Raw genomic sequence first — 144179 nt, forward strand, 5'->3', positions numbered from 1 at the left:
CTCTTAGTTTATTGACCTTTTTAAATAAGCATAAAATTAGAAACTTTAAACTGATTTTTCTTTCTCGGACAATGATGAAAGATTTCAAAACCAACTCTAGTGTAATTCTACACATGTGTACTCTCAAACCTCCAAAGGGTTTTCTCGGGACAAGAGGTTCGAATTAATAGTCATTTCGTGACACAGTGGAGTGAAAATGTGTTATCAATAATTTCCAGTAGAAAATCTACAGATTTTTATAGGCCTTGCTGGACAAATATGAAAAAAATAGACTTAGCTAAATCAATATGTCAAGAACCTGAGGTTGGATGGCTTAGGTTTTCAGAAAGAATTTTGTCAACTGCAGGTAGTTTATATAATATTCTCAAAGATAGTAAAGTAATAATTTTGATAATTTTTTATAAATTTATTTAAGCATTTAATCATAATTATTGAAATTTGAAAATGAAATTTTGATACATCAATAATTATCATAACTACTTTTTAAAATTTAGACACAGAATCTGAAGCAAAAGAAAAATGCAGATATGCAGAAGATACCTGAAATGTTGATGAAGTATATCAAAACCAAAAAAATAGGTATATAAAGTTACATAATTTTAATTTAACATACAAAAGATGTTTATGTCAGTGTTAAATTTTTATGCAATGTATAATATTTGTCATTTATACATTGCATAAAAATTTTTATGTATATTATAGCTTCGATTGTCAAGGTTTTTCTGTAGGAGAAAATTTTAATTTTTTATAATATTTTATGGTATATATATGCATAGTCATAAGAAATAGATAGTCTGGTCACTTGGGCCGTAATATCTGGATTTTTCTTATAATCACACAAAACACTTGGAATTTGTCGGGCGGCCAGGAACTGAATGCACAAAAAATGGAAACGCAGAAAGAACTCTATGGCGAATTTGATAAAGCATTATTTTTTTCTTTGGAGAATGATATTCTTTTTGAAGATGAAAACTTTGTTAAAGATTTAGATGCTTTGGTGTTGGAGTTATCTAGTGAACAAGTTGATAGCACATTTTCTTGCACAATTTGTTCTAAGAAGTGCATATCTCAAAGAGGACTTACAAGGCATAAAAATTCAAAGCATCAAAGTATTCCTTTAGATTTAATGATACAAAGTCCTAAACCACCTATTCTTCTTAATGAATTTAAGAATCTGCTTGATAAAATCATTACTACCTTAATCAATGACGAATTCTATCCTGATTTGTATAGAGATGAGTTAAGGATTAATCATGCAATGATTTTAGATACTTCACAACAAACTCTATCTCTATTAGAGACAGTAATATCTGGTTTTAAAGCTGATGATGATGCTGAAAGATTTTATCCTAAATTTTACAAAACTGTTAATCAAGGAATTTTTTTTAGCAATCTGACTAAAAAATCAACTAGACTTCTTGGCTATGAACTATGCAATTATGTTTTAGCATTTCTTACAAACTCACTTTACAATACTTCTTTTTTAAATTTAAATGGTTTATCACCTGTTGAATTTTCTGATAGAGATAAAGAAATTATCTTTTATCTAAGTGGTTATGTATTTAGCACATTTTATTGCAGAATTTGCAGTTCTTTATTATGGCAGCAAAAGTTAAGCACAGACTGCCTTTCACTTCTTAATGCTGGTACATTAAGAACAATTTATTTTTCACTTCTTAATGCTGGTACATAACAACAATTTTTTGAGAGTCCAGAAACATGCACTGAAGCTTATGATAAATTTGTGAATGCTAAAAATTGTGGTGGTTTGTGGAAAGTGTCTCCTCCAGTTTTAGAAATTTTTACAAAAGTTGAGTTTCTCTTTCACCATCAAAGTAAAAGTTTTGTAATAAAAAATTGATTCAGAGTTAATTGTAGCTGAAACCTTAAAAAACAGTGGAGTTTTGGCTAACATATCTGAACTTCGTAGTCTTTGCACAAATCAAGTTTCCAAAGAACTGTCTTTAAACTTATTTTATCATCTGATTACACTTTATATCAGAGTAAGATCTTTTTCATATGCAAAAGAAAAACTAAGTATCCACAAAATCAAAGAGAATCAAACAAAGTCAAAATCCCTCCGCTCAAAAATGAAAAAAACATCAATTGGATTATAGAAGTTTAGTAGAATATTACACTTAAAAACGGTTATTTTCATAGCCACAAATCTCATGAAAGCATGCTTGGCATAGTAACTTTAGCAATTATTTGTCATCAAAAAGATTAATTTTAAAAATTTTTGTTATTTGTTCATAGAAATAAAAGCTAGGTAAGAGACCCTCCCTTATCTAAAAGAAAACAAAGAATAGTTAAAAATGAAGTCCAAAATTAACTATACACACTAGTTTTATATTTATAATAAAAAACTAATAACTCATAGATCAAAAACAACTCAAAGATCAATTCTACCCCTAATATATATATATATATATATATATACATCTCTCTCTCTCTCTCTCTCTCTCTCTCTCTCTCTCTCTCTCTCTCTCTATATATATATATATATATATATACAGTGTCCTCAAAAAAAAATGGGACAGCATGACTTTTTTGTTAAAAGTCATAAAAATCATTGTTGTATCAATTATTTTAAAGTTTTTTTTCTTAATTATAAAATTAGAACAAATAATGAACTATACTATTTAATAAAAAAACAAAAATAATTGATTTAACTTTTGTAATTCAACTAAACTGCAGAATTGTTAGAAATCTAACATAAATGAAAAAATTGTATGCATTTTTTATAATAAAGTAAAGTTGATTGTACCATTAAATGTTTAAAAGTTTTTGGTTTTCAATGTTAGATACTTAATATATTTACACTATTTTAATATTTAAAATGAAAAGAAATTGAAAAAAAAGGAGGTGGGCCCTCAAATTGACAACAGGTAAAAAAGGGTATCTTTAACATTGTATTTTATATTTCCGATTAAAGCTTTCCTCATTATAAAGTGTTACATGTAATTTTATATTGTTTTTTTGCAAAGTAAAGTTCTTTTTAACTTTTCAAAATGACATTTTGACTCAAAAAAGTTTATATTATTTTATTTAAATTAATTTTTTTAACAATTTTATATAATTAGAAAATATAATTAAATGGCAACAATGGCAAAGTTAAATGCTTTTGATTCTACTATTACAAAAATTCAATCATTAAATAGGTATAAGACATTCATACTTATAGTATTTTGGTATTTAATTGGAACTATATCATTTGTTTATCAGTTAAAATTCATATTTACCAACTTAGGAAAAAACACGTTTCAGACTTTGATAAAGGAAGAATAATTCAAATGCACAATGCAGATTGGCCTTTGCGTAAAATTTCCAAACAAGTTGGATGTGGTAAATCTACAGTTCAAAGAGTTGTGTCCAGATTTATTTCTCAAAATTCAATTAGCAGAAAGTCAGGGTCAGGAAGAAAGCGATAAACGACAGAAAGAGAAGATCTATTGATTGTTAGGGAAGTGATGAAGAATCGTAGGATATCAGTGAGTCAGATAAAACAAAATTTAAACCTTGAACACTTATGTAACAATACAATTGTTGCAAGAATAAAGAAAGGTGAAGAGTTTACTTCAGGGTGGCAAACAAAAAAGCCTTTTATAAACGAGAAAAATCGTGTTAAGAGATTAAAATGGTGTAGAGATTATTTAAGCTGGACTTCAGATCAATGGAAACGTGTCATAAGATTATTTAAGCTGGACTTCAGATCAATGGAAACGTGTCACCTTTTGTGCTACAATATGGTAATCGAGGAAGAATTTGGAAAAAAAAAGGTGAACCATATAATCCAGAGTGCACACGTGCCACAGTAAAGCATGACAAAAAAATCATGGTTTGGGGTGCATTTGCTGCTCATGGTGTGGGAAACTTGTACAGAGTTGAAGGAATTATGGATCAACATAAGTACCATTATATTTTAGTTAACCAATTAAAACCTAGTATAACACATCTATTTCCAGATGGAAACTATATATTTCAGCAAGACAATGACCCAAAGCATACAGCAAAAAAAAATAAAAGATATATACAAAAGGCTGGTATACCTACCTTTGAGTGGCCGGCACAATCACCTGATCTTAATCCAATTGAGAACCTGTGGTCTATATTAGATTCTAAACTAAAAGACAGAAAACCTTGTAATGAAGATGAATTATTTTTGTCACTTTTAAAAGGTTGGAACTCACTGGAAGTTAGCTTGTTAACAAAACTAGTTGAAAGCATGCCCCATAGATGCCAAGCGGTTATTGATGCAAAAGGTTATGCAACCAAGTATTAAAAATGAATATTATGCTTAAAACTGATTTAATTTCTATTTAGTTGTATCAAGGGAAAATGTAATTGCATAAAGCATTCTATGTTAAACAACATAGATGTAAAAAATTAGAAAACATACTCAATTTTACCATTCTTTTTTAAAAAAGTTGAATTTTCCTATTTTAGTTGATTTTTACTAATTCCGTTGTTTTGTTATAAGTCTAACTGTTTTATTGATTTTTTTTTGTTTTTAATGAAAAATATTGTGTAATAGAAGTAATTATTTGACATATTTTAAAAAAAGTTAAAAAATATTTCACAAAAATTTAATTTTTTTTGCTTTTTTTAAAAAAATCATGCTGTCCCATTTTTTATTGAGGACACTGTATATATATATATATATATATATATATATATATGCATACACCAACTAATCTTAACTTAGATCTGCCTGTAAAATCACTAGTTTTTTTTGGGGGAAGTGGATACCTGTAGAGGATTTATAAAAAGAATAATAGGTGCCTGTTTTTATTGTAACAAAAGCAAATGTAAGGAAATGTCTACAAAATTAACTGAAATTTAGTTTATTACAAACATAAAAAAAATTCTAATGTAACTAATCAATATTTTATGCCATTTAACATTTTTAATAAGATTTGTGGCTATGAAAATAGCCGTTTTTATGTATGTTGTTTTTCTTTGTTTTCAGCAGTACAAGGAGACATAAGGGAAATTTTTTTTGAGTCACTTGAGAAGTCAACTTTTCATATCAATACATTTTTCACAGTTGGTCCATTTTCTGTGTGGTAGACTTGTTGTACTCTCCCTTGATATTTTGTTTGATTCATTGACATTTTGACAGTTACCTGCAATTGGGTGAAATATAAGTTGATTTCGAATGGTATTATCATTGAAACCAAAATCAAACAAGGAAGGATTATCTTTTCTTCTTCCAATTGACCGTTGTTGTCCAAAGTAATTTTCTAAAGGATCCTGACAAAATCTTTCAGTTAATACATAACTTACATTGTTGTTAATTAAAAATTTGACAAGTTCAATAACAGAATTAACTGTGATTTTTAAACCTTCATGAGTTTGCCAAGTAATAAACATAATACTTCTCTGATTTTTTGAAAAATTTCCAGATCTTGATTCAATAGAAAAAAGCCAATCAGAAAAATACTTTAAAAATGTTTTTCTAAGCCATGTAAATCGAACATCATTTGTGTCAGAAAATGGTTTCAAAAAAGAGTTGCATTTTAACATACAATCATTTGTATTCCGAACATTTCAGCAATTAAAAAAATCATTAAAATATTTGCAAAATTGTGCTGTCCCAGTTGTATCTGATGGTGCATAGATTTTTAATGCAGTACTACATGAATCACTTAAAACTTGTGCAGCTAAATGAACATTCATAACTGAAAATGGAGTTATTTTAATGTGCTCAACAGTTAGCTTTGGACATGCATGTAGTTGACATTTTAAATCTTCATAAAATAAATCAGAAATATGGGACCATAAAATATATTGACCCTGATTCCACATATAACGATTGCTTTTACCAGCTCCAGAATGGTAAAGGTTGTTCCTTGCGTTTTAATTAAATGAGGAACATCAGAAATAAAATATATAAATCTTTTATCATCATCATCAGCAAATAGATTATCAGTGCGGTAAGTCACATCAACATTACCATTAATATCTTCTTCTTCAGTCAGATTAAAATGCATTTTAAAAAATTTTCTATTCGATGATGCTCCATCACAAGTAACAGCAACTACTTTTAAACCAACAGAGATTTCTAAAATTCCTACAGCTTTCCAAAATAGAGAAAATGATTGCACTGATGTAATATTTGTAGTAGCGAAATTTGCAAAACTGTATTTAAAAGGATTTACAATACTTCTAATTAAAAAAACTAAAACATGAGAAGCAAGCTTATCAGGTTGTTGTAACGTTGCAAAATTAACACTAGGATTACCCAAATCAACATAACCAATTAATTCTCCAGAATGTTTGTCCCAAACAAAATTTTCTTAAATTTTCATTTCATCAAGAACTAGGACTATAAATTTCTCTTGAACTAAAAAGTTAATGACTTTATCTTTTAATTCTTCTATTATGTTTTTATTGAATCCCAACTTGGGCTTTACATAGTTTTTATAGTCACGCAATCGCCTACGACTTGGTAAAATTAAAAAACCAGAATGAGTTTTCTCATTTAATCTTATTGCTTCATAAGCAGCTGGTGATTTTGCAGCTAATCCCAAACAGTAACATTTTTTAATTCTTTATTTTCTAGACGAACACTCTGTAATGTAAGCTTCAGACGATCTGGAGATGTAAATGTAATTGGTGCATTTAATTTAGCAGGGATACTAGAAGTAGCTAAACTTTTTTTTAAACACTTAATTTCACTTTTTTCAATACTTTTACATTGTGAACAGCATAACATCCACTCAATCAGCAGATCGAAAATACTCTGTCTGGTTTAAGCAAGACTATCATCAACAATATTTCATATCAAGGACATGTGTGGATTGTATCATAAAGTTTAAACTCTGCCACAACAGGACTCACACTCATGGTCCAGTCACTAATTTTTAACTTGCTAATATGATTTAAGAACTCTTCAAATGATTTATACATAGGCTTAAAGGCAGTAATATTAATTGAAGTCGTTAAAGCATCTTTTTTAGCGATGATGGCAGATGCAGATTTTCATTGTATAGGAATTGATGGTGTGAAAGATTTTTTTGGTAAGCACAGAGTCGGCAATGATCCAGGTTTTAATGTCTTTTTTTTATCATTATAAAGTATCATTTCTGGAAGATAATGATTTTCAAAAATAAACAGACTCTTATTTTCTATTTGAGTCTTCAAACTTAAATCTTCATAACGATCTTTAAGAATAATGGCAATCAGACTTTCCTTCCAAGAAGTATTAAAACTGTCGTTAGAAGCAGGAACTTTAAATATTGAGACTCCCTTATGCCTCCTAGAAGTACTGCATCCATAAATAGAACAATTAGCACCAGGTATTCAAAATATTGGATGAAAAAGATGTAATTTAAACAAGCAGTTCGTAGATAAACAATAGATGAAAACCAATTTTGTGCACCCTTAAGCGGACTGGACACGAAAAAAATGCGAGCAAAGAGTTGATCAAAGGAATACCGCAAGTGGCCAGACTATCTGTTTCCATAGTCATAGTATTTAAGTAGTCTGGAAATGCGGGCCGTCATCTATTGATTTCTTTAACTAACTTGAAACTTTTGGGGTGACCGGATCTGAGAGTGCATCAAATAATTTTAAAATGACTTTCTCTGGCGCAAATGCTAATAATTTGGATGAATTTGATGCTGTTTTAGCTGCTATTGAGGAAGATTTATTGGAGACAGACCTCAATTTAAGTTCAGCAGTCGGTTTAGCTGTTGGAAGTATTCCTAAAGCAAATGAAGAAAGAGTATTTGGTTGTTTATTTTGCGAGAAAAGATGCTTATCACCAGGTGGTCTGACTCGTCATCTCAATGCCAAACACAAGGACAAAGTTATTGATAAACAATGTACTAAAGAGAAAGAGAAAGCAGAGGTTATTCTTCATCCTAATTTTTTTCAAAATTATTTAGTTCAGAGTGCAGAAAAGCTAGCCAAAGATGAATGATACTCTCCTAAAATAAGAATCGAGTTTAAAAATTTTAAAGTCGCTTGTATAGAGGAAGTCAATCCAGCTTATTCTCTAATAAAAAATATAATTTATTCATTTGATGAAAATGCTGAAAATTTTTTACCCTGCTTTCTACAAAATATTTTCTGAAACACCAAGTCCTTTTAAAAATCTTAGCCAAAACTGTGCTCTTCTTTTAAGTTTTGAAGTTGCAAATCTTGTCTTGGCCCATCTGACTGGTGCCTCCTTTAAAATTGATGTTATAACATTTAAACATGAATCCAACCAGTTTACTGAAAAAGAGAAATCGATTATCACTTATCTTAGTGGGTATGTTTTAAAGTTCTAAAGTGTCTACTTTGTACCATAAGCAGTGTTTATCATTTTTACTTGCTGGTAAATGCACAGGAGAAACAATTTCTTTACCAGAGCATAAGCATGTTAATTTGCATGATAGGGGTGGTTTATGGAAAGTAAATAAAGAGGTTATTTGTATCTTTATTGCTGCTGAATATCATTTTATTTCTTTGGGTAAAAAATCATCCCATATTATCAATTGCAAAGAAATAGTTGATACTCTAATAGAAGACTCTTTTGTGCTAGTTAACTTTTCAAAAATTTTGCATAGTTCATCTGATAAAGTTCAGAAAGAAATAGCTCTTAATTTATTAGAAGATCTTCTAACTCTGTATATTAAAGTTCGTACATTCTCCTTTGTAAAAGATAAGTTGCAAGCTTTCAAAATTTCAAAAAGAAGAACAAAATTTCAAAAAGACAAACAAAATCAAATGCATTAAGAACAGCAATTAAAAAGAAAACCTCAACTTTGGAACAAGGACATTAAAGAAGAAATCCTGGCATAGCTTGAACTTATTAAAACGGCTATTTTCATAGCCACATATCTTTTAAAAATATTATTGGCATATTATTTACTTCTTTTTACTACTCCTGAAGTAGTAAAATAAATACTTTAATAGTATTTATTAATTTTACGTATAACTCTATGATAGAATTTCAATATAATATCAATCAGTAAAATTAATTGTGTTAATATAATTGTGCTTTCAATTTTTAAATATCAATGGGACCTCTAATATTTTTAAATATGTTTTATAAAATTACAAACAGTTTTCACTTTCTTTTAATTATTTTTTTAGAGCATAACTCAATACTCATATTTATGTTATCTTTAGAGCTAATTACATTTCCAGCTATATAAAGAAATATTTTCTGGTTTCTTATTGTGTTATCATTGGAACCAAAAACATTAAGAGATGGGTTATCCTTGCGAGCTCCAAGTGATCGTTGGTGTCCGAAGTAATTTTCTATCGGATCCTGACTAAACAAGCGTTCAGTCAAAACATACTTTACATTGTGCTGGAGCAAAAACTGAACAGACTCTATAATTGAATGGACAGTAATCTTTAAACCTTCATATGTTTGATGGGCAATAAACATCTTTGATTTTGAACCTTTTGAGATATTTCCAGGGTGCTCTTCAATCGATTTTAACCAATCTTTAAAATATTACAAAAAAACGTTTTGTAAACAAGAGAACCTGTCATCATTTAATGATGAAAATAGAGCTAGATTAGGTTTTTGGTCAAATTTATGAGCATCCAAGCTTCTTATATTCATTACATCAACAAACTTATCCATTAAGGCACAAAATTTCGTAGTGCCTTCAGCTTCAAGTGGTCCATAATGTAATAAAACTTTTGACACAGTGGAACTTAGTACTTGAGCAGCAAGTTTAACATTCATTATAGAATATGGCGTCAACTTTATATGCTCAAAAGTAAGTTTAGGTAATATGTGTAAGCCACACTCTCGGTCTTCATAAAATATATCAGTAATATGATTCCACAATGTAAACATACCACCGTTCCACATATATCTTGTTCCTTCTGTATTTTTTGAGTTGGTTAAACAGTTACAAACTGTCTTAATCAAATGTGGTGGATCAGATATAAAATAGATAAATTGTTTTTCTGAACTAAATAAATTGAGGGTCCTATATGTAACATCAGCATTCGGATTCATGTCATCATTATTTGTCATAATGAAATGCATTTTGAACAATTTCCAATTTGCAGATGCTCCATCACAAGTTACAGCAATGACTTTTAGCGAATTTAATTCATAAATTCCAATAGCTTTCCAAAGCAAAGGAAACATTTGACATGCAGTTGCACCAGTTGTAACAAAATTAGCTAGACTAAATTTAAAAGGATTGACAATACTACGAATAAGAAATACTAAAACATGGGTAGCGAAATCATCTACTTTAGGCAAAGTTGCTACATTAATATCGTCATCACCAAGATCAACATAACCAACAATCTCCCCGGTGTGTTTGTCCTAAACTAAGTTTTCTTGAATTTTCATTTCATCCATAAGAATGACAATAAATTTTTCCTGCTCAGAAAAATCTTCTTTTTTCTTTTAGCTCATCAATTATTTCTTTATTAAATCCACCTCTGGGTTTAATGTAATTTTTATAATCACGTAATCGGCGACGACTTGGAAGGACAAGAAAACCTGTTCCAGGTTTTTCATTGTAACGTATATCATCATACACTGTAGCAGACTTTGAAGCCAGGGAAAGACAATATTGAATTATCATGGGATGATATTTTACATTAGTTGGGGACAACCTTAAATATTTTTGTTGCTCCTCCCAAAATAACTTCATAAAAGGTGAGATTTTATTTTGATCTGCATTCGACATTATAGATACTAAATCATCACTTAAACTTGAACTGATTGTCATGGCGGATTTTGAAATCGAATTCTGTAACTCAAACATTTTTTCTTTCAACACCTTATTTTCATCTCTATAATATTGAATTGTTAACTTTAGGCAATCAGGAGAAGTTAATGATATTGGTGCATTAAGTTTAGCAGCATTTTTCGATACACTGTGCTTTCTTTTTAATGATTTAGAAGATTTAGAAATAAAAGATTTTTCATTTGTAGTACAGTTCTCACAACATTTTAAATTTCTTAAAAGTAAACATGATTTTGATCTAAAATACTCAGTTTGATAAGTTCCATGAAAATTAAATTCTTTTTGATTATATATTTTAGGAATGTAATGTTTGATAGCAGACTTTTTAGCATCGTCCTGTGTTACTCCTAGACAAATACTATAAGTTGAAATAACCTTGATCAAGTTTGACAAAGTGATATTTTTCATTGAGCTGTTGTAACATTTATAAACTTCATGGTTTGATGGTAAAAGCCATGCAAAAACACGAAGTATAAACGTTAAGGAAGTATCAATAAATGTCTGCTTTTGTAATTTCATGAATTTCATCCTTTTCAAAAATATGAACTTGAGAATCATTAATATTTATCTTCCAAGCAGAAGGAAGATTAAGATGTATTATACGCTTAGTAAGTTCTTCCATTGATTTGTAGCATTCCTGGATTGGGTTTGGTTGAGTATTTAAGTTGGATTTCTTTTCAACTATGAGCTCTGCTGATTTACGAGATGTTGTACTGTAACTGAAATTATACTTTTAACAAATATATAATAAAAATTTATGTACTTCATTCACAATTTTATAACAAAGTATTAAAAATAAACTATATTTAAGCTATTGAATTTTAGCTTAAGAAGTATTGATAACTAGCTATCTTTAAATTATTCATTCAGATTTGTTAAAATCCTTAATCTATATATTTATTTTTATTTTTTAATTATTTTACCTTGAAATAGAAAATCTTTTTTGTGGTAAATTCAGTGTTGGTATTGATCCAGGAATAAGTGTTGTTTTTAAATCATCTAAAATAATAGAGATGTACCTGAACTTTCTTGTTTCCAGTAAAGATACCAAATAATGAAAAGACTGATATATTAATTATCAACTAATCCAACAAAGTAAACTTTATATTAAATATAGAGTTTATTAAGCTATATTAGCTAAGACTTTAAAGAAATAAACTTCGATAGTGTGCACTTCTATTTGCAGACATCCATATAATTATGCAGTTGATAAAATGTTTGCGGTAAAGCTACAGTTAAGCGACCTAAAATAGAATTGAACTCGTCATTTCGAAAAGGACACAAGTCCGTTAATTAAAACTTTTCAGGATCAACAAAAATATGTTTCTTATCAAAAAAGTCTACGGTGCTTATAAAACTAAATATAGGAGTAGATAAATTAAAAACATAGAATTTTTGTGAACTTTATTTATTAAAAAAAATATATAAATCATACAGATTTTCTTAACTTAAACTTCTGGACTAATGCCTTTTTCAAAATGAATTCTTTTTTTTACATACAAATCCAAAGATTTTCAGAAAAATCTTTAGTTAATCATCTTTTATTTCTTGATATTCATTGTTTGTTAAAGTTGTTGGCCATGCAAAAACTTCTGTATAGAAGTTTTGATACTCTACTATTGAATATGGAATATATTTTTCTATTTTTTTCAAATCTGATATTTTTTTTTTCATTGATTGGCACTTTCCCAGCATATGCAGGAGTATTACTTGATGGTAAGGATGGCTTGGTACCCATCCTTTGTAAGAGCTGGAAATCATGACTGACTAAGCAATCTATGGATTCACGTGTTGTCACTAGACCAGGTGTGGTTTTAGAGAAGGTAAAATGTGACACTTTAGAAATACCAAAAGTTACTTTTTTGTCCTTGGGTATTCCTTTGCCATAGGAATCCACAGATAGCACTAGTTTCTTATAATGGTTCGGCCACCATTTTTTTATGTCAATAATATCTTCAGTTTTAGGCCTTCTTATTTCAAAGTTTCCGTTAGCCCCAGCTATAAGATTTTCATACTCAGTTGGTGTGTAAATCCTGTCATTTTTTCGAATATGTCTTTTCGCTGTCCCAAACATTCTATCATTTGGCAGGAATGAGTGACCTCGTTTGGGTATGTAATATTGGATCTCATTTATATTGCTACCTAGTTCAGCTACCAGTGATAAAAGAACCCGGACCATGGCATGATTCCGATTTTGGCCAGCACAACCATCTGAAAATAGGTGCAGTTCTTTGGCATCATTGCCAATATATTTTTAAATATAATCCAGTACAAAAGTACATACTTCATTGGGACCTTTGTTAGCAACTCCTTCACAATAAGAATAAAATACTGATTTTCCTGTTTTAAGATCATATATGCAAAACTCATATAGCCATAATTGACGTAGATAAAAAATCTCCTGGACAGGGATATGTGGAAGTGGCAAATTTTGCATAAAATCAAATGCAATCCCATACACATTCGGATCATTCTTGCACTTAGTTTCTACTTCCTGTATTTCTTTGTAAAACTTATTTGCTTGTCTTTTATGGATCTCAATATCTGCTTGATAGACTCTTTTTGCATTTTCATTAATGTGTGGATTTTTTAGTTTAATCTTTAACTCTTCACACAGTCCACAGACATCAATTTGCTTTCTACCAAATGATAAGCTAAAATTTTCCTGGAAGTATTTTAAGTAAAATTTATATTTAACAGGATAATCTGGATATTTTTGTTCATATAATGTGTGCATAATTTTCACATTGAGTTTTTCATCTAAATAATAAGATGATGCATCTTTATTATAGTAGTGCATATGTTTAACAGGAAATGACTCAATATGCTCTTGTATTTTAATTAATGTATCACCAGGCAATGCGTTGCTTCGTGATCCCTCAGATTTACCTCTGTGATCTATGGGCTGCTCATTTCTTTTTAAGAAAACACATAAACGTCTAACTTGTTTCATTGAAATTCCATGCATACTGCAAAAAGCTTTCTTGCACACTTTTTTTCTAACACCATGTGATGAATAAAGGTAAATTCTTTTTTCTTAGGTTCTTCAGATCTAGGACGTTTTCTCTGTATATCCTTTTTTTCAATTAATGACTGCAAATATGTGTCTAGGGCGTTTTTGCTATCAAATTTGTTAACAAACTGTATAGTACTTTTCATAGCATCTTCAGATATAAGCTCCATACATTTTGAATTGCATCTATAAACAAAGAAAACAATAAACATTATCTTGAGGTAATAATATAAGAACTATACTATTACCTTAAGGTAAACATTAACTGCTAATTATTGGTGGTAAAAAATCATGAGCCAATAAACAAAATAACAAGATAAAAAAACTAACCTGCAAGAAGCTCCTATATCTCTTGGTGGCACATCATTCCCTTTGTGGTTTTTATGAGCTTCTCCAGCAATTTTAGCTTTTTTTATTTTAGTATGTTTATATTTTTCATTATTTGTTATACCAGACACTCTTTTTCTAGATTTATAAGCATTTTCGGCAAGCTCGCGATTCTCCATTTTTGTAACTGATAAAGTGATGTTACATTTGATAGTTGCACTTCGTTTCACGTGAAAGCGGCATAAGTCCAGGACTGGTGCCATTTTCAAACAGACTCTAATTTTCATTTGCCTTAAAAGTTGACTTGTGGTATATGGCAATGCTCCTTTTTCAAATGAAATATGTAAAACACTTCAATAAATAAAATGGCTCAAAAAAGTGAAATTCAAAAAAAACGTGACTTGTGCCCTTTTCGAAATGACGGGTTCAATTACATTTTCGCTTTTTGCACTCTCGTTCGCGGAGACTAAAAGCATCATTGAATAGTAGATAAAACCTAAGTAGATAAATTTCAAAGTAGTTTTTTTTATTTATTTTTTATTTTTTTGGATTTGGAACTGTGTAATTTTTATATAACATTTTCTATTGTTATTATGTTATTTTTATGATATTGTTTTTACTTTGTTACTTTAATATGTTATGCGTAGATTTATTTTTGGTTATTTATTTACTAAAATTATTTGTAATAGTTAAAGAATATAAGTTTATATGATAAATGTTCATGCTGATGTGTTTTTAAGAGACATGTGGCTATGAAAATAACCGTATTATAATAGCAAGTGTTTACCTGACAATTTTTTAAGTTTTATAGAAATATAAGATATAGTAATTTAAAATCAAGCGCGCTGTACTATTTTTATCCACTTCTTCTAAACTTTATTTAATTCCACTTCTAAAATTTATTTTTTTTGAAATCACTCATGCGTGCATCTATTGTTCTAATTAAATGCATTCAAACTCTCCACCGTATTTTTAAAAGCGAAAATTTAAATTTATTTTAGGCCGCTTAACTGTAGCTTTACCATGTTTGCATATATGACATACTATTATATAGAATATACAAACTTCTTGAAGCGCAGACTTATTTAACATATTGCATTTTATTTACTCACGAAGAAGAAATTGATCCTCAGTATTATGACGTTCACAAACAGTGGCGGAACTTCAAAATTTGGGCCCCCCCGCAAAAGAATGTTTTTTTTAAAAAAAATAAAGCTTCACATATTAAATAGATATTTATTTCATATATCATATTTAAAAACAAAAAATTAAATAAAGATAAAGATAACTTCAAAACGAAACTAAAACTTAACCGAACTTAAATAGTGAAAACTTCTTTCCTTGATTTCATATTGGCAAAATCGGTAATGATGTTTTTCATTTCCATTTTTCCAGCCGCTTTTGCCTCAATAGAAACTATTGCAAGGTCGCTTAAACGTTCTTTACCAATGGTATTTCGTAAATAATTTTTTATTATTTTAAGTTTCGAAAAAGAACGTTCAGCTGATGCAACAGTAACAGGTAATGTAAGAAACAATAACAATGCTGTTATCACTTGTGGAACGCTTGCAGTGGCGTTGCGTGAGAAAATTCCAGGGGGGGGAGAACCTTATTTTTCCCAACTGCTTAACATAGTTTTCACAACTGTTTTTTATAATTTAAGAATTCAAAAAATCAATTTTTGTCCTATTTACAAAATCTACTGATTGTTATACTACATTGCACTCACTTTCATGAATTGCCAATTATCAGTATTTATTGACTTCTTTTAACAAAACATAGCTTCCTTTACATTTATACAAAATATTCAATTCAAAAAACGTCTAAAGGTTTTACCCATTCATAGTGAAACTGTATCAGTCCAAAAAAATGTTACAATTTACAAATCCAATAAACTTTACAAACCATTTTGGCAGCATATATAGCAGTTTAAAATTTTACGGAAATGAATTAGTACAAAGGAATATGGAAAATATTATTTTATTTCAAAACTTATACGCACAATATTTTATCATCACTATCATTTTTTGTCTACTGTTTGACTTTAATATGACGTTTCTTCAATTGAACCCATCGTTTAACAAGATGTTCGGGGTTAACTCCTTTACAAAGTTCTTTTTCGCACTTTAGTAGCATGAGGCTATCCAATCTCTCGTCACTCATTGTTGTTCTCAGATGTGATTTTACAATCTTGAGTTGACTGAATGAACGCTCATTTGATGCTACACCATAAGCAGCTGTGATTACAAAAATGCATAATTTATGGGCTTGTTTCAGTATATCCTTTAACTTCACAACATGGTACAAAATGTCTTGCAGCGTCTTAGCTGGTGTTCTTGATGACTTAAAATCTTCATGACCTTCTTCTAAACAGATATCTATCAAAATTTCCATCTGGCTTTTCAGCACATGAACGTCTGGAATATGATCCTTGTATCCAGGAGGAAAAAGTTTGTTTGCTTTTGTTAAGTTTTTAATACTCAAATTATCCTTATTTAAAGGAAAACTAAAAATTTTGGTGATAGGGGCAAATATTTCCTTTAATGCTGCCGAGTTTTCTGTTAAACCCATGGCTAGAGAGTCTATGACCTCTTTGAATTCTTTCCGGTAAAAAGCTTTCATCTCCATTGCTATTAATCTATGGTGTCGTTCGTAATCATTTTCTGCATCAATGTGTAATTTCCTAGAAAATATTACTGCACTTTCAATCAAATTATTCATAGCATCTGTATCGTTACTGATATTTTGTATGTTCTTGGCAGTACTTTCAATTACATTTATACTGTCGATAACATTGAAGTTTGGACTTTCTAAGATTTCTGTTAATATTTTTATCTTCTCAATGATATTCTTCATGAAGAAAAGAGTAATAATGAAATCAAAAGTTGTTACTTTTTTCAGAAGTCCCATTGCCTTAGTTCTTGTGTTAGTATCAAAAATCTTATTATTTGAGATGCTCTGAAGAAGATCAACAACCTTCTCTAAACACTGATTTAAAGCCTTAACAGATTTTGCTCGTGCGGTCCATCTTGTTCTAGACAGGTTTACAAGCTGTAGTGCACTGTCAATGTCTTCCAGTTTTTCTTTTAAATGACTAAATCTTTTTGTGCTTGATGTGAAGAAAACATGCAACTGTTCGAGGACATTAAACAATTCTCGTATTAAAGTATTAACATTGCATGCATGATCAAGAGCAGTGTTTGTTCTGTGGTCTTGACAAGGTATGTAGGGTACATTATGGCCAACTTCTTCTGTTATATACTTTTGTACTCCTTTAAATTGTCCAGACATTGAACTCGCGTAATCATACGACTGAAAAGCCATCTTTGATGTGTCAATGCCTTCTTTATGTAAAGAAGATAAAATTAGCTCAGCCATCCCTTTTCCAGTCTTATCAGTGCATTCAACGGATTTCAAAAGCCTTTCCCGAATCTCACCGTTTTCACTGGCTGTTCTCACAACTATACTCATTATGTCCTTATGTGACATATCGGGAGTAGTGTCGGCCATCACGGAAAAAAAATTGGAGCTATTAATTTCTTCTATGATCTTTCCCTTTAATTCAGTTGCAATTAAACTAATCATTTCATTTTGAGACGATGGACTTGTGTATGTAACTCTATATGGACGAAGGGCTCTATCTTCAATCCAGGCTTTTAGTGTGGGATTGTGGCAAGAGATAAGATTCACTACTGCAACAAAGTTACCTTGATTAGCACTGTCCGATTCCCTAAACGCTAGCCCTTGGCTTCCTAAAGTCTTGCATGTATCAATAAGAATTTCAACAGTTTTTCTATTCTGTACCTCTATTTTTTGCTCTTCTATAAGAGCAAGTCTATTGGATTTATCAATAAGGTGATCTATATGACCTTTTTTCATAAGAAAGTGACAATATTCACTTAATGCAACTTTATGTGCTTGAGAGGTAAAGTGTGCCTGAAGCTTTCCAAGTTTTTCTTTCCCATAGCTTTTCATCTTGGACCAAGATCTTACCCCAACATTTATCCAAGCATCTTCAGTTTTTCCCTTCTTTCCAAATACCTTAGGGAAAAGCCGGCAGACAAAACAAAATGTGGCATCCTTCTGGGTACTGTATTCTAAATGTTCAAACTCTTTGTACCACTGGGGATTAAATCTATTTTTACCGTCACTTGGGAAACTAGCAAGTTTTGGTTGGTGTGGTCCTAACTGGATTAAATACGATTTTTGATTATCTGTAATTGTATGTGGACGTAATCCTGGGTCATGGCTTATCAATGCTGATGAATCTGATTTGTCAATTATAATACTTTGAGCTTTGATATCAAGTTTTCTTAAAAAAGCATTTCCCATTTTCAAAACATTTTTTGACATTTCCACCACAGAACTTGTTGCATTTACAATTTCAATCGCAGCGAATTTTTCATTTACTAATTCTTTACAGTATTTTTTATAAATGTCATTACAATCTTTAAGATTATCTATTAAAACACCCAAATTCCCCATGAGCAAAGTCCAACTTGTTGTTTCACTGCTTACTTCAGAAGTATCCAAGTTAATAATATTCATGTCATCCTTTTCATCTCGGTCAGGAAACTGGTTTAAATGATCTGATTTAGAATTTAGTTCTGTAAGTTTCTCTGCTTGTTCCTGGACTACAACATAACCCAAGTTTTCCCCTCTTGCATCATTATCTTGAATTTTTGAACTTGCATCCTCTTCAAATTTTTTATCAGAAGATGTTAATTCTTCTTCTATGGATATACTACATGTTGAAGTCGATGTTTCAATTATTATCAAGTCTAACTTTGTATGTTCACTACTTTTTATTTCATCATCCACTTCGACATCATCACCAGCATTCTGAGGTACCATTTTTCGTTTTTTTGAAGCTAAGGAGGCTAGAAAAGGATTCTCTGGGGCTCCCACTGTTTGTATATGAACCTTTCTACCACCATGAACGGATCTTTAATGACTGGTTTTATAGTCGTTGTTAAATACTGCTTTGCATACGAAACATTGTAATTTATATCTTTTGCTTTTCATAGTTAGTGCTGGAAAACAAATGCAGATACTATAATTTACCGTAATTTTTAACTGATTTAATGTTTATAAAAGTTATCACTCTTAATAAGTGTGATAACTTTTATAAACATTAAATAAGACAAATGTTGAAATCAATTCATGGAAATAAATATTCACGTTTCAAAGTAGAAAGTATGAAAAAAAAAAGAATAACTGCTTTTAGTCAAACATACAGCATAAACTTTCAGCTGCCATTTTTATTGTTGATAACAAAAAAAAAGTAGCGTGAAAAAAAAAACAACGCGGAAATCAAAAGGGCTCTTCTTTATGACTCCACAATTTATTTCGTCTTGTGGAAAACAGCCATAAGTCGTTTAATAAACGTAAAGTTTATTTGTCCAAGTCAAAAAAGAATTAGATGGATGATGGATTTTTGCAAACATTTTAATTTTATTTAACTAGAAAGTATTTTTTGATTTTATCACCTATTTCCCAACTGTCCCAACTCTCGGCAAGGAAATTCCCAACTTTTCTCTTTTTTAGATTCTGGGAGGGGGAGACTCCCCCCCCCTACCCCCTCCAAGGCGACGCCCCTGAACGCTTGCAGCTATAGTTGACAATTTTACTATTAAAAGGTCAGCCAATTCACGTATAGATGATATTTTTGATATTTCATCGTGTAGCATTGACTTTACCATAACCATTTGCAGCGGAAATTCAGTTGTTATATCTTCACTATATTTTCTCTGAATGGCTTCTGCACAGCTTATGATCTCACGTTCTTTCATTACCATTAATTTATTTGGATGGATGCAGGAAAATAATTGTACCACTTCTTGCATTCCTTTAAATCTATTGTCGAGTTGGTTGATAACGACGTCCAAAATTTCCTCACTACTATCAAAACGGTGATCTGTAGATAATTCGTTAAAATGCCTTTTCACAATTTTTCTTCTTTTTTGAAAAAATATTGCAGGAATCTGCCACGTAGTCGCTATTTCTACCGCTTCAAGTTTTGCTGAATCAAACATCTTTCTATATTGTTTTAAATTTTTGCTGGCATTTTCTAGAGAACCTGAAGCTGCCGTAAGATCTAAACTTTTAGTTTGCAGCAATTTTGATGGTATATGTACCTCATTAAGGATTTTAGACAAAAGCACGCATAAAAAAACAAATTCGAAACTGCTCATATTTTTTTGTATTCGTACTGCTTCTTCGCGTTCTTCACGTTTTGTACTTGTTATTGATATCTCGGAAAGAGCTTTCATTATATCAAGAAAGCGAATTTTAACGGCGAAAAGAGAAGTATATCGTCCTGCCCATCGCGTTGGATTTAACCTTTTTAATGTTATTTGTGATTTTCCTGTATATTTGGATAGTAGATCCCACCTGTTTATGCTATTTCCGAAAAATGAATACACATCTTCTAGCATTACAAAAAATGAAGCAACTTCAACACAACATTTAACCGCATCGTTAATAACAAGATTTAAATTATGAGCTGCGCAATGCATATACATAGCATTGGGTTGATTTTTCTTAAAAAGGGCCTGAACCCCATTGTATATCCCACTCATGACGTTCGCACCATCATAACCTTGACCCCTGCAGTTACTTAATTTTATATGATGTTTTTCTAACAGATTTAAAATTTCTTCATGTAGTCCAGCAGCAGTGTGGTTATATATTTCCGTGAATCCCAAGAAAACTTCTTTAATTTCAATTGATGTGGCTTCATCTTTTTCATTTTTAATAATTTTTACGTATCTAAATACTTGACTGAGCTGATCTCTTTTAGTAATATCTTGTGTTGTATCCATTATAATTGAATAAAAAGGTGAACTATTAATATCAGCAGTAAGAGTGGCTTTTAAATGTGTTGCAAGGCAATGTATGACTTCATTTTGAATTTGATGGCTTAAATATTTTATAGATCCATTTGACATACTCAAAACTTGCTTCATAACATTATCATATTTATCTAAAAGTTGAACTTAGGTTAAAAAATTACCATTATATTCATTGTCAAATGATTCACGATGACCACGAAAAGCCAAAGAATTTTTACAAAGTGCTAATCTTATATTTACTATCCGCTCTAAGACTTGGTATCGTATTTGTTCTTCTATATTTTTATCAATTGTTTCATTATGTTGCCATTTTTCATAAATGCAACAAGCAAATATATGTTGTTGACTATTTTCGTGAATTTTAATTTTTTTAGAAAGACCACGCCAATCTCTGACACCATGCTCACGCCAGTTACCCTTTGCTTTTCGTTCTTCTGAGAAAAGCCAACAAGGCTCACAATAAACGGCATCAAGTTTTGGGGAATAGCAAAGCCACATTCTTTCTATAGATCCATATTTTGTGGTAGTTTTAAAATATTTCTTGGAAAACCTACGGTTTTCTTGCAAGGGGTCGCGTATAAAAGGACCTTTTGGCCGACACGATTCCGATAATACAATTATTTTCTTAATATCTTTTATTAGTATTTTACCATGAAAATTTGCAATGTCAGTAGAAAATAATTCACTTGATTTTTCTAAATTAATTTGTTCAATGGCGTCATTCGTATCAGAGTTTGAATCTTCCTGGTCTTCATTTCGGTGGTTTCTCGGAGACCTATTCACATCTTCTTCGTTCACATTTTTATTACCAGTAGCAATGTTTTCTTCGATATCATCATGTTCTACTGACTGATTTATACATACCACTTCTGCAGAGTTTTGACTTTCCACTTCCGTTTCCGCTCGCTTTTCGATTGGTTTCAAAAACGTTGTTAGCTTCGGCAATTTAGCTAAAGTAGCTTTTGTTTCTTTTAAATTTCTTCTTTTTGCTGCACCGCTTGTACTACTTAATTTCTTTTCCATTATTATGAGTCAAAATCTAAATTATTACAAATTTATAAATTCAGTACCTGTTGTAAAATTTTTAATTATTACAAATTTATTAATTACCTTTTATTAAATATATCAGTGAAGTAATAAACTCTCGTGCAACAATACTTTATTATTCGTAACACGATTAAATAAATTGGAGACTAGTAATTCAGATAAAATAAGAAATGAAAAGTTAACTTAATACAACGGAAGATTTAATATAAAATTGAAAATGAGAACATACATTTAAAAGTTAATTTGTATATGCAACAAGGATTATAGAATCGTTATCATTGATATGCAACGACATAAATAATATTGTTTATATTTTAAAAATATTGAATATGCAACTAAGAACTTATAAATTGAAGAACTTCTTACAGTTTAAAAAAAATTTATACGCAACAAATTATTACTTTTACCGAATTCAGTCTAATTGTCTAGTTCATACACAAACACAACATAACGGTATAAAAATTAACTATACAATAACATCTGGCAGTTCGCAGCTGATAATCGTACTTTATTTCTCAATGGCGTATGCAATTTTAAAAAGGTTAAAACTTTTCGTTTAAATGTAAACTACGCACTGCAATACAAAAATAAATTTTTGAACAATATATTTTAATACGATGGATGACATTTTTTTTATCCAAGTTTTATATTTTAGGGCCCACTATACCTGCGGAAAAGAGTTTTATAGTATAAATATTATTGAGAGTATAAATTTTTTTATATGAGGGCCCCCTAAAGCTGGTAGGCCCCCCCGCAACGCAGGGTCCTACGTCCAGTAGTTCCGCCACTGTTCACAAATATAAAGATTCCTTTTTTCAATTTGACTTTTTAATCCTTTGTCAATCACTCTGTCACGTGTAACTATATTTAGTAACTTCTGTCTCCAGTTTATGCTATATTCGTCATATTTAGTTGGAATACAAAATATAGACACTCCAACATGGTTTCTTGAAACTGTACAACCAAAGATAGCACAATTTGCTCCTGGCATATCAATGTTTATCCCAGAGCAAATACAACTAGATTATAGCAATATGCGATGTTTAAAATTTGATGCACTTTAAAGTAGGCTGAGCACTAGTATAGAGAGGAACTTAAGAGCCATTGTCTGAGAAATCTAGGCAAAGTCTGGAAGTGATGTCTTCAAATTGCACTCATTTTTAGATATTTTGTAAAAAACAATGAAAGTAGGCCAATGGTAATTTTTTTTTCTAAAATTTTTATTAATTTCGGAGATATTGGGTCCCAAAATTTGGCCCGTTTTGAGAAAATTTTGCGCATGGAGTGCAATTACTACTTTGAGGAGTAGTTTTAGCAACATGAATAGGACAGAATTTTTTTTTAACTATATCAATGAAAGAATCATTAAACTTCAAGATCCTTTTTTTCCGTTTAAAACTGATGGGAAATACAGTTTTCTAAGAATTACCAAAAAAATATAACAAATTTACTAATGGCCAATCTAAATCTCCACGTTGTCAATATCATCTTTTGAGAGTGAATAATCTCCTCTTTGATTAGTTAGTGTTGGTGCATCAATCATACAAACAATGTCAAGAGACGAACATTGGAAAATATTTTCTTTGGTTGGCCACTTGAAGCAGTTCTTTCCAGGTGTAACAGAATATTCCATACAAGAAACAGTTATACCATCATCATTGACCTAATGGTTGAGGTAAAGTAACGTCTAATCATTGCTGCTTCCTAAATATTCCTTGAAATTAGTTAATCTGGTTAATAAACCAATAATTTTGTAATAGATCTTAATACACAAAAATACAATATTATAGTGTTAAAACTTCTTACATTTTTAATTATTGCAGGATACCATTACATAAGCTATGGAACAACAATCCAATCACCAAGTTGAAATTCTGCTGTTTGCAAAGGAGTTAGCAGCTGAATTTCATTTTATAAATATTTATCTCAAGATCCAAGAAAAGAAAAAAGTCACATTTTTTAGCATACATACTTTGGGTATTTGTAAATATACAATTTACTTGCCTACAGAATAATGATCGAATTTGTTGAGTTGTCACATATTCACTTGGCTTTAAAATTGTCCTCAGCTGCTGGTGAACTTGATTTATCTGAAAGGACAGTGGACTTGCTCTAATTGCTTCACACAAAGAACTAGCTGCTTTTTTAATTCTTCGATAGTTTCATCTGAAATGATTGTTATATCTGGAACATATATGCCATCAGCAGGAAATCAAGACTTTATTGGTGTTGGAGCTGGTTCTAACATGTCAATACTGTTACCTGTAAAAATACTTTTTAGGTGGCTGAAGCAAATTGCGGCTCCAACAGGAAGTGATAAACTCTTTTCATTAATAGCAGCAATGGTATTAAAAATGATGGATCTAATTTTTGGTGCTTTTTTACCGATTTGAAATTCATGCCTTGGGTGTTGACAACTGTTTGGCTGATTCCAGCTAATACCAAAAGAAAAACGATGGTACGACCATAATGAGTCATAGCGTAAAAGATAAGTTTGTAGTCGGCTTTCAATCAAGGTTTTTTCATTCCACTGGTTTGTCGGTAGTGGCTATAAAACAGTAACGTTAGATTTTCCACCTATAGAGTAAGAAATCCTGTTTCTTTTAATAAAAAAGCAAATAATACTCTAATATTATTCATACCTTTAAAGCTTGTAAATAATTAGTTATGTGAGCAGTTAATTCATTAACTTAAAAAATTTTATCTTTGTTCCAACGCTTAAAAAGACCACAAGAAGTCTTCTCTTTATTAAAATATATATATTTCTCATAAGAACTGACTTTATTCTTTCTCTCTGACATATTTTGTTTATTGATAATTATTTATTGACTAATATTTAAAAAAATGCAGTTTTTACTAACAAATTTTAATTCTTCTACTGAAAACTACTGAAAAAAATTATGTTATGTAACTCAAGTAAACTATGGTATTTACCAAGTAGTCATTAACAAAAATATCACACTAAGTCGGCAGTCATTCGTCCCCTCAGTATTATCTTGTTCTATCTACAAGTGAAAAAAATAAAATGTTCTGTTTAATATATAAAATAAATACAAGTATATATATATATATATATATATATATATATATATATATATATATATATATATATATATATATATATATATATATATATATATATAGACGACATCTTGTATGAGAGTTGAATAAATTTAATATATGAACTTCAATAAATACGAATTCTCTCAATACTAATTTTTTATTTTATTTAAGAAATTTTCGCTAGATTATTGATATTAGCATCTTCAGCTTTAATTACAAATTATTAATTAAATTAAATTACAAACAAACTTTAACGGTAATGTCACTTTTTAATGGCTCCTTTAAACTTCGCTATAATTGGGCTTCTTTAATATTACGTAGGTATAAAAAGTATGGCGTCCAGAATTGCGTTTTTACATATTGACCGTCATCTAAATTCATACCTCCATTTTTAGGTCCGCATTTGTTGAACTGGATTTCGATTGCCTCTCGAACTTTTCTTTCAAATTTTTTGGGTTCTACTTTTAGCGTCTTTACTTGATCCCATTTTATATTACATGAACATTTAATTTTATGATGGCCAATTGCAGATTGTTCTCATTTTTCTTCAAAAACATTTTTTTGGTGTTGTTTTGTTCTTGTTGCCTTGTTGTCTTGTTCTTTTGTTTTTGTTAATATAAATTTAAAAGAAAAAGCTGAGACTCCTTCATTTCTTAAAGATGTTGTATTAAACCTATGTGAAACGGAAATACCTGAAAACCACAGAAATCTTTTAGAACTAGGACCTAAATTTGTTCCAACTATACAAAATATACCCTATTTAGACATTATTTCAATAACAGAATCCACTGCCTTAAAACTAGAGTATTGCAACAAAATTGAGAGTTCACAAGACTTACGCAGAAACGTGTTGAGGCAACTTAAAATGCTTAAACCGCAAAAAAACAATAACTTAAATTATAAACAGAGGGAAGCATTAAAACAAATAAAAGAAGACAAAAACATTGATATATACTCTTTTGATAAAGGAGCAGGCTTTGTTAGAATAGAACACAACAAAGCCATTGACAAAATTCGTCAAGAGATTGGCAAAACAAAGATAATTAAAGAGGACCCTACCATTACATTTGCTACTAAAATTAGAACTTACATATCAAAATTGAATAAAAAAGGGCGATTTACCAAAAAAGAATATGAAAGTCTTTACCCAAGCGACCCAGTACCGCCACGTATGTATGGTGTAATTAAAGCGCACAAACCGGAAAAATCATACCCTATGCGATTAGTAATTTCAACCATCGGGACACCAAGTTATGGAATATCACAATATCTAGTAAATATATTTTTACCAATCTTAGATAAAAACAAAACAAAGTTAAAAAATTCGTCAAATTTTGTAAAAACAGCTAAACTTTGATATATATTAAATGATGAAATACAAGTATCTTGTGACGTTGTCAATTTATATCCATCAATTCCTCTGGGAGAGGCTACAAAAATTCTTCTTGATATGTTAGAGCACTTCCCAAATTTAAATAAACTAACAAAACTAAGCGTTTCAGAAATAAAATCACTAATAGAACTGTGTTTATATAAATGTTATTTTTTATGGAATGAAGAAATTCATGAACTTGTAGATTCAGGTCCAATAGGACTTTCACTCATAGTTGTACTTGCGGAAGGTTTCCTAAATTTTTTGAAAATAAAGCAATTAACATTGCGCTTTATTCTAATCCACCGTTAGAAATAAAATCGTTTTTCAGGTACGTAGATGATAGCCACGCAAGATTTACAAATAAAGATAATGCCATCCGTTTTCAACAAATATTAAACAGTCAAAATCATGCCATCAAATACACAATTGAATTGGAAGATGAAAACAAAAGATCAAATTTTTTAGACATCCAAATAACAAATAATCAAAAAGGTAAATATGATTTTAACATACATCGAAAAAAAGCATTAACAAATATTCAGGTTAAACCCAATTGAAACCACGATCCAAAAATCATAGAAGGAATATTTAAAGGATTTATTCATAGAGCTTTATCAATTTGCTCTGAAAAATTTTTAAATAAAGAAATCGATTTCCTAATAAATGTGTTTGCTGAAAATGGATACGAAAAGAAGAAATTACAAGATCTTGCAAATATTGTTATAAAAAAACGACACTCAAATAATGAAATAGTTTTATCTAACAACAAAGCAACTATGCCACCTATATCACTACCGTGGATCCCAGTATTATCACCAAAACTTCGAAAAATCTTCAGGAAAGCAGGTTACAGGGCAGTCTTTAAATCCAGTGCAAATCTTAAATCTTTGCTAACTTCGCGCAACAAAACAAAACTACCATCAAATAGCCATCCCGGATTATACCTAATAGAATGCGAGTGTAAACAAAAATACATCGGCGAAACAAAAATGAAAATAGCAACAAGAACAAAACAACACCAAAAAAATGTTTTTGAAGAAAAATGAGAACAATCTGCAATTGGCCATCATAAAATTAAATGTTCATGTAATATAAAATGGGATCAAGTAAAGACGCTAAAAGTAGAACCCAAAAAATTTGAAAGAAAAGTTCGAGAGGCAATCGAAATCCAGTTCAACAAATGCGGACCTAAAAATGGAGGTATGAATTTAGATGACGGTCAATATGTAAAAACGCAATTCTGGACGCCATACTTTTTATACCTACGTAATATTAAAGAAGCCCAATTATAGCGAAGTTTAAAGGAGCCATTAAAAAGTGACATTACCGTTAAAGTTTGTTTGTAATTTAATTTAATTAATAATTTGTAATTAAAGCTGAAGATGCTAATATCAATAATCTAGCGAAAATTTCTTAAATAAAATAAAAAATTAGTATTGAGAGAATTCGTATTTATTGAAGTTCATATATTAAATTTATTCAACTCTCATACAAGATGTCGTCATTTAATATATATATATATATATATATATATATATATATATATATATATATATATATATATATATATATATATATATATATATATATATATATATATATATATATATATATATATATATATAAATACAATGTTCTACCTGATATAATATATTATATTAGATAGAACATTGTATTTATTTATATATAATTTTTATTTGTTTTTATTTTAAGTGCTATATGTGTTTTTTTCAAGTTCTTTTGTACAGTTCCTTTAAAAAAAGCATTATATTAATATTTTTAATAGCTGTACTAATTTATAAGGCTGTAAAGTAGCCTTTGCTAATTATATCTATACCGTTGCTAGGGTATTTTTTTAGTTAAAAAGTTGGCAAAATTAGGCTACTTCTAGGATTTTTGTAGGCTTTTTATCACCCGAGCACATGGATTTTTTTTCATGTTGTGGTTTCGGACAACGATTTCTAGACTACTGAAAATGTAATCATGTTGAATTTTTACTTTTATTGTAAAAGTTTAACCAGATTAGTAAAATAGTTAAAAAGAAATGTTTCTTTCATATTCATGTTGCTAAAACTACCCCTCAAAGTAGCAATTGCACTCCATGCGCAAAATTTTCTCAAAACGGGCCAAATTTTGGGACCCAATATCTCCGAAATTAATAAAAATTTTAGAAAAAAAAATTACCAGTGGCCTACTTTCATTGTTTTTTACAAAATATCTAAAAATGAGTGCAATTTGAAGACATCACTTCCAAAATTTGTTTATTTTGCCTACATTTCTCAGACAATAGCTCTTAAGTGTTTTTAGAAAACGGCCCGCGTTTCCAGACTAGTTATATTATGACTATATATTATGACTATGCTATTTCTTATGACTATGATATATATATATATGTGTGTGTGTGTGTGTGTGTGTGTGTGTGTGTGTGTGTGTGTGTGTGTGTGTGTGTGTGTGTGTGTGTGTGTGTGTGTGTGTGTGTAAAATATCAAAGGGAATAGATAGATATCTAGACTTAGAAAATGTCAGAATTAAGCGAGCTCTACGTATGTATAGAGTGTTCAAAGGGAATCGAAAATCTGTCCGATTCAGTAAAAGTCTGACTTATCCAGGGTTCAACTTAACAGGATATATATATATTATTTATCTATATATATATATACAGTATTGGACGAAACATTTGCAACCAAATAATGCTAATTTAGTTTCTTTATATAAAAGTGCTGCACTTTTTCAATTTAGAGAAATAACTATGTAACTGTTTAGAGACAAAGTTCTTCAAGTTTTATTCATCACAAAGTTCATTATTTGTACACGAAAATTAATAAATTAATCAAAAGTATTAAAAAAAGTTGATTTTCTTCTGGACAAAACAAGTGCAACTCGACAAAATGTTGACCAAGCTGTATTTCGTTATCAATATTTTGTGGCGAATCCTTTGTTGTCGATCACAGCCTTGCATCTTCGAGGCATAGATTCGATCAGGTGATCAATGAAACTTTGTAGAATCGCTGCCCAGGCCTTTTGGATTTGTTCAAACAGTTGATCCTTATAACGAACACCTTCACAATTAATTCTGCGGTTGATGATCTCCCACAGGTTCTCGATAGGGTTGAGATTCGGAGATTGAGGCGGCCAATCCATCACTGATAGGTGGTTGTCTTGAAACCACTGCTTGACTACTTTTGCAGTGTGTTTCGTATTGTTGTCTTGCTAAAAAACTCTTTTTATTGGCATATTCCATTCAACATGAGGTAACATAACATCTTTCAGGATATATTTATACATGAAACGGTCCATTATTCCATCGTTTCGATGTATTGGACCTAGACCGTTAGCAGAAAAACACCCCCAGGCCATTACATTGCCTACACTATGCTTCACGGTCTTATGGCAGTAACGTAAATCGAGGCGTTTTCCGGCCGGTCGACGTACATGGCAAATGCCATCGCTCCCAATGATGTTGAACTTCGATTCATCACTGAACAGGACAGTTTGCCATTTCTGCACATTCCAGTCAATATGAGATGTAGCAAACAGGAGTGTTTTCTTCTGGTTTTTTAGTGAAATCAGCGGTTTCTTTGCAGGGCGTCGAGAAAACAATCCGGTTTCAACACCACGTCGTCTGATTGTTCGGTCCGATACAGGCAGCTCTAATTGCTTTTGTATCTCGACTGATGATATTCAGGGATCCTTCTTGACGGATCTGACGATCATAGAATCCTCTCTAGAAGTGGTGGAACGCGGTCTTCCACCATTGTTATCTGCTGCCAACTTCCCCGTAGAACGATATTTGGAACATAGTCTTGATACGGTCCATTTTTTCACGCGATATTTATCACAAATACTTTTTTGTGACATTCCACTTACGTAATCGCCAATAATTTTCTTTCTTAGTTCCAATCCTAGACTGTCGGGAGCTACTTTTGCACTTGAAGTCACTTGAAGGCTACTGGATGCTTCCAGATGCTTCTTCTGGAAACTTCTGGAAGCTTCTGCATGCTTCTGGAAACTTCTGGATATTTCCTTTAATTATTAAAAAACTTCCGTGACTTTAGAAAATGAAACAAACCAAAAAAGTTGCACTTGTTTTGTCCGCTGCGAAATGGCACTTGTCAACGAAAGTCTGCCTGTGAATGTCATAGCATGCCATGACATGAGCAATCAGCTGCCTGTCACCTGTCAGCTGATTGCTCATGTCATGGCATGCTATGACTCCAGACTCCTAAACTGTTTGCTGTGGTAGTATAGTTCGTTTCGTTTTTAAGACATGTGAAATTAGGAACACTTTTTAGCATTGTTCGATGTTAGTTGCAAGTGTTTTGTCCAATACTGTATATATATTATATATATATTAGGGTGGGTCAAATGCCCCTTATTTTTGAAAATCAAAAGGCACTGTTTTCCATGTGCTGTGGGTGTACTCTATGATCAATAAAAAACAAATTTTAACTTATTTGCTCAAATTTTAGACCCCCGCTCAACGGGCTCAAAAAATTTTATTTTTGCCCCAAAAAGTCATATTATGAGTAGTAAAACGCCCTTAATTCATTTTTTTGTTTTGTTTTTTTTTTTGTTTAAGTGAATAGGGACATTTGTGTGATCAATTAAAACAATAATTCAGCAAAATAGAAACTATTAGGACAGCTTTGGGTATTGTTTTGTTAGTTTTTTTATCTTAAAACTTTGACTTGGTTTCCCAAAAAAATCCGGTTTTTATGTAATATTAGACTTAATATCTAGCTATCGACAGCAGAAGAAATATACAATTAGGGATAGCTTTCTTATCATGTGATGCATAGTTATGCATATCTGTGGGTTTAGAAAGCTTTTTTTAAGCACATTTATAAATAAGTTACAATTTTTTAAAAGTTTTACTTTAAAATCATGTTTTAAAAATTATTTTTTTTTATCATATAACTTAACATAAATTTATGTCAACTTGACATAAATTTATGAAATTAGATAACTTTTTACAATTTAACAATCACATAAGCATTGTAATAATTACATAACACATTTTAAATAATTTTTGACAACTTATCTTTAGTATTGGCTGAAAATTTTTGTCTGTGACTTGAAATTGAAAGCATCAAACATTGCTTTAATTCCTCATCTTGGCACATGTGTGTAAAGTCTTGGATAAGTTTTACTCCTCTCTCAGCACAATCATTTACTACAGTTAACTTTTCTATGACTTTTTTTAGGACTCGATATCCTGAAAATTTATTCCAATCTCTAAAATAAATTTTTACATGCATTTTTAAATATTTTATTTGCTAAAAAAATTAATGAATTAAATCAATTAAGAGAAAAATTTACTTTGAACTAACTTGCATCCATTCTGTTTCTATTGCAGATATACTTAGCTATTGAATTAGAATCCAACTTTGAGGTCCAACCAGTTCCCATAATCTGGAATTTTTGTTATGTTAATGTTTGGAAAAAGTAGTTTTGCCAATGTTAATCTTGAAGGATTAGGGTATAAAAATAACTTTTTGGTGATTTTTTCTCTTATGTTATTGTCTAGCATTTCATCGCATATAGCAAGTACAACATTTCGTTCTGTAAGAAACCATAAATGATTTTTAAAACTCTTAATTGCTGCAGTTGAAATTGTTTTATTAAATGACTCATACTTGATCATGTCCTTGATTGAACATAAATCTAAGCAAGGAGAAGAGGCTGCAAATGGTGCTTTCAGAAACCATCTTGCATGAAACAGCCCAGTAAACTCAGATGAACTGTTTGCAACTTGATGAACTGGGCGCTACTGCACTTTCGCACCTCCCTTTTTTTATAATTGATTATGATAGAGAATTTCATGCTGATTCAGAAAAATATAAAAACATAGACTTTAAAATCAATGGAAAGTGCTCTAATTCGAAGTAAAAGTTTTAAAAATCCCATTAAAAACGCTAATATTTGCAATTTTAAAAACCATATCACGGTAGCTGAAGTGAATGGGTGGTTTTCATCGTATAAGTACTTATTTTAAATATTGCGTAATTTTCTTTTATTTCTCTCGAGCCTGCTCAGACGTAGCTAATGACCAAAAAAACGTATGCTACAAGAACACAAGAAAATAGACTTTTTTTTTTTTTTAATTTATTTACATGTATATAGATTCAACATTTTTAGAATAAATTCACTTTGCATTTTTGCATTCAGATTTTACACAGGATAACTTGCTACAATTTGAGTCCAAAAGTGAAAGAAGCGATGTTCATTAAATCGTTGTACCCACATAAACTCTGATAAGTAATCCAGAATCATTTCACGATTAGTAGGCCCCATCATAGCTTTTAATTTCGATTTGGCTCGACACCACATTGCTTCCACATGGTTCGTAGTAACTCCTGTGTGAGGATCAACAAAATGAAGTCTATGGTTGACGGTGTCATGTTGATATGCTAAGGCTGGTAAGTTATTGTAAGCAGCCCACATGTCACTCCACACAATTGAACCAGGACGAATTCATTGTTGTATTACAGAAAGCAATGTAGCGGCGTCACGATTCGCAACAGGAACTAAAAAACCTTTCTTTGTTTCTGGCTCATATCCTCCAAATATCCATTGTTGTGGAACTAATTGACCAATTTCGTATTTCCTCTTAGAAAATAAAGATTCATTTATTTCCAAAACACAACCTGGTCCACCAATTTGTTCTGGATTATTTATAAAATATGAAACACAAGTGTCTCGACAAAATTGATTCCAGTCAACAACCGAATGATCGCTGCCTATTCTCAGTTCGTGTTTGACCTCTTCTAAAGACATGCCTCGGCTTGAGTCAGCACTTCTACACCATATGTAAGTTATTGATATAACCTGCCACAATTCCAAGTGTGAGTTTTTGAAAAAACTTCCTTTTCTGATACTTGACGTTCTGCGGCAACGTTTAATGGGGCATCTCCAAACTACTTTATCCACTGCTCGCACATAATTTTGCTGTGTGCAAGGTACGCCACATACGTTACAATTCATAGAGACTGCCAGTAAACCATGCTCTCTGCACCATAGGATTGTGGAGCCCAAGTTGTTCATGAATCGTGCTCTAATCTGTGTAAGAGAAATAGAGTCGAACTCATCCATAGTTGGTTTTAGAAGAGCCATATTGTAAAGGAAAAAATAGTATGAAATGTCGGCAAACGTTCTTTCGGCGAGGGAAATTATAAAGAAAGAACGACAATAAAAGGAACTTGCTGAATTGCTGCATTGCTGCATGCTTTTATTATGGATTTACTCCAAAATTAATTTGAACAAAAATTTTGTCTTTTATTTGTACGAATCAATAATTTAAACTCATTAAACTTAATTAAATTAACTGGTTGATAAAAATATATATTTATTGGTTCCAAGCTTTTTTACTTACTTTACTTAAAATATTTATTTATTGGGATAAAGGCGTTTTTTTTAAAGAATTTCCACGCGTTTTGAAAATTAGTAGAGGTTTTTCTTTTCTTTTTTTTTTATGTGAAAGCCATGTCAGTTTTTCGTAGAGTATAGTAAAACAGGGTAGAATGAAATAGAGGGTAGAATGAAATAGTTATGACTACGCTTATTCTTTTGCTCCTAATTATATATTGAATAAACTTTTTGCAAATATTTTTTGATTTTGTTGTAGAGACTTTTTTTCTGAATAAGATGATATTAAACATTAATTTTTTAAAAAAAGTTTTTTTTATAATTTGTTAAGTCTTCGAAAGCGATATGATACTTTTTTTCTTTTTTTGAAAAATAGACATAAAACTCTCGGAAATTAAATTTGATATCATCGAACTTAATAAGTATTCTGGTAAAACTTTTTACGCTGGTCAAGAATCTTTTTTCAAAATTACATTTGCTATTCAGGGAAAAAAGTTATAAGATAAAAACGAAAACGGATACATGTGGGGTTTAATGAAATACGCGTATTGCTCACTTGTTCAATGCGGCTTTTATTAATTAAATCTCAAGTGACCAATCAATCTCTATAAATTTTGTGGATAAATTTTAAATCGATAATTATTAAACCCAGCCAACATTGACAGACGGGTACCGTATGGTTTTTAACTGGGCTTACGGGAACGGGATTTAGAAGGGTTTGTGTTCTGGTTTCCAGACGGGTCCCGTACGTTTGAAAAATTTAGCAAAAATAGTGATATGGGCCGCATGTGGTGATTATAAGGGCTAAGAAAACTGGGATTTTTACGGGTTTCCAATTAGTAACTGGGATTTTTACGGGTTTCCAATTAGAACGCTAATTTTTTAAGTTGGTTGCAGTTTTCTTAAGCATTCCTTATAATGAACTTTTGTCACTTAAGTGGGCATAACTTTTAGTAGAATCATTAGTTTTTTTATGAAATTTTCACCATCGTTATACTGACTTAAAGCTCTTTACAATGATGTAAAATAATTAAATAGCTTAATAGTTTAAAAATTTTGCTAACATACCTACAATTAGGGACCCATTGGTGAAAATAATATGCGGAAAAATCTATGCAATCAGACCATTTTCGCCATTTGCAACTTACCATGTGCAAAAAAAGTTTTTACAATATAAAACGTATAAATTAAAGTTATAATCGTTTTCTCGTTTTATGTTTTTTATGAAACTCTATATAAAAAGTTGTTATAACTATTTTTATTTTTTTTTATATAAATTTTTCTCTTTTTCTTTCTTTAGTAAAAAGTTGAAAATTTTACAAAGTTTTACATGCAATTTGAACTAGCTAAATCAATATGTCAAGAACCTGAGGTTGGATGGCTTAGGTTTTCAGAAAGAATTTTGTCAACTGCAGGTAGTTTGTATAATATTCTCAAAGATAGTAAAGTAATAATTTTGATAATTTTTTATAAATTTATTTAAGCATTTAATCATAATTATTGAAATTTGAAAATGAAATTTTGATACATCAAAAATTATCATAATTACTTTTTAAAATTTAGATACAGAATCTGAAGCAAAAGAAAAATGCAGATATGCAGAAGATACCTCAAATGTTGATGAGGTATATCAAAACCAAAAAAATAGGTATATAAAGTTACATAATTTTAATTTAACATACAAAAGATGTTTATGTTAGTGTTACTCCGCTTATGTTTATGTTACTGGCTTAAAACTTGTACATTTATGAATTATTAAAATTTCAAAAAAAAAAAAAAAAAAATACTTTTGATAATTAGCCAATCCTTTAGAGATAATCAAGAAAAGCCCTTTGAGAAAAGTGATTAAGATATTGTTTTAATATTTGTTATAATAATTGCTATCTATTATAATGTTAGGTTCCAATTAAATATTTGTCATTTATACATTGCATAAAATTTTTTATGTATATTATAGCTTCCATTGTCAAGGTTTTTCTGTAGGAGAAAATATTAATTATTTATAATATTTTATAGTGTATATATATATATATATATATATATATATATATATATATATATATATATATATATATATATATATGAAATATCAAAGGGAATAGATAGACTTAGAAAATGTCAGAATTAAGCGAGCTCTACGTATGTATAGAGTGTTCAAGGGAAATCGAAAATCTGTCCGATTTAGTAAAAGTCTGACTTATCCAGGGTTCAACTTAACAGGGTATATATGTATATATATATGTATATATATATATATATACACTACCGTGCAAAAGTCTCCGCTCATGTGTAATATTTGCAAGGAACAGTAAATGCAATACATTTTAGGATGATTTTAAATATATAAAAAGAAAAAAATGTTAATATAAAAAGTTGATGAGGCCAAATCATAATTTTGCATACTTTTTCCTTTTCTTTTTGTTTCAAATAATTTTGTTTACCTTTGTTTTGTTGAGTTCTGCTGCTAAAAACATGGCAGAAATTTTTCTATATGAATAACCTTTTTCACGTAAAATACATATAAAGTTCTTCAGTATTCTTTATTAAATTTAAAACTGCACAAAAGTTTTAACCAAAATATTTTTTGTAAGCTTAGGTTTGACAGTAGCATGATACTTTCCGGCATGGTAAGGATGTTTTCAGTAATTTTAATTGGTTGCTTTTAATAGACTTATGTTTATATTTATACTTGAAAATGGCATTAGTGTGCGCATTTAATGTCTTGAATTTAATAAAGAATTTGAGAAATGGTGAAAGTAAAGAAAGAATATTGTGAAGAACTTCGTGGCAAAATATGTATTTTACGTGAAGAAGGTTATTCATATAGAAAAATTGCTTCCAGGTTAAAAATATCCGAATCAGGTGTGAGATATGCTCTACAACGATTGCATGATATTGGTTCCAACAGTGACAGATCACGTTCTGGAAGACCAAGAGTTACATCACGGCAAGAAGATACGTTTATTGTTGTGTCCAGCAAAAGAAATAGAAAAATTCCAGCCACAATTTTAACAGCAGAACTCAACAAAACAAGGGTAAAGCCAGTATCAACTGATACTGTAAAAAGAAGACTAAGATCAGTCAACTTAATTGGACGCATTGCTGCACGTAAACCTTTGTTGAGGGCAGTAAATAAGAAGAAAAGATTGGAATGGGCAAAAATGCATAAAAATTGGGGATTAGAAGATTGGAAGAAAGTTCTATGGACAGACGAGAGTAGGTTCGAACTTTTTGGTACCCGACGTCGCGTGCATGTTAGGCGTTTACCTAATGAAAGAGTGCTTCCTCAATGTATACAAAGTACTGTAAAACATGGAGGTGGTAATATTATGCTTTGGGGATGTTTTGGCAATGGGTTAACTGGAGATTTAGTTAAAATCACATCTACCATGGATAAACACATGTACCATAATATTTTGGTTAAGCACGCGATTCCATCTGGTATTCGTATAATTGGGAAAGGATTCATCATGCAGCAGGACAACGATCCAAAACATGCATCTGGATTATGCAAAAATTATTTGAAACTAAAAGAAAGGGGAAAAGTTTGCAAAATTATGACTTGGCCTCCTCAATCACCAGATCTATCACCCATCGAAAAGTTGTGGGATGAACTGGATCGGAAGATCAGAGAAGCAGGTGAAACATCTTTTATTAATCAGCAAATGCTATGGGAACGTTTGCAAAAAGCTTGGAATGAGATAACAGCGGAAACCATGAATAAATTATTAGCCCGAATGCCAAGATTATGTGCTGCTGTTATACGCTCCAAGGGGTCTCATATTGATGAAAATAAAATTTAACATTTACAACTTTTTATTATTAACATTTTCTTGATTTTATATATTTAAAATCATCCTAAAATGTATTGTATTTACCGTCTAATTCATTGTTTAATAAACAATTAAAAATAAACGCAGTTTTCTTGCAAACTTTTGTTACTTTATTGAAATATTACAAATGAGCGGAGACTTTTGCACGGTAGTGTATATATATATATATATATATATATATATATATATATATATATATATATGTATGTATATATATGTTGTAAACCATAATAAAAAAGTCTCTCATGTATATTTTGGCTTTTATCAAATATAAGAAAAAAGGCTATACAAGAAACACAAACATTTATCGTATAATAAAATAGCGTAACTAGTAACCGTATGTATAATAGGTTTTATAAATAGCGTTACTAATAACTGTAATAATCAGAAGACGTCAGAAATATTCAGAAGTGACGTCATGAATGTTATATTACATTATTACTTAAATTATAACAGTCTTCTCCACGTTAGGAAAGTTTTAGGGCGGAGAGTATAGACTTAACCTCTGATATTATACTAGGAAAGAAAGTAGTCGTCGAGATACTTTGTCCTCTTCGTAACGCGTCCTGTTCTTGAGGGTATGTTATTAAGATTCTCGGGAGTAGTAACTTTCTGTATAGGCTGACTAGGTACCGCTGTTGTAGGTGACTGATTACTAGGGTGATTCTATTTTTTAGTTTGTCATGCAAACCTTTTCTAAAACATGAATAATTGTATTCTAAGAGCAACTAAATAAAAAATAATTAAAAATTTGAAAATTTTACTAGGTCAAAAAAAAAAGTTACTTTATGGAAATAAGACAAAATTATTTCTTTTTTTTAGTCTTTTTTTATTTTATACATAAGCAAAAGAAATACGACAAAGTTTATAAAGTGAAGTTATTTTTTATTCGACATTTGCATAAACATTTCTGTTAAAAAAAGTCTCTCAAGAGCATCATCAGACTTAGCCCGGGAACATCGGATGTCCATAGCTCGGAGTCCTCTCTCAGCTACCTCATTTGTTCGATGCACATTCTTGAATGAGATTTTAACACCAAGAGTATGTCTTGTCAGAGCTTCTTGGGCTTTAATGCAACTTGATGTAGTTTCTTTTAAGTTTTCCCAGTTGGGTTCCTCTCTCATTTTAAACCATGCAAGTGACCAAGAACAGCTAATAAACTTAGCTATTTCTTTCAATAATGGTCGTTCTTCAGGAAGTATAAAGTAGCCTAACAAGACATATATTGCTCTGCTGTTCCACCTTGCTGAGTGAGAACTTGGTAATTTCGTTGGTAGCTGCAGTTTGGGTAAAATATTGGTGTCCAAATAGTGCCTAAATGCAATACATAACCTGGAAAAATAAACAATAAAATGGATCAACGCATTCATCACATATACAAATCATTGATATTGAAAATAATAATTTTTAATAAAACAAACCTAGCCAATAGCTTATAATCATCTCTCCAGGTTTTTACAGTAGGAGGAGGATGAGGTGTTTTATGCAGGATATTGTATGATTCTTTCAATTGCGGATACTTATTTTTTAGTTTTTGAATGAACTTAAAGTCAGTTAGAGTAGGCGATTTTGATGGTGTTGGCAAGTGGAAAATTACCATTTTTTTCAAAACAAGGTCCAAAATGTGAGCATTGCATCCATAATAAGGAACAGGCCTGTTAAATAGCTGAGATCTTAAAATCCCTACTACTCCACCAGAACCATCATAAGATCCACCTGAAGTAAAATGGAATAACTTATTTAATTGGATTTTTTTTATTATTTAAAAATAAATAATTTTAATTTTACTAACCTGTATTGACAGAGCAGGTGTCACAAATTATAAGGGATATTTTATGCACAACATTATACTCTAACAATGTTTCCGTTATCATAGCGGCTAGATTTTCAGAAGTTCCGCTAGTATGTAATGTTTTGAGGCCAATGTACCAAAATATTGGTCCATCAGACTGAAGGGCAATGACCATGCGTTCCACTTTTTTAATCCCATAATCATATGGTGCCACACCTTTTCCATCAAAGTGTAATATAAAGGATAATTGAACAGACAAAGCTTCTTTAAGTTTAAGTAGAGTTGTGACTTGCAACCTTTTACCAGCTTTGAAAATAGCCGATTGATTTGGAGTTGGAATGTCACTATGGAAATAACTTAATGAGCGAGTTACACTAACTCCTTTGTGGGTTGAGATACCAGCTTCTGCGCACATAATGGCAATTGGCATCGCCTTAAACCAAAAGTAAAATTAATATAAATTTAATAAAAAAACTTTTTTTATTTCCAAAAATTATTATTACTCACCTTTGATTTAAACTTCCGTTTGGGTCGTTCAAACAAAGGCTGAAAATCATCAACGTTATTATCATTTTCAGAGCTTGACTCTGTGTACAGTTGCTCTACATAATCAAGATCCGTGTTTTTTGGTATCAACTTCCTGTTAGCAGGATGCTCAACAACTGTTTGGCTGGTTAATACACAGCTCTTTCTATCATCCATTTGATGATTATAGAAGATCTGCTCTTCCCTCTTCAGCTTTATATTTTTATTAAGGATATCAAATGGCATAAAAAAATCCATATTCGATTTTCTCTTCAAACTTAATTTATAAGCATTCACAACTTCATTCAATTTTTTTGTGATGCCAGCTCTGGATACTGAGGGCATGCTAAATTTCACATTCCAGAGCTGCTCCAAATCTTTTGCTATTATTTGCATAACAGCTCTTGATGGTGGTGCGGGGCGTGTGTCAGCTAGATGGTGATAGTAGCCAAGAATGTGGCGGACTTCTGGAATAGTCTTGAAATTGGCTAAGGATTTAGTCCGTAATCCATAAGGCGCTGCTGAAGCAAGCAGTTCCCGAGATTCCTTTGAACACGGTGGTGTTAAGTTGTTTGCTTTTCTCTTTAATGCTCCTTTAGCACTTATGTGGGACATATTTAGGTAAATATAATTATAACTAAAATAGAAAATGGAATACAGTTATTTTATTTCTAATCCACCAATAATTGTTAAGCTAGTTTTATATTATATTCACTATTAACTTCAGCTAATTAAAAAAATATCATACAAATTATCAATTTTTTTGCCTAAGTATTTTGTCTTATTTCCATAAAGTAACTTTTTTTTTTGACCTAGTAAAATTTTCAAATTTTTAATTATTTTTTATTTAGTTGCTCTTAGAATACAATTATTCATGTTTTAGAAAAGGTTTGCATGACAAACTAAAAAATAGAATCACCCTACTGATTACAAGGGATACTATCTATAATTGAATTCTCAACTAATGGGTTTGAAGTTACCTCGTTGGTTTTGTTTAATTCTTCTTGGTTTCTGTTTATGGAATTGTTGGTATTGTTGCTAATGATCATCTGTTCAATGTTCAAATCACCGGATTGTTGTTGGACTGATTCTGTTGGGGGATTTAGGTCTTCTAGTGGGGCGAGGTCGTTTGTTGAAACAGTATCAATTTTTCCATTTTAAAATTTTATTCGAGCGTAGTGGGGCGATATTGTTTCTAGCAGTTGAACTCTGTCAACGAGTGGATCTCCTTTCATTCGTACCTAACGTTTGTAAAGGATTGTGGCATCCTGTTCTGTTAAGAAGTTAGGTAAAACAGTACTATTATTGACGAGCGTTGAAAGTTCATCATCCTCTGATGGGTTGTTTCGTTAGTAACGGTACACAAAAGTCCTCTTATGGAGGACAAAGCCATTTGCAATACTATTTCCCATTTCTCTTTTCCTAGACTTAAGGTTTTCAGAGCAAGACTAACAGCTTTTAGTATTGTTCCGTTTATTCGTTCACACTGACCATTGCCTTGGCGATGGTAAGGAGTGGTTCTAGTTTTAATTACTCCGTTCTTTTCAAGAAAAACTTTGATTTTTAAGCTTTCGAACTGAGTTCCACGATTTGTATGAATAGATGATGGTGCACCAAATAATGAAAAGAGGCTGAGAAGGTGTCGTATAACAGTCAGCTGATATGTCTTGACAGAGGAATGCAAATGGGTAGCGTGAGTCCACCATCATCTATTCATACAGATCGTGGAACTCAGTTCGAAAGCTTAAAAATCAAAGTTTTTCTTGAAAAGAACGGAGTAATTAAAACTAGAACCACTTCTTACCATCCCCAAGGCAATGGTCAGTGTGAACAAATAAAGTCCACCACCACGAGGATGTATTTGTTTGCTGTAGTGGATTGTAAGGGTCCAATAAAGTCCACCGATAAGCGTTCCCAAGGCATTGTTGCCTGAATGAGACGACCTGTGGGTGGTTTGTAAAAACGTGGTTTGAGCTCATTGCAAGTTGTACATTGGTTTGTTAATTGTTTGATTTCTGTGGTGGAGTATGGTAGATTTCTGGTTTTGCAGTAATGTATCATTCTTGTAACTCCAGGATGGCATGGCTGGGAATGGATATTGTAAAACGCTTTAGTGTTATTTATAGTCGAGCAACATCTTGAAAGGGCATCTGCTACAATGTTTTGGTTCCCCGGCCTGTAAGAGATTGTATAATTAATATCAGCTAGTTCTAAACGCCATCGTGTTAATTTTTCATTTTTGATTTTTGTTGCACTCTGTTTATTAAAAATAAGGGAAATGGATCTTTGGTCGGTTGTTATATAAATATAGGGTACTGAGTTAATCAAATGCCTCCATCTTCTACAGCATTCCATAATGGCAGCCGCTTCTTTTTCCACTATCGCATGCTTCCTTTCGGCATTAGTTAATGTCCGTGAAAAGAAGGCAACGGGCCTGCCAAGTTGTAATAGTGTTCCTCCGAGTGCTGAGTCGGAGGCATCAGTTTCTATTGTTAGTGAAACTTTTAAATTAGGGGAGGCTAGACAAGCTTCTACAAGTTTATTTTTAATTATTTTTATTGCTTCTTTAGCATGTGGAGTTAAACCCTTTGTTGGAAAATTGTCTCTTGCTTGGGTAAGTGGGAGAGTTAATGCTGTGCAATTGTGTATCCACTTAGCGTAATAAGCAAATAAACCTATCATTCGGTTTAGCTCTTTTAACGATCTTGGCTCAGGCATATTTATCAGTGCTTCGTATCTTTTTGGGTCTGGCTTTATAGTTCCATTTTCAATAATATGGCCTAAGAATTCGATATGATTTTTTTTTAAATTACTCTTTTCTTCGTTTATCTCAATGTTGGCGATTTTAGCTGCGTGTAGAAAGCGACTAAGATTTTTATCGTGTTCTTGGGCATCTTTTCCACCGATGATTATATCGTCGGTATAAGCGTATGTGTTTTCAAGTTTATTATCCTGAATGAATTCATCCATTACTCTTTGAAAGATTGGTACCGCGTTTGTACATCCAAAGGGTAAGCGTTTGAACTCATATAGTTTGCCGTTAGCTTCAAATGCGGTTAGTTTGTAATCTTCGGGTCGTATTCTCACTTGATGATCCGCCGATTTGAGATCGATTGTGCTAAAAATTTTATGGACTGCTATTAAGTCATCGATTCGTGGTGTAGGGTATGAATCGAGCGGAGTGTGTAAATTAATTGTATTAGAATAATCGATCACGAGGCGATTTTTATTTCCTGTTGATACTACAAAACATTGAGCTCGCCAAGGGCTGCGGCTTACTTGAATTATATCTTTTTTTAGTAAGCGGTTTATTTCATCTGTTATGGCGGAGATATTTTTGGGAATACGTCGTGAGGTTGTAGCTATTGGTTTTATTTTGTTAATATCGATTCCAGGTATTAAGGCGTATGTTGAACATTTCATACTTTTTGTTGCTAAACAGAATTTTAGAGGCTCTTTGTTTCCTTTAAAATTGATGGTCATTGAGGAATGACATGTTAACACGTCCATTCCAATAATCACTGGTGCCACCAAGTTGTCCACAACGAGGAATTGTACTTTTAGTTTTTCGCTAGCCAGTAATAATGAACCATGGAAGATACCTTTAACTTTTAATGTCGAGTTATCTGCTAGTGATACCTTTGAGGTAGATTGAGTATCGTATGAAAATTTCCATTGTCGAAGAAGTTTTGATGTAATGAAAATTTTGTCGGACCCAGTATCTAACAGTGCATATGTTAGATTTTCGTTTATGGTGACGTTAATTAGTCTATCAGGTGAGTCAATTGCTGCTATGACCGTAGATATTATTGTGTTATCATCCTTATCGTTATCTTTAACAACTGCTGCTTTGGTGTAAGTTTTGTTTTCTTTCTTAGAAAGACAGACAGTTGCCCAGTGGCCCTTTTTATGACAATGTGTACATGTAGAGTTTCGTGCAGGGCATTTGATTTTTGGATGTGGATCATTACCGCACCAAAAACAGGGAGATTTGGTAAGATTATGACTTGCTGCAAAAGTCGGTAGCGTGGTAGTAGCTGTTATAGTTGTTGTCAAATTAAGGGCATCTTCGGTAGCCAATTCCATCGTAAGAGCTGTTTTATAAAGTGACTCTAGATTGTCATCTGTAGCTTCAAGCAGTCGTTGACGAATAGAAGGTGAGTGAATACCAGCTATAAAAGCGTCACATATTAGTAGGTTACTATGTTGCTCTGCTGTCAGAGGTTCTGTTGGACATTTTCTGGAAAATTGTTTCAAGTTACTCATAAAGCTTTCAATCGATTCTCCTTCTTTTTGTTTAAAAGAGCAAAGTTTATGGCGCATCATGATCGCTGTCGATCGTTTTTGATACTTGTTATCAAGAATTTTGATTGCATCGTCGTATGATGTAACATCCTGAATTATCGTAAAAGCCTTCACTCCGCATAGAACGAATAAGACTTGAAGTTTACAATCCTCTGGTATTTCGGCTTTATCTAGGTTAATTGATAGCATTTTTTTCCAGTATATATAGTCTTCTTCGTTTGGTTCGTCGCACAGTACTTTTTTGAATATTTTGGCATCCATACTGATTTATATTTATATATAATAAAACTTATATTTGATAAAATTGTTGTAAACCATAATAAAAAAGTCTCTCGTGCATATTTTGGCTTTTATCAAATATAAGAAAAAAGGCTATACAAGAAACACAAACATTTATCGTAAAATAAAATAGTGTAACTAATAACCGTATGTATAACAGGTTTTATAAATAGCGTTACTAATAACTGTAATAATCAGAAGACGTCAGAAATATTCAGAAGTGACGTCATGAATGTTATATTACATTATTACTTAAATTATAACAATATATAATTTAGAGCGTTTAACATTACTTGCAGGTCCTTGTGCTAAAAGGGAATGTGGTGTGCATTGATATGAGACCAATTTACTTCATTAACCCCCATGAATGCTTTAAATTATTGTATCATATCCCCTAACTGCCTTCTTTATTCTAGAGTTTGTAGATTGAGATAAGTTAGACAGGCTTTTATATATATAAATAAATAAATAGTAAATACATGGGTTTACCCACAGCTACTGTGTTTTGCCAGAAGTTGGCAAAACACTTGCTCAGCTGTGCAACAAGTTAAACAAGAAATTTTAATAATCAAGAGTTTTCTGTTGGAATAGTTCTCCATTCACCATTAAATATGATTTCAGTTTTTCATTAAAAATAGTTTTGTTTTTTTTGTCACTGATGGTATTTAAAAGTATATTCCAAAGTTTAAGACCATAACGGGAGAATGCTTGATTGCTGAAACGATTATTGTATTTTGTTTCTTTTAGTTCTTTCTGACATAGGGTATTGAATTAAATTGCATAATGACATTAGTGTTTCCTGTTTAATAGATTTCTGCATTATTAAAACGACCTTGAAATATATTACTTATCTAATTTTAGCCAATGCAAGTTGTTATATTCTTTGTTGTTTACTTGAGTTTCTATTCTGGTTTTAAATACCAGTCTTGGTGCACAATTCTGAACAGACTGCAGTTTTTTTAATAGTGTTTTATCAATTCCAAAGTAGAGGGAGTTACAATAAAATAATAATGTGAAAATAATAATGGGATAAGAATTGTTTTATTTTGGGTATTTTTCTCATTATATTGTAACAGTTTTTAACAATCTTATTTATTTGTGTTTTTAAAGATAATTGATTGTCGAGTGTCACATCTAGACTTTTTGCAGAATCAACAAATCAAATGCATTCCTTGTTAACAAAAGTACCTTAATAATAATATCTTTTTGAATGTTAGGTGGTGCCATAATTATTATTTTTATTTTTGATTGGTTTATGAATGATTCACACATCCATTTTGAAATGTATTCAAGACATTTTGGTATATCCACAACTAGATATTAATGAGATTTGGACCCAGGACTGTACCTTGGGGTGCTCCATATTTTACATTTTGGCTAGATGAACATGAATTACCAATTTTAACTTTTTGGGTACGGTTAACTTAAAAAGTTCAAATATATCATTGGTTAGTTTAAGTAAAAGTGTTTCAGTCGAATGATGTTGTTTGTAGATAAGTGTTTTTACTAATTTATATATATATATATATATATATATATATATATATATATATATATATATATATATATATATATATACACATATACATATATATATACTAGGGCTTGCATGCGATTAAAATTTTTAATCGCAATTAATCGCACGATTAAATTTTTTGATCATAATTAATCGCGCGATTAATCGAACATTATAATTTAAATAAATAAAGGAAACAAACAGGAAAAGTTTTTTAAATCATTTGATCTATTTGCATGCAAATGATAAAACATCATAAAAAAGTTCTAATTATAGTTTATATTGTTTCTAATACAACCAATAAAAATAAAATATTTTAAAAACTTGAAACAAAAAATTTCTTAAAGCCAGTCTTTTAAACATAATAACATGTTCAATGAATCTGGCAGCAGAGATGATCTGTGCTTGTCTGCAATGAATCCAGCGGTTGAAAACAGTCTTTCGCATGGAACTGTAGTCGCTGGAACTGACAAATATTTCTTTGCGATTGTTGCTAATCGAGGATATGAACCTTGATGTAGCTTCCACCACTGAAGAGGATCTGAATCCATTTTGGCGCAGGGTTCTTTTCGATATCGACTCACTTCATCTTCACTTGGGGAATCAACTTCATCCAGATCTGGTAGATTGAATGCCATTTTAAAATTTTTTGCTGATGGCTGCTGCAAAATAATTATTCAAATATTACCATAAATAAAGCATATAGATATTATCTAACTATTTCAATTAATATTATAGTACTCATAGAGTTTTATCTATCATTAAAACGATTATTTTAATAAATGCAATTTTGAATCTATTATTATGTCATTAGAATAATTCAATAAAAAAACAATATCAAATTTATTACTACAAAATGCTCACCTCTTTTGGTTCTTGTTCTATTGATACTGGTCTGAGGTCTGGAACAGATTCAAGAAGCTTCGATAATCTCTGCCAGACATTTGATCTTTCATTTGAAGCTATAAACGATAAATTTTTAAATCTTGAATCCAATGCTGACGAGATTTGCAACCAACTATCATTCGAAAAATCATTAAATCTGCGCTCCATTTCATTTACAAATTTTTCTTTAAATAGCGCAATGTAACGAGGATCATCATCTTGAATAACCATTTTACGTGATAAGTGGCATATAATTGGTAAAACCACTGAACTAGATACGTATTTATTACCACCTAACAATTCTGAAGCCACTTTGCATGGTTGCAAAACATCAGCAATTTTCTCCATTTTTTCCCATTCTCTTTCTGTCAAAGTCTGTAAGTAATGGTTTTGCTCATCAAGTGTTACTGTGATGGCTTTTTTATGTTTCAACATACGTCTCAGCATATCATACATGCTATTCCACCTTGTAACAACATGCTGAATTAGATTTTCTTGTGGCAGGTTGAGGTCAATCTGATTTTCATGTAATTCCATATTATTTGCTGGACTATGTTTAAAATGTCCAACAATTCTGTGACATTTAGCTAGTGTTATGTCAAATGCAGTCTCTTCAATGGCAGATTTTATAATTAGCTGAACGGTATGTGCGAAACATGGAAGATGTTTGAAGGGAAAACTTGATACAGCCTTTACAATGTTTCTACCGTTATCAGTACCAATAGAAAATATTTTTTCAAATAATCCCCATTCATCTGCAATATTTCTGATGTGGGTTGAAACATTGTCACTGGTGTGTCGGTCCAATGTTTGATGAACACCTAAGGCAAATGAGTTCAACATCCAGTTGTTATCTATCAAATGACATGTTAAACCAAGGTAACTGACATTACCCATTGAAGACCAATGATCACAGGTAATTGCTATACTAGTAGCCATGTTTACGAGGTCTATTTTTTTTTTCTTCTCATCTTCAGAGTGTTTGCATTTTAATTTTAATTGTGTTTTGACAGGGAAGATTGTAACTGTAGTCGGACGTTGCTGTTCGAATGACATTCGTCAAACCTGGATCTGTAACAATGTTGAGTGGTCGACAGCTACTGGCAACCCAGCAAACAATGGCTTCCGTAATTTCCTTTGATTTATCTGCAGAAATTTGTTTATTTACGCCATTTTGTGATTTAATACTGTCCTCAATTGTAAGTTGTTTTGAGGAACTCACGATCTTGTTTTGATTTTTACTAGTAGTTGCGAAGAACACGTGTTTACTGTTCAAATGATACTGAAGCGTTGTAAGACTTCGGTGATATGCAAATTCTTTGGAACAATATTTACAGATAACCAATTTTTTTGATTCGTCTTTAAAAATAAAGGCTCCGTTGAGGATAGATTGATTGCCGTTTGAACCCATAATTTAAATTATTAACAAATAAAGTTCATCAGGATAAGATATTAAAATTTTGGAAATTTAATAAATTTATTAACAAAACAACAACGCGATCAAAACAATTTCGAAAACAAAAATTATAAGGTAAGAGAGACATAATTGAGACAAATAAAACAAAATGGCATCATCAATGAGTAAACATTGATTAGAAATAAGAAAGTGGTATAAAAATTTCTTTATTGCTCAAAAATTATTTTTTGATGCTAACCAAAATTAGCAACTGGGTCCCAGTTGCACACCCAAATGGGCCCCTTACGGTTTTAAAGTACGGGATTTGACTGGGACCCATACGGGATACCCAGCAGGCATAGCCATATGGGCCCCATATGGAAACCGCGGCCAAGATCCGGCGGGATACCGTTGGTCTTCCCATACGGGACCCAGTTGCTAACCCGTATGGGCCCCGTACGGTACCCGTCTGTCAATGTTGGCTGGGAATCTATTCTAATATAAAATATGCCTCAAAACAAGTTACTCTCAAAGAGAAAAGAAAAACCATACACCGAAGAGCAAGTTACGCTCGCTCTGGCCAAAGTACAAAGCAGTGAATTTTCATTTAACAAAACTGCCAATCATTCAGCATACCAAAAGCAACTCATTACAGGCGTGTCCACGGCATAGGTGAAACAATCGGGAGTGGTTCAAACACGAGATTGTCGCATCAATTTGAATCAATTTGGGAGATACGCTCATCAAATTATCCGATTGGGGCTTTGGAAGAACTTATAATGACATCATCACACTAGTTACCGACTATTTGCAACACCAAGGTCAATCTCATTTGTTTCCTAATGGTACATCAGGGAGAGATTGGTATAAGCTTTTCATAAACTGGTGGAGTCATAAGTTGAGCATTAGAGCCATAAGCAATAGTTCAGTACTCAGAGCCGCTCGAAAAAAATCCACTATACAGTTGGAAATTGCATCAATGCTGCTGGTAATTGTCTTGCTCCAATAAATCTAAAAAACGTCTGTACAAAGATTGGTGCTTAAATGGCCCAGACAAAAGTTTCGCATTCAACTCGTTGACACAAAAAACGAAAAAATGTAGACGTACCAAGGTTCGAAGGGGAGTGTCACAATAAACCTGCAATACTCGAGAGATTGAAAGATGCTGAGAGCAAAAAAGCAGCAAAGCAAGCTAAAAAACAACGCAAGCTTAGCTTTAATGACGAGCAGCAAATAAACCAAGCAACAACAGCGACTCCAACAACATTAATAGCTACAAACCAAGTCAAGTGTAAAAAGTGCCGTAAAGTTTTATGCGAAGCTTCAACAAGTGAAAATATAAAATGGTACCAGTGTGAAAATTTTAAATGCAAGGTTTGGCTTTGTCAAAAATGCATACCAAAGCGATATGTTAAAGGCGCTGAGTTTTATTGCACCAAAAAGTGCCGCAAAAGTGACAACTCAGCTCAGCCTCTAGTACCTCTCTACGATTTAAAATCATCACAAGAATAAAGTTTTTTTTATTAGGTTGTTTTTTTAATTGTTAATATGGGTTGTTTTTTTAATTGTTATTATTGGTTGCTTTTTGTTTTTTTTAATTAAGTGTTGTTTTAATTTACATATAGATTTGCGTATTTCATTCTCCCCAAATGTGTGGTAGAATGAAATGATTTTTTTTTTCAATTAAATAAAGTTTCTTAAAAAACTAAAAATTTTTTTTACTTGATTTGTATGTATTTAAATACAGCTCAAATTCCTCTACAACTTTAAAAAAAAAAAAAAATTAAAAACCTTTTTCCCTTAAAAAAAGTTCATTAAAATTCTTAACTATTATATTTGACCCCATTTTACTCTATTGCTTTAAGTTTAAAAATATTTTTATTAAAAAAAATGGCGAATATTAGCGTTTTAAGTGGGATTTTTAAAACTTTGACTTCGAATTAGAGCACTTTCCATTGATTTTCAAGTCTATGTTTTTATATTTTTCTGAATCAGCATGAAATTCTCTATCATAATCAATTATATATAAAAAAAAAAAGGGAGGGGGGTGCGAAAGTGCAGTAGCGCCATGAACTGTTACTATTTTTCTGCACTAATTATATCAAATTGTTGTAAATCAAATGTAAGCAGTTCTATTGTCATGTAGTAGCTTTTGATAAAAATCTAGCATGATGAAAAGCTATAGGTTTACAAAACTTAAAATTTGCTATACTTAACAAATATATTAATCAGCTACTATTGTAATTGAACTTCTGTTCCAGATTTTCTTCAGTGACGAAACAACCCAAGTGCTTTTAAGAAAATTACATCCTCCAGGGTTATTGCACCAATTTCAAAACTCCCATGGGGAAATTTGCAAGAAACTATATCACTGAGTTTATGTTGTAATTTTTCTTTTCTCGTTTTAATTAGTTTGCCATGTAAATATTGCAGAATTTGCTCTCCAGTAGGCAATGGAGATGATGGTAGTAACTTAATGGTATCATTAATCAACAAAACTTTATGTTTCGATCTTGTATCTTTTCCCATTTTATTTTAAATATTACGTTGTATTTGTTTCTACTGTTAATGTAGATATATTATTTTTTCCGCTAAAGTAAAACATAAAACAGGAAAATAATAAAAAATTAAAATTATTTTTGATTTTTCTCTTTGCGAAAAAATCAATTTTTCGACTTTAATAAAGTTTAAAAGCGTCATAAATATTTGCGATCTTAATGAAATAAACAGATCGGCAAGTTAAAGGTATAGTAAAAACCGGTCAAATTTTTAAGAAACCGGGTCAAAACTCAGGGTCCACAACGCTTGAGCACAGTCTAAAACTTATTCGATAACTATAAAGTTGGGCCTAATATGATCATATAGACCTACAAGTTCAGATAAAAAACAGTGCCTCAAAAATATCTTTTTTTAAAGTTATTTAACCGGTTATAATATGTTTTTTTGAGGTAAAAATTTGATCTTTGAGTCCATTTGAGTCTAAAAATTGTGTAAATGAGTTAAATTTTGTTTTTTATTAATCACAGAGTACACACACAGCACACGGAAAACAGTGCTTTTTGATTTTCGAAAATAAGGGGCGTTTGACCACCCTTATATATATATATATATATATATATATATATATATATATATATATATATATATATATATATACAGTGGGCAAAATAATTGTCCGTACATTAATGAAAAATAAGGTTTTTTGAAAAAAGCTCTAAAACTTTAAATGATAGAAAAAAATAAATTAAACCAATAGATAGCGCACAAGAAAACAAATAAAAACGATCTTTAATTTTCTCCCGACAATTTAAATTATAATTAACTTATTTAAAAGTTTTAAAAATTTTAAAACCAAAAAATTGTCAGTACATTTGATTTAAAAGGTAAAAATTTGTTTATAAATGATTTTTATATTAATGTCTTGTACTTTTAGGTTAAATAATACTATAATAAATAAAGATAAACCTTTTCTTAACTACGTGGCTATGATTGAAGGAAAAAGAAAAGAATAAAGTATCGACTTACGTAAACGAGTAATTTTTGATAGGGAAAATGGATTATCCATTAGAAAAGTTGCAAAAATGTTGAAAATACCACCAAGCTCTGTTCAACATATATGGGAAAAGTATTTAAAAACAAAATCAGTGGCAAATAATGGTGAACGAGGCAGAAAAAGATCAACAACGCCAAGAGTTGACAGGTGCATAGTTGGGAAAATCGAGCAAAATAGAAGAAAAAATGCAGTAGAAGTATCAAAAGAGCTGGAAAATGAATTAAATATTAAATTATCGCCACAAACAATTAGGAACAAACTGCATGAAGCCAATATTTTTGCACGGACGCCTCGGAGAAAACCATTCATCAGCATAGTGAACAAGAGAAAACGGTTGCAGTGGGCAAAGAAACATGTTCTGAAGGATGATACATTCTGGAATATGATTATTTGGTCAGACGAGAGTAAATTTAATTTGTATGAAGCTGATGGTGGTGCAAAAGTTTATAGAAGAGTCGGAGAAGAATATAATATTAAGTGTTTGAAGGCAACATTTAAATTTTATGGTGGAAATGTTATGGTTTGGGGCTGCATAAGTGCGTCCGGTGTTGGCAAAATTGAATTTATTGATGAGAAAATGGATCAACACTTATATAGATCCATATTAGAACGGAACTTGGTGGCTTCGGCAGGAAAATTAGGACTTGGACTTATATTCCAACATGACAACGATCCAAAGCACAAAGCTGGATCTGTATCTTGCTGCAAATGGCATTAACGTGTTGGATTGGGTTGCACAATCGCCCGATTTGAACCCTATAGAACATTTATGGTCGGTGGTAGAAAAAAGAATGAAAGATCGAGCTCCAAAGAATAAAAAACGAGCTCAAAGAATTGGTTTTAGATGTTTGGTCATCAATTAACCAAGAAATTACGTCTAAACTCGTCTCATCAATGAAAAATCATTGTAGAGCAGTTATTGAAGCTGATGGTGGTCCAACAAGATATTAATTTAATTCTAGCTAATTTTAATTTAAAAATTAACATAGTGTACGGACAATTTTTTTGTTTAAACTTTTAACTCTTTTCAAATAAACTTATATAACTTTTCATATATTAATATATTTTTAACTAATACACTTAAAATTACTTTAATATTATAATATTTCTTTAAAAACTCTTAATTATAACTATCTATATAGTTTTAAATATTGTTTTTCATCAAATATAGATACTTTTCATTAATGTACGGACAATTATTTTGCCCACTGTATATATATATATATATATATATATATATATATATATATATATATATATATATATATATATATATATATATATATATATGTATGAGTCCGTCAGCTTCAAAACCGGCCCTTTGCACTAAAGCAAATTTTACAGGGTACACTTTTTTTTTGTGCAAATAAAAAAATAAAAAAAAACATATACACCTCATGTTTAGTCACTAATGAATGGTTTTCTATGTGAATATCAGTAATTGTGATAATCATTGAATAGAAATATTTAATTAAAGGGCATTTTTTTCAAAAAAGAGCCGGTTTTGATCCAGCCACTGCACATTTTAGTAAAATTTTAATTGTTTTGTGATTAATTTCGTTGGAACCCATGGTTATTTAAAGTCCACCGCGATTTCACACACTTTTCAGTATATTTACGCCATCTATGGACAATTTTAGAAAACTCTCTCCCCCCCCCCCCTTTTTTTTTAGCAGGATAGCCCGCTAATGTTTTTTAAAAAGTTAAATATATTTCGAAATAATTTTTGCCATGCATTAAATTTCTATTAAAATGCAATAACGTAACTAATTGTTAGTGGTCATAAAAATTGAAGAAATACCTGCATCACATGTCATATAAGTTTAGCTACCTGGGTTTTATAGTAGAAGCAACAAAACAAGGAAAAAATTTTTAATGAGAAATTTATTTTGGTTCTTGCAATATGGTGTTATTAAATAAATTTATGGTGTACATAAAATTTCTGCTAGACATGTATAGGCCACAAATACATGTGTGAACAACATTTAAAAGATTAAATTTACTTATATAATAATTAGCAAGACAAAAATTATATAGCTTTCTTTTTTTTATATGCACCTTAAAAAACACATTAAAAAGGCAAGTCAATGTCATAATAAGAAATTCTTTACAATAAAATAGTTTCAAATTCACAAAATTTAAATTACTAAATCCTAACATCAGCATCATCAACATCAGATGATCCATCTTCACCACAGCACAGCTCATTATTTTCTTCTGATTCACTGTCCTGATCAGAGTCAATGCTATCTATTTCCTCATTAGGTATGGTTTTATTGTAAAACTCAAGATTTCGATCTTGTCTCCAATCAACACCATAATGAGAGTTCAATAACTTTTCTACATCCTTTATTTTCTTCGGGTTAATTTTAATTTGTGAATGAATGATTGGTAAATTAATTGAATTAAATTTTTATCTTTCTTGATCAATGACTTAAAAGCATTAACTTCTACTGTATAAAAAGGTTCACCTCTCACCTCAATTATTCTTGGTCTTTTTAACACAATGATTCTTTTACAACTAGCTATTTTGAAATGCCAAGAAACATTATTTCTTAGAACTGTTTTCAAATAACTTTTCCAATCAAAAATTTCATAATCTTCTCCTAAGTGGAAAACTGCAGAATGTTTTTCAATGACCTCCACATACTCTTTGGGGCTAACAATGATCTCCTTCTTATTGATGACCTTTTCAATGGTGCCAAACACCCTATCTGGTGGGATAAAGGAGTGACCTGTCACTGGGAAATCCAGTTCCACTGTTTGAATATGAGGATGAGCTTTATTGTGGAGCCAATAACTGATCATACCAATCATTACTGTATTCTTATTTTGCCCAGGGCATCCATCACAGCACAATCTGACTCTTTTTATGTTGCTAGACATGCTTAAATTATTCAGAGAAAAATAAAGAGCAGATGCAATTTCATTTGATCCCTTAGATTGCTCCCTCTCTATCCAATAGTGAGAATCAATATTTTCTTTGTTAAGTGTATTATGAGAGCTCCCTTTTACAATTTTAAAATTGTAAAAGTTGAGCTGCCTCCTATAATATGCAGCTTGATCTGATAGTTTAGGTAAGACTTGGTTCTTCTCACAATCAAATGAGAGGGTAACAAGGTCATCACTTTCTTCCCTCAGCTTGTCAAAAATATGCATCAGCTCTTTGGCAATGGATGTTTAATTTTAAAACTATTTTTTCTCTGGCTTGGAGATCTTTTGTATTTTTGATTCTATTTTTAAGTTCAGAACATGCAGAGCAGGTGTCAACTCCCAAAACCTAGATTATACTCCGTATTGAATATATTAGTAAAAAACCATTTGGTAACTTTTAATTGACTATCACACTTTTTGTTATACAGCAGTTGAGAGTTCAGCTGGTAAGTACTGCCTACATTTTGAGTGTGACCTACAGTAGTGCCTTTCACTAACTTGAAATGATTCTATGAATTTATTTACTTTCTCTTTTTTCTCAACAAACTTCTCTGCTTTTCTGTCTCCATCTCTACTTTCTTTGGCTGAAGTACCAGATTTGTGATATCTACTGACAACTCCAAGTAGTCTATGTTTTTTTATGCCTAATATTCCTAAAAATGTTCTCCTACAAACTGGTATTCTTATAGAGGAAGAGACAGCCTTTGTAACAAAATATTTTACAGTAAATTCTCTTTTCCTATTTGATTCACCTTTAACACGTTTCGGCTGTAGGGATGAACAATGCTTCAAAATGAAGTTGTCCTGGTCCATTTTCTTACTAGTTTGATAAAATCGCTCATTGAAAGTGATGACATCGCTCTGTGACAGGCAGTGACATTGGAAAGCACCCAATTTGTGCTTGCATGAAGGGATTTTTGGTGGACTCTTCTTTGAATACCTGCAGAAAAATAGAAGTTAAAAGTTAATAAACATAATTACAAATAATACTTCATCAGTAATGCATACCTAGCTTTCTTCTCCCTTGCTCGTTTTGTGTTTTCGGGGTCTGCCACGCGTTTGCGTGACTGCAGTCTGCTTGTTTTTTTACTTTTCGATCGTTTGCCATCGCAAAAAGTCTGTAAATGTTTAGTTAATTAGTATTTCATAAATATTTTCTACTTTTTCTATTACTGACAAGACAAATCACGAAGAATTTGCAATTTCCAGAGGATAAAAGCGTTAAAAACGAAAGTATTTTCAATATCAGCTGTTGTGATCACGTGGTATGATAACTGCTTTCCTATTGGCTGAAATAATAAACTGGTTTTGAAGCAGCTGCGCAAACAAAAAGAGCCGGTTTTGCACCATTTGCTGAATTTTACTTAGTAAAAACTATAGGATTGAACAGGTTTTGCAGCATTTTTTTAATTTTTCAATATAGTGCGAGCCATTACGAAACATTAGGCGTGCTTCATTCAAATTCGAAAAAAATGTCAAAGGGCCGGTTTTGAAGCTGACGGTCTCATATATATATATATATATATATATATATCAAAATTTAGAGCGTTTAACATTACTTGCAGGTCCTTGTGCTAAAAGGGAATGTGGTGTGCATTGATATGAGACCAATTTACTTCATTAACCCCCTTGAGTGCTTTAAATTATTGTATCATATCCCCTAACTGCCTTCTTTGTTCTAGAGTTTGTAGATTAAGATAAGTTGGACAGGCTTTTATATATATAAATAAATAAATAGCAAATACATGGGTTTACCCACAGCTACTGTGTTTTGCCAGAAGTTGGCAAGACACTTGCTCAGCTGTGCAACAAATTAAACAAAGCGAGAAATTTTAATAATCAAGAGTTTTCTGGTGGAACAGTTCTCCATTCACCATTAAATATGATTTCAGTTTTTCATTTAAAATAGTTGTGTTGTTTTTGTCACTGATGTTATTTAGAAGTATAGTCCAAAGTTTAAGACCATACTGGGATAATGCTTAATTGCTGAAACGATTATTGTATTTTGTTTCTTTTAGTTTTAGTGTTCTTTCTGACATAGAGTATTGAATTAAATTGTACAATGACGTTAGTGTTTCCTGTTTAATAGATTTCTGCTATATTAAAATGACCTTGAAATATATTATTTTTCTAATTTTTAGCCAATGCAAGTTTTATATTCTTTATTATTTACTTGAGTTTCTATTCTGGTTTTAAATACCAGTCTTGCTGCACAATTCTGAACAGACTGCAGTTTTTTAATAGTATCTTATCAATTCCAAAGTAGAGGGAGTTAAAATAATATAGTTGTGAAAATAATAATGAAAATACTATGGTGCACAGATCTTTATGGGATAAGAATAGTTTTGTTTTGAGTATTTTTCTCATTATATTGTAACAGTTTTTAACAATCTTATTTATTTGTGTTTTTAAAGATAATTGATTGTCAAGCATCATATCTAGACTTTTTGCGGAATCAACAAATCAAATGTATTGCATGTTAAGAAAAGTACCCGTAATAAATATATCTTTTTGAATGTTAGGTGGTGCCATAATTATTATTTTTGTTTTTGATTGGTTTATAAATGATTCACACATCCAATTAGAAATATATTCAAGACATTTTGGTATATCCACAACTAGATATTAAAAAGATTTGGACCCAGGACTGTACCTTGGGGTGCTCCATATTTTACATTTTGGCTAGATGAACAAGAATTACCAATTTTAACTTTTTGGGTACGGTTAACTAAAAAAGTTCAAATATATCATTGATTGGTTTAAGTAAAAGTGTTTCAGGCGAACGATGTTGTTTGTAGATAAGTGTTTTTACTAATTTATATATATATATATATATATATATATATATATATATATATATATATATATATATATATATATATATAGGGGAGAGTTGCCTTAATTGGAACACTTTAGGAAAAAATATTTATTAACCAAAGATGGCTTAACTATGAAAACATTTATGAATTAAATAATATAGATATACAACCCTACTATGCTTTTATTAATGATTCGACTCTATTGATCGCACCCTTATTGGATATAAACTTTGATTTTTCAAGGCACCATTTTGTTCCAATAAAGGCAACTGGTCTCCTTGAATGGAACACATATTCTTTAATTAGAACAGTTCTAATATTTGAATAAATTACAGCTATAAAACTTATGGCTCAAAGGAAAAATTAATTGATTAGCTTTTTAATAAAAGATATTTAAAAGATATAATAACAAATAAAAATTACAACAAATATTTAATCCTTTTTTCGCAATTCATAAGTCTTTTTTTCTTGCAGCTTCTGCACTTGGGATGGTAGTGGTGATATGTGGTGTGCTGTGGTGGCGATGGTGATTTTATTTGATGTGCTCAATTTCATTTGGTCCATGGTGATTGAGTCAAGTGCTACTTTGCTTTCCTGTGGTTTTTGCAATAGTTTGGCAGTTATTGGATTTAGTATGAGCTTTTTTTTTGTAGATTTTTTAATTTGTTTGGAAGCTATTTGATTTAGTGTGTGCTTTTGATTTCTTGGTGTAATTTCTAGAGCACGTCTATATGGGAAGCGTGATCTTCTTTTTTTGTTTTTTACTTCAAGTGAAACCACTGGCAAAAGAGACAAAGTTGAAACTGAAACATGATATTTTAATTTTTTTTCACTTGATTTATCTGTAGATAGTTTTGTCATCCCATCTATACTTTCAGATGACTGAAGATTGTTTGAAGGACCAACATCAGTAAATGAAGAGGCTGTAAAATCAGAATCAGTGAATACATTTATGTCCAAAGGCCACAACCCACTAGCCTGAAATCTTTTCATAGCAATTCTCAATGATGCTGCCTGACTATATGCGTCACCAAATCATAGTATGTACCAAGTGGTCCAAAGAACGCAACGTCTAATGGTTGCAGTCTGTGTGTAGTATGGGGAGGTAGTGATACCATACGCACTCCAGCATTTCGTGCTAGATATATCGCTGCCAAATTTTTTGAATGTGTAACATGACCATCAAGTATCAACAAAACTTTTGATTGTTTTGAAGGTTTAACAACTTTAATGAAATGATTGAGCCAATCTAAAAAACCTTCATTTGACATCCATCCTTTCTCTTGAGTACTAAATACAGTTCCTGGAGGTGCACCATTTGTTATTTCTGGCTTCATTCTTTTGCGTTTATATATTAACATTGGTGGAACATAAAATCCTGCTGCAGATACACAAACTACAGCTGTTACTGAATTTTCTCGTTCACTACTAGTCATAATTCCAACTCGTTTTTTGCCCCTTGCACTAATAATTTTTATCTGACCATCTTGTACTGTTGATAAACTAGTTTCATCCATATTATAAAGTCTGTCTGGAGTTAACTTTTCTTCCATGTATAACTTTGAAAGTAAATTAAAGAAAGATTGCACTCGCTCTTTATTAAAACCTTGCGCACGTGCAATTGATGTTGATTCAGGCCCACGAAGCGACAGTTGTGGGTGCCTTTGCATAAATGCATAATACCACTTTTTTCCTGCCATTCATGTTTGTTTGTTAAAATTATGTGTGATGTTGTTAGCTTCCGCAATATCAAATGCTAGACGACGAAGATCATCAATCCTTAATCCAAAGTACATCGATTCTAATAATAAACAGTGATCAGCTAGTTCTGTTTCAATTTCATTAGGTAAGGTGGTAAGTCGACCATGAAATTTCACATTTGCAACAGCAACTTTGTTTTTTTCATTTATATGCCTTGACAAAGTTGCTTTTGGAATACAAATTTCATAAGCGGCTTCATTTAAGCTGATTTCTCCTTGTTTTATTGCTTCAACAGCCTTTTTCAAGTTTTCTACTTTCCATTTTCCATATTTTCGTGGTGTTTGCATCTAAAATAAAAGCAAATTACTATGAAGATACATAAGGAGAGTTTTATAATCTTATTACAGGCTTATTATTTTTTCATATATTTATTTGTTATTCATATATGATTAAGTTAATTATATACTCATTATATAATCATTATTTTTCATCATTTTTGTTTAGTTAATCATTAACTATATAAATCAAAATCTATATAAACTATATAAAGTTTGCAGCTTTATATATTAACTTCTATATACAGTAAAAAACTTATGCTGGGTATATACTTTATGTTGTCTTACAAGTTTATCCGTTAAATAGAAATGTATAACTTTTGTAAAACTTTTACATTTTTTTTTTTACTAAAAGATAAAAGAAAAATCATTTCATACTTTAAAGCAAGACTAAATACCAATTCCAAAAAAGCAACAAATGTCTAACAATAATACTATGTCTATAAAAGAAATTCGCTTTAGAAAATATTATACAGTCGGACTAATGAAATTTTCTGATAATTCGGACGTCAAGTAGCGTGTTATGAGATGACCGTTTCAATTACGGCAACTTTTGAAGTTCCATTCTGGGCCACATAGGACCATGGTGTTGTAGCAAAATATTTACGTACAAGTGACAACTTACGATATAAGCTCTTAATATCTCATAGACTTGAAACCCTTAAAATTTAAAATTTTAAAAAAATTATCATCAAACTCAATATCGTTAAGCTTCTGTAATCGTTTAAATGCAACGATAAAATTAGATCGCAAAAATTTTTTTCTTTAAAAAAAAATAATTTTATTCACATACGTGCAGTTTTTAAGTTTAAATACTAGAAGTTTCAAAAAATAAAGAAAATTATTTTCTTTACAAGAAAAAATATTCATGAAAGTAGAATAAGTTCCAGTTTCTAAATAAAGCTAAGTGTTCCAATTAAGGAGCTGTTCCAATTTCGGCAACTCTCCCCTATATATATATATATATTGTATGTATATACAAAATATGCACAATATATACATAAACACAAACAGGCACATACACACATTCACTCTGTTTTCAGTTAGCATCAGGTCCTCTAAAAATAATTTTCACTGACGTTTTGCCATTAAAAATATAAACAAGGTCAGAAAAAAGTTGCAAACCTCAGACGCTTTAAGGTAGGCAATTAGGTCAGCAATGCCGAATGCCAACCCTAATTTGGAGGGTTGATAAATATTATTGTATATATATATATATATATATATATATATATATATATATATATATATATATATATATATATATATATGGGCAATTCCACGTAAAAGAGGAAAAAAAAAATTTCACGGCGAATAATAATAATCGCATGAAATTTATTTTCCAGCTATTTAAAAATACTTTTAAGAAAAAAATTTATTAAAAAAACCATTTTATCATACTATAACATACTTTTAAAGTTGTAAGGGTTATATGAGCATTTTTTGACGTTTACATATAGTCATGTTGTGAAGCGTTGAAAAAAGATTCAGTGCTGTTTTTTTAAATAACTATTACTTCTAAGTTTGACTAAAAGGCAAAATTAAACATTATGCATAATATTTTTTATAAAAACGAACTCTAACTAGGTCTATAAGAAGAGCATATTAATGAAAACAAGACGTTACGACCGTCACAAAAAAAAGTCGAAATGTTTTTTCTATGCTTCGTATCAAACTTTTTAAAACTGCAACCATAGTAAAAGTAAAGATACTTATACATACTTTATCATCGTTTCAAACAAAAAACATTAAAGTGCTTTAGATCCCCATTTCAGCATGTCACTAAGTACGTTACGAACATCACGATATGCTGGTTTTCCCATCACGGCTTCTTTACTTAAAAAAAAAACTTTAAGCGCAAACGATTTAATTCATTTCAAACGATTTACATCATTTAAACCAAGTTATAATATAAATCAGTTTTGTTTATTGTTTAATTTGAAGTTTGTTTATTCATCTTATTACTAAACTTGTTAAAATTTTTTTTGAAACTTTGAGTAACTAATGAAACTATGATAGTAAACTATTGAAAGTTTCTTTGTCCGAAAACGGAGTCATAAAAGGTATTTTTAAACATTTCCGCGACAATTTACTAGAGTTTACTGAGCATCATCTCACTAAAGCACCAGTCTGAGCAATATTGCAGTCAAAAAGAAAATCTCGAACCAGACCAAATTTTGATACACTTTGATTATTCACAAAACTATACATGCGGTTATCAGGATGCTGTTTAAGCTGCTTATTGGTCGCAGTCAACTATTACCTTATTTAAAGTTGTAATCTATTGTTACCAATTAGAGCCAAAATCAGTTGTAATAATATCCGACGATAATGATGAAACAAAACGCGCCACTACTACATAGTTAAGTGAAATATTTGACCTCTATTGCATTGATTATATAAAAAGTTATATTATGGAGTGATGGTCCATGCACTCAATTCAAAAATAGGTAGATGGCCGAATTCATACAACATTGCTCTGTGATATATCATTTTCAAAGTATAGAATGGAACTTTTTTGCTACCTCTCACGGTAAAGGAGAAGTTGATGGATTAGGAGGGTCATTAAAGCGATTTGTTTTGAACAGCGTAAAATCTCGTGAAGTGGTCGTCTTAAGCGCTAAAGACTTTCTCTTAGCATCAAATGGGTGCAAAACGTATGTTAGATTTTATCAACACAGACTATATTAATCTAAGCTGGGCCTTAATAGCTGATAAAATAGAAGAAGTAAAAGTCGTTACAAATATTACCAAAATGCATTTCTGGCAAGTAAAAAATGGAAAGTTTTTGGTTTCCAAATTCTCTAATATTTTGTGATGGGGTTGCGGAACAATTTTAAAACTTATATATTAGTAAAAAAAATTTACTATTCTAAGATATTTTTTTCCTATATTGGATTCCCGGCTCCTTAAAACATTTGCGAGGCATATGAAAGTACATACTCCTAGAATATATAGGCAAAAGGCGGTTCTGGGACATGAGCATGAACACCGATGCAAAACGCAAAATAAACGCTTTAATTTTTTATGTAAATAATGTCTCAAACGCCGATTTTTCAGTATTCAAGGATGATATTGATTGTTTTTCATTTTTAAAAAGCGTGTATCCTTTTAAAAATCTTTTGATCTGAGTGTTATCACAAGCTTGTTGTGTAGTGACCGATGGCAAGTGTGTGAATTCCGTCATCTAAGATAATTCTTTTGTCGTCATTAGCGCTGAGTGCGACTTTGTTAATTTCTTCAGTGTAGACGTCGTGAAGATGAGATCGGAAAACATTCATGGTTGCAAGCTGTTCATTTCCACTCAATAAGCAGTCTTTAAAATGTTGATGCCTTATTTTATTTTCAACCACGCTCTTTTTGACCCCTTTGCATTTTTTGCGTTCTTCTTTTTTTTCTTTGTAGTGCCTACCTGCCTGACTGCCTGCTTTCATGTTTATTCATTTTTGCCTGAGCACAGGTAGTTTTTATTGTTAGTTTGTTGGTTTGTTATTCTTAAAAACTTTATTTTTAAGAATGTTACCACAAGGTGTTGATAATGCTTTGAAAGTCAAGACCTTCATTCAATTTTTTCAGGACGTAAAGACACAAGTGACCGCAATAAGAGGTATTACCAAACTGCACTCTTTCGCTGTTGTAATAAACGGGGCTTTTTAAGTAGTCAACCAGTTCGACAAGAGGGGGTTGAGCATAAGAATCAAAACTGTATTTCTTATCGCCGTCTTTGTACCAGCACACCCAATGAAACCCTCCAGTGCTTGAGTCACCAGTGTTTGCATTCTTTACTTCTTGGTCTTTTCGGTAACTCGTCTCTTACAAGGACACCTCGAAAGTTTTCTAATTTTAACTGTTTAGCAGCCTTTATCAGTTGAAAGTTGGTTAAGGCTTCGTTGGGTAAAACAATTCCTTCAACGTTAATCATTTTTTAAATTTGTTAAAAAGTTTAAATTAGAGAATGGAGCCTAAAATGGGTATGCTATTAAAAGGTGAATTGGGACCGAGAAGTAAACCAGAACCAGAAATAAGAGTGGTTGCAAGCGTACCGAGCAAGGGGAGTAGAGCACCGATGAATCCTCCTGTTATTTCATGTCCTTTTCCAGTTTTAACAAAGAGTCCTTTTCCAGTTTTAACTAAGAGTCCATCGCCTTGAGTATTTCCAATCCAAGGTTTTAAGAATAAGCCAGAGCCAAATTTGGTTATTTTTATACCTTTTCCATCTTTGCTCAAGTAAAATGTTTTGGGTTTATTAGCTGAGCTTGTATGATTGACGCCTCGTCCAGCGATAGAATCAACCATAGCTGAGCCGGCAGATGAAGCAAGTCCGCCTAATAAACCTTTTGCAAGTACTGGAGCTGCACGAGAGGCAAGCGTTCCTAGTAAAGGTAAAAGAGCACCGATGAATCCTCCTTCTACTTTTGCGTTGTGCATGAGTTGTTTTTTGCTGAGTTTGAGCGTGACACCTTTTCCAGCTTCGTAAGCTTTTCTAATTTGGTTGAGTTGTGTGCTAGTGACAGCAAGAACATGTTCACCGTTCAAGTCTTGATGAGTGAGTTTTATGCTGGTTGCAGTTTTATCATGCAACGCTTTTTTAATTTTGTCAGCTTGTCCTTTTGAAATGTTGAGTTTGATGTTTTGATACATTTTATAGAGTTAAGAAATTTATTTATTTCACTTCTCGAATGTGATAACGGATCGTAATGTCCTCACCGCGAAAATCGATTAAATCTCCATTTTGATCAATGATGCGAGTAACCATGGTTGAAATTTCAAGAAGCTTAACAGGAAGATAAATTAAATGCATTGGTCTTTCGATGATTTTGTAACCAGGGTTAACATTAGGATAAAAGGAGTAGATGTAATTGAGTTGAGTTCCATTAATGTAGGATGATCCGATAACGTTGTTAACAATTCTGATGGTGTTGCAGCTTAAAATTTTAGCAATATGATCAGACTCGTATTCGGAATTGGAATTTAATTTTCTTTTAGTAAACCCTAAAACTGAGGCGATGCTGTTCTCCACGTCAAAGTCAATCAGATAATTCATACCAAGTTTAATGCTTGATTTTAAAGTATTAATGTTGATTCCAATTTGAAGATTGTTTGAAGAGTAGTTAATTTTATTTGCAATGATATAGCTTCCACGTTGAGCTGTTTTTATCGTGTTTAAAATTAATTGACTTTTGCAGATAGTCGTTGATGTCTTTAATTTCATAGCTTCCATCAGGAACGATAATGGTTTCCCAATGAGCACCATTGTTCATGCTGTATTTGAACGAATTGTTTTTACTGTTTATGTTTGGAATGCTATTGTACGTTTCCAAGCCTAGAAAAGCCATTTCATAACTTTTTCCTTTCTCAAAAACGATTTTGTCTAAAAATTCAGTCGTGATAACACTTGATTTACCATCCACATCGATTATAATACCAGGCATTTTTATGTTATGTAAATTTTTTTAGATCATCTCATGATCAGTGTTAGAAAAAGGCAAAATCGTCAAACCCGCTTCGGTATTTTCCATTATCTTTTTCAGAGGAGAGATCAATGACGGCAAATCCACGATGTTTAGACCAGCAATCTCTACAAAACTTTCTAAATTCTTTTATGTCCATATCACATGAGGCGTGTCTTTTATAAATTTCACCAACAGTTCCATCGTCTTGAGGAAAGAGGCAAATAAAATTGGCATTAGTTCTAATCGCATGTCCGTCAAGATCGAAAAAATTTTGAGCAAGGTAAAACATGTCGACGTTGGAGTGCCTTCCTTGGGTGTAATATTTTTCACACATGCTTTGCTTTTCTCCTTTTAAATCGTCAAAGATCGTCAAATTGTTTTTTGTTCGATCAAGTTCGGAAGGATCAGGCACATCATCTTCACTTTCGAAAAATTGACACTATGTTATCAAAATAATTTTTCGATCCTTGGAAAGAATTTCTTGAAAGTTCATCAATCACATCTTTAGGGTTTAAATTCAATTTTTTCATCTTGTTTTTATTAAGCAATTGGAAAATGAGTTCTTTTGGAAGGTTATTTTCAAAGCCTTTTTTGAGTATTTGATATTCAGGTTGAAAAAGGGATTTGCCAAAGACTTGCAAGTGGTTATAATCCAGCCATCCAGGTCTTAATAACAGGTTTAACATCAATGTTGTTTTTCCACAGCCAGATTTTCCAACGATGAGTCCTCGAATGTCTCTTGGAAAGAATTTGTTATGATTTCTTGTGCTTTCTTTATCATATGACAAATCAACAATGTCCATTTTTATGTTAAAAAACTTATTTATATATGTTAAAATGTACTGCGTTAAATGCAAAAGAGAAACTGAAACCATTCACTTGAAAAAGGAGATGACAAAAAACAATAGACCTATGTTAAAAGGGACTTGTGACTCTTGCGGAACGACCAAATGCAAGTTTATTGCTAAAGAAACAAAAGGAGGTGACTTGGTCGAATCGATCAATAAGCTGTCGAGCAAAATCAAGCTTCCATGGGCAAAATTTCCAGGAGAAATGCACATTCCTGGGATGAACTTTGCAGGACCTGGAACCAATTTGGATAAGAGGTTGACTTCTACGGACATGTATCAAGAGTGGTAGACAGAGTGGACAATGCAGCGTATCACCATGATTTGGCGTATAAATATTTAAACGACGCTAAAAGCAGAAATGTGGCAGATCAGATGATGCTTGAAGAAATGAATTCGATTCCAAATCCTACTCAAAGAGAGATCAACGAGAGAAAGCTTATCGCTCCCATCATCAAAGCAAAAGCTAAATTTGGATTGGGTGTGAGTGATTTGAAATGGACGGATCAGCTTGCAGAGGAGCTTCACAAACCGGTCATTCATCATTTTAAAAGAAGAAGGGTGATTGTGAACGACATGGATGAGATATGGGCAGCAGATTTGGTGGACATGCAATCGTTTTCAAAATTCAACAACGGTGTAAAATATTTGCTCATGGTGATCGACGTGTTTTCAAAGTATGGATGGATCGTTCCGTTAAAAAGTAAAACAGGCTTTGAAGTAGCTGAAGCGTTGAAAAAAATCTTCGGTGAAAGAAAATGCGTCAAATTGTGGGTGGATAAAGGAAAAGAATTTTACAACAAGCATGTGAAAGCGTTGGGTGTTCAATTGTATTCCACCGAAAACGAGGAAAAAAGCTGTGTCGTTGAGCGATGGAACAGAACGATGAAAGAGAGAATGTTTAAATATTTTTCAGCCAACAATACTAATAAATACATTGACGTTTTGGATGAGATGGTGAAAAATTACAACAACACAAAGCACTCTTCCATCAAAATGACTCCAGTGGAAGCCAGTGATGAAAAGAATAAAGGTAGGGTATGGTGGAATCTGTATGGAAAGGATCAAACATTACCAGCAAAACCGAAATTTTCCATGGGTGATCAAGTGCGAATCGTAAAAAAGAAGTCTCATTTTGAAAAGGGGTATACACCGAGATGGACTGAAGAGGTTTTTACCGTGTCAAAAGTTCAGTATACGGATCCTCCCATGTATAAAATCGCTGATGCTAACGGTGAAGAAATTCAAGGCACTTTTTACGAGCAGGAGATGCAAAAGACGCATCAGGATATATTCAGAATTGAAAAAATCGTTCGAAAGACGAATAAAAAATCATTGGTGAAATGGTTGGGATATCCAGACTCGTTTAATTCGTGGGTGAACAACGATGAATTAATCAGTTTGCAAAAATGATCTAAAAATTCGAAGAATTTTCCAAAAATGTATGCTCCTCACAAGTTTTTTAGAAATGTTGCTTCAGCAGAAGTTCACAATTTGGAATTGCAACTAAAATTTTTAGAAGAGAGGATCAGAGAGTTGGAGGAAAGAAAACCGAGTAACATTATTTTTTATACGAAAACGTTGGATCATCCACCCTGTTACAACACGAACAGACAGTATGAGATTTTTGCTCAGAAAGACATTAAATTTGTTGCTCTCTCCCATACAACGATATCTTTATCCATTGGGCTGAATTTGGAGAAAGGTGTTGCAGTGGTGACATTAATGAATAAAATCACTGAGCAGTTGAATTATAGAAAGAACGAAGTTATTATTTCAGAGTCTGTAGATAACGTTATTATGGACGTGAACAGCAACAGCAAAGAGGATGTGATTGTTAAAAAAGGCGAAAAGTTCTGCACAATTACGCACATTGATTTAAAATAATCTTTCTAAATGAAAAAATGGAGATATTGAATGAAAAACTTTATCCAGTTCTTCCAACGGCTCCAGTGGATGATGGACACGTTTATCGTCTTCAAAAGATTGGTGAGATTCAGAAAGAAATAGAAACTGAAAAAGCAAAGAGAGTTCATCTCAGCAAAAAGTACCATCGCGTTTTCAGAATCATTTCGAATGTGGACAATACGATGCAAGGATTATGCATAGCATTGGGTGCGACTGGAATAGGACTTTTGTCTACGATTATTGCAAGTCCAGCAGCAATTGCGTGTGAAGGGGTGGCTATTGGAATAGGTTTTTTATCCATTGTTGGCAGTCAAGTGAACAAAAGAATGGCTTTGAAAGCGGAAAAGCACGAAAAGATAAAAGTGTTAGCAGAGTCAAAGTTGAACACGATCAGCGAGCACATTTCCAAAGCGTTGATGGATGGAAGAATAAGCAATTCAGAGTTTCAGTTGATTTTAGAAGAGCTTTAAAAGTTTAAGACCATGATGGGGGAAATACGAACCAAAACCAAAAACGGAATAGATGAATTGGCTAAAGAGAACTTGATCCAAAAAGGCCGAGATGATGCGATTCAAGCGTTCAACACTTTTTATAAGAAGGGATAACATTAATGTGAAAACTGATTTAGGATATTTTGTCTACGTATTTTAAAAAGATGTTTTTCTTTAAAATACAAGACCCTGATAAAAGAGATGAAATTGTGAGAGAAGTGAATGAGAGAAGAAAGAGGATTTACCAAGGTAGCATCAACGATAACATTTCAGATGCTGATTTTCAAGCTAATGCGAGCAAGCTGTTTAAGCCGCTCATCGAAAGCAACGAGAAGATGCTCAACGGATCCAAAGGATCTAAAAAATTTGTATCCAAAATGCCTTTTGAAGTGAATAAAGTTGATGATAAAATGTTCATTGGTAAAATGGAGGTTGAAATGGATGGAGATGACATTATTGTTGGTGATGAAAGGTATGAAAGAATAAAAGGTCTTTGGGATCTCATGACAAAGTTTGAAATACCGAGCGAGTATACGGATGAAGACTTGCAAAATTATGAAAAAATTTTAATGGACAGTGATGCTATACGATCTGATACGAAGCCGAATAAACCGAAAGCTTCAAGAAGAACAAAGTATCAGAAACTTATTGCTCCTATTTGGGAAAAAATGATGCGCATTGAAAAATGGAAAAAAGGTCGTGGAGTGATTATTCTTCCGAGCGATCCGAATGCGTTGGTGGAAAAGCTTGAATTGAGTATTGCTTCCTGGCATGCTGGAAATACGGGATCTAGAAATGAGGCTTTTGCTATTTGTAATGAGCTTTTGAGACAAAAGGAGATTAATAAATTGGAGTACAAATCGTTAATGAAGACGATTGATAAAATTTAGTGTGGATCCAAAAAAGATCTAAAAAGAAAATGTTTATTTAAAAATGCTCATTGTGAACAAAAGAAGATATGCGAAAAAGAACGTTGTTGGAGGAGGTGGTATTCTAGACTTGATTAAAAATTTCATCAAAAGAGCAGCTGCTTCAAGTATGTCAAAAGCAACAATGACTATGCTTAAAAATGCTGCATCAAGCAAAATTGGACAAGAAGCGATTACAGCTGCAAAATCTGCTGGTACTGAGTTGGCTCTTTCTGCCATTTCTGCTGCTAAAGATGCGGCTGTTGATAAAGGTAAAAAGGCCATTGTGAAATTAAAGACTGGCTCATCCATTCAAACTAGGAAAATGTCGAAACAGAATGCGATTCGAATCCAAGATCTAGTGAAGATGGGAAGAGGACTGAAGATCGCATAATTTTAAGTCTTGAAGGATGAGTGTGAAATGATCTAAAAAAAATTTTTCTTTCTATAAAATGATAACTACCGATCGATTAATACTGACTGATAAACCAGAGTATGACACTGGCATTGAAAAATTGGATTTTTTCGAGTACCTTCCAACCAATCTTGATTTAAATTCTTCAGGAACGATCACTTTTGAAATTGACTGTCAATCCATTAAAACACTTCCATCAGAGGCTTACATTCTTATTGAAGGAGTGTTGAAAAAGAGTGATGGAACTTTTTATGATGCCACAGACAAGATCGCCTTGGTGAATAATGCTTTGATGTATTTGTTTAACGACTTGACTTATGACTTGTCTGGAGAGCAAGTGGAAAGAGTTATTTATCCAGGTCATGCCACTACCATTCTTGGAATGGTGAAATACCCTCACGGATTTCAAATGACAGATGGTATGAAGCAAATGTGGTTCATGGACACATCAAATCTTGTTGAAAATGAAGGATTTAAAGTTAGACGAGACCATTTGTTTGCAGACACTACATCCGTTGGCGCTTTTTCGTTCAGGATACCTTTGAAGCACATTTTTGGTTTTTGTGAAACCTATGATAAAGTTGTTTATGGGTTCAGACACACCATCACCTTTACAAAGAAAGAATGCGACGATGCGATTTACAGAGCGGAGAGCGCCAGTATAGGAATGATTGATCTTAAAAAATTCAGGCTTTATATGCCACGCGCTGAATTGAGTGTTTCTAGAAATGCTGAGTTCATGAGTTTAATAGCTCAAAAGATTCCTATCGAAGTACCTTATAAATCAAACAAATGCGAAAGACAGCTTATTCCTGCTGGTCAAACGGAATTTACCTGGTCGCTTGGAAGAATCACCGACAAAAGCGTTCCGATGTTTGTTTTGTTTGGACTTCAGACAAACAGACCCTCTAGACAAACTGTTAATCCGTCACTATTTGACCATTGCGATATTAGCAATTTTTACGTGACCGTCAATGGAATAAAGTACCCAAATTATAATTACGACTTGAATTTTGGAGAAAAGAAAGTGACCATGGCTTATGCAGATACGTTTTCTTTTGATGAAAAATATTACGGTACGAACGAACTTGTTTGTCAATCTGGGTTGTCCTTGTTTCATTATATAAAACTGTACCCCTTGTTCTTTATTGATATCAGCAAGCAAAAAGAAAGAGTGGCTTCAGAAACAGCTGAATTGGTGATCAACCTTAAATTTCGAACTTCAACTGTTGCAAATACCGTTATCTTTGCTGTGGTGATCTCTGACAAGCTGCTTAATTTTGTTTCAAATGGAACTCACATGACTGCTGTTTATTAGATCTTTTAGATCCATGGAAATGATTTTTTAGTTTTTTTATCTAAAAAATGGATAACAAAACGTTAAAAGAATTAGCGTGCGATAAAGGGCAAATGAAAACTTATCAAAGCAGTGTCATTGGTGAAAAAAAAAATTGAATTGGCTTAAAAAAAATCACGGCAGAAATAAAATGTATTACACAAAAAAGTTTTTAAAAGAGTTGCTGAATGAAAACGGTGTTACTAAAACAGCTAAAAATATGCCAACGTTGTTGATGCTTGCGATTGAAAATAACTTGATCAGTAAAGATGATATTTTGGAAAGAGCTAAAGAAAAGAGAAAACGTCGTGAACCTAAAGAAAAGAATGATGATCCAAAATGGAACTGGCTTCGTTCAGTTAAGAAAAATCCAATCACTGTGCGAATGACTAACGTTGAGACGGGTGAGGTGACTGAATACAATTCTCTTTACAAAGCGGAGAAAGCAACTGGTCATGGATGGAGATATTTAAAGCGTCGAGATAGAAAGGTGGAAAATGGATTTAAAATTGAATATTTACATCCTTTGGATTCATGAAAAGCTTTTAAAAATTCAAAGAATCTAAAAAAAAATGAATTCGCTTAAAAAAAGTTTCTTTTCTTAATAAAATGAGATATACAACATCATATTTGAAAAATTTGCTGAGGGAAAATGGAGTCACCAAAACCTCAAACAATTTATTTGGTCTGATGATGCTTGCGGTTGAAAATAACTTGATCAGTAAAGATGATCTTTTGGAAAGTGTGAAAGAATACAAGCCAGTAGGTCGACCAAGAATACATGAGCCTAGAAAAAAGAATGATGATCCGAAATGGGACTGGCTTCGTTCAGTTAAGAAAAATCCAATCACTGTGAGAATGACCAACGTTGAAACAGGTGAGGTGACTGAACACAAGTCTCTTTACAAAGCGATGAAAGGAACTGGCCATAGATGTGAATATTTCGATCGTTGAGATGGAAAGGTGGTTAATGGAATCAAGATTGAAAAGCTTCATCATTGATTTTTTTAAATTCTTCAAAAAGAATTGAAAATTGAACTTGATATTTGCAGCGATTAAAAAAGATGGACAGGCAGTTTGAAGATGCAGATGAGGCTGAAGAAATGGGAAGAATGCTGGAAAGAGAGTTGGAAGATATTGAAGAAGAATTTGCTTCATTTGATTGCATGGGAAGATTTTGCGCTCCTGCTGCTTAAGAAAAGTTTGCTGAAAAAAAATTGAATTCGAGTAAGATCATTGACAGCGATTAAAAAAGATGGATAATATGCAAAGCACAATTGACAAGCTCAGACAGTCTGGAAAAATGCTTGAAAAAATTAGCAAACTTGAATTTAAAGTTTATTGTAAACTAATAAGACCGTTGATGAAAGATGCGTTTGAAAAGAACTACATGCCAATTCATGAAATGATTCAAGACCCTCTCAGAAATCAGCTGCTTATGGAAATCGCGAGGAGTCATTTGAGTAAAAAAGACATATGCAAAATTAAAAGGCTTTTTGAACACGATATTGATCAACTAAAATATATCTTGGGTAAACACAGTGAAATGTTTAATGATGAGGTTTATGAAGGAGATATAGTTCATGCCCTTGATGGAGAACATTACCGAATGATCCAACTCTTTGGTGAAGAGGAATTGCTGATGAGTGACTTTGAACGTCTAAAAGAGATGAAAAATCAAATCGACTTCACCATTTTATTAATCGAATTGGATGAACTAAGACCTTAAAATCACCCTTTTTGAGATTCTTTTTTAAGAATTAAAAAATTGAACTTGCTTTAAAAAAATCGCGGCATTAAAAAAGATGGAGAGGAAGTATGTGATTGAATTTGATGAAATGGGTCGTGCGCACTTGTTTGATGAAGACAAAGAAATTTATGCGGCTGGATGCGAATTCACTGCACATGACGAGTGGGGAAGAAAGTATACGATTAGATTTGATGAAATGGGTCAAGCGCATGTATACGATTCAATAAGCGAAATTTTTGCCAATTATCTTGTTTCATAAGATCCTGGAAAATTCTCTGAATTTTTTAATTCTTTAAAAAGAATTGAAAAAAAATCTTTACGGTTGTCATGGTTACCACCATAATTTTTTGCGGAAGACTTTTCGAAGAAGAAAACATGCAGACAGTGTGCCAAGATTTTAAAAAAAATTGAATTGACTTAAGGAAAATCACGGCGGAAATAAAATGAGTCGTCAATCTTCAGAAAAACTTATCGCGAAAGAGCGAAAAGATGAAAGTGTCGAAAATTTTTTTATTCCGTTAATAAAAATGGAAGATAAATCATTGAAAAAAGTCTCAATGGCATCATTACGAAGTGATGCTAAAGAAAGGGCTATCAAAGGCCACACCAAAATGACAAGGGAACAGCTCGTTGAAGCTATAAGAACAACAAAACCTGTCATTGCTGTCAAAGAGCCTGTTAATGATCGAAAAGATCGAAATAAAATGACTGTGAAAGAATTAAGAGAGATGGCTTAAGACCGTGGTGATATCAAAGGTATCTATAAAATGAAAAAAGCCGAGCTCATTGAAGCTATAGGACCTGTCATTGGGCGTGGACCTGCTCCTCAACATGTTGCTCGTAGACGCACGACTGAGGCGAGACCGTTGCCTGCTCCGCGTCCTGCACCTGTTTCTGCTCCAAGTCGTCAAAAGCCTGTCATCGCTCCGAAACCATCAACAATTCCACCGAGACCTGTTGTGCAGAAACCGACTATTGCTCCTAAACCGGCTTATTTGCAAAATCCACTAAAAGCTGGCTGGTTTTCAAGATTGACAGCAGCCGTCTCCAATGGTTTTAACCAAGTAAATAATATTATTGGTTCATACGTTCCAACCACGGTGAAAAATGCAGTAAGCAGCGTGAGAAATGGAGTGGAAAAAACGATCAAGTCGTTCAAAGATGTTGCATTTGCTGCTCCAGCACCGTCTTCTACAAGTCCTGCTGAAAAGCTGCCTATTGCTCCTAAACCGCGTGAAAAACCTTACACCATAAAGTTTGATATGACTAAGTATTCAGCAGAGCGCTCCACCAGACTGTTTTCTTATGAACCATCTTCTCGACATCAAGATATTGTTCCTTTTTTAAACTTGGTGAGAGAATCTGTTATTCAAACCATGGCAGGAGAAAGAAGCACAAAGGTAAAAATTACTCTTGTCTGTGAAATGATTCGCGTGAGCATCTTAACAGGTGAGGAAACTACTCAGACGGCAAACTTTTCATCCTACATGGAAAGATTACTCGAGGGTACAGATGTAAGAACGCTCATGAGTCAAATGGAAGAAAAAATCTTGGAAAGTAGTGCTAATTACAACAAGATGGGATCCAATTGCGTCTTGTCCAAGATTTTAAGAATGGACATTAGCTTTACTGATTATGAGCCTTTTAATGGCTCTTCTTACATGGAGCTACCTCTCAAGTTGAAAAACAAGAAGGCCATCATCAACATGGAAAACACCGATAATGAATGCTTCAAGTGGTGCGTCACCAGAGCTCTTAACATGAAAAATACGCATAATGAAAGAATTGATAATGAGTTGATTGAAAAATCGAAAGAGCTCCATTGGGAAGGAATGGAATTTCCTTTAAAGGTGACTCAAGTCGAAAAGTTTGAGAAAAATAATCTTAACATCAGCGTGAACGTCTTTGAGTATGAAAAGAATAAACCGCAACCTTTGCAAATATCGAAATTTCATGATCGAAAGCATAATGTTGATTTGCTGCTCATTTCAAACAAAGACAACAGCCATTACTGTCTCATTAACAATTTCAGCCGGTTTGCTCGTTCTTCAGCATCAAAACATCAACATAAGAGATATTTTTGCAGAAATTGCATGCATGGTTACGACCTTGAAGAAAAGCTTAAAATCCACAAAGAATACTGCTACGATAACGCTCCAATGAGAATCGATCTTCCAAAAGAAGGGTCGACTGTTCAGTTTAAAAACTACAACAATACCATGAGAGTTCCGTACTGTGTCCTTGCCGACTTTGAAAGTTTCATCAAACCTATCGATGACAACACTGAATATAATAATAAAGAATCGTACACCAAACAATACCAAAAGCATGTTCCAAGCTCCTTCTGTTATTACATCGTAGGACCTGATGGTTTTAAACCCATAATAAATGAATACACAGCCAAAAGCGAAGACGATGACGTGGCTCAAAAGTTTATTACCATGCTTGAAGAAGACCATAAAAAGATTTGGAACGACAGCGATTTACTACAACAACAGTGGGAAAAAAATAGAATAGAGACTGATGAGGACAAGAGGAAGTTTGAAGCTGCAACTGAATGTCACATTTGCAAAAAGGATCTTAACGGTGACAAAGTGTGGGATCACTGTCATTTGACTGGAAAGTACCGTGGAGCTGCTCATAACAAATGCAACTTTAATTATAAAATTCCAAAATTTATTCCTGTTGTCTTTCATAACTTGTCTGGCTACGACAGCCATTTGTTCATCAAGAGATTAGGTGGAAAACTCAATTGCATACCCAACAGCGAAGAAAATTACATCAGCTTCTCAAAAAGCATCAAAGTGAGAGATTCGATTAATAAGAAAGGAAAACCAACAAAAGTGTATAGAGATTTGAGGTTCATTGACAGCTACAGGTTCATGTCAAGCCCTTTAGAAGATTTGACTGACAACCTTGTTAAAGATTTGTGTGAGGAGTGCTCTAAATTAGACCCTAAGACATGCAAAAAGATCTGCGTGGACCAAAAAGGTAAAAAATGCAAATGCAAAGCCAATTGTGAAGACTGCACTACTAGAAGATATAAAAAAGGAGACATCATGTGTAAAAACTTAAACTCATTTTACAGCGGAAAAAAACGAGATTTGCTACTAAGAAAAGGCGTTTACCCTTACGAATGGGTAGACTCGATTGAAAAGTTTTCCGAAACGCAATTACCACCCAAAAAAGACTTTTATTCCAGACTAAACGATAAACACATCAGCGATGAAGACTATGGGCATGCTCTAAACGTTTGGAAAGTATTTGGATGCGAAACCTTTAAAGATTATCACAAAATATACAACAAGTCCGACGTGCTGAATCTTGCTGATGTCTTTGAAAATTTTAGAGACACTTGCATAGAATATTACGGTCTTGACCCTCTTTGGTATTACACCTCTCCTGGTTTGGCTTGGGACGCTATGTTAAAGGAAACTAAAATTGAGCTGGACTTGATAACCGATATCGATATGCTCAACATGATCCAAAGAGGAATACGTGGTGGTATCAGCATGATCTCCAACCGACTTGGAACAGCCAACAACAAATATATGAAAGACTATAACCCTTCAATACCCTCAACATTCATTCAATACTTGGACGCTAACAATCTTTATGGATGGGCCATGTGTAAACCTCTTCCCGTTAGAGGACTCAAATGGATGACTGAACTCAACAATTGGCGCAGCATGCCTTGCTTTCTCGAAGTTGATTTGAACTATCCTGATGAGCTTCACGATTTACACAACGATTACCCTTTGGCTCCTGAAAGATTAAAAACTGGAAAAGTCAACAAGCTGGTTCCTAATTTAAACCATAAAAAAAATTACGTCATTCATCATGAAAACCTAAAACTTTATGAACGACTTGGTCTTGTCATCACCAAAATTCATCGTGGAATCACCTTTGAAGAAGAACCTTTCATGAAATCATACATCGATGGCAACACCCAAAAGAGAACAAAAGCTCAAAACGACTTTGAAAAAGAATTTTTTAAACTTATGAACAACTCTGTCTTTGGAAAAACCATGGAAAACATTCTAAAGCACGTTGATATTAAACTTGTCACCACAAGAAAAGAAGTCTTAAAATTATCCAAAAAACCAAGCTATAATCGATGCACCATTTTTGATGAAAACCTTACTGCGATTCACATGAAGAAAACACAAGTCACTTACGATAAACCCGTTTACTTAGGATTGAGCATCCTTGACATTAGCAAGACTCTCATGTTTGAACACCATTACGACTACATGAAACCCAAATACGGTGATCGAGCAAAACTTCTCATGACTGACACCGACTCGCTCATTTATGAAATCGAAACAGAAGATTTTTACAAAGACATTGCTGACGATGTTGAAACCAAATTTGACACGAGCGACTTTCCTAAAGACCATCCCGCCATTCAAAACGTTGGCTTCAAAGTAGGAAAAAATAAAAAGATTATCGGAATGTTCAAAGACGAAACCGGTGGTAAACAAATCACACAATTTGTTGGGCTTCGACCTAAGCTCTACTCTTAATACATCCCTGAAGAAGTTGAAAAAGAAGATCAAGAACATAAAAAATGTAAAGGAGTCAAAAAGAGCGTGGTTAAAAATCATCTCACTCACCAAGACTACTACCATTGCTTGAAGTATAAGAATGAACAGCTTGCAACCATGAACGTTTTCCGATCTCATCTTCACGACGTCTACACTGAAGAAATTAACAAAGTCGCACTCAGCGCTAATGACGACAAAAGAATTATCTTAGATGACGGAATTCACACACTTGCCATCGGTCACTACACAACAAGCTTGTGATAACACTCAGATCAAAAGATTTTTAAAAGGATACACGCTTTTTAAAAATGAAAAACAATCAATATCATCCTTGAATACTGAAAAATCGGCGTTTGAGACATTATTTACATAAAAAATTAAAGCGTTTATTTTGCGTTTTGCATCGGTGTTCATGCTCATGTCCCAGAACCGCCTTTTGCCTATATATCCTAGATATTGAGTTGTATTAAATAGAGTTAATAAAACAAAAAAAAACAGGGAGCATAAATAGCATTAAGCGTTTGTTGCCTACTCCAAATAAAACGATCCCAGTATTGAAGAAACATCATGAATAACCTTGATAATGTTATAAAACTTATATTTTTTAACATAATTTAATTGGTTTTTATAATCATTTAGCTTTTACTATGTCATTCATTGCGTTATTTGTTGTTTTTCATTTTTGGCTTTTTCGTTACGACCGTCACAGTTACGACCGTCACGACAAAAAACTTAATAAAATTCTCGGAAAACTTCAAGCAAAATCTATGAAACTCACCATATAGTAAGTTCAATGTGTAGTTAACGAACACAGCAAAGGATTTTTTCTTTCACTGAGTAGATGGCTGCATAAAGATTGACAAAGTTTATTTGTTTAGATTTGTCAAAAAGTAAGCGTTACGACCGTCACGCTGCATTAAGTTGATTTATCAAATAAGTTGAACACTTGAATGATTTAACTTTTGCATACTAAATTATATAATAGTATTTAACATTTCTGGAAATTTTCATGTAAATACCATTCTTGATTAATTTTTAATGGCTAAAAAAGTGTCAAATAATACGACCGTCACTTGCGTGGAATTGCCCATATATTTATATATATACACACACTCTTAAATAATGGCAAAGAAATTCTCCTTAAGTCAAGTAAAGGATTTATTAGAAATTCATGAAAATACGATATTAAAAATCTTTAATGATCGTATACAAAAGTTAGAAAGCGAACTGATTATTATAAAAGATGAAAACGAAGAATTAAAACGTGAACTTAATGAAACAAATAAAACTATCGAGTTTGTTAGTGAACAATAAAGGAAACAATAAAGGAAACATTAATGAAACTTAATGAAACAAATAAAACTATCGAGTTTGTTAGTGAACAATAAAGGAAACAATAAAGGAAACATTAAACAATACTAATAAAAATGTACTAAATCATGCTAAATCAAAAACATCTTAACGAAGAAAATGAAGCACTAAAGAATAAAATTGCTGAGTTAGAAGACCGAAGTAGAAGAAACAATTTGCGATTTGAAGGTATTGATGAAACCGAAGGCGAAACATGGGAGAAAAGCGAAGAATTGATTAAGAATCTACTGAAAGAAAAACTGGATATTAAAGAAGGTATACAAATTGAAAGAGCGCATCGTGCTGGAAGAAAAGAACACAAAGAAGGTAAGCGTAAAAAGCGAGCTATTATTGTCAAGTTTCTAAATTTTAAAGATCGTGAAAACATTCTCGAAAAATACAAGAAAAAGAAGTTGTGGAAGGAAAACTTGTATATAAACGAAGATTTCAGCAAGCGGGCAACTAGTATTCGTAAACAACTTTTCCAACAGGCAAAAGATCTACGAGCATCAGGTAAGTTCGCTAAAGTTGTGTACAATAAAATAATCACTAAGCCATCTTAAAACAAAGTTTATTCACGATTATTTATAGCAGAATAAAAAAGTAAATAATAACAAAAAAAAAATGAATTCGAAAAATAATAATAATTTTGAAAATGTCTTTAAATTTTTTCAAATTAATGATTTTAGATCGGATGAAGAATCCGATCCAGACATAAATTACTTTAGCGAAATTAATATGCCTGAATTTGTATGCTCTTACTTTCAACCAAATGAAGTTAATAACTTTATAGGAGTGAATAAAAGTGGTAAAAATGATTATTTTAATGTCATTCATGTGAATATTAGAAGTTTAAAAAAGAACTTTGAAAATTTTTTAAATTTAATTTACGAAACTAACAACTGTTTTAACGTAATTTGTTTAACTGAAACTTGGTGTTCTAAAATAGATTTTGAATCAAATTCTGATCTCCTTCTCCCAGGTTTTAAAGAAATTTTTTTAGAACTAAAAAATAATAGGCGCAGAGGAGGAGTACTCTTTTATTTGAAAGAAAATATTTTCTATAAAGTCAGAAGCGATGTGAGTTTTTCTGATACGGATCAAGAGATCTTAACAATTGAACTAAGAAACAAAAATTCTAAAAACATTTTAATCAGCTGTTACTATAGGCTTCCGACTGGAAGAACAGAAAATCTTGGTAAATTTTTGAAATACAATCTAATAGAAAAAGCTAGTCAAGAGAAAAAAAAAAGTTATATTTTGGGTGACTTCAACTTAGATTATTTTGAGTATAGCGAAAACCAAACTACAAAAACATTTTATAACAATTTATTTGAAATGGGTACCATACCAATAATAGATAGACCGACTAAAATTACAAACCATTCCTCGACTCTAATTGATAATATATTAACCACTGACTATTTTAATAAATCTTTAAAAAAAGGAATTATAAAAACTGATGTTTCTGATCATTTTCCCATATTTTTTTCTATTAAATCAGATTATCAAATAAAAAGCGCGGGGAAAATGAAAAAAAAAAGCGAATTGTTAACAACTATAACTTAAAATTATTCAAAGATCAAATTCTACATCAAGACTGGAATCACATAAACTTTAATGATAACATAAACATGATCTATAACACGTTTTATAAAACTTTCTTTAAAATCTATGGACGCTAATTTTCCAATATGTGAAATAAATATCAAAGCCAAAGACATATTATCTCCTTGGATAACTAAGGGACTAAAAAAGTCTTCGAAACTAAAACAAAAGTTATATCATAAATATTTAAAAACTAAATCCGAAAAGCATAAACAAAATTACAAAAACTACAAAAATCTGTTTGAAAAACTCCGAAAAAATGCTTAAAAAAATTATTTTTCTAATTTACTTTCTCAGCACAAACAAGGACGTATTAATAGATGAACGTTCAACGCATTGTTTTATAAAAAAGATATGCGTGTTACGCTTTGTTTAGATAACAAAAGCGAAACAATAGGTGATAGTTGCGAAACCGGGGAGTATTTTAATTTTTTTTGACGTCGGAAAAAGATGGTCTCGACTATCCAATAAAAATATTTTTAAAAGTATTTTACTGAGCATCGATACATAAAATGAGTATGACAGAAAACTTTGCTATTAATCAAGATTATTCTTTTTTGCTTGAAAGTATTGATAACCAAATTGAATTAGTTGTGGATGATTTTATTGAGATAGATCTTGAAGAGTTAGCGGAATTGTTATCAGAGGATTTTGAATTGGAGCTCATACCACCAGCAATTCCTACAGAGAAGCTGATTACAGAAGAAACCAAAATGCTGAAAAAAACAGAAGAACGCTTAATAACTAAATTTACCTGTCTGAAATGTTACAATAAATATCTTAGAGAATCGAATTTTAAAAAGCATGAAAAGAAATGTTACATTGCCACTAAAGGTGTGCTTATACTCACATGTTGTGGAGCTTAACGCCTAAACGGGTGCTAATTTATATTTGCAAATACTCCCAGATTATGAAAATATTGTAATAACTCTTAATTTTGATTTTAGAAATTATTCAAAACTGTAAATTGTTGTAATGTACTATTGAACTTCCATATAAAAGAATGCAAGTTGTCTTTATTACATTTTTTACATATACTGGTGTAAGAAAATGTACACAGTTAAAAAATGGCTTGTATAAGGTAATAGACGATTGACATTTCTCTTTAACCTGGGTTCCATTACAGCCAAGTTAGTATGGTAGATGGTACTAAAATCACAACAGACTTTTAAACATATTAATGAACAACCTTTATGTCTAATAACTTTAAAGTTTTCAACTGTATTACCTTCTCTCGTTTCAATTATTCCAACATCCTCATTTGATGTGCTTCGGAAATTTTTAAAATCAGAAAATTTATTTTTGATTAGAAAAAAAGATAGTGGAAGTCAATATTACATTTACAGATGTTTATGCATGAAATGTTGGAGAATATAATATTAGCAGATTGAAGATTTAGTTGATCTGGAAGAGATTTGTTAATATTAATGGATAATGGCACTTCACGATTTAAAACAATTAGTCTCTACATGCCATTTGATTGGCCATAACTATTGATTTTAACTATTACAAAATAATTTTTCTTATTTTCATTGTAACAGTCAAAACCATGTTTTGATGCAAATGCTTTTAACTGTTGATGAATACTTATCGCATGTACTTTTTTATTTCTTCCAACTCTTGTGAGTGTGTTACATACATAACAGGTTTTTGTGTGTTCAGAAAAAGTGAAGAATTTATCATTCCTCTCAACTTCAAAGCCTTTTTTTGATTTTAAATCTAACCTGTATAAGACCATATAACATGATTTGCATAAATATTCAGGATGAACTTTTTGATAGTCTGAGGTTGTATCCAGCTTGTAAAAGCTAAGAATTGCTTGTTTATAGATAACAAAAGGTTTTATTTGATAGTGACTATCCTGCTTTATTATGCAGCCACACTTTCTACATAAATGTTTTAAATATTCCTCATGAAGACTCGTTATTTATCCTGTAATGAGATAATAAATATGAATATAAGATTACTTCTTTTGATATAATATTTATAGAAGGTTAGAAATAAGGCTATGCATCACTTGTAGAAGGCTCAAGAATATGCAGCTAAAAGTATGGTCTTATCATTTTTATTACTTCTGTTATTACTATTAGTAACAACAGTAATAATTAAAAAAATAAGATCATTATAATTAAAGTAGCTCTACATGACGGTTTAAAAATGCTTAAACAAAAATGCTCATTAAAAATACATACTTTATATATCTTTCCAACTCCTGAAACGAACAGTATTTTATGAACTTTAAGATGCTTTTAGTTATAATACCTTTAGACAAAATGCAGTTTAGGTATCGAAAGTAAGAAATTTTTTAACTAGGTCGTTCACAAAAAAAAAATAATCACAAATTCAAGAGAAAAAAAAAAAGCGAGGCAAAAAAGTTCGACATTTCCGACAAAAATAAGAAATACTCTCTGATTTGAACCTTAAAGTGGGAAGCATAATCTGAGAGTGGGGTGAAAAGAACACTAAAAATATCTTTTTCGACCTTTAAACTATATCATAGCAGCTTCAATTTAATAAGGAAAATTTGTTTCACTTTACTCTATCCATTCTAGTAAACCAAACATAGCCTTTTTGCAAAAGCCTAGTTTTAGAAGTCAAAGTTTAAACACAGCTAAATTTTTATTAAGCAAAGTTCATAGCTCAAATCAACCTTTTTCAGATTTGTGAACTATTCTTGATTAATTTTTTTGTCTTTTATAACCATAAGCTTCAGTAAATGCATAATTATAATGGGTTTACTGAGGGAGGTTTTTTGACGGAAATTTGAAGGGTAGAAGTCGGAGTATCTGTATCATGAATTTAGAAAATTGACGGTAACACGCATAGTTTTTGGCTAATTGGCGGCACCTTTGATCTATAACAATGCGTTGAACGTCCATCTATTAATACGTCCTTGGCACAAACATAACTTAAAGCGCATCTGGGAATTAATGAAGGAAATTACAGGAGAACAAAAAGTAAGTTCAACCTCTCTTCCACTTGCAATTAAAGTTAGAAATAAAATAACTAATGATATTAATGAAATTGCGACTGAATTTAACAAATTTTTTTCCACTGTAGGAGCGAATTTATCAAACGAAATCCCTTTAACAAATTATAAATTAACAGATGAAATTCAAACGTCAAACTCCTTACATTTTTCAAACCTAACGCTTGAGGAATTCGATGTAGCTTTTTGATCGTTAAAAAGAAATAAATCAGTAGGACCTGACGGTATACATGGAAATATTGTGATAGACTCTTATGACGTAATGAAAGATATTCTTTACAAAATCTTTAAATCATCCATTAAACAAGGTTCTTTTCCAGACTCTCTGAAAATAGCAAAAGTAATTCCTATTTTTAAGACAGGAGACCCGACCGATATAACAAATTGCAGGCCTATTTCTGTTCTTCTAGTTTTTTCAAAAATATTAGAAAGAATAATGTATAACAGAGTGTACACATACCTAATTACCAATAAACTCCTTTATGAAAATCAGTTCGGTTTTAAAAAAAACAACTCAACCGAACATGCTATTCTCCAATTAACGTTGTATTAACGAATCTTTTAAAAATCAAAAATTTACACTTGGTGTTTTCATTGACTTGTCAAAAGCTTTTGACACGGTCGATCATAATATTTTGCTTAAAAAACTTGAATGTTATGGCATAGTTGGTAAAACTCTAAGTTGGTTCAAAAGTTATCTCTCCAACCAAAAGCAATTTGTTTTTAGCAAAGATTCCCAACCTCAAACATTAATGAACATAACATATGGTGTCCCACAAGGATCCATACTTGGACCACTTCCTTTCATTATATATAAATGATCTTAACAAAGCATCCAATTTGAAGACTATAATTTTTGCAGACGACACAAACTTGTTTCAATCACATGAAAATATAAACATACTTTTTAATAATATGAACAGAGAACTTAAAAAAATTTCATTTTGGTTCAAAAAAAATAGACTATCTTTAAATATTGAAAAAACAAAATGGATGCTTTTCCATCCAAACTTTAAAAAACAGATACTGCCTGTAAATATGCCCGAACTTTTTATAGACAATGTCATTCTAAAAAGAGAAAAAGTGACAAAATTTTTAGGAGTTCTTATTGAAGAAAATCTGTCTTGGAAATCACACATCAATAATATTTCTAATAAAGTTGCAAAAAGCATTGGAATTCTATACAAATCTAGAGGTATTTTAAACAAAAAGCAATTAACACAATTATATTACTCTTTTATTCATTGTCATATCAATTATGCAAACATTATATGGGGAAGTACACATAAAACTAAACTTAGATCTCTTTATCGGCATCAGAAACACGCAGCTCGGATAATAAATTTAAAAAATCTTTTTTCGAACTCTGAACCGCTTTTTAAAGAAATGGACACCTTAAATGTTTATCAACTAAATGTATTTAATGTTTTGTGTTTTATGTACAAATGTAAAGAAATTACATCCCCCGATGTTTTTGTTAACCTTTACAAAATTAAACCACAAAATAAATATAACCTACGTAATAATTGCATTTTAGAAAAACCTTTTTGCAAAAACAAACAAGCTCAATTTTGTATATCTTATCGTGGACCTTTTCTATGGAACGAAATAGTACGGCCAAATTTTGTTTTTTCATCTGAATTGACCTATTCCTTTTTCAAGCAATCTTATAAAAAAATAATTTTTCAACGAAAAGTATTCTTGATTTTTTTTGATTTTTTTTTTTAAAAAATACTTTCAGTTGCTATACTACACCTTGATTTGTCATGTTTTATTTTGAGTTTCACTTCTAAAGTATGTAGAGTATTACATTTATGATATATTTATGATATAACTTTATGATATATTATGATATATGATATATTTATGATATTTATGATATTAGTGATTATATATTCTCGGTATATATTTTTTTTATATAGTATATAGATGTTTTTATTGAAGAAGAAAATAGATTTTTGTAAAGGGCTTCGTGATAAGGTCATTGCGATCTTCTTGAAGTCCTGCCCTTATAATATTATATATCTTAATGTAAATAATATTATACGGCAAATAAATAATAAAATTATATATATATATATATATATATATATATATATATATATATATATAAATGTATATGTTTATTTATTTATTTAAAAATATGTACAATATCAATATAAAATTATAATTTATTTATCAGTAACTAAAGGAATGTCCCAGCCAACATTGACAGACGGGTACCGTATGGTTTTTAACTAAGCTTAAGGGAACGGGATTTAGAAGGGTTTGTGTACTGGTTTCCAGACGGGTGCCGTACGGTTGAAAAATTTAGCAAAAATAGTGATATGGGCAGCATGTGGTGATTATAAGGGCTAAGAAAACTGGGATTTTTACGGGTTTCACATTAGGGGACCCATCTGGTAAAAATAAAATGCGGAAAAATCTATGCAATCAGATCATTATCGCCATTTGCAACTTACCGTGTGCAAAAAAAGTTTTTACAATATAACGTATAAATTAAAGTTATAATCGTTTTCTCGTTTTATGTTTTTTATGAAACTCTATATAAAAAGTTAACTTAAAAAGTTCAAATATATCATTGGTTGGTTTAAGTAAAAGTGTTTCAGGCGAACGTTGTTGTTTGTAGATAAGTGTTTTTACTAATTTATATATATATATATATATATATATATATATATATATATATATATATATATATATATATATATATATATGTTTATTTATTTATTTAGAAATATATACAAAATCAATATAAAATTATAATTTATTTATCAGTTACTAAAGGAACGTTATACATTTACTATCACAGCAATTTTTTATCTGAAGAGTGTTGAGTAGAGAGTTTTATAATATATTAAATGATAAAACCAGGTGTGTTACCTATAAAATTTCAGACTAACAGTTAAATTTTATTTTTTACAGCTTATATTGAAACAAGAAAAAGCTTCGAAACGAGCATAAAACGATGGAAAAGCTTCCAATTCGCGAAACAACCGTGAAATCAGATGATACGCGATTAAAGAATGGTTAAAAATTCTCTCAATTTTGACATTGTAATTTTGTTATTTTGTTTGAAACAAACAGTCAAATCATATACAGTTTTATTTTATCTGTAAATTATAAACGTAGTTTTGCAAGATTTGCAATTGGCAAACTTTGTGGGAACTATACGGGTTACCCAGCGGGCATAGCCATATGGGCCCCATATGGAAACCGCGGCCAAGATCCGGCGGGATACCGTTGGTCTACCCATACGGGACCCAGTTGCGGACCCGTACGGTACCCGTCTGTCAATGTTGGCTGGGATTTTATATTCTTTTTTACAAACTTTTCTAATCGCTCACCCATAACAAATTCGTAAATTGCTTTGAGAAAAGGTAACCTTCTTCCTCGAAGCAATTCACGAATTTAATCAGATTTCTAGTCAAATCACAATTTAATGTGATTTCTTTTTTATTACTTCTTTTTTTCTTTTAAACAAAATTATTCAAGTGGCACTTCAAAATATTTTGAGAGAAAATTCAAGTTCTCACAGAGTTCCTAAACACGTTTTCACGGGATCTCAGTAGTTTTTTTCAGTTTTACGTTTAGTTTAATGTTTTACTCTTTCATAATCTTTTTCTTTTTCACACACACCTCATTTAACCTTTTGACGGCACAATACTCGAGTAGTGTACTCGATTACAAGTTCAGGCTTCATTAACTGATGGTATAATGTATGTAAATATTATTATTATTTTAATATATAGTATGAGTTTGATTATAATATATATATTAAAGACCTATTTTGTTTAATGTGAACATTGATTATAACAAATAATTTGAGTATGATATGATTTAAATAACGTGGACTCAACGAAGCATTTTTTTAGTTATTTGTTCTAAAGGTTGAGGTAACTAATACTAGGATCCTTAGAGAGTACTTTGTTAAGTCTTATTCAACTAAGACCATTCTGGTATAAGTGGTATTATTCAACTAAGACCATTCTTTAATTATAAAAAGCGAAGTAAATATTTACTAAGTTTAAGTATCCTACATAATATATAGTGTACAATAGCGAAATTTACACTGAATGACTGACTTAAAAAAAACAAATGAAGTTCTTTATTATTATTTTTTTGTCGTTTAAAATCTATAAACTAAAAAACACATCATTTTAATTTATCTAAACCCCCTCTTAAATAAGGGCCAAGTAGAATAGCGTCCGATTCACAAACAGTAATATGTGTTGGATCACCAAGAAATACTCCAGTCATTTCGTATGATCGTAGAAGTAAACGAACCAAGACACCTTCCTTGTAATAGTCTTCAACTTTTATGTGTGCTAGCTCTTTTAGAACAGATTGATAAGTAGGCATCTTTACAACGGCTTCATGTTTAGCCCCATAATCAACATAAAGGTCATCATTACATATACTTATAATTTTACCCACAACACATTTGTTGTCAGGACGTCCAAACTTAATTAATTTGGAATCTGTTAACAACTCTTCAAAATTTGATTGAGTTATATCCAAAAATTCATGAGCAGTCTGTTCTAAATATTCTGTTCTTAAACAACGTAAAGCTACATGATTAATATTTATACCATTTTTATTTGTAAACTTTGATAATAGTCGTAGAGACATTTTATTTTTAAAACTAAAATATAAATAGCATTTTGTAAGCAATTAACTTTCCTGTCAAGGATGTTTCCTAAATTGGATGATTTTATTAAAAATAAAATGTATGTATGTATGTATGTATGTATGTATGTATGTATGTATGTATGTATGTATGTATGTATGTATGTATGTATTTACATATAAATTATGAAATAAAATATATTAATTTGTAATGAAATGATTTGAATTTTCCACATATGATAAATGTAAAATAAAGAAATAGATTTATAAACCAAAAAGAATATCACCTTATGATACATGCATATGCCATATATTTATAAAAAAATAAACTTGAGTTAAAAAAGTAAAAGAGAATTATGTTAACAACTGTAAATCATTCACTATTTTGCTTTACTTCCTCATGAGCAACTTTCAAAACACCATCACCAACAGTATCAGAAACAAGGACAAACTGATATAAAGAAGCTGATGCATTCTTTTTCAAAAATTCCTCTTCAGATTCAGTTAAAACTTCACCAAGTTTTTTTAAGGCACTTAAGATTTCAACAACTTGTTGCTGGTATACTAGTTTAGATGGTTTTCCTAAACTTTTGGCTAGTTGTAACTGAGACAGCTTTTGTCTGAGTTGCTCAGGCTGTTTTTTAGCAAACATTTGAATAACTTCAGGTGTTTTAAAGGCTTCAGAAATAGCAGCTTGAATTGCAATTTGCATTCCATTAAATTCATCAACAAGAGTTATATTCCCCTCAATCATTTTTTTTAATGAAACTTCAAATTCTCGCAACTGATCTAAAGTCTCTTGCTTAGTTTCTTCATATTCATTTTTATCAAGGTCTTCCTTGCATTCTTCTAAATCACTAAGCTGATTAACAAGTCGATCAAGCTGAGCCTCAAGTTTGTGGTGAAGCTTTTCTGTTTCAAACTGCCCTCGTGACAACATTTAGCTAAGAAACTTTTAATTAACTAAAATACTTATAATAGTAAGTTAAAAATTTGTACATACATATATACATACATACATACATACATACATACATACATTCATACATACATACATACATACATACATACATACATACATACATTCATACATACATACATACATACATACATACATACATACATACATACATACATACATACATACATACATACATACATACATACATACATACATACATACATACATACATACATACATACATACATACATACATACATACATACATAAAACGCTATGCCCACATAAATTAGTGCAGTCAGATCTGAAATCTGAAAGTAAACCATATACTCTGAACCAACAAAAATTAGCATCCAAATTATTTTGGCGCTACTGCAGTTTGTCTCCCCCTTTCTTTTATGATTGATTATGATTAATGATATATTAAAAATAACTAGATGTCTAACTTTCGCGTATTTTTTGAAGCAAAAATCAGCCATTATGGGGGGCAAATTTAACAAATCAAAAGCTTCGTATTTGTTTTGTTTTGATAAATAGCGTAAAGATTTTGCCCCCCATAATGGCCGATTTTTGCTTCACTTTTTCTTATACCGATTTACGGCAGTTAGACATCTAGTTATTCTTAATATATCATTGGCTAAAAGATCATAAACTTTTTATTCTCAAAATGGCGAATATTAGGGTTTTTAGTGGGATTTTTTACAACTTTGACTTCGAATTAGAGCACTTTCCGTTAATTTTCAGGTCCATGTTTTTATATTTTTCTGAATCAGCATAAAATTCTCTATCATAATCAATCAAAAAAAAAAAAGAAAGGGGGGGGGGGGGGGAGAGAAACTGCAGTAGCGCCAGGGAATTTTATGTTGATTCAGAAAAATAAACGGGTAACTTTTAAATAATTTTTTCCAAAATAACTGGAAAAAAGCTTAGAAAGCAATTAACAAAACTTACCCTATTCAAAAACCAATCAAAAATATTTTTATGATATGATATGATACGATATGATATATATATATATACATATATATATATATATATATATATATATATATATATATATATATATATATATATATATATATATATATATATATATATATATATATATATATATATAATAACTCTAGAAGGAACTTCTGAGTTGTGTGTAATCACAGCGCTCAGCTAATAGTTCATGCAGCATTTATAATTTTTTAGTGCCTATCTGATGAACTAATGCCTAAAAAACATTTTATCTTAAAAATAAAATCAGCTGCCTACCATGCTGTTGTGTTATTAACCTTCTAGCACACAGCATTGGGTAGTTAAGAACTAAAAGGTATATAAATTATATAACAAATGCTAACTATTTGAAACTTGAGATTTCTGCACAAGCAAACAATTACTTTTTCTTTACTTTTTTTAAACAAACTAAACTAAAGCAAATTAAAATTAAAATTTGTACTTAGTTTTACTGAGAATTTTTATTTTATTATATCTATTCTAAAAAACGAAAAACAGAAAGTTAACATAGAGCAACTTATTGTATGAATATGTTTTGTTAAATAAAAAAATATTTATATTTGAAATTTATGTAAATATGTAATATTCCGTTATTTTTATGAACAAAATCTTATGTTAAACAAAAAAACTAGATTTTTATTAGAAACTATATATTTATCAATATTTGAGCTTAAGATATAAAACTTGATTATCATCAGTTTCTTAATTTTCATATCACCATTCCTTAATTCCGCCGCCATCTTGGGAGACCAAAATTGGCTTCAAAAAATTTTTTCATATACGCTATCCAGTTATATTTTGAAATCAGTGGTTAACTTGTTATTCTCAAAATGGCGAATATTAGGGTTTTTAGTGGGATTTTTTAAAACTTTGACTTCGAATTAGAGCACTTTCCGTTGATTTTCAGATCCATGTTTTTATATTTTTCTAAGTCAACATAAAATTCTCTATCATAATCAATCATAAAAATAGAAACATAAAAAAAAATAAAAAAATAAAAAAGGGGGGAGGGGGGGGGAGAAACTGAAGTATGGCCATTATTTTTAAATCTTTCTCCAATTTTGGTAATCAAACTCAGTAATTTTTAAGAACTAAAGAGCATGAAGCAAAAAAAAAAAAAGATTATCCTAACTTAAGTTCTTTAAATATGATTCTTATCGGATTTAAGTAAAATCTCAAAAGTTCTTAAATAAAAACTTTTAGGAAGTAATTTATAAATTCTTTTATCACTTACTTTTTAAGTCATTTATCAAAAATTTTATTAACTTTATAGTTGAGTCTTTCTTATATTCACAAGTTTTTAATCAGATTTTTATTATTGTCACTTCCAACATCCTTATTATAAACAAAATCGTTGTGACCGTGAAAATGCAATCAATATTTCTTCAAGCAATATTATGAAAATGTTATTTTTCATAATATTGCTTGAAGTAACAAAGCTTAAAGGTGTTGAGAAAATGGCGAATATTAGCGTTTAAGTGGGCTTTTAATTTCTCTTCAAGTTAAAGAGTACTTTGGGTGGGGAAAAAAACAAAACGGATGCCAGATCTCCACCCGCTACTATCCGCAAGTGTCCAAAACGTTTAAAAGATTTTTTAAGAAATGTTGAAATTTTGTGATAACTTCTTGTTTGTGGTTAAATTCAAGTAAAAATTTTTGTGTTTTTAGATGTTCTTTAAAATGTTTTTTGTATTTTAAATTAACGATCAGAATTGTAAAAAAAATGTTAATTATAAAATTATAAAAAATTATAATTAAAATTACTTCAAATACTTTTTAATCTTGTTTTAAAAGTTAAAAGTGTTATAAAACGAAACCAAAGTTCAATCTCAAATTTTGAGTTCAATCTCAATCTCAAAGTTCAATCTCAAAAATTGAGACCAAGACAAAATATCTAGCTGCTTCTTACAGAAAGAATAGAATTAAATAAAAATATTATAGCAAACGCTGTGTTTTTGTAAGAAGAACAACTGTCGAGGCTACATATTGGTCAAACAAGGTGGATGTAATGTTGATCCTAGGACTATAAATCGCGTTTTAGATGGTACTAAAATTAGGGAAAATAAAAGACATCTTTTAATTTTGACTAGGTAAGGTCTAAATTCTCAACTGGATGCAAAACAATAAATTTAAACAAGCAAAAAGATGTATATCAGTTAATCAATCTTCTCACATCCTAAAACAATGCTCTTCTCCATTGTTTCATCCCCTCAAGGTTTAAGCACAGGTATTCATGATTATTACGAGACAAAAATATAGAGTAATCCAATAACATGGATCAATAGAAGGCAATATTTCTTTGAAGTAGTCAGTGAATAAGAAAACGAGAAAAAACAAAGAAACAGAAGAATAAAGATAAACCAGTGAGCACGCCAAGGTAAGCAAAAGAAAGTATCACTCAGAATGCGATCAACGTCCGCACTCAAATTATACTAATTATGTAAAGTTTGTTATTTTAAAATTATGCATATTGTTGAACATCAATAAATAGGCACGGGGGCACAAGAAACCCTCAGTAAAAAATTTTTTATTCTGACTAACAAAGCGACTGAATAAATTTTATTTTTTGAATTGAATAATGAATAACTGGTTTCCAGCTGAATCATTTTAAATATTGTGCTAATCAATCCAGTACTACTGGAAGTTACTTTAGGATTAAAGAGGCGATTCAACTGGGCAATCAAGCAGTTGAAAAAGACCCCGCTTTGTGATATTGATGTTGGAAATGACCCTGCTGTTGTACGACTGTAGTTTACCCATTCGCCCTGTCCATAAAAATGGCACAATAATAGAAACGTAATAATGCTTTGAAATCTCTTCATTATCAACTTAGTGATATATAGATTCATGACGGCACAAATTTCACAGAAGCAGCTGTTTATACATCAGGGACATGTCTGGTTATCGCAAAATTCATTTCTAGTTTGAATTTGGATGTTTCTCTGCTTGCGTAGTAAGACGTGTTGATTGAGACCAATAAAACTTGTAAGCATCTTCAAGCAAAATAATTAACTGAATTAAACCGGAACTATTATAATAAAGAAAAAAGAAAAACACAACAAAAGCAACCTTTAGACTGTGTGTGTTCACATTGCCTAACTAATGGATCATACGGAATTCAACCATTAGACCGTTCAACGTGCAACTATGTTATAAAAGCATTTGTCATGTTGTAGCGAGTGATTAAGATCCAAAAGGTGTCATATATGTTTTTTTAAACTATATTTAAACACTGTTTTGTCTTTTTCAAATGCTGCTTTAAAAAACTAGTTATCTTGTCACATGATATTCAGCCATGAGATTTTTCTAAGAAAACAAAAGTATATTTTAACTTATTTATAATTATTAAAAATATTAACTCACCGATTTTTTAAATATTGTACACTCTAAACTCTTAAAATATAATCACAATTTTAATGACTCTGAATTTAATTACTCAAATTATAAACTTCTATAAACTAAATAAGAAAGGTTTATAAATATTAAAGAATTATTCAAGTTTAAATACTACACTGTAAAGTTATTGTGCATCGGCAACAATACCATTCAACAGTCTCACATTCCAAAATATATTGAGGCATACGTTCACAATCACGGTGAAACCAAGGTTCACATTTTCCACATTGCACCATGTCTAAATAGAGTAATACTTAGTGTACAAATGAAAAAGGTTATTCTCAACGACAAATTGTCCAAAAAACGAAATATTTAAGGACAGCTATTAGAGAAATTATAAAAAAATTTAAAAACACTGGATCTCTTGAGGATAAAACTCGAAGTGGACCTCCAAAGCTTAAAAACCATGACATAAAGTATTTTAAAAATGTGTCACTGCAAAATCGGAAAAAAACCTCCAGTGAACTAGCCCAAGACATTCAGGCTGCGACTGGGACAAATGTTTCCTCATCTTGCATTTGACGACATTTGCTAAAAGCTGGGTTAAGAGGGTGTGTTGCAGTTTGAAAGCCTTTACTACGTCGTGGCAATAAAGCAAAAAAAGACTTAAATATGCAAAACAGCATAATTATTGGACGCAACGAATGTTAAACCGTGTACTAAACACAGATTAATCAAAATTTGAATTGTTCGGTAGCAGAAGACGACAGTGTGTAGGAAGAAGGATACGAGAGGCTTATCGCCCTGATTGTCTACATCGAACAATCAAGCATAGGGGAAGGTTCTGTTTTAGTTTGGGTTTGTATTTCATCATCTGGAGTAGGTGATTTAATCAGAATTGATGGCAAACTGACAGGAGAACAGTATAAAGAAATTTTAAGACATCATGCAATACCATCTGGAATGAGACTTATTGGTAATAATTTCATTCTACAGCAAGACAATGATCCCAAAGATTGTTCCCGAGTGGCCAAAAAATATTTACAGGACATGTGTGAGGAGGGAGTTCTCGAAGTAATGAACTGGCCTCCTCAAAGTCCAGGTTTGAACATTATTGAACATGTTTGGGATTATTTGGATAAAAAAAAGGCTGAATATAACCCCAAAAATGTCGAAGAATGTTTTCGAATATTAAAAAGAGAGTGGGACAATATTCCACAAAATTTCATAACAAATTTATATGAATCAATTCCCAGGAGATTCGCTTCTGTGATCAATGCAAAAGGCGGACATACGAATTGTTCTTTCTTTTTGTATCATATTTTATCAAACTATTTCTAAATATTTTCGTTTATAATATATGTGTCTATAAACCTGATTTTTTCTTTTTACTTCATAAGTCCTTAAACTGATGGTGGGCTAAAACTTATTCACAGTACTGTATACATACATACATACATACATACATACATACATACATACATACATACATACATACATACATACATACATACATACATACATACATACATACATACATACATACATACATACATACATACATACATACATACATACATACATACATACATACATACATACATACATACATACATACATACATACATACATACATACATACATACATACATACATACATACATACATACATACATACTAGGGTGTTCCAAAAAAATGACTTTTTTGAATTTCAACTAACATTGCTTTTCATAAGGTGCCCCAACCTTGATATTACTAATAAATTTTTTTTTTTTTCTTCATTAGATCACTCCATGACTTCCCTCAATGGGTCCAAAGGTCGTTTTTTGCCCCTTTTTTGCCCATATTTTGGACTAACTGAGGGGAGTGTTACCATTATCCAAATTGATTTTTCTATCTTTTTTTTTGTTGTTTTATCTTTTTGAAAGAAATTAAAATATAATGTTAAGCTTAATTTTTTTTTTTTTGCTTGAACAATGAAGATCACAAAATTCAAAAAAAAGGCATTTTTAAGCTTTTTTGCACTATGTTAGTGTTCTGCTTGTTAACAAGATACTTTACTTATTATGATATTTATATTTACGTAATAAAATCATATTTATGATTAGTTTCTTAAGTAATTAGTTGTCAAACATAGTTTATGCTTATAAATTTATTTTGTAAGCAAAGAATTTTTTACATAATCAGATTTTTTTTTCATTGTTCTTTCACTCTTATATTTGTTTGATACAAGGAAGGTACTTTGTCTTTTATCCTCATTGTGCGATTTATTGATCAGCTCCTATTAAACAATATTTAAAAGTAATGAGCTTGTGAAATAAATTGAGATTTTTAACATAAACAGTAAGTACCAAATATAAAAAATAGATACCTGAACTAGTTTTATAGCCCTCTCACTACAGTCATTTACTACTTCAAGATTATTCACAAATTGTTTGAATTCTAGGTAATATTCATTTAGATCCCATGTCTCAGATGGAGTCTTAAGCCACTGTACTTCAGCATTTGCATGGTTTAAGATATGAAAAATTAACCAACTCTGGTCAGTTATAAGCGGGATCAAACTTGGGGGAGTATCATCATCAAACAAAAGGGAGTTCAGTATATTTAAATTAACTTGATGTCTCTCTATGGCATAAGTTGTTGGTCTTGGGGTTGAGTACAACTTCTTGGCAATGTCACTCCGTTCTTGTACATTTTTATCAACAAGAGACATAACTAGAATATTTGGGTCTATGTACCAGGTGTGTCTCTTTAGAGACTCTATAACAGGTTTTGCCTGGACAGGATTGATTTTTGAGTATCTTATCATCTGCCAAAGAGCTTTCATATCCTAAAGATTTTTAGACTATTAAATATTACACAAAATTTTCAAAGAAATGATTAAAAACCTTTAAAACATAGAAATGTCACCTGATATGGAGCGATAGCAGGAATTTCAGCCTTTATAAACCACTCAGTGTAAAATACAGCTGTGAAGAATGCCATATCATTTATTTCTTTCTTCTCGAAATCTGTCAAGCTAGAAATGTTGTCTAGAAGGAGATACATTTTTTAAAAAGTATATTCCTTTTGCCATAAATCTGGCATGGTGTACAGGCCCAGGTTTTCTTAGTTTGTACTGTTCATCACCAGATAAAACCATTGTTGTCAATTCCACTAACTCTAGATAATCAGACCTACATCCATCCTAAAAAAAACTATTTATTTAGACACAAAACAGTACTAAACTTATTTTATTACAGAAAATTCAGTTTACTCAAAATTTTAAATACCTTTTTCATTGTTTTCATTCTAATAATATTTTGAGAGAAAGATAAGGCTTCCTTGAACTGTACTTGCAGCCAACTATCAGGAATGTCTTCAATTTTTACTTTGTTTAACACAATGGAATTTCGATCAATTGAGTTCCATACATCTTTAAGCTTCTTAAACAATGGATTATCTGGGCCATTTGTTTTACTGCTAGGATAAATGTTCCAGCAGTGAATAATATGCCTTTCATAGATGTGATGCCTACATGCTAGGAGAAGTAGAGGTCTATCAAGCTTTGCAGCTAATCTAATGCACACACCCTTTTTATTACCAGTATTTACAGAAGTTGTATCAAAAACGCACCCTTGTAATTTATCAAAAATATCAAATTGATGAAGAAGTTTTATGATTGTATTCTTCTGTGTTTCTCCAGTGCAAGAGTTCAAATGAGGAATCCCAAGAAGCTCACTCTGTCCATCTATTCTGATGGAAACAGCCAGTCTGTCAAGTTGATGTTCTATTCCGTTTGTAAACTCTTTAACTACTTTTCCATCAAAATGGAGAATAATTGGTAATGATGAAGATTTAACAAGTTCAGTAATGTGTTTTTTAATCTTTTCTCCTTCTTTAGTTACAACTTCCTTTTTTGTGGGATCTCTTAATAGTGTATGTAAACCTTTTATCATTTGTTCCTATTCTTCCCATCCTATTTCCAAGTTGGTCCAAGATAAACGCAATATCTTCATTTTTGGCTTTGGATGTCCTTCTCCTGTCTTTCATAATATCTTCAATTAGTTCTTCTTTTTTTTTACTAATCCAAAAGCATTTTAATATTTCTTCAAAAATTCCTCATTCCTTTTTGTATCTGTTGGGCTGTTCCTTTTGCTATTCTTCTTTAACTTGTAATAGTTGTTCACCATTTTATCAATCTTCTTTCTTTAAAATGGAAAATTTATTCAATGTTTAGAATAAAGATAAAAATAAATTTGTTGATAAATTTTGAATTCATAAATTACCTGATATTTTCTAAGGTTATGATAGGGAATCCTGCAAGATTCCATGGCCTTACCAACTTAGACATTACACAACAGTCAGCTTGTGGAGGGCATCTGAGCTCAAATAAATTAATTTCGAAATGACACCTAATTAAAACCGTTTTCTTTACTTTGGGATTCAAGTTTCTTAGATAAAGGAAGTATTGCAGAACCTCTATGCCAGTAGGAGGTTTATAACATGAAAGATTTTCTCCAACTTTCTTTACTAGAAATACTTCAGCCTTATTTCGAGTAAGCTTTAACTTCTTTTTTGGAGGCATTTTACTATAAAGTAACTTTTTTTAAGTCAATTAGTTACTGAAAAGATAAAGGATAACCAAAATATAAAGTAAGTTAAAAATCAAATTGCGTACACAAGGTAAAATGTAATTGTTCACAAAATGAAGCAAATATATGTGTATTTAAAATTTAACAAAAAAAACATTAAAATGGTACATAGGACAAAGATAGTGAAATATTGTAAAAGAAATCAATATTTTTGAATTTTTTGATCTTCATTGTTCAAGTAAAAAAAAAAATTAAGCTTAACATTATATTTTAATTTCTTTCAAAAAGATAAAACAACAAAAAAAAAGATAGAAAAATCAATTTGGATAATGGTAACACTCCCCTCAGTTAGTCCAAAATATGGGCAAAAAAGGGGCAAAAAACGACCTTTGGACCCATTGAGGGAAGTCATGGAGTGATCTAATGATGAAAAAAAAAAAAATTTATTAGTAATATCAAGGTTGGGGCACCTTATGAAAAGCAATGTTAGTTGAAATTCAAAAAAGTCATTTTTTTGGAACACCCTAATACATACATACATACATACATACATACATACATACATACATACATACATACATACATACATACATACATACATACATACATACATACATACATACATACATACATACATACATACATACATACATACATACATACATACATACATACATACATACATACATACATACATACATACATACATACATACATACATACATACATACATACATACATACATACATACATACATACATACATACATACATACATACATACATACATACAATCGCGTAATTTTCACACAGTTAATGCAATAACAATTACATACATTAACATCTACAACATTAGCATAGGTACGTGGACTGATTTTTTAAAACTGAGCATATACTAAAATGTTATATATCATTAGAAAGCCCTTCAATACAGTATTTTAAAGGTGAAAAAATTATTAAAAACGAACAATTTAAAAAAAAGTTATGACGTTTTTAGTAGCAAATTTTCGATATATGGATTTATTGAAGAAATTGGTTCCAAAAAAATTTTTTTTTTCACTGAAATTGTTATAACTTTGTCAAATCTTATCCAAATGCCTAAACCTTGGTATCAAAAGATAGATGTAAGAGTAGGCTACAAGTTCACATAACTCTATAGATAGAAGGGGTGTATAGAGGGCCAGAGGGGGAACCGGAACACCATCGTAACCTTAAAAAATACAAGTTTTTCACACGAAAGAGTGTTTTTCTGATAAAATATGTTATCTTTATACACAAAAAGTTAATCTAATTTGCTTCCATTCCATTTCCAAATATTAGTGGTCTTTTTTAGATTAAAGGGTGGACGTCTTTGTTATGTTTTAACACCCTCGTAGTGAAATGTTACACTCTTAAACATATTTAAACCTAAAAAACACTGATTATATTTTGTGTTAAAAAGTTTAAATTATATTTTCTTACTTTACATCATATACAAGTGGTGTATAAATTGACATTAGGGGCGGGGCATGTGCCATGCTTAACGCCCAACCCCCCCCCCCCGCACCCCCCGCCCAGTCTTATCCAACCTAAAAAAAAATTTTTAAATATATATGAATAAAGGTTTTAAATAGAGTTTATGGAAAAAGAGAAATAAGTAAATAGATTAGTACTTAATAGCATTATGTAAAATTTAATTTAAAACAATTAATTGTAAAAGTGATAGGCTGAATAAATAAAACGAACAACATATTAATCAATGATAGCTTAAAAAATGTTAATGAGATTGGTCATTTCATTCTGCTGCACTTTGAGGGATAACACAATACTAATGCATTATATAGTCTATATAAATAAAAACATAAATTCGATAATCATTTAGAAACTTTTCTAAATCATAAATTTACCAGCAGAAGGTTGTGCACATGTAACTAAAGATAAAAAAAGTTTTTATAAAAATTTGCAATTAATATGAAAGGTGTGTACATGTTTGCAAATAATAGTTTTTAAACTTACTGGTCGTAGTAGCCAATGAAGATGTAACTAAAGGTTATCAAAGTTGTAGTTAAAAAAAATTACTCTAATTGCCAAGATAAACATATTGAAAGGTAAAAATTTATACACATACCACTTATAGCAGATGTAGAAGGAACTAAGTTTAAAAATTATTTAATAAAAAATTTATATTGCAATCGTCAAAAATATATACACATATTAAAAAGTAATAGTTATTAAACTTACCATTTGTTGAAGACGAGGATGTAACTAAAATTCAAATTTGTAATAAAAAAATAAATATTGCAAAATAATGACTTTGAAATTGGTATTCTTTGAAATCTATTCACAGATTAAAAACTAATTCAATAATCATTAACATATACAAACTGATACAAACTTACCAGCAGTAGGCTGTGTAGATTCGACTAAAAATGTTAAAAAAATTTTACACAATATAATTTGAAATTGTCAACATCAAGTTACAAATGTAACAATCGTTAAAGCTGTTCTGCTTAAGGTGCAACAACTATACTAAAAAAATGAAAATAAACAATGAAAATATAACTATTCAAATATAAAGATATTATTTTTATAAGCAACAAGCTAAAATTAGGAATGGTTATAAACTTATGTAAACAATAAACACAGATAAAGATAAGTATACAATAAGTAAAGAACATTAACTTTAGTTTTTTAAGTGTTTCTATATATAGGAAGATATTTTAAATGTTTTATTAATATTTACTTAATTTTAACTATTTTCTCTTTGTGATTATGTAAATGTTTTTTTAATTAATAAACCCAATATTTATGTGACTTATACTTACGAAATCTTAAAAAATCCACAAAAAGTTGGGTAGGATCTAAACAAGATATAAATGTTAGACATGCTTGTATAATAATTTAAACACTAATCCACAGATAAAGAAGTATATAATCCAAATATGATAAAAGACAATAACAATGATTATCATTAAATGATATGTTTTATAATAAACCACATATGAATAAGTATATTGCATACTTCATTAGATTAATCTTAACAAAAAACTTCTTAGTGTTTTTAAAATATTAAATGTTAGTGTTTTAAAATATTAAAGCTGTTCCTATTGAATGCCAACAGTTTTAATCTGAAACATTAATCTTTTTTTATGTTATATAAAAAAAAATTAAGGTTTTACATTTATCATTACTTTTGGATATGAGAAAAAAAAATTGAACTTACTATCTGTTAGTGTAGCCACAAGATTTTTGTTGGCATTGTCCATATTTAATTAAATCTAAAAATATAAATCCAAATAATTCAAAATAAGATTTTCATTTGAATCCCCCCCCCTTATCCAGATTTCGGCCCCCACCCGGATTTCGCTTAAAAAAAAAAATAACAGAAAAACCGAAATTAGGTACCTAAAGTCCAACACTAATTAGAGTAATTGCTAATCCTGATTTTTCGTTGAAATTTGGCATGTTCATAGAAAATGCATAAAGCAAACTATTTTAATAATAAAAAAAGCGGACTTTACATTTCTTCGACTAAAAGTCCAAGTGACAACATCAACCAAATTTTCATGCAAAATTCTCAGCAAAATACTCCATAAAAAAGTATGGTAGCGATACACAATAATGATATAAAAAACAAGCCTAACCTTTCTTTTTTTCAAAAGTTGTCAAGGTTTATATATGTTTCTAAAAAGAACCACCTCAAAAAACCGTTTGCCTAGAGCTACCTGAAAAAAGTGGTATACTTGGTAAAACACAAATTAAACTAATTGCTAATCCTCATTATTCGTTGAAATTTGGCATGTGCGTAGAAAATACATGAAAGAAACTATTTTAATAATAAAAAAAGCGGACTTTACATTTCTTCGACCCCAAATTCAAGAGAGAACATCAGCCTAATATTTAGGAGCAAAATATCACATAAAAAAGTTTAATAACCATAATAAAAGTTTTAAAAAAGTGAAGATTAGTCTTTCTTCTTTCCAAAAAGTATCTATGTGTATATATGTTTCTAAAAAGAAATTCATAAAAACTACGTCTGCCTCACGCTGCCTCAAAAAAAAGTTAAAAAAGTGAGAGCCAAAATTTTAGCATAAAAATCGGTTCCGTAAATCGCTATTTCCGCGTACCTACATTAGCACTTACAAATATTAATACCTTCGTCCACGCTAATTACATCCTGAAGACTTTATTCACAACACCCTCCCCCAATTAAAGCTGAGACTTAGGCTTTAATCAGCTATCTTCCATCTCGTCTTCCATGATGTAATTGATCTTTTGTCTTGCATCCAATTTTGCCAGTCTCGTTTCTCTTTTCAAGGTATCCTCTTCGGCTCTAATTTCCAAGTTCTCGCCCGATTCGATTCCGCTTTCTGTCCCACAGTCCATTTCCAAATCACACACCAAATGAAGTGGTCGTTCAATTACATTACCATTTCCCAGTCGTATTTTAAAGCCACGAATAACTCCATCTTTCCCTTTAATGTTGTTTTCAATTCGACCGATGTTGAGAAGTGTCTTGTCCTTCACATCGTCTTTAATGAGCACCATACTTCCGACACCTGGGAGTTTCACGTTGCCTCTCTTTTCCCTTGCTTTTTATTGTTCTTCCGTTGCGTGCACGTACTCGTTCATCCATCTTTTCCTTAAGTGATCCTTACAATTTTTCACAAACTTGACTCTCCATAGTGAAATTCTCCTGCTGATAGATCATGGCAGAGTCTAAGGTAGACAGCTATTGTACATGCGCATGTAAACAGTGCAACATGACATTTTTCAACCAACTTTTCTGCCGCATTATACTTTAGCGGACCGGCAAAATCAACACCTGTAACAGTAAACGGTTCAATATCTTCAGTTCGAAAACGTGGTAAAATTGCTCTCGTTGGCGGTAACAGCGGTTTCACTCTATATCTCTTACATAGGTGCATTCATGAATGACCTTTTTTACGGTAACTCTCAAATTTGGTATCCAAAATCTTTCTCTTATGCTACACCCGTGTAACGTTTTCGCGTGATGATGCTCAATAATTCTTAGAGTTAGTTGAAATCCTTTTGGTACAAATATTGGATTATACCCAGAGACTTTTCCGTGACATCTCTAAAGCTGTTTTTCATCCTGTTTAAGTTCCACATCGGACTTTATTGCAACAGCTTCTTGTAGTAACTTAAGATTCATCAACTCCGCTTCTATTATCTCTTAAGCTTTCAATGGTCCTGTTATTTTTTCTTTATTCCGACAATTGTAAATAAACCTTTTTATGAAAGATGATATTCTTATGATTTTCCAATACTTGTGTTTACTCAACATTTCTTTAAATATATGATGTCCCTTTATTTCTTCTGTTGCCATACTGACGTTCTCTTTCACACCAACATTTTCACATGATGCGTACTGGGCTTCTTCCATTTCTCCACCTGCTTGTATATCATCGACATAAGTATTTTCTTCCAGAGCAAGCACCGTTTTTGGATAAATGTCCTTGTATTTTGATATATGCTTTTTAATCGTGGCGCCGAGAATGTAAGGACTTGAACTTGAACCAAAAATCACCCTTGTAAATCGTAACTCCGTCAATTCCATTTTCTTTAAGCCCTTAAACCAAATTAAGTGTTGTGCGTCTCTATCCATTTCGTGTATTCTAATTTGTAGAAACGCCTTCTTCACATCAACTAAAACGCAGAGTTTATTCATCCGATTTCGTATGAGTATGTCAAATATTAACGGTTGCAGCGATGGTCCCACTTCTAGACAGTCATTTAATGAAGGTGATTGAGCGTCTTTCCTTGCTGAACAATCATAAACAATTCTCATATTCGTTGATTCAGCATTTTCTTTGAATACCGCTTGATGAGGAACGTAGTGAATAATTTCTCCAGTAGGTTTTTCTGGTGCCATTTCCAATATTCCCTCAGGGTAAAAATTTTTCAAAAAACACAAATCTGCACCCTACATCACCAAACTTTCCAAACAACAAAATATAGTTTATTTCAAGATCTACAAAACGCACCATCTAATTATAATAAAAAAGAGCATTGACAACTATAACTCTAGAAAAAATCTGACTGATAGAAAAAACTTTTGGTTTTAATTTTCTTAAAGATTAGACATATATCTACTTTACGAACCAATTTTGTTTTGGCCTTACGTTTTCTTGAGGAGTTGTTAAGGTTTGATATGAACACAAAATTTTTTGATATTTTAAAAATCAGGCAATCTATCCCAATTTTCTACAAATTAATCAAATTAGAAATTAATAGTTTAGTGACTTAATTATTTTTATTAATTTTTTAGAACAAAATATTAAGGTATAAAAAAACCTTTTGAAAAATGAATACTCAATTTAAATGATTTTATATATGCTTTTCATTCACATTATTTAAATTGTACAAAAAATAAAAGATTAAAAAAAAGTATGGATAGGACATATCAGACTCAACAAACTTGAAATTAGTCTAAATATAAAAAATCTCTATTTCCTAAGGAGAACAATTTTTTTCAAGTCGTCTTTGGCTTAATCCACCACTTTTGCTCATAAGAAACACAGGCATAATCACCTGGTACTAAGTATACAGTTGTTACAGGGATGTTTCCAAAATCATGAATGAAAGCGAAATCTTCATCAACACTGCATAGCTTTGCACCTATCTAGAAAAAAAAAAGCAACATTTATTCCGTTTTACTTATTTTGTCAAACATGTTTTTTTAAAGGCATTAAAAAAAAATTGTAAGTCCAAAATAAAACATTACTTTTGAGGATGATTCCACACAAATAAAAAATCTATTCGAGTTTATCAATAAAAAATTGTACATATTTTTTAAAGATGATAAAAGGTATATTAAATATATATATTTTAACCTTTTGATGGCCAAGTGGTACAAACTGATGGAAACTACGTGTTCCAGGTATGGTATTTGCAGTATCCAATCATTCCTTAAGAGTGTTTCTCACCAAAGTTAAATCTTCTGATGATATATAAATGAAATGTACACCTTCAACGTTTTCATTGCAATATTTGAGCATTGCTTGTGGAGATAAATATGATTACCCATATCTCTTTGCAAGCTTGCTAGTGTTGCTAAACGTTTGACTGTACCATCTATCCCATCACAAGGTTGCTTACCATGACTAGATGCAAAAAAGTTCCATTTAGCAGAAAGACCAAAATCTTCAAGATGGAAACAAAGATTCAAAATATTTTTACAATTCTTGTATTGACCTGCACACCCATCCGAAAAGTATTCAATATTTTTTATTTGAGGTAGATTTGTTTTGTTATCATTGCTGACAACATCAATAATTTTGTAAACCATGTTCACACCATGTATCATATCATCTGAAATAATACAAAAAGATTTGTGATTGAGAAAACCTTCTTTTTTGAAATAGATAATCACAGGATGTAGTGTACATTGTAAATTTTCCAATGAAAGCTTTGTACTTCATCCTGAACTACAAATTTATAGTTTTCTGAAAAATCACCCAGAAATAATGATGTTAACTCATTCATATCTTCCTTTCTTGATCTCAGGTATGATGCTTGATTCTTAGGTAAATATGAGTGTGGTCAAATTTAGTCAGTTTTTTTACATACTAAGTCAATGTATTCAGGCACTGGCTCTTTGTTATGTGTTAAGTTTGACCTATCTGTTGTTGTCAACTGATCAAATTCTACTTCATCGTCATCTTCAAACTCTCCAATTAAATTATAAAGTTTTTCACCCAATGCATTCATAGTTGCTGGGCATCTTTCACATTTACGCATCATACAGTCTTTATTAGTCATGTCACATACAATATAAGGTAACAGTTCTTTATATGTCACACCAAGAGGATGTAAAAGCAGTTTTAAATTCTGATGAATAGCACAGACACATACTGAATGTGTTCCTGAAGCACCAGCAGTAATACACCATTTTTGTCGCAATGTGCAAAACCTTGAAAACCCTATTTTTATTTCTGGGTTCATGGTTTTGAAAGCAACAAACAATTCCTTTAAATTACATAATAGCAAACGTTTTTGCATGTGAACATTTTTCTTTATGCTTACATAATCCTTTTTACCAGGCATTATACGACTATATTCATCATCTTCATAAAAAGACTTGACCAGTTGAACTGTTACATTTGGAAGAACTTTCCCTAATTTAGGATTAGGCATGGCTAAAATACCTTTTTTTAATGCTAATTTACGTGCAGTTCGAGCTACATAGTTTGTTACATGTAATATTTCAGAAACTATTTTTATTGACCAGTCAGTTGGAGCAAGTGTTGTCAGTTGTATTTTTTTAGATGTTGCTGTAGACTCTGCAATTTTATTAGCTTACAATACTATCATGTTATCAAACAAGTTTGCCTTTTCCATATACTCATTACCGAAACCTGACTGTTCTTCAAAACTTTCTTCTGGTATATTAAGGGAAGTGGCTACTTTTTTTTTTAATGGAGGTTGTTAATGCTGTCAATTTTCGTTTACTTTCTCTAATTTTACCTGACTTATGCAATCCTTTGACCTTAATAGGAGATATTTCAGCAACTGTAAAGTGTGTATTTACACCCTCTTTTTTATTTTGAATGGATGTTTCACTAACAATATCAAAATCTTCATCATTTTCACTCATACTTTTTGATAAATGTTTCATAACTTTACTTCGATAGCTTGGACACAACTTTTTTCCTAGTATAAGATTTAAACCTATGGTTTCTGCTTCTAATACAGTATGCATTGTAATCACACGTAGAGATGCTGAAAAGAAAATGTACTATATTACTCAAATACTATAACATTAATTATACTATCATTATAAAACAATGAACAAATCCTAATAAACAACTTATTAAGAATGGCATTACCCATTAAAATGTAAATGGATAAACTTTTACCTCTACACGCTTTTTTGTGAGTCAGAAATAGATTACAGCAACTTTTCTGATTACACTATTAACATATCTCACTATTAACATATCACGATGATGTGTGCATATACTAGTAATTTGTTCTTCTTTCAAGTTTGTTCGTTTTACAAGTAATTTAAGATCATTCCTGTCAATATCTTCAATCACATTTCTTACTTAGGTATATGATTGTTTATAACAAGCTCCATAATCATTTACAAATGAACAATTGATTTTGTTATCCATATAAAACTATAATAAGGAATTATAATCTAAACACTTAAATAGAAGAAATCTTCAATACAATATTCCTAATGAGCAAAGTACACTTGAACACAAACAATATGATTAAAATAAAAATAAAGTTATATTTGTAAAGAACATTTGCTTGAACAAATAGCTATTAGTTTTAATAGACATACTTTAATTGCCTAATTATCTACTAATTATTGTCAATTCTCTACTAATTATCTACCAAAAATTAGGGTGAAAGTAGATTATAACTAAATATAATTATATTTAGTTATATAATTTAACAAGGTAATATTTATTGGATATTATTATGTACACTTGTCATTTTATAACTTAGTTTATTGATGAGATAATCACTATTTTATTACAATAAAACAAGCAATAAGAAAAAAAACATTACATAATATTATTTAATTTAATTACATAACTACTATGTAATGAAAATAACAATGCAAATGACATAAGAATTATGTAATGAAAATAACAATTCAAATAACATAACTGTTATGTTATGAAAATAACAAATTTATATGTTTACAAAACATTTAACAATATTTTGTAACAACTTTGTAAAAATTCAAATCGCATAACACACATTCTGTTGTTTTTTTAATCAACTGACTTAAAATTTGATTAAAAACAAATATAATTGTATTTAGTTCAAAGCCAAAATGAATTTGCTCACTTATTTTTTTTTTTAATTTTTTCAGAAAAATTGAAAAACCAAAACATCAATAACTCCTCAGCAAAACATAAGGCCAAAATAAAATTGGTTCGTAAAGTAGATATAGGTCTAATATTTAAGAAAATTAAAACCAAAAGTTTTTTCTATCTGTCAGATTTTTTCTAGAGTTATAGTTGTCAATGCTCTTTTTTATTATAATTAGATGGTGCGTTTTGTAGATCTTGAAATAAACTATATTTTGTCGTTTTGAGAGATACAAATCTATAATTTTCAGATTAAACAGGATTCAAACTCCTTTGGTACCAAATTTTAGCTTTGCAAAATTACTACAACAGGGGCGGATCCAGAGGGGTTCAAAGGGTGCTCCAGCACCCGTCAACTTTCAACAAACAAAGTTTACTATTTTGTTGCATTTTTTTATATATAAAAATTAAATTGTTAAAATATTTTATTCAACTCAAAATTTGCGATTTAATTTTTTGTGAAGGATGTCGAAAATAGTTATCTTTGTTGTTGTGTTAGCGCTAGCGTATTTTATATATATTTATGTTTCGACTAGGAAATTCCAGTATAGTCGCTTTCTGATTGGCCTGCTCCCCTCAGAATTATTTCTGATTGGCCTGCACCCCTCAGAAGCTATTTTTGATTGGCTTGGTTTCTTAAGCTAATCAAAACTGGTTCTGAGGGGTGCTGACCCAATCAGAAAGATCTCTGAAGGGTGCAAGCCAATCACGCATAAATCAGAAAAAAGGGTTTTCACTAAGCTTTTGGTTAACTCGTAGGTTAAGTGTTCTAAACATGGCGGATTCAATGCTTCAAATTATTTTAAAATGTATTTTAGATGAAAATAGGGTTCAATCAAAAAAGGTATCGTTTTTATCTAATGTTATTGTCAAAGCTCATAATACTATTAGAGAAAAATTTTTGTTTAATGAAAAATCTAAACTAAGTGTATTGCATAAAATATGCAAAGTTTCAAATATACAGTTTCCCATCTCAATGATTTCGAGCAGAAAGCGATTTTCAACCAGTGAGGTAATAACTTGTTTCTTAAATAATTATATTAATTTAAAAATAAAAAAACAAACAAAATATTTTTATGTGTGTGTGTGTGTGTGTGTGTGTGTGTGTGTGTGTGTGTGTGTGTGTGTGTGTGTGTGTGTGTGTGTGTGTGTGTGTGTGTTGATTAATAGTTAAAATAATAGCAAATAAAGAAATCATATATAACTTTTTTTGCTTAAACATTTTACTACAAACTTATTTTTATTTTAAGCTGAAAGATGTGTAAAATTTTGTCCTAGGTGCTTAAAATTTAAAAATATATTTTTCTAGTAAAATTTTGTTCATGCTTAAGTATAATATATTTATATCATATTTCAAGGAGAAAGTAATCAATTATGTTATAACTTATTTTATGTTTGAATAATACCAAAATTACATTTAGTAAATGATTTACCAGTAAGCTATTTTATGGCTTAAAATTGTGTAATAATTATTTTGTGGCATAACATTATTAAATTATGTTACCTCGCTCATGTTAATTTTTTGTTTTTTTATTAGAACTTCTCCAAACGGAAACTGTTTATTTAATGCTTGTTCTATATCATTAATTGGAAACGAATCTTTGTCAGAATACTTTAGATATTTGACCAGTATCGAATTATATACAAATGCAGATTTTTATTCAAACCATCCAATTGTTTTTTCTCAAACTGATGTTACCAAATTTCGAAGAACTGATGAAAACACAAATATATTATATCATAGTATTAATAATTATTTTTAATAGTGAGTTGTAATACAATTGTGTTATAATTGCAATATAATGTGCATGACGCAGATGTTTTTAGAAGTTAAACTAGATGGTTACTTTATATATTTCTAAGTTTCTGTTTAAAAATCGTATTAGAAGCAAAATTTGGATAGTTCCATTGAAACTAGATTTTTATTAAAAGTTTCTTTTATCAGTTCTACATTTTGTAACTATTCTACTAGTTTATTTTAGTTTTCCTACTGTTGAAATATGGTTTTAATTTAGTAAAGTTTCATGATTTGAAATTTACTATATTAGTCATAAGCTAACAGTTTAGAAAAAGAAATTTAGCACAGTTATGGTAAGAAATTTGTTTACTTTTAACATTTCAAAACTGGGTTTTATTGTTCAATTCTTATGCCATTCCTAGTTTATGTTATATGCCATAAAAATAATTGTGTATTCAATGTTTGGGTTCACGAAATTAAACCCCGTTTATTCGGCAGGCGAGAGTAATTATTTTTATTATCATTTTTATTAGCTGTAACTCTGTTATTGAATTGTTAATGATATGAAAGTCAATTACTGCTAATAAAATTAAGTTGCTGCATTATTTTGCATACAAAATACTATTATTCAATGTTTGGGTTCACGAAATTAAACCCCGTTTATTCGGCAGGCGAGAGTAATTATTTTTATTATCATTTTTATTAGCTGTAACTCTGTTATTGAATTGTTAATGATATGAAAGTCAATTACTGCTAATAAAATTAAGTTGCTGCATTATTTTGCATACAAAATACTATTATGGAAATAAAATAGATATGTTTATAAGAATTGTAACCTTTCTTATCTGATTATTTAATCAAAATACAGGCAGGTTAAAGGGTATAAAAAGATGGGCAGACAGGTAAAAGACCCAGAGGGATATAGCCTTTTCTTTTGTTAAAAGAGAGGTTGAAAATTTAAAAAGTTGATGAAAAATATAGTCAAACTACGTACGTATTCGTTGCCTTGAACACTTCTTAAACAAACTTGTACACTTTTGGGTGACTCTCTCCCCCGTACTTTATAAAAGCCTTTTTTTATGACCCCCCCCCCCCCCCTTTGCAAAGCGTGCGGAGGGGGGGGGTAATGAACAAATCTTCGCAGTACATACTTGCTCAGCACCCCTCAAAAAAAAAGCTAGATCCGCCCCTGTACAAGCACCTTATAAGGGTAATAGTAAAAGGACGCATTTCCGGCACTTTTTCCCCCTCATTTTTCAGTCAAAATCTAACAAACTTTAAGTTGCTGTAATTCTTCAAGGAATAAAAAATTTTTGAAAAAAATTCACAGTCTTTCCTAACTTACATCTTTACACTTTTGTGCCAAATTTCAGCGAATTTGGTGATGTAGGGTGCAACCCTTTGTTTTTTGAAAAATTTTTACTCCTCATTGATCTGTCCCATCATTATATCATTATACTGTTCTAGTTTTTTAAGTTTTTTCAATCGAGTTGTAACACTTCCCAATCTTTTAAGAGCCAGATTTCTGTTGGTTGGCAGTTGAACAACACCCTTTTTCCACGGCATTCTGGTTTCATAGTAACCTTCGGTTTGATGCAGTTTTTCGCTGAAGTCTTGGTGGAACATTGACTCAGTGTTTGTGTTTGATAATCCAAGTACTTCTAAACCACACATTTGCTCGAACTCATCGCGACCAGTTTTCAATAAGAAAGTTTTCTCAAGACCAGAACTCAATTGTGTTCGTCTCCCAGAAAGAGTCCATCCCAACATAGTTAATTCGGCTCCTGGATCTTTATCCGGATTTTTTCCGAGAACTACCGGCTCCATGGTTTTTATACGTTGATAATCAGCAGCACCGAGTATAATGTGAAAAGGTTGAAGTTCGTCACTCCCTTCATCATCGTTAATTTCAGTCTCCTCAGTTTTGCAAAATGGTTTTTAACATGCTTAATCATCGGATTGGGTAAAAAGGTGAGTGTTTCCTTTTCTGCTTTGGTGCATTCGACTTTAATTCGAAATTCCGGTGTCGTCGTTGATTCTAACGTAACGTTATTTATTTCCACACGCTTGTCCACCGTTCCATAGAGCTGTTCAATGCTTTTATATTCCTTTTGTGTAGGTTTCAGCTTTAGTTTTGTTATCAAGTTCGTACATATATAGGAACTTCCAGCACCCGTATCCAACATTATCCTTGCTTTTTCACCATTTACTTTTGCGATCACTGTTGGGTGAATAGTTGTACTTGTATTAAGCACAGCAAGTACATGTTTTCTTTTTTATTTTCCATTTTACCATCCATTGTTGCATTCCCATCTTGACAAATGGAAGTAGATGTAAAATGCGGGTTCTGGCTCATTGATACTTTTCCATAGTTAAGGATGCGTGAGTGAACATAAGAAGTATAAAAATAATCATGTTATTTTTGTACCCTTTAAGATGCCTAAATTTTTTTAAGAAGTTAATTCAATTTTCTTACCATGTGATTTAAAAATTTCTTCTTATTTAAAAAATGTTTATAGCGAGAACAAAGCGTGCAGGTGAAGTGAATGCGTTGTTTGATCTTTTGTTCAAAAATATGAGGATGATGTGTTTGCGAATAAGTAAAGAAGGTATAAGTGTGAGAACAAAAACAACGATAAATTTAATGTTTGAGGTGAATCTTTTTTCAGATCGTTTTGATGAGTACGTGTTTGAATTTGAGGAACCGTTGCATGTAGGTGTTGAGAGTTATGTGAGCAAGGTGTTTAAAACGGTGAAAAATGGAAGCGAGTTGACTTTGTCGATTTTGAGTGCGGGAAGTTTAGAAATCTCCGTGAAATCTTTAGACCAGTTTGCGTATAATATTAAGGTGGCGACGGAAAGCGTTCAAAACGTGAGTTTGAGTGAGCGCTATTCTTTTTGGTCGAAGAGAAGAGTTTCGGCTAGTAGGTTTAGTGAAATGTGTAAGATGGTAAAGCCGGCATCGGAATTTAGAGTGTGTTTAGAGAAAGGTGTGTTGATATTTTCAATGGAGACAAGCGGTGTTATTAGTGAGAGTTTTAAGTTTGGAGAAGAGAGCGACGATAAGAAATTGGATTTGGTGCGTAAGTCTGATCAGCTGTATCGGGTTTCAAAAATCGTTTCTTTTTCGAGCGTGTTGGATGTGTATGTGGGAGACACGTTAATGATTTCGTCTGAAGGAGAAATAGGAATGATAAAGGTGTATTTTCTATGATCCTGGTAAATTCTATGATTTTTTATTCTTGTTGGATAAAAAATTTCTTCCATAAATGATTTTTTTACAAGATGGAGCCTAAAATGGGTATGCTATTGAAGGGTGAATTTGGACCGAGCAGTAAGCCAAGACCGGAGAATTGTTCTTCTTCTCCAGAGCCAATACGATCGTATGCTTTTTTATTCTTAGATTCTTTAGAATCCTGGAAATTCTTCGAATTTTTAATGTAGAGCCCATCGCCTTGAGTGTTTCCAGCCCAATGGTTTAGGTATATACCTGATCCTAATCTGGATATTTTTAGTCCTTTTCCGTCTTTTTTTAAGTAAACGATACCGCGTCCAGCGATTTTGTCAACCATGGCAGAACCGGCAGAGGCTCCAACACCAGAGAGTAGTCCAGTGGCAAGATCAGGGACGACTTTTGTGGCGATGGTACTTCCGATCATACCTAGTAAAGGTAAAAGGGCACCGATGAATCCACCTTCTACTTTTGCGTTGTGCATGAGTTGTTTTTTGCTGAGTTTGAGGGTGACGCCTTTTCCAGCTTTATAGGCTTTTGCAATTTGGTTGAGTTGGGTTTGGGTGACAGCAAGAACATGTTCGCCGTTCAAGTCTTGATGAGTGAGTTTTATGCTGGTTGCAGTTTTATCATGCAACGCTTTTTTAATTTTGTCGGCTTGACCTTTCGAAATGTTGAGACTGATCTTTTGATACATTTTTAATAGAAAAGGAAATTTTTTTTTCAGATTCTTTGATTTAGATTCTTCGAATCCGCGAATTTCACAAGTGAAATTTATCGACTGAAAGCGCTTCCGGAGAAAAGATCGTGTAGAGTGGATGAGATTTTTTCTCTGATGTGGTATCTGATAATGATGTCTTCTCCTCTAAAATCGATCAAGTGATCATCTTGATCAACGATTTGTGTTTCCATTCTTGAAATTTTGCTGACAACGATGGGAAGGTAAATCAAGTGAAAAGGTTTTTCAACAATTTTGGTTCCGGGTTCAACTTGTGGGTAAAAGGAGTAAATGTCGTTTGTTGTTCTTCCGTCTAAATAAGACGAGCCGATAATGTCGTTGGTGACTCGAATGACTGCAGTTTCTTCAATTCTCACGATGTTTTCAGACTCGTAAGTGTCGATGACGCTTGTGACTTTATTAGGGTCGACAGGGTCTTCTTTTTTTTCGACGTAGGTGTATTCGTTTCTATCGAATCCGAGGAGCGAACCTATGCTGTTATTGACGTTGAAATCAACCCAGTATTTTGTCGTTGCTGTAGGTTTTCCAAATTTTAATACGGCTTTTAACGAAGACTCGTTTGCTGTAATGGTGACTCCGTCTACTCTGTACAAGTTTCCTGTTTGTTTTTGCATTTCATTTTGAAGGTACTCGTTGAGCTGGTTGATTTCGTAGGATCCTTCTTGAATGTAGATGGTGTAACTGTTCGATCCAGCGTTTGGGCTGTATCTGAAAACGTTATTTTTAGAGGTGATGTTGGGGTAGCTTCGATAGGTTTCGAGTCCTACAAGAGCCATTTCGTACTGTTTGTTTAAATCCAGCTCGATGGGTCTTTCAAAGTATGTTTTGATGGAGCTGTTTGATACGGTGGGAAGATCTTTTTTAGATTTAGCAAGCAAATAAAATCCAGACATGTTTTTTATACGTTTGGAAAATAAAAATCGTCCAATCCGCTTCGGTATTTTCCATGGTCTTTTTTGGAGGACAAATCAATGACGGCAAATCCGTGAGGTTGAGACCAGCAATACTTGCAAAACTTTTTAAATTCTTCTTTTTTCATGTCGCTGGAAACGTGATCTTGATAAATGTGGTTGATGTTTTTATCGTCCTGAGGAAAGAGGCAAATAAAGTTGGCATTTTCTCTGATGGTTTTTCTTGGGAGTAAGAAATAGTTTTGAGAGAGGTAAAAGCAGTCCACGTTGGAGTGTCTTCCTCGGATGTAATATTTTTCGTATTTGTTTTGTTTGGTGAGTTGCAAATCGTCAAAGATCATTAAATTGTTTTTGGTTGAGTTTAAGGATTCAGGTTCAGGCACGTCTTCTTCACTTTCGAAAAATTGGCATTCCATGTCTGTTTCTCCGTCCCATTCTTTCGATATTTCATCAATGACGTCTTCAGGACTGGAGTTTAGCTTTTCAATTTGGCTTTGAATGTTGAATAATTGTAGAATGAGTTCTTTTGGTAGTTTCTTCTCAAAGGCTTTTTTGAGTATTTTGTATTCGGGTTGGAAAAGGGATTTGCCAAAGACTTGCAAGTGGTTATAATCCAACCATCCAGACCTAAGCAATAAATTGAGCAGCAAGGTTGTTTTTCCGCAACCAGACTTTCCGACGATGATTCCTCGAATGCTTCTTGGCAAAAGCTTGTTGTTGTATCTTTTGGTTTTTCCGATATTCCATGACAAATCAATGACTTCCATTTTGTATTGAGATAAAAAAATATTTTTCTTGTATTTAAAATGTACTGCGTTAAATGCAAAAGAGAAACTGAAACCATTCACTTGAAAAAGGAGATGACAAAAAACAATAGACCTATGTTGAAAGGGACTTGCGACTCTTGCGGAACGACCAAATGCCAATTTATTGCTAAAGAAACAAAAGGAGGTGATTTGGTCGAATCGATCAATAAGCTGTCGAGCAAAGTGAAGCTTCCGTGGGCAAAATTTCCAGGAGAAATGCATATTCCTGGAAAAAATCAAAGATATTTCCAGGAATCCAAAGGATTCTAAAAAAAAAAAATGCCTCTGAAATGGACGGACCAGCTTGCAGAGGAGCTTTATAAACCTGTCATTCACCATTTTACAAGAAGAAGGGTGATTGTGAACGACATTGATGAGATATGGGCTGCAGATTTGGTCGATATGGAATTGTTTTCAAAATTCAACAACGGTGTAAAATATTTGCTCATGGTGATTGACGTGTTTTCAAAGTATGGATGGATTTTTCCGTTAAAAAGTAAAACAGGTCTTGAAGTGGCTGAAGCTTTGAAAAAGATATTCCAAGAAAGAAAGTGCATCAAATTGTGGGTAGATAAAGGAAAAGAATTTTACAACAAGCACGTGAAAGCGTTAGGTGTTCAATTGTACTCTACTGAAAACGAGGAAAAAAGTTGCGTCGTTGAGCGATGGAACAGAACGATGAAAGAGAGGATGTTTAAATATTTTTCAGCCAACAATACCAATAAATACGTCGACGTTTTGGATGAGATGGTGAAAAATTACAACAACACAAAGCACTCTTCCATCAAGATGACACCAGTGGAAGCCAGCGATGAAAAGAATAAAAATAAGGTCTGGATGAACCTGAATGGTAAACAGAGGGAAAGAACGTCTCCAAAATTTTCTATGGGTGATCAAGTGCGAATCACAAAAAAGAAGTCTCATTTTGAAAAGGGGTATACGCCAAGATGGACTGAAGAAGTTTTTACCGTATCAAAAGTTCAGTATACGGATCCGCCCACGTATAAAATCGCTGATGCTAACGGTGAAGAAATTCAAGGTACTTTTTATGAGCAGGAAATGCAAAAGACGCACCAGGATATATTTAGGATTGAAAAAATCGTTCGCAAGACGAATAAAAAATCATTGGTCAAATGGTTGGGATATCCAGACTCGTTTAATTCGTGGGTGGACAATAAAGAATTGATCAGTTTGCTTTCGAGTGACATTGGTCATTTTCTCAACAAAATAAATTTTCAGGTCCATTAAAAAATGAACAAGATGATGGTTTTGTTTGAGCCCTTTATAAATGAGTACCTTAAGACGGAAGATTACGAGGAGTCGTATTATTATTCGCCTTATGAAAAAAAGTACCATTACAAGATTTACAGCTTCGAAAATGCTTTTGATTTCACCATTATTCGTCGAATGGATGAATGGGAGTTGAAAATAAAGTGTGGAGGGATTCGTTTTGAAAAAAGTGGCATGCAACGGGAGGATGTATTTGAGTATGCTCGAAGAAAAATAAATAAAGTCAAAGAGCAATCAAAAGCGTCGGATCCAAAAATGATCTAAAAAAATTTCTTTCGCATTAAAAAAGATGAATTTCGTGACGATTGAGAATTTTGACAAGAGCAAATTATTGGCTAAGGAGATTTACGCAGCCACAAGACCCATTCAGTATCAAAAGGTTCCGTTGTATTACGAGTATGAAAATGGAAAAGGTCCTTTTATTTTAAGAACACCCATTTTGTATTCTTTAGGTGTGTTTGAGAGTTTAGATCCAAAGACAAAAGAGCTTACGGGTTATTCCATGTCTTTTGTTGTTCATGACGATAAAAACGACATAGAAGAAGAAAAGTTCATGGAGGTGATTGAAAAAATAACAAAATTTCTTCGAGAGCAAGTCATTCTTAAGACACCCTTGTTGAAGAAAGGAGGAAGAACTAAAAAGTTAATGGTTGAGGATTTATCCATTTTAAAGAAAAAGTCAGAAAGCTCATCTTCCATATTTTTCGGAAAGCTGTATAGAAAAGAAAAGAACATTACTTCCTTGTTTAGTAAAAGGGAGAACAAAAAGCTTGTAAAGGCAGATCCATTGGAGTATGTTCGTCAAAGGTGCTTTGTCATTGCGTCTTTAAAAATTGAAGGCGTTTTTATTGGATCGCAGATCGAGTCCATTCAAGTCAAGCTTCCAGAAGTGGTCATCACTAAAAATGCTCCTGTTTTGGTTCAAAGCATTATGAGCGATTTGGATTTGGGTGAAATGGAATCTGATGAAGAAAAATAAAATGAGTTAAAGAAATTCTTTTTTCATATAAAATGATGCGTGTCGAAATTATCCATTTTCTAATTCAAAACGGAGCCGATGTCAACGCGCGAGATAAAAGCGATTAGACGCCTCTTCATTTGGCATCTAAAAACGGTAATGCCGGGGCTGTAAAAATTTTAATTGAAAACGGTGCCGATGTGAACGCGCAAAACGATAAAAAATGGACTCCGTTACACTTTGCATCTCGCGAAGGTCATCTTGCCGTCGTCAAATTGCTGTTACAAAACGGAGCCGACGTTAACACAAAGTGCAACAGCAAGTGGAAACCACTGACCATAGCAGCTCAAAAAGGTTATGTCGAATTGGTCGAATTGTTGTTGGAAAACGGGGCCGATGTGAACGCGCAAACTTACGAAAAATGCACGTCGCTGCATTTGGCGAGTATGAACGGTAATCTAAAAACTGTCGAATTGTTGTTGCAACACGGGGCTGATGTGAACGCGCAAAATGATCATCGAGTAACACCGCTAGACATGGCATCTCATCGTAACCATGATGAAGTGGTCAAATTGCTGTTGGAAAACGGAGCTGTTCTTTGAATCACTGGAGATTTTTAAATTTTGCACGAATTTAAAAATGATCAACGTCGAAGGAATAACATTGCCAAACGAGGCCTTGACCAACTTTCAATTGGAAAAAGCTGCTAAACAGTTAAAATTAGAAAACTTTCGAGGCGTTTTTGAAAGAGACACATTGCCGAAAAAACCGAGAATAAAAGAATGTGGGATTGTCAACACTGGGGATTCGAGCACTGGAGGGTTTCATTGGGTGTGCTGGTACAAAGACGGTGATAAGAAATACAGCTTTGATTCATACGCTAAACCTTCTCTTGTCGAACTGGTTGACTACTTAAAAAGCCCCGTTTATTACAACAGCGAAAGAGTACAGTTTGGTCATACCTCTTATTGCGGTCACTTGTGTCTTTACGTCTTGAAAAAATGGGATGAAGGTCTTGACTTTCAAAGCATTATTAATACCTTGTGGTAAGGCAAAAAAAAATAAAATCCGAGACATATAAAAATGATTGACAAATTTGGTAGATCAGAATTGGGTCGTTATTTATACAACCCTTATTCAACCTCTCTTTCAAGCGATCTGTATGTCAGGACAGATGGAAACAGTACCATCATTGCAGACTTGGATTTCAACTCTCACAAAATCATCAACCTGGCAGAACCGACCACTTCGCACGATGCTGCCACCAAAAATTACGTGGACACGCACACCGGTGGAACTACTGTGGGAACCGCGGACTTGGATTTGAATTTTCACAAAGCGATCAACTTGAACGAGCCGACCAATCTTCACGACGCCGCCACTAGAAATTACGTCGACGTCAGCTCAAGCATGTGCGTTAAAACAGATGGAACGAGCACCATCACTGCTGACATGGATTTAAAAAACCACAAATTACTCAATGTGAAAGATCCGACCACTTCTCACGATGCTGCGACAAAAGCGTATGTGGACACAAAAGTGGCATACAACAATATCTTTTACACGGACATCAACATGACTTCACACAAATTGACCAATTTAGCCGAGCCCACTTTATCCTCAGTTTCAGCCACCAAAAATTACGTGGACACGCATGCGTCAGGAGGAACTACTGTGGGAACCGCGGACTTGGATTTGAATTCTCACAAACTGATCAATGTGCTCGATCCTTCAAACGCGCAAGACGCTGCGACAAAAAGTTACGTCGACTTATTGTTGCAAAAATCGAGTTTGACCAGTGTCGTTCCAGGATCCAGTTTCACCAGTTTGGGTTTTAAGTCTCAGACGTTGGCAGCGGTAACGACTGCTCCTGTGTTTTCGTTTTCTGGAAAATCTGGAGTGCTGAGAAGATTGTGGCTGGCTTTATACAGCATCTCTGGAACCAATGTTTCTGGTCAAGTTTTTATTCGAATCTTCACAGACGGAGAAATCAATGTGGGAAATTATGTAGAAGTGACTGACGGAATTGGAGTGGACCAAACAGGACTTGCTCCGGATAAGCTTTTTTCCCCTCTCGGAGGATCGTTTTACGTCAACTCTTTGCAAGGATGCAACGCTTTCAACTCCAATTCTTTGGGAGGATATTTCACGTTGGACATGCCTTTCAGAAACGACGTCTCCATTCAACTGGTCAACAAAAATGCCTCAGCCATCACGTAATGGATTCAACCGTTCATTTCCACTCTTGCTTCCATTCCTGCTTCCATCCCTCTTTACAAGCTACACAGCACGACGTTCCGATATTTAAACACAACATATGGCAGCGAATACGTTTTGATGAACACCAACGGGAAAGGAAACGGAGTCTTTCTCAAATACATCAAGATGCACATCATCGGCTCTTCTGGAAACTGGTGGGAATCCAGAGTCAGAATGTATGATGGAAATTTGCCTCCAGGAAACGGCACCGTTCTTACTCCTTGGACTCCTTACAACACCAACAATTACACCTACTTTCCTGGTTACGACGCTGACAGCACATGCATTTTTTCCTCATCTGGACTGGAAGATTTTTATTTGTCTTCGTGGAACGGATCAAACATCACCTCGTTTAACAATACATCGACGGGACTTCTTTACCAATCCAATGCTTCCATCGGTTCCACCACCACCATTTCGTTTTACTGAAATTTCGGAGAAGCAGACTCCATGCCCAGTGTCGCAGCCGGAAGAAGGCTCGTCGTCACTCTCAACTCTGGAGACGCACAAGTCGGTCAATCCGGAAGCTTTTACCTTCTTCTCGGACAAGCCTATTATTATGCATAAAAGGATCTAAATAAATTTCAGCACAAATGAAAAATGCCTGATGTCCGTGAAAAATCTGAGATTTTTATGCAAATAATGAGCATTAAAAAATGTAAAAAAGAAGAGGAGGACCTCGCAAAAGAGAGAAGAGAAAGATTGAGAAAAAAGTTTCCTTTACTGTTAAAAAGATGAGAAGAATCATTTGTATTGACGAGAATAAGTTGAAAGGCACCGTTTATTTTAACGATCATTTGGATCATCCTCCTAGACGGCTTTGTCGTCGTTCCAGATGTGAAATATTTGCTCAAAGAGATATTAAGTTGAACCGTTTATCCAAACAGACGATTGTTTTTATGTTTGGGATTAAAGTGGATAGAGGTGTTGCTTTGGTGAATTTGAGGCATGAGCTAAATTTAAAGCTGAATTATTTCAACCACTTTTTGCTTTTTTCAGAGTCTGTAGAGAACATCTTCATGGAAATTTATAACAGAAGTGACAAGGACGTCGTGATTAAAAAGGGAGAGAGCCTTTGCATCGTGAATTTCTTTTGAGTCCTATCCAGGGAAGAAATTTTTTTTATTTCTCCTTAATAAAAAAATGGATCTAAACAGTTATAAAGAAGTATATCCAGTTCTTCCATCAGCTCCAGTGGATGATGGACACGTTTACCGTCTTCAAAAAATAAGCGAAATCCAAAAAGAGATGGACAACGAGAGGAAGAAGCGAGTTCATCTCAGCAAAAAGTACCATCGCGTTTTCAGGATCATTTCGAATGTGGACAATACGATGCAAGGTTTATGCATAGGATTGGGTGCGACTGGAATTGGTCTTTTGTCTACGATTATTGCAAGTCCAGCAGCGATTGCGTGTGAAGGGGTGGCTATTGGAATGGGTTTTTTATCGATTGTCGGAGGTCAAGTGAACAAAAGAATGGCTTTGAAAGCGGAAAAGCATGAAAAGATAAAAGTGCTGGCAGAGTCAAAATTGAACACGATCAGCGAGCACATTTCCAAAGCGTTGATGGATAATAAAATAAGCGATTCAGAGTTTCAGTTGATTCTTGGCGAGCTTCAAAAGTTTAAAGCGTTGACGGAGGAAATACGAACCAAAACCAAAAACGGAATAGATGAATTGGCTAAAGAGAACTTGATCCAAAAAGGTCGAGATGACGCGATTAAAGCGTTCAACAATTTTTATAAAAAATCGAAGATTTTCCAGGGATCCAAAGGATCTAAAAAATCGTAGATTTTTTAGATCCTTTGGATCCCTGGAAAATCTACGGATCTGAAAATTAATTTCTATCGTATTTTAAAAACCATGTCTTTTTTTAAAATACAAGACCCGAACAAAAGAGATGAAATTGTGAGAGAGATTAATGACAGAAGAAAGAGGATTTATCAGAACAGCATCAACGACAACATTTTAGATGCAAATTTTCAGACGGATGTGGGAAAGCTGTTTAAACCTCTTATTCAAAGCAACGAAAAGACGCTCAAAAAGATAAAATCCGAGGTTAAAAGCGAGGTTAAAAACGAGGTCAAAAACGAGGAGGTTAAACCCGAGCCTTTTTTAGAATCAACAGGATCTATTCTTCCTGAGGGTGATGATCCTTTAAAGAGTTTGTTTGATCTGGACACAAGAGCAAAATTTAAAAGAAGCTTTACGAACAAGTTTGAATTGAGCAAAAGCGATGGACAATATATGATTGGAAAAATGGGAGTGGTGTTTGAAGGCAACGATATGATTGTTGGAGGTGAAAAGTATGAAGGAACAAAAGGTCTTTAAAATCTCATGACCAATCCAAACGTTTCAAAGGACGTGACAGCAGAAGATGTGGCTAATTACTCGAAAATTTTAGTAGAGAGTGACGCTGTAAAGCCTGATACGAGACACAACAAGCCAAGAGCTTCAGAGATTGAAAAATACAATCAACTCATCATCCCTATTGAAAACGAGCTTAAATCTAACAAGCCTGATATAGAAGATTCTATTTCAGCTCCTACTAGTTACGATCTTCAAATGCTTGATAAAATGCGTGCTGAAAAAGAAAGGAAAGAAAAAAAGAAACTGTTGAAACAGAATTATCTAAAAGCCCGGGAGGAACTTGAAAAAGAAAAAGATAGTCGTGGGATTGAGAATTACAATTATACTAAAGATTTAGTAATAAAAGCGTACAAGAAGAAAAAAGATCGCATAGAAGAAGAATACAAGATGAAAAAAGGTTTAGGAGTGATCGTTCTTCCTAGCGATCCGAATGCGTTGGTGGAAAAGCTTGAATTGAGCGTAGCTTCTTGTCGTGCTGGGAATACGGGATCGAGAAATGAAGCTGTGAGCATTTGCGATGAGCTGTTGAGGCAAAAGGTGATTAGCAAAAACCAGTACAAATCGATAATGAAGTCCATCGAGAGCAAATAATTTTTTTTCTCGTATTTAAAAAATGATCATTTACAGAAACAGATATGTTAAGAAACACGTTGTTGGAGGAAGTGGAATCATGGACACGTTGCGCCATTTTTTAAAAAGAGCAGCAGCATCGGGCGCGTCAAGAGCAGCGTCTAATTTAGCTGGCAAGATTGCAAAAAGCGAGTTGGGAAGAGAGGCGATTACAGCTGCCAAATCTGCAGGGAAAGAGTTGACTTCTTCGGCGATTGCGACAGCGAAAGATGTGGCTATCGACCAAGGCAAAAAGGCGCTAGAAAAGTTGTATGCCAAGACTGGAACTCCTAAGAATTCTTTCCATGGATCTGAAGGATCTAATCCTCAAAAAGTTTCAAAAGTTCCGCTTACTCAAAAAAGCAAAGACATTATTTCCGGAATGGTTGGTCCATCAGCTCCAAAGTTGAGCAGCGATTATTCCTCTCTTGGAGGGTCTCTGTCCATGAAAAACGCCATCCGAATCCAAGACCTGGTAAAACTGGGAAGAGGGCTTAAAATCGCATGATGTCTTTGCAGATGAAATTTTTTTTTCTTTGATATAGAAAAATGGCAAATTCAGATGTTTTAGACATTACAGAAGAAATCATCATTGATGAAGATATTGAGAGATATGAATTTCACGAATATGAACCGGTCAGCACCAATTTAAACACGTCCGGTGAGATAAGAATCAACATTGAGCAGCAAGATTTGTTCACGCGTCCCTGTGATGCATACCTTTTGGTGGAAGGAAGACTGACAAAAGCAGACGGTACTTCCTATGCGGATGCGGATGTGGTTACTCTTGTTAACAACGGCATCATGCACCTGTTCAGTCAGATTTCTTATCAGTTGTCGAATCAAGAGATTGAGACCATATACAGTCCAGGTCAAGCCACTACCTTGCTGGGTTTCCTGAAATATCCTGTAGAGTTCCAAGTGTCGGAAGGAATGAATCAGCTGTGGCAAAGAGACAGCACTGCCCTTGCCGATCTTGTAAACAACAGCGGCTTTAGCGCAAAACAGGATTTCATCATTAAACAACCTGCTGATAAAGGCACCTTTTCATTCTGCATTCCTTTGAAGCACATTTTTGGTTTATGTGAAGATTACGAAAAAGTTCTTTACGGATTCAAGCACACGATAACCCTTTTAAGGAAGAGCGACGTTGATGCCATTTTTAAGAGTGCTGAAACAGCCGCAGGAAAAGTAACCTTGAGCAAACTGTCTTTGTTTATGCCTCATGTCACTCCCTCTGTTATGGCCAACAACCGTCTTTACAAACTCATCGAGTCCAAAGTGGACGTTCCGTTGACGTTTAGATCCAGACAGTGCGACACCATTGCCGTTCCAGTGTCCAATATGTTCAGTTGGAGGTTAAGTGCTAGATCAGCCAGTGAACGTCCGAGGTACATCATTGTTGGATTTCAGACCAATAAAGACGGCAGTCAAGATCTAAACCCTTCCGTGTTCAACCACTGCGATTTGAAAAACATGTATGTGACCTTAAACAGCGAAAGGTACCCTGCTGTGGATTACGACTTGGCCTTTACAAACAACAAATTTTCAAGGGTTTACAGAGACGCATGCAAGTTTGACAACAAGATTTTTGGAATAAGCGAAATTGTCGCCCAACCGAATATAACAGCGCTGAACTACAGGCACAATTGCCCTATTTTCGTTTTTGACGTGAGCAAGCAGGCTGAGAGGTTAAGATCGACCGTGTTGGACGTGCAAATTAAAGCCACCTTTAACGCAAACGTTCCTGCAGACACTCAAGCCTTTGCCGTGGTGATCTCCGACAAGCTGCTCAGAATCAAATCCGACGGAAACAAAATGAACGTTGTGTATTAGGGATAAAAAAATAATTCCTTAATAAAAGGATGATTTATACGAAAAAGGATTTGAAAAATTTACTTATCGAAAACGGCGTTTCCAAAACGTCAAAAAGCAAAATGGGTTTGGCGATAATTGCGGCTGAAAATAACTTGATCGACAAAAATGCGATGATGGAGGATGTCAAGCCGATAGATTCCAAATACGAATGGCTTCGTTTGATCCGAAGCCATCCCGTGGCTGTAAAAATGACGCACGCTGAAACAGGAGAAGTGATCGAATATGGCTCTCTTTACAAAGCGATGAAAGAGACGGGACACAGCAGCGGTTATTTTGAGAAGCGAAACGGAAAAATAGATGAAAAAGGAATTAAGATTGAGGTCATTAAATAAAATGACGTTTTACCCGTTTTTTCTGGAGTGTAGCCGAAGAGAGCCTGATGCAAAAAAGAAAAGTCAGCTCGAGGCTCTTGCGTTCAAGAATGAGAGAGGCTCGTTCAAGATTCCTGAAGTGTACAGCGATGAAAAAAGAGACGAGCTTTACGCAATGTTGTGGGAAGAAAAGGAGGATGACTTTTCGCGGATGGAGAAAAAAATCAAAGAGCGCAACAGAGAGTGGGTTCATTTGAGCAAGCAAGAAAAGCTGAGAGCGATCGACAAACGCGTTCTTGAAATGGACTGCGATTGGGAAGAAAAGAAGAAAATGTCAGCAAAAATGAAAATGGACACGATGCTCCAAAAATATGAATATTTTCCATTTGCTGAAAAAAAAATTGAATTCGAGTAAAATCATGACAAAATGTGACAGGTCCCTCCGGTGAGCAACTTTGGGAGAGTCGATATGGATTTAGTCTTCCTTATGTTTTTGACTCTTTCGGAAAAAGGGTCTTGATTCAAACGGATGAGTATGGACATCAATATGTCGTTCGTGTTAATAACTTGGGTCATCAGTATGTGGAAATGCTCCATGGTCATGTCAGCGCCATCACTTTTTTTGAAGAGCCTGGAGATGACATTGACTTTGACGAAAATGGTGAAAGGTATACCATATTAAACGATGGACTTATTGAATTTATGATGGATAAATATGGTCATCGCTATCATTTATTTGAAACAAGACTTGTAGTTGAATACATACATGATATACCATATGCAATCGTCTTGAACGAATCAGGGGATCAAATTGTTATTAATGTTCACAGTTTAACTGGAGATTCAACGCTTGGTGATGAGGAAATTAGTATTGAGTACAGAGATGGCAATCACTATCTTGCCAGTTTCACAGACCCAAATAGTCATGAACAGATTTTAAGCCAAAAACAGATGATGAAGTTTATGGAAGTGAAAAAAAAGACTTTGAAGACTAAGAGGTTGAAAAAAGGTCTCATTAAAGGCAAGCGCAAAGTGTGATCCTTTTTTGATTCTTTTCGAAGAATTAAAAAAAATGAATTCGAGTTAATTTCTTAACATTTTTAAAAAATGAAAGATTTGGTACCTCAAGACTTTGAGCAATGGGATTCAGATCGAGTGGTCGCTTTTTTAAACACTCAATTTCAACTTCTTCGATTCAATGGAACAATTGGTCAACAAATTGGTTACGCAAGACAACTCGGTCGTTGGTGTCGAATGCATCCCAATGTAAAAGCTCACAACGGTCATGTCATGTACTGCAATGAAAAATGCAAATGTCATTCTTTTTAGATCCATGGCGACAATTCCGCTGAAGAATTAAAAAAATTGAATTCGAGATAAATAATTTACGACAAATAAAAAAGATGGAGGTTATTGACGAAACTATTGTATTTGATGAATTGGGCGACAAGCTAATCATGGAATATGTGGAAGATTTTCCTCCTACAATGAATCCGAAAAGTTTGATAAAATTCATTCACAACGCTAAAAAACTTCCTAAGGAATCTCGTGAAGCCTTTAATGAAATGATTCGAAGCATGAAAATAGAAAAACTTATGGAAATTCGAAATATGTTCTTTAATTGGGATGACTGTAAATTTATAATTACATATAAAAATGGCTGCGAAATAACAGAGCTTATTAATAGAACTGATATAGAACGAGAAATTAGAAGTGAAAAAGACACACTTTTTAAACTCTTTGATAATGCAATTTTAAACCATGAAAAATCTGGAATAGATTTTATTTTTGATACTCCAAAGAGTGAAACTCAACATTATGAAAGAACTTCATATAAAGATTGCGAACATTCTTTTTGCTGGGGTTCATGTCAAAGATAATTTTTAAGATCCTTTAGGTCCATTGAAATCTGCGATTTTTTAATTCTTTTTGAAGAATTGAAAAAAAATTGAATTAAGAAGAATAAAATCTTTCAGTAATAAAAATGCATTACACAAAAAAGGAATTAAGAGAGTTGCTGAAGGAAAATGGTGTAAAGCAAACATCAAACAATTTGTTGGCTTTGACCATGATCGCGCTCGAAAACAATTTGCTCAATAAAGACGAATTGATGACGAAGGTGAAAGAAAGAAAACCTGTGGGTAGACCAAGAACGCGTAAGCCAAAAGAGAAAAAGCCTGTCGATCCTAAATGGAAAAAACTTGTTGAAATTAGAAAAAATCCTTTCGCTTACAAAATCACCCATGTGGAGACAGGTGAGGTGACTGAATACAAGTCTCATTACCAATTAAGAAAAAAAACGGGTCATTACTGGAGATACTTCGACAATAAACATGGCTACCAAATAATTAAGTCGTAACGTGATTTTAATTTTGTTGAAAATTAAAATTCTTTTTGATCACGGCAAAAATTGAAATGGGTTAAAGAATTTTTTTATCTCTATATAAAATGGATAAACTTAATATGAAAGCGTTAAAAGAGATGGCTAATGACCGAGGTGTCAAAGGCATCTCAAGAATGAGAAAAGCTAAGCTCATTGAAGCTATAAGAGCAACAAAGCCCATCATTGGGTATGGTTCTGCTCGTAGACGCACGACTGAGGCAAGACCGTTGCCTGCACCGAGACCTGTTTCCAATGACTTGATTTCGTTCGGACCTTCTCGCTTACAAAATCGAGTGACAAGAACTGAACCATCCATCCTTGACACACCTGTTGCCGATTCAACAAACGTCATTACACCCAAACCTGTTCCTGCTCCTAGACCTGGATGGCTTTCAAGAATTGCAACGACTGTCTCCAACGGTTTTAACCAAGTGCTCACTGCCATTGATCCCTACGTTCCCGAATCGGTTAAAAATGCAGTGAGCAATGTGGGGAACGAAGTGAAGAGAAAAGTGGACTCTCTCAAATCAATGGCTCTCAAAGCAATCGCGCGATCAGCAGTTTACAAGCCACAAATAAAGTTTGAGTTGACTAATCATGCGATAAAACACGTCACTGAACAATTTACTTACACCCCCTCTGTTCAATATGAAGACCCTGAAGCCTTTTTAAACATGATCAAAGAGGCTGCCATCAAAGTTATTAAAAAAAACACAAAAACGAACCTTGTTTTAATCTGCGAAATGGTGCGTGTGAATATTGCTACTGGAGAAGAAAATCTTCGCACTGTGGTCTTCGCGTCTATATATGAAATTATTCTCGAATCAACAGACAAAGGAGAAAGCTTTAAAACATGGAAAGAAAGAATTCTTGAAAACATGTCCAACTACAACAAGGAAGGATCCAATTGGAGAGTCAACAAAATTTTAAGAGTAGAAGTTAACATAATTGATTGGATACCTTTCAGCGGTTCTTCCTACATAGAGCTGTCTCCTAGCTTAAAAAGTAAAAAGGCGATCATCAACATGAAAAACGATGACAATCAATGCTTTATGTGGAGTGTCACCAGGGCGCTTAACATAAAAGAAAAAAACGGTGAGAGAATTGATGAAGACTTGATTCTAAAATCTAAAGAGCTCAATTGGAACGGAATGGAATTTCCTGTTTCCCTTACTCAAGGTATCAACAAGTTTGAAGCGAATAATCCAGATATTAGCATCAACGTCTTTGGGTACGAAGAAAAAATAATCCATCCTTTACGAATATCCAAAATTTTAGATCGAAAGCATAATATCGATTTGCTGCTCATTTCAAACAAAGACACTAACCATTACTGCCTCATTAAAAGCTTAGGTAGGCTGGTTGGTTCTTCAGTAACAAAAGGAAAAAGAAAACAATATATTTGCAGAAATTGCATGCAAGCTTATGACCAAGAAGAAAAGCTTCAAAAACATCAAGAAGACTGCTATAAGCACATCTCGGTTCGAATTGAACTTCCTAAAGAAGGAACAACAGTTCAGTTTAAAAACTACAACATGTCCATGAGAATTCCGTTTGTGGTCAATGCCGACTTTGAATGTTTCACCAAACCCATCGAGGACAACACTGAATATAATAATAAAGAGTCATACACCAAAAAATACCAAAAGCATGTTCCAAGCTCGTTTAGCTACTTCATCAAATGCTTCGACGAAACCATTTACAAGGGAAAGCCAGTCATGTACACAGCAGAAAGCAAAGAGGATGACGTGGCTCAAAAGTTTGTCACCAGGCTTGAAGCAGACCTTAAAAAGATTTGGAACGACAGCGATTTACTACAACAACAATGGAAGGAAAATCGAATAGAAACTGATGAGGACAAGAAGAAGTATGAAGCTGCAACCGAATGCCACGTTTGCAAAAAGGATCTTAACGGTGACAAAGTGTGGGATCACTGTCATTTGACTGGAAAGTACCGTGGAGCTGCTCATAACAAATGCAACATTGATTATCAAATCCCTAGTTTCATACCCATTTTTTTTACACAATTTATCCGGTTACGACAGTCATTTGTTTATCAAGAAATTAGCTGGAAAAGACGGAAAGCTAACTTGCATACCCAACAATGAAGAAAATTACATCAGCTTCTCGAAAAAAATCAAAGTGAGAGACTATATCGATGAGAAAGGCAAACCAAAAAAAGTATTGAAAGAAATGAGGTTTCTTGACAGCTACAGATTCTTACCCTTCGGTTTAGACAAACTAACTAAAAATCTAACCGATGAACAATGCATAAACGTTAGAGAATATTATCCTGAAGATAAACAGTTCAACTTGATAAGAAAAAAAGGCATTTACCCCTATGATTGGGTAGACTCCATTGAAAAGTTTTCCGAAACGCAATTACCACCCAAAGAAGCCTTTTATTCCAGACTAAACGATAAACACATCACTGATGAAGAATACGCGCATGCTAAAAACGTTTGGAAAGTATTTGGATGCAAAACGTTTAAAGAATACCACGAGCTGTACAACATCTCAGACGTACTCATTCAAACTGATGTTATTGAAAATTTTAGAGACGTATGCATAAAATATTACGAACAAGATTCCACCTGGTATTACACCTGTCCTGGGCTCGGTATGCAAGCTTGTTATAAAAAGACTGAAGCTAAAATAGAACTTTTTAGCGATCCTGATATGCTTCGCATGACACAAAAAGGAATACGCGGTGGAATCAGCATGATCTCCAACCGTCTTGGAACTGCCAATAACAAATACATGCAAGACTATGATCCTTCACAACCATCGAAATTCCTCCAATACCAGGACGCCAACAATTTGTACGGATGGGCCATGAGCAAACCTCTTCCCGTTGGAGGATTCAAATGGATGAATGATCTTGAAAATTGGCGCAACATGCCTTGCTTTCTAGAAGTCGATTTGAGCTATCCAGATAAGCTTCACGATTTACACAATGACTACCCTTTAGCACCTGAAAGATTAACCATTGGAAAAGTAGAAAAGCTGGTTCCTAATTTAAACAATAAAGAAAAATACGTCGTCCACCATGAAAACTTAAAACTCTATGAACGAATGGGATTAGTCATCACCAAAATTCATCGAGGCTTCACCTTTAGAGAAGAACCTTGGATGAAACCATACATCGATTTCAACACCAAAAAAAGAACAGAAACACCCTTCGAATCTGATAAGGAATTTTTCAAACTCATGAACAACTCTGTCTTTGGAAAAACCATGGAAAACATTGAAAATCATGTTGACGTTAAACTTGTCACCACTAAAAAAGAAGCCTTAAAATTATCCAAAAAACCTCAATTCGAAAGCTTCACAATTTTTGATGAAAAATTAATCGCGGTTCACATGAAAAGAAAAAAGCTGGTTTACAACAAACCTGTTTACTTGGCAATGAGCATCCTCGACATCAGCAAGATTTTGATGTTTGAACACCACTATGACTACATGAAGCCTAAATACGGTGATCGCGCAAAATTACTCATGACCGACACTGACTCGTTCTTTTACGAAATCGAAACAGAAGATTTTTACAAAGACATTGCCGATGATGTGCTTGAAAAATTTGACACGAGCGAATTTCCTAAAGACCATCCTGCCATTCAAAACGTTGGCTTCTAAGTGGGTGAAAATAAAAAGGTTATTGGCATGTTCAAAGATGAGGCTGCTGGTAAACAAATTAAAGAGTTTGTTGGACTTCGACCCAAGCTCTACTCTTACTACATCCCTAAAGAAAATGAAGAACACAAAAAATGCATAGGGGTCAAAAAGAACGTTGTTGAAAATAAAATAAGACATCAACATTACTACAACTGCTTAATGAATAAGAAAGAAAAACTTGCAACCATGAACGTTATCCGCTCTCATCTTCATGAAAATTACACCGAAGAAATTAACAAAGTCGCACTCAACGCTAACGACGATAAGAGGATCCTATTGAATGATAACACTCACAGAACCTTAACCATTGGTCACTACAAAACAAGGTAAGAAAATTGAATTAACTTCTTAAAAAAATTTAGGCATCTTAAAGGGTACACAAATAACATGATTATTTTTATACTTCTTATGTTCACTCTAGCATCCTTAACTATGGAAAAGTATCAATGAGCCAGAACCCGCATTTTACATCTACTAATGGACGTGTGATGTTTTTTGTTGCACTTTCTGCATCCTCTTGATTTACAATTTGCCGCCGAGTGTCCGTAACCTATGCAGTTGTAACATAATCTTTTGCATGTTAAAATCTCCCTGCGTCTTGCAACAGTTAGCACTTTTATACAATCCTCGATTTTGTGATTTTGTAACCCACAGTAGATACATCCATGCTTGCCATTACTTGCCGTGACTTCTTTGTCACAAAGACTGCCATTGTATTGTTTAAATGTAGTGCTTCGATGCTCGTAGGACCTTGACTGCACGTTTGCGTTCTTTTTATCGCCCTTTGTTTGTTCGTCGCTTGAGTTAAAAGTTGAGTTCAACGGATTCCTTTTAATGTACTTTTGTAACTTTTCGACAAGTTGCTCCAGTCCCCATTCTTCCCATCCATCATCGTTTTGTGTGAGTATTTCACGAACTGGTCCAAGTTTATCCATCAATGAATACACGAATGATTGAGCCGTTTGTAGTTTCTGCATAGTTTTCAATGTTCGTACAGTTCTCGCAAGCTTGTTGTAAAAGTCGTGAACTTCTTTGATCTTGTGCGTGCTGTGTATAGCCGTCAATCCTTCCAAATCTTTGATCAATGCTTTATTTTTTTTTTCCAAATCTTTGATCAATGCGTATCCCTCCAACGAATGTGGTAAACCAAGTATGTCCTCTCTGGGCTTTCTTTCGACGAATTCCAGTAAGTAGTTGAATTTGCTGATGTTTGATATGTTTGAGTTGTCGACTACCGTGAATTGATTCCAAAATCGTAACCAGTCTTTATAATCGCCATTAAATTTTGTGATTTTGTACTTTTGAAGCTTGACGGATTGTTGAGTAGCTTCGTTTTCGTTTCCAAGAGATTTGTGCAATGTTTCTTTTATTTTTAGTTTCTTTAGATACCATTCTTCTTCGCTTTAAAGTTTTCTCAATGAAGCTTGTTCTGCTTCTTTTTGAATCGTTAACTGCTGTTCCATGATTTGTTTTTCATATTCGAATTTTCTGATGCATTCGTTTTTGTTTATCGAATCCAACTTGTCTACCATTTTGTTTTTAATTTCAATCGCTGCTTCTACTTCCGTTACTGGTTTCGAAAGCCATTCTTCTACCGAATCGATGTTTTCGCCGTCGTCATGCATTTTTCTGGTCAGCTCATCCATGTTGATTTCTCTCTGGTAAATTCGTTCTTGTTCCATTCTTCTCTAACTCGTAGGTTTCGTTCGTCCTGGCAGTAGTCGCCACCAAATAGTGTGGGGAATTATTTAGACCTTCCCCTGACACACTAAAGAGTCACTTTTTGAACTTCATAATATTTTTTACATCTGACTGCGAATCAATACATTTTACAAAATACACTCTCTTTTTATATTCATTTTTATAGTCATTCTCACACATTTAATGCAATAACAATTACATACATTAACACCTACATACATTAGCACCTATAAACATTAACACCTACACACATTAGCACCTACAAACATTAACACCTTCGTACACGCTAATTACATCCTGAAGACTTTATTCACGACAATGTATCATACATTTTTTGATAACATACATAATGTATATTTTATTCTTAATATTATGTTAAGTAACAAGTAATGTGTTGTACTCAACTACAAAGGATGATATATATTCACAGGTGCATTAAGAAAAAATGGTCCAACCAAAGATACATCCGAAAGTGGCATTCAAAAAGCCGTTGTTCACTATTCGGCAGGAGCTACTGATTATAACGGTGGCAGAAAACAAAGAGCCATAAAAAAGTCTGCTTAGATAAATAGCTATAAACAATAGCAATAAATAGCTATAATACCAATCATTGGTAGTATGGTTGCTATAATTGCAATCTGGCATAAATTATGTATACGAATTGATTTTACATTTTAGTTCTAAATGTTTCTTAAAGGGATTTTGATGATGACACAAATAATTTATAAATGATAATAAAAAAATTGTAAAATAGTTAACCCTTTATTAAACATTTCTGAAGAAATTTAAATGTATATAAATAATATCTTTTTGATATTTTTATATGATAATTTATATTATATATTATGATAATATCATATTTTACATCATGTATATTATTAATATTTTACATTATATGTAATATAATAATTAAGTCAAAAAAATTTTTTATTAACGAATTCTTCTTTATAAGATTTATAAATAGAATTTGTTTGGTTAATTTGGTTTTATTTTGATGAAGCAATTTATATTCATTTTGTTTTAAATTTACAAATCAAAAAGAGTGATTTAACTTAATGGTATTTTCTCTATTCCATTAACAAGGAACATTTAAATGGCAGGCTTTAATAATTTGATTAAAATAAATTAATAACCTAAAACTTTGTTTTCACATTTATATATGAAATAGAAAATTGATGAAGAGGAACGTTATAAAAATAGCAATTTACTATTTTTCGCCCGTCACCGATTCGGCTCTGGTGAATCTATGGGCTAGCATTGGACCTTTTAGCACTTGCCAGTGATTGCCCGTTGAAACGCCAGAGCCTGCAATTGCTAGCAAGCCTTGGGCCATAATTAAGCCAACGTGCATGGCTGCACTGCGACAGGTCTGGCAAGCCAGGCCCGGCCCTGTTCCACAGCCAGAACCGGACCGTTGTCGGGCCATATATACGTTGCTACTTGGGATGAAAGATTGAATAGATTTCACTTCATCATCTGTTGGTAAAAGATCTGACAACTTCCAACCTCCAGAAACAGTAGGGTTCGGATTCTTTAAAGAATGCATCGCCGGAAGAAGATCCACCACAGACTCAATTTGATGGAGGTCAGAGTTCCATCTTTTGGGGAATCTCTTTACTAACTTCGTTCTGGAGTTGTTTAAGGCTTTGACAAAATTAGTAGGTCACTTCAACCAGTCCTGACTTTAGTCATAGCTTTTTGAGAGGACTGGTTGAAGTGACTTTAGTCATAGCTTTTTGAGAGGACTGGTTAAAGTGACCTACTAATTTTGTTATTTTGTTATTTTGTGTTGAGAATTGACCACTTTGGACATCTTTTATCATCGACAGCACCACTGATAACTAGATTTAGACGGTGGTCGACACACCAAATTGCACTTTGAACCCCAATTGATTTCCTAACACCTGCTTGGACATTATATATAGTCAAAAGGCGGTTCTGACGCATTGACCCCTTTCTATACTTAAGGAATTCAAGATGGCGTTGTATTTTTAATTTTCTGCAATCATGAATTGTGCATTCTGTCTCATTGTGATTTATAGAAATACCGCATTAACATTTTTATAATATAGTGATTTGCTATAGTTAATGTTTTCAGGATGGCATTGTGTTCCGAGTTTATATTTAATCATCATGTCCGAAGAGTTGATCATAGTTCATAAATGTAAAGCATGGTTTTAGTTTGTAGTGTCCAAGGGCCAGGGTGTGAATTCCGTCTTCCAAGATGTGCCTTTTGTCATCGTTAGCGCTGAGTGCGACTTTGTTGATTTCTTCGGTGTAGACATCGTGATGACGTGATCGGAAGACGTTCATGGTGGTGAGTTTTTCTTGTTTAGTCATTAAGCAGTCGTAGTAGTCTTGATGAGTGATGTGATTTTTAACAATGCACTTCTTAACACCTTTGCATTTTTTATGTTCTTGATCATCTATTTCTTCAGGGATGTAGTAAGAGTAGAGTTTGGGTCGAAGACCAACAAACTGCGTGATTTGCTTTCCACCGGTTTCATCTTTGAACTTGCCAATGATCTTTTTATTTTCGCCTACTTTGAATCCAGCGTTTTGAATGGCGGGATGATCTTTAGGAAAGTCGCTCGTGTCAAATTTTTCAAGTACATCTGCGGCAATGTCTTCGTAAAAATCATCTGTTTTGATTTCGTAAATGAGCGAGTCAGTGTCGGTCATGAGTAGTTTTGCACGATCGTCGTATTTAGGCTTGATGTAGTCATAGTGGTGTTCAAACATGAGTGTTTTGCTCAAATCGAGGATGCTCATTCCCAAGTAAACGGGTTTGTCGTAAGTGACTTGTGTTTTCTTCATATGAATTGCGATGAGTTTTTCATCAAAAATGGTGTACCGATCATATCGAGGGCTTTTGGATAATTTTAAGGCTTCTTTTCTTGTGGTGACAAGTTTAATATCAACATGTTTTAGAATATTCTCCATGGTTTTTCCAAAGACGGAGTTGTTCATGAGTTTGAAAAAATCCTTCTCAAATTCGTTTTTAGCGACTTTTCTTTTATTGGTGTTGAGGTCGATGTATTGTTTCATAAAAGGTTCTTCTTCAAAGGTGATACCACGATGAATTTTGGTGATGACTAAACCCAACCGTTCATAGAGTTTTAGGTTTTCGTGGTGAATGATATATTTTTCTTTGTTGTTTAAATTGGGAACGAGCTTGTCGACTTTATTAATTTTTAATCTTTCAGGAGCTAAAGGATAGTCATTATGTGTATCGTGAAGACTTTTAGGATAATCCAAGTCCACTTCGAGAATGCAAGGCATGGATTTCCAATTTAAAAGTTCCTCTTCAGTCATCCATCTGAATCCTCTAACAGGGAGAGGTTTGCTCATGGCCCATCCATATAAATTATTAGCGTCTAAATACTGAATGAATTTCGAAGGTTGTGAAGGATCATAGTTTTTCATGTATTTGTTATTAGCGTTTCCAAGTCGGTTTGAGATCATGCATATTCCGCCGCGTATTCCTCTTTGAACCATGAGAAGCATATCAATATCGGTTATTAAGTCCAATTTAATTTTAGTTTCCTTTAACATAGCGTCCCAAGCCAAACCAGGAGAGGTGTAATACCAAAGAGGGTCTAGACCGTAATTTTCTATGCAAGTGTCTCTGAAATTTTCAAAGACATCAGCTAAAATGAGCACGTCTGAGATGTTGTACAGCTCGTGGTAATCTTTAAACGTTTCACATCCAAATACGTTCCAAACGTTTTGCGCATGCGCGTAGTCTTCATCGCTGATGTGTTTATCGTCTAGTTTAGAGTAAAAGGCTTCTTTGGGTGGCAATTGTGTTTCAGAGAATTTTTTAATGGAGTCCACCCATTCGTAAGTGTAAATGCCTTTTCTTAATAGCAAATCTCGTTTTGCTCCGCTGTGGAATGAATTTAAGTTTTTGCACATGATGTCTCCTTTTTTAGATCTTCTATGAGCGCAATCTTCACAATTGTCTTTACATTTGCATTTTTTACCTTTCTTAACCATACAGTCCTTTTTGCATGTTTTTGGATCTAATTTTGAGCACTCCTCACACAAATCTTTAACAAGGTTGTCAGTTAAATCTTTTAAAGGGCTTGACATGAACCTGTAGCTGTCAACGAACCGTAAATCTCTATACACTATTTTTGGTTTACCTTTCTTATCAATAGAATCTCTCACTTTGATGCTTTTTGTGAAGCTGATATATTTTTCTTCATTGTTGGGTATACAAGTGATCTTTCCTTTTTTTCCACCTAATCTCTTGATGAACAAATGGCTGTCATAGCCAGACAAGTTATGAAAGACAACGGGAATAAATTTTGGAATTTTATAATCCAAGTTGCATTTCTTATGAGCAGCACCACGGTACTTTCCAGTCAAATGGCAGTGATCCCATACTTTATCACCGTTAAGATCTTTTTTGCAAATATGGCATTGGGTAGCAGCCTCAAAATTCTTTTTATCCTCATTAGTCTCTATTCTCTTATTTTTCCATTGTTCTTGCCGTGAATAACTATCGTCACAAATCTTTATAAAGTTAGCTTCAAGCATGGTAACAAATTTTTGAGCCACGTCGTCATCATCACTTTCTGCTGTATACGTTTCAAGCTTTCCCTTGTAAATGGTTTTGTCGTAGCATTTGATATAATAGACGATGGAGCTTGGAACATGCTTTTGACATTTTTTGGTATATGACTCTTTATTATTATACTCAGTGTTGTCATCGATAGGTTTGATGAAACTTTCAAAGTCGGCATAGACGCAGTACGGAACTCTCATACTATTGTTGTAGTTTTTAAACTCAAGGGTCGACCCTTCTTTTGGAAGTTCGATTCTCATAGGCGCGTTATCATAGCAGTATTTTCGATGATGTTGAAGCTTTTCTTCCTGGTCATAGCCGTGCATGCACCTTCTGCAAAAATATCTTTTATGTTGATGTTTTGATGCTGAAGAACGAGCAAACCGACTGAAATTTTTAATGAGGCAATAATGGCTGTTTTCTTCGTTTGAAATATACAACAAATCAACACAGTGTTTTCGATCATGAAATTTAGATATTTGCATAGGTTGAGGTTTATTCATTTCGTAGTGAAAGACGTTCACGCTGATGTCAGGATTATTCACTTCAAACTTTTCGATTTGAGTTGTCTTTATAGGAAATTCCATTCCATTCCAATTAAGCTCTTTAGATTTTTCAATCAACTCATTATCAATTCTTTCATTGTCTCTATTTTTAAGATTCAAAGCTCTGGTGACGCACCACTTGAAACATTGATCGTCATCGTTTTTCATGTTGATGATGGCTTTTTTGTTTTTCAACTTGTTAGGCAGCTCCATGTAGGAAGAACCCTTGAAAGGTTCATAATCGATAAATCTGATATCCATTTTTAAAATCTTTGACAAGACGCAATTGGATCCCATCTTGTTGTAATTAGCGCTTCGCTCCAAGATTTTTTCTTCCATTTGACTCACAACCGTTCTTACATCTGTACCCTCCAATATAATTTTCAAGTTGGATGAAAAGTGAGCCATCTGAGTAGTCTCTTCACCTGTTAAGATGCTTACGCGAGTCATTTCACAGATTAAAACAATTCTTACCTTTGTGTTTCTTTCTCCTTCTATGGTTTGAATGACCGACTCTCTCACCAAGTTTAAAAAAGGAACAATGTCTTGGTATTGAGAAGAAGGTGTGTAAGAAAATAGTCTAGCAGCATTCTCAACCGAATGTTCAGTCATATTAAACTTTACTGTAAAAGGTTTTGACACTGGCTGTTTATACACTGTTCTTAATACAAGTGATTTGATAGACTTTACCTTTTTATCGATTTGTTTTGCTGATTCGTTTACCTTCTTCTTGACTACTTCAGGAACGTAGGGTTCTATCCATTCTTTAATATCATTAAACTTAGTTTTAACATAGGACGCAACACTTTTTGCAGCTGCCGTCATAGTTGAAAATAAAGGTCTTGGTGGAACGGCTGGTTTTGGCGTCATGACAGGTGATGAATCTGAAACAGGCTCATCAAGGATGTGAATTGGTCTTTGCAAATGAATTGGTTTCGGAGCAATAGGAGGTTTTACAACAGCAGGTCTTGGTGGAATGATCGCTGGTTTCGGAGCTATAGGAGGCTTTATCACTGTAGAAGAAACAAACCTTACTTTTGTCGGTTTTACAGAAACTTTTGTTGGTTTTACAGAAACTTTTACAGGTGGTTTAACAAACCTAACCACGGTAGCATTAACAGGCAACGGTCTTGCCTCAGTTGTTCGTCTACGAAAAGAAGCAGGAGCAGAGACAACTCTAGGAGGCTGCAAAGCCATTATAAGTTCCTCCTTTCTCATTTTAGAATATCCTTTTATCTTTCGCTCTTTAGCAATCTCTTTTAATTCTTTCACCGTTTTACTTTCCATTTTTATTACGGAAAGATTTTTGTTTAAGTCACTTTCAATTTTTCGCTCTTTGGCGTTAGTTTTTGCTTTTTGCTTTTTAGCATCAGTTTTATCACCCATTTTATTAATGGAAAGATTTTTTTCGATGCATTCAATTTTTCGCTCTTTAGCAATTAATTCTGGTTTTGAAGAATAGATACTCATTTTATCTCTGCCGTGATTTTCTTTAAGTCAATTCAATTTTTTTTAAATCTTGGCACACCTTCAGCATCGTTTTTCAAAAAGATCACGTAAAGACCTGCATTAAATGTTTTAAGGCCTTAGACTCTATGATAAAGATCACACCAAGAAATTTTTTAACATGTTAAAAGTTAAAAAATCAATTTTGCTGCTTTTTACGTTTTTCAAGCTTTTCAGAATTTAAAAATTCAATCTTGATTCCATTATCCACCTTTCCATCTCGACGCTCTAAATATCTCCATCCACGTCCAGTCCCTGCCATCGCTTTGTAAAGAGACTTGTATTCAGTCACCTCACCCGTTTCAATGTTGGTTATTCTCACAGTGATAGGTTTTTTCTTAACAAAACTAAGCCATTCCCATTTTGGATCAACAGGTTTTTTTTCTTTTGGAGGAGGCTTTACTTTTTTTTCTTTTGCTCTTTCTAAAATCTCATCTTTACTGATCAAATTATTTTCAACCGCAAGCATCATCAACGTTATTAAATCATCTGCTGTTTTACTAACGCCGTTTTCATTCAACAAATTTTTCAAATACGATGTTGTATATCTCATTTTATTATAACAAGATTTTTTTTAAGTCAATTCAATTTTTCCTGAAAAGACATCTTAATAAACTTAATAAACAGCAGTCATGTTGGTTCCGTCTGAAACAAATTTAAGCAGTTTGTCAGAGATCACCACTGCAAAAATAACGGTATTTGCAATAGTTGAAGTTCGAAATTTAAGGTTTACCACTAATTCAGCTGTTTCCGACGTCATTCTTTCTTTTTGCTTGCTGATATCCACAAAGAACAACGGATATACTTTTATATATTCAAGCAAGCTTAACCCAGGTTGACAAACAAGTTCATTTGTGCCGTAATATTTTTCATCAAAAGAGAACGCATCTGAATAAGCCATGGTCACTCTCTTTTCTCCAAAATTCAAGTCGTAATTGTAATTTGGATACTTTATTCCATTAACAGTCACGTAAAAAATGCTAACATCACAATGGTCGAATAGTGATGGATTAACTGTTTGACTGGAATTTCTGTTTGTCTGAAGTCCGAACAAGATAAATCTTGGAATGCTTTTGTCAGTAACTCTTCCAAGCGACCAGGTAAATTCTGTTTGACCAGCTGGAATAAGCTGTCTTTCACATTTGTTTGATTTATAAGCCACTTGAATGGGAATTTTTTGAGCTATTAAATTCATGAAATCAGTCTTTTTCGAAATATCCAATTCAACGCGAGGCATATAAAGTCTGAATTTTTTAAGGTTGATCATTCCTGCACTAACGCTCTCCGCTCTATAAATCGCATCATCACATTCTTTCTTTGTAAAGTTGATGGTATGTCTAAACCCATAAACAACTTTGTCATAGGTTTCGCAAAATCCAAAAATGTGCCTCAACGGAATTTTAAACGAAAAAGCTCCAACGGATGTAGTGTCTGCAAACAAGTGGTCTCGTCTAACATTGAATCCTGAATTTCCAACAAGATTTGACGTATCCATATACCACATCTGTTTTAATCCATCAGCAAACTGAAATCCATAAGGATATTTCATCAATCCAAGTATGGTGGTGGCTGGACCTGGATACATCACTCTTTCCACTTGCTCTCCCGACAAGTCATAAGTCACATCATTAAACAAATACATCAAAGCGTTGTTCACCAGTGCAATGTTGTCTTTAGCATCGTAAAAGGTTTCATCGCTCTTTTTCAACACTCCTTCAATAAGAATGTAAGCCTCTGATGGTACTGTTTGAATCGATTGACAGTCAATCTCAAAAGTAATCGTGCCTGAAGAATTTAAATCGAGATTGGTTGGAAGATACTCAAAAAAATCAACTTTTTCAATACCAATATCATACTCTGGGTTCTCAGTAACTCTTAATCGCTCAGTACTTATCATTTTTTATATAATAAAAAAAATTATTTAATTCATTTAAATGTCTCTCATTGCAAGTCATCGCAACAGAATACTATCTTCATGCTATTTTCATACCCTGTCCCATTTTCACCAGGTCTTGAATTCGAATCGCGTTCTTTTTAGACATTTTCTTACTTTGAATAGATGAACCAGTCTTTAATTTCTCAATGGTTTTTTTACCTTTGTCAATAGCCACGTCTTTAGCAGCAGAGATGGCTGAAAGGGCTACCTCTGTCCCAGCAGATTTTGCAGCTGTAATCGCTTCTTGTCCAATTTTGCTTGTTGCAGCATTTTTAAGCAAATTCACTGTTGCTTTTGATACACTTGACGCAGCTGCTCTTTTTATGAAATTTTTAATCATGTCTACAATACCACCTCCACCAACAACGTTCTTTTTCACATATCTTCTTTTGTTCACAATGAGCATTTTTTTAAATAAAACAATTTTTTTAAATAATTTTATCAATAGTCTTCATTAACGATTTATATTCCTCTTTATTAATCTCTCTTTGTCTCAACAGCTCATCGCAAATAACAACAGCCACATTTCTTGACTCTTTATTCCCAGCATGCCAAGCAGCTATACTCAATTCAAGCTTTTCCACCAACGCATTAGGATCGCTTGGAAGAATAATGACACCACGACCTTTTTTACCTTTTTCAATACGCATCATTTTTTCCCAAATAGGAGCAATAAGTTGCTGATACTTTGGTCTTCTTGATGATTTCGGTTTATGCGGTTGCGAATCAGATCTTATAGCATCACTGTCCATTAAAATTTTTTCATAATTTTGCAAATCTTCATCGGTATAGCTCTTTGGTATTGTTAATTCAGTCATCAGTTCCCAAAGACCTTTTGTTCCATTATACTTTTCTTCACCGACAATGATATCATTTCCATCTATTTCAACCTCCATTTTTCCAATGTATATTTTATCTCCAACTTTGTTCACTTCGAAAGGTCTTTTCTTTTTTTGATCGACTGACAGGCTTTTGATCATCTTTTCATTGCTCTCGATGATGGGTTTAAATAGCTTGCTCACATCAGCTTGAAAATTCGTATCTGAAATGTTGTCATTCACGCTGTTCTGATAAATCCTCTTTCGTCTGTCATTAATTTCTTTCACAATTTCATCTCTCTTGTTAGGGTCTTGTATTTTAAAGAAAAACATCTTTTTAAAATACGTGGAAAAAAAACATAAATTGGTTTTACGATTACGTTGATCCTTTCTTAGATTCGCTTGCGAATCCATGGAAATCTACGATTTTTTAAACATATTGTTGAACGTTTGAATCGCGTCTTCTCTTCCTTTTTGGATCAAGTTTTCTTTAGTAACTTCATCTATTCCCTTTTTGGTTTTGGTTCGTATTTCCTCCATCAAGGATTTAAATTTTTGAAGCTCATCAAGAATCAATTGAAACTCTGAATCGCTTATTTTTCCGTCTATCAACGCTTTGGAAATGTGCTCGCTGATGGTGTTCAATTTCGACTCAGCCAACACTTTGATCTTCTCATGCTTCTCCGCTTTTAATACCATCTTTTTGTTGACTTGTCCTCCTACAATGGATAAAAACCCCATGCCAATAGCCACACCTTCACACGCAATCGCTACTGGACTGGCAATAATCGTAGACAAAAGCCCTATTCCAGTCGCACCTAGTGCTATACATAATCCTTGCATCACATTGTCCACATTCGAAATGATTCTAAACACGCGATGGTACTTTTTGCTTAGATGAACTCGCTTTGCTTTTTCACTCTCTATCTCTTTCTGAATCTCGCTTATTTTCTGAAGCCTATAAACATGTCCTCCTTCATCTATAGGAGCTGATGGAAGAACTGGATAAAGTTTTTCATTCAATATTTCCATTTTTATTAAGCGAAAAAAACTATTTTAAATCAATGTAACTAATCTTACAAAGTTTTTCTCCTTTTTTAACAATTACGTCCTGTTTGCTGTTACTATTCACATCCATAATAACATCATCTACAGACTCTGAAATAATAACTTCGTTTTTTCTATAATTCAATTGATCAGTAATTTTATTCATTAATGTTATCACTGCAATACCTTTCTCTAAATTCAACCCAATGGATAAAGCTATCATTGTATGTGAGAGAGCAGCAAATTTAATGTCTTTCTGGGCAAAAATCTCATATTGTTCGTTAACGTTGAAATAAGGTGGATGATCTAACGTTTTCGTAGACACAATAATGTTGTTTGGTCTTCTTTCCTCCAACTCTCTAACTCTCTCTTCCAAAATTTTTAATTGCAAATCCAAACTATGAAATTCTGCTGATGCAGCGTTTCTAAAAAACTTGTGAGGATCTGCTGATGCAGCGTTTCTAAAAAACTTGTGAGGAGCATGCATATTACATATTAAAAATAAATTTTTAGATCATTTTATTCCTCACATGTAAAGAATAAAATGATTATCGTTTTTTAAGCAGCAGAAGCGCACACTCTATATTCATCCTTTTTAAAACCTTCAATCAACGCCTCAATCTTTAATCTATTTCTTCTTTTCTCCTCCTCATTAATGTATTCTACGCTTTCATCATCATTGATATAAATGATAAAGTTGTTTCCACCCGTTTCATTACGCATATCTTCTAACAATTCATTATATATATAATCATCATATTCATTTTGTTCTTCAACACTCATCGAATTTTAATCTAAAACTATAGTATCATTGTAAGGTCCATTGTAAGGTAAATCTTCAGGATCAACATCTTCTGAACTAGGCAAACTAAATACAGCAGCTTCGTCTAAAACATTAAAATCATCATCGCCTAAATAATATCTTTCCATAAATTCTTGCGTAAATTTTTCAGTATATTCTTCCATAAATTGTTCATAAATTTCTTCTATTTCATAAGTAAATTCATCTCTTTCTATCAACTCTAACGCATATTCTTCAAGACTAGTAATTTCTTCCGGCGTTGGAGGTTCTATCCTTTCATTCATTGCATTTAGCCGTTCTATCATCGCACGCTGATTTTCTGACATACTCATTGTTATTTTTTATATGAAAAGAAATTTATTTAACTCAAAATTCAAATTTTTTTTTCTTATCATACAAAAACAGCGTGTCTATTTTTGCAAACTTAACAATTCATTATTATCTACCCATGAATTAAACGAGTCTGGATATCCCAACCATTTGACTAACGACTTGCTCTTGGTTTTGCGAATGA

General features: G+C 32.5%; 12 protein-coding genes, 2 long non-coding RNA genes and 3 pseudogenes across 22 annotated transcripts; 3 read left to right on the top strand and 14 right to left on the bottom strand.

The window, feature by feature from the left end:
• Positions 1–12113: 12113 nt before the first annotated feature.
• LOC149889641 (uncharacterized) lies at positions 12114–15087 on the bottom strand (annotated as a pseudogene). Its single transcript, XR_016451584.1, has 3 exons — positions 14849–15087; positions 14065–14557; positions 12114–13920 (listed from the first exon to the last, which is right to left on the bottom strand). The product of XR_016451584.1 is annotated as an uncharacterized LOC149889641 (transcript).
• A 1005-nt stretch (positions 15088–16092) lies between these two features.
• On the bottom strand, positions 16093–18915 carry LOC149889642 (zinc finger MYM-type protein 1-like). Its single transcript, XM_090085160.1, has 2 exons — positions 18403–18915; positions 16093–18249 (listed from the first exon to the last, which is right to left on the bottom strand). The coding sequence occupies exons 1-2, from the start codon at positions 18913–18915 to the stop codon at positions 16093–16095; spliced, it is 2670 nt and encodes an 889-aa protein (XP_089941286.1).
• Positions 18916–19604: 689 nt separating this feature from the next.
• On the bottom strand, positions 19605–21029 carry LOC149889643 (zinc finger MYM-type protein 1-like). Its single transcript, XM_090084386.1, has one exon. The coding sequence runs from the start codon at positions 21027–21029 to the stop codon at positions 19605–19607; it is 1425 nt and encodes a 474-aa protein (XP_089940512.1).
• Positions 21030–21059: 30 nt separating this feature from the next.
• On the bottom strand, positions 21060–25429 carry LOC149889644 (uncharacterized). The gene is made up of 3 exons (XM_090085161.1): positions 25275–25429; positions 24897–24967; positions 21060–21954 (listed from the first exon to the last, which is right to left on the bottom strand). Exon 3 carries the CDS (start codon positions 21936–21938, stop codon positions 21060–21062), a length of 879 nt encoding a protein of 292 aa, XP_089941287.1. The 5' UTR covers positions 21939–21954; positions 24897–24967; positions 25275–25429.
• Positions 25430–31418: 5989 nt separating this feature from the next.
• On the bottom strand, positions 31419–32844 carry LOC145185679 (uncharacterized; annotated as a pseudogene).
• Positions 32845–35099: 2255 nt separating this feature from the next.
• LOC149889645 (uncharacterized) lies at positions 35100–86269 on the top strand. Its single transcript, XR_016451567.1, has 3 exons — positions 35100–35180; positions 35329–35413; positions 86167–86269. It is a non-coding gene; the product is annotated as an uncharacterized LOC149889645 (long non-coding RNA).
• On the bottom strand, positions 38463–41163 carry LOC145188713 (uncharacterized). 3 transcript variants are annotated; one of them, XM_090084307.1, is made up of 5 exons: positions 40896–41163; positions 39898–40552; positions 39391–39823; positions 39020–39314; positions 38463–38912 (listed from the first exon to the last, which is right to left on the bottom strand). In XM_090084307.1, the coding sequence occupies exons 2-5, from the start codon at positions 40528–40530 to the stop codon at positions 38477–38479; spliced, it is 1797 nt and encodes a 598-aa protein (XP_089940433.1). In that variant the 5' UTR covers positions 40531–40552; positions 40896–41163; the 3' UTR covers positions 38463–38476. The 3 variants fall into 3 exon arrangements, with proteins under 3 accessions (XP_089940433.1, XP_089940431.1, XP_089940432.1); XM_090084305.1 differs by having other exon boundaries at positions 38463–38930; XM_090084306.1 differs by lacking the exon at positions 40896–41163 and having other exon boundaries at positions 39898–40663.
• LOC149889646 (E3 SUMO-protein ligase ZBED1-like) lies at positions 46276–48157 on the bottom strand. Of its 2 annotated transcripts, none has more exons than XM_090084314.1 (2): positions 46880–48157; positions 46276–46674 (listed from the first exon to the last, which is right to left on the bottom strand). In XM_090084314.1, exons 1-2 carry the CDS (start codon positions 47954–47956, stop codon positions 46357–46359), a joined length of 1395 nt encoding a protein of 464 aa, XP_089940440.1. In that variant the 5' UTR covers positions 47957–48157; the 3' UTR covers positions 46276–46356. The 2 variants fall into 2 exon arrangements, with proteins under 2 accessions (XP_089940440.1, XP_089940441.1); XM_090084315.1 differs by having other exon boundaries at positions 46414–46634.
• LOC149889647 (uncharacterized) lies at positions 53938–55905 on the bottom strand. Its single transcript, XM_090085983.1, has 2 exons — positions 55792–55905; positions 53938–55723 (listed from the first exon to the last, which is right to left on the bottom strand). The coding sequence occupies exon 2, from the start codon at positions 55594–55596 to the stop codon at positions 55204–55206; it is 393 nt and encodes a 130-aa protein (XP_089942109.1). The 5' UTR covers positions 55597–55723; positions 55792–55905; the 3' UTR covers positions 53938–55203.
• On the bottom strand, positions 79669–83142 carry LOC149889648 (uncharacterized). 2 transcript variants are annotated; one of them, XR_016452166.1, is made up of 3 exons: positions 82445–83142; positions 81977–82184; positions 79669–80411 (listed from the first exon to the last, which is right to left on the bottom strand). It is a non-coding gene; the product is annotated as an uncharacterized LOC149889648 (long non-coding RNA). The 2 variants fall into 2 exon arrangements; XR_016452167.1 differs by lacking the exon at positions 81977–82184.
• Positions 86270–87345: 1076 nt separating the features above from the next.
• LOC145183341 (small ribosomal subunit protein bS1m-like) lies at positions 87346–88024 on the bottom strand. The gene has a single exon (XM_080058674.2). It carries the CDS (start codon positions 87871–87873, stop codon positions 87397–87399), a length of 477 nt encoding a protein of 158 aa, XP_079914800.2. The 5' UTR covers positions 87874–88024; the 3' UTR covers positions 87346–87396.
• A 140-nt stretch (positions 88025–88164) lies between these two features.
• Positions 88165–88951, bottom strand: LOC145183342 (protein LZIC-like). The gene has a single exon (XM_080058675.2). It carries the CDS (start codon positions 88808–88810, stop codon positions 88244–88246), a length of 567 nt encoding a protein of 188 aa, XP_079914801.2. The 5' UTR covers positions 88811–88951; the 3' UTR covers positions 88165–88243.
• A 3397-nt stretch (positions 88952–92348) lies between these two features.
• Positions 92349–101075, bottom strand: LOC149889649 (uncharacterized). Of its 3 annotated transcripts, XR_016451830.1 has the most exons (10): positions 100948–101075; positions 100550–100585; positions 100124–100147; positions 99966–99989; positions 99853–99876; positions 99741–99767; positions 99632–99655; positions 93347–93467; positions 92903–93139; positions 92349–92826 (listed from the first exon to the last, which is right to left on the bottom strand). XR_016451830.1 is itself a non-coding variant. In XM_090085342.1 (9 exons), the coding sequence occupies exons 1-9, from the start codon at positions 100988–100990 to the stop codon at positions 93112–93114; spliced, it is 351 nt and encodes a 116-aa protein (XP_089941468.1). In that variant the 5' UTR covers positions 100991–101075; the 3' UTR covers positions 92349–93111. The 3 variants fall into 3 exon arrangements, 2 of the variants coding, with proteins under 2 accessions (XP_089941468.1, XP_089941470.1); XM_090085342.1 differs by having other exon boundaries at positions 92349–93139; XM_090085344.1 differs by lacking the exon at positions 99853–99876 and having other exon boundaries at positions 92349–93139.
• On the bottom strand, positions 95306–97549 carry LOC149889650 (uncharacterized). The gene is made up of 5 exons (XM_090085341.1): positions 97441–97549; positions 96445–97360; positions 96083–96359; positions 95541–96002; positions 95306–95450 (listed from the first exon to the last, which is right to left on the bottom strand). Exons 3-5 carry the CDS (start codon positions 96218–96220, stop codon positions 95322–95324), a joined length of 729 nt encoding a protein of 242 aa, XP_089941467.1. The 5' UTR covers positions 96221–96359; positions 96445–97360; positions 97441–97549; the 3' UTR covers positions 95306–95321.
• Positions 101076–103998: 2923 nt separating the features above from the next.
• On the bottom strand, positions 103999–107133 carry LOC149889651 (uncharacterized; annotated as a pseudogene). The gene is made up of 3 exons (XR_016451829.1): positions 106607–107133; positions 104582–106469; positions 103999–104370 (listed from the first exon to the last, which is right to left on the bottom strand). The product of XR_016451829.1 is annotated as an uncharacterized LOC149889651 (transcript).
• A 991-nt stretch (positions 107134–108124) lies between these two features.
• On the top strand, positions 108125–109821 carry LOC149889652 (uncharacterized). Its single transcript, XM_090086511.1, is given in 3 exon segments — positions 108125–108550; positions 108552–108590; positions 109116–109821. Coding segments are annotated over 3 exon segments (462 nt in total). The 5' UTR covers positions 108125–108353; the 3' UTR covers positions 109342–109821.
• A 13473-nt stretch (positions 109822–123294) lies between these two features.
• LOC149889653 (uncharacterized) lies at positions 123295–124326 on the top strand. Its single transcript, XM_090083915.1, has one exon. It carries the CDS (start codon positions 123295–123297, stop codon positions 124324–124326), a length of 1032 nt encoding a protein of 343 aa, XP_089940041.1.
• The last annotated feature ends 19853 nt before the right edge of the window (positions 124327–144179 follow it).

The sequence above is a fragment of the Hydra viridissima genome, unplaced genomic scaffold (assembly GCF_058129835.1).
Source record: "Hydra viridissima isolate aposymbiotic clone 2 unplaced genomic scaffold, HvirCarnegie_v1 scaffold_4, whole genome shotgun sequence".
Classification (NCBI taxonomy): domain Eukaryota; kingdom Metazoa; phylum Cnidaria; class Hydrozoa; order Anthoathecata; family Hydridae; genus Hydra; species Hydra viridissima.

Bases quoted from the DNA above. Each gene is read 5' to 3' on its own strand.
- LOC149889642 (XM_090085160.1), bottom strand. From the start codon at position 18,915: ATGGTACCTCAGAATGCTGGTGATGATGTCGAAGTGGATGATGAAATA. The intron at 18,250-18,402 runs GTTTTGAAAATG...TATTTAATCCAG, and splicing joins TGGTGGAAATGTCAAAAAAT to TTAGGACCACACCAACCAAA.
- LOC149889647 (XM_090085983.1), bottom strand. From the start codon at position 55,596: ATGGACCAGGACAACTTCATTTTGAAGCATTGTTCATCCCTACAGCCG.
- LOC149889643 (XM_090084386.1), bottom strand. From the start codon at position 21,029: ATGAAGCAAGTTTTGAGTATGTCAAATGGATCTATAAAATATTTAAGC.
- LOC149889650 (XM_090085341.1), bottom strand. From the start codon at position 96,220: ATGTATCTCCTTCTAGACAACATTTCTAGCTTGACAGATTTCGAGAAG. The intron at 96,003-96,082 runs GTGACATTTCTA...AAAAATCTTTAG, and splicing joins CTGCTATCGCTCCATATCAG to GATATGAAAGCTCTTTGGCA. The intron at 95,451-95,540 runs GTATCTATTTTT...ATTGTTTAATAG, and splicing joins GGGCTATAAAACTAGTTCAG to GAGCTGATCAATAAATCGCA.
- LOC149889653 (XM_090083915.1), top strand. From the start codon at position 123,295: ATGCACCTGTTCAGTCAGATTTCTTATCAGTTGTCGAATCAAGAGATT.
- LOC145183341 (XM_080058674.2), bottom strand. From the start codon at position 87,873: ATGTCTCTACGACTATTATCAAAGTTTACAAATAAAAATGGTATAAAT.
- LOC149889646 (XM_090084314.1), bottom strand. From the start codon at position 47,956: ATGTCATTCGAACAGCAACGTCCGACTACAGTTACAATCTTCCCTGTC. The intron at 46,675-46,879 runs GTGAGCATTTTG...ATTTTGCAGCAG, and splicing joins TAGAACAAGAACCAAAAGAG to CCATCAGCAAAAAATTTTAA.
- LOC149889649 (XM_090085342.1), bottom strand. From the start codon at position 100,990: ATGGACAATGCCAACAAAAATCTTGTGGCTACACTAACAGATA. The intron at 100,148-100,549 runs GTAAGTATAAGT...TAACATTTTTAG, and splicing joins TGTGGATTTTTTAAGATTTC to TCGAATCTACACAGCCTACT. The intron at 93,140-93,346 runs GTGTAGTATTTA...TTGTTTTCTTAG, and splicing joins CGATGCACAATAACTTTACA to AAAAATCTCATGGCTGAATA.
- LOC145188713 (XM_090084305.1), bottom strand. From the start codon at position 40,530: ATGTCCCACATAAGTGCTAAAGGAGCATTAAAGAGAAAAGCAAACAAC. The intron at 39,824-39,897 runs GTGAGTAATAAT...TTTTGGTTTAAG, and splicing joins AACGGAAGTTTAAATCAAAG to GCGATGCCAATTGCCATTAT. The intron at 38,931-39,019 runs GTTTGTTTTATT...TTATTTTTCCAG, and splicing joins GATTATAAGCTATTGGCTAG to GTTATGTATTGCATTTAGGC.
- LOC145183342 (XM_080058675.2), bottom strand. From the start codon at position 88,810: ATGTTGTCACGAGGGCAGTTTGAAACAGAAAAGCTTCACCACAAACTT.
- LOC149889644 (XM_090085161.1), bottom strand. From the start codon at position 21,938: ATGGAAAAGAAATTAAGTAGTACAAGCGGTGCAGCAAAAAGAAGAAAT.